The sequence below is a fragment of the Orcinus orca genome, chromosome 8 (assembly GCF_937001465.1).
Source record: "Orcinus orca chromosome 8, mOrcOrc1.1, whole genome shotgun sequence".
Taxonomy (NCBI): Eukaryota; Metazoa; Chordata; class Mammalia; order Artiodactyla; family Delphinidae; genus Orcinus; species Orcinus orca.
The window spans coordinates 67694729-67838907 of NC_064566.1; the positions used below are offsets into that span (position 1 = coordinate 67694729).

At 39.5% G+C, this 144179-nt stretch overlaps 1 long non-coding RNA gene across 1 annotated transcript; it reads right to left on the bottom strand.

Moving 5' to 3' along the window:
- Positions 1–41676: 41676 nt before the first annotated feature.
- Positions 41677–101530, bottom strand: LOC125965157 (uncharacterized). The gene is made up of 3 exons (XR_007478733.1): positions 101460–101530; positions 93614–93745; positions 41677–41944 (listed from the first exon to the last, which is right to left on the bottom strand). It is a non-coding gene; the product is annotated as an uncharacterized LOC125965157 (long non-coding RNA).
- Between the last annotated feature and the right edge of the window lie 42649 nt (positions 101531–144179).

Below are 144179 nucleotides of genomic sequence, written 5' to 3' on the forward strand. Positions count from 1 at the left end.
GCACAGAGTACTGGGCATTGCATGTAAAGGCTCATGAAGATGTCGTGGGATGTGTTCAAGTATGAACAACCTGAGAACAGCCACTGAGTACTAAGGAGGTTTGAAACTGGGCCACATAAAGAACAAAGGATGTAGAGCCAGGGAAGAGGAAACTTGGTGGAAGGGAGTGGAAATTTACCCAAGAAAAAAGGTTCTTCAAATAACTGAAGGACTGATCTGTGGAAGAAATATTATACTTATTCTAGATGGTCTCATGAGATTAAATTATGATCAGTGATCGGAAGTTGGAGGGAAATAGATTTGGGCTCAATATAAGAAATCTCACAGGGGACTTCCCTGGTGGTCTAGTGGTTAGGACTCCGAGCTTCCACTGCAGGGTGCATGGGTTCGATCCCTGGTCAGGGAAGTTAGATCCCTCATGCCACGCTGCGAGGCCAAAAAGAAAAAGAAAAAAAACTCACAAACTAAATATACAACAGAATAGGCTGCTTCAGGAATGTAGTGAATTCCCTGTTGCTAAAAGTGCTGAAACCAAGCATAGAAAGATTACAGGATAGGCAGAGCACCTTTAACAGTGGGACTACCTAGACAAAGAATCAGCAGTCAATGTGGGCAGTGAGTGAATGACTAAAGGAATAGATGTACTCTAGGCCCAGAATACATATGGAAGCTTTGCCTGTGGGGCTGGAAAAATTACCTACAAAATTCCTCTCATTCTGAGAATCTAGAATTCTATAGCTCTATGAAGCTGATAGAAGTTTGCTGTCTGTAGAGTGATTGAGGACCATAAACAAGGTTCCCAACATAAAAGATCTTTCCCATATGCTTGAAATTGCAAAGGATCTCAACTTCCAAATCTATAAAATGGGAACGATAATATTTGTACCGTAAGGTGTGTTTTTTAAAGAGATAATATGCATGAAGTAGCTAACACTGTGGGCTTAAATGACTTAATTCATGCAAAGCATTTAGATCTGTACCTGGTAGATATTTATTGTACCTTTGGGTAATAGGACTTGTTCCTTTCACACTGTAAAGACCTCTTTAGGTGAAGATCACATTAACATGATCCTTACAGAAACCTTAGGGGAGAAAGTAGTTTAAGGAGGGAGCAAAAGCTAGAATTCTTGAATTGATATACAGAGAAAAATCTAATTCAAAAAGATAGATGCACCCCAATATTCACTGCAGCACTATTTACAATAGCCAAGACATGGAAGCAACCTAAATGTCCATCAACAGATGAATGGATAAAGGAGATGTACATATATACAGTGGAATATTACTCAGCCATAAAAAAGAATGAAATAATGCCATTTGCAGCAACATGGATGGACCTACAGATTATCATACTAAATGAAGTAAGTCAGACAGGAAAAGACAAATATCATATGATATTGCTTATATGTGGACTGTAACATAGTCCTATAACTATATAACATAGTCCTATAACTATATAACATATACACACTACTATATATAAAATAGATAACCAACAAGGTCCTACTCTACGTATATCACAGGGAGGGAACTAAATATCTTGTAATAACCTATAATGGAAAAGAATATGAAAAAGAATATATATATATATATCTCTGAATCATTTTGCTGAAACTAACACAACATTATAAATCAATTATATTTTAATAAAAAATTTTTAAAAGAAACAGGAAAGAAAAAATAAAGGTATGTTACCAAAGCACTTTCAAATTTTAGTCAGTGTGTGGACTGGGTAGACTAAGTTGATAAACACATACATTGACTATGCCTCAGAAATGTCTCTCAAATCTTGCTCTCCTCTCTACTTGCACTGCCACTGCCCTGAGGACAGAGAGACATGACACAAGTTAAAGCGCTGAAGCAGATGCTTTAGAGAGAGCAGGCAGGGTCAAAACTAAAGGCAAAAACTGGAAGGATTTCCTGAGGGCTCAGAGAGTATGTAACTGCAGACCTGTGTTGCTCAGCGAGGAAGGAAAAGCCAAAGGTGTTAAGTTGATTCAAACTATTGTAAAATCTTCCGTTTGGTGCCACTTGCCTGCTTCAGCCTGTTCCCCGCGTCGTTTAGCAGAATATGGTCTTGCAGGAAACACAGCTGATTGTGTCTGCTTAGCAGCTTCGGTGAGCTTACCATGACTGTAAGATACTACAGGACAAATGCCTTAGCCTGGGCCAGGCTGATGCATCTCCTGAGTTTCAGCTCCTCCACCTTCTCTGCATATCGTCACATGCTCCTGTTATGTAGGGCTTTCCACCATCCCCAGCGCTGTCAGGTTACACGCGCTGTACCCTCCACCCCACTCAGAACCATGCTCCTGCCCCACCACTTTCCTCCGCATCACACCCCACCCCAAAACTATCCTCTTCTTTATGTTCTTTTTTCCTTAAGATCTCACTGTACCACTTAGAAAGTGGTAATCTCCAATATCCCCAACACCTGAGCCCAACCCCCAGCTTCACATAAGGTTCTTTTTTTTCCCCAGAGTACTTTTCTTCACATCTTCATAGTTTTTAGAGCGAAGACAGAGTCTCAGTCCCCCAGCCGACAGGGATATCTACAAAAACGAGGAGTATACCATTATGTCCCAAGGGCCGAGTGAATGAATGCCAGGCACTTCATAGATACGCTACACATACTTATTAAATAAATCACTAATCAAACATTCAGCTTAAACTCCTCGGAAGCAAGACTCTTTATAAAGAAAATATGATCACCTGCATATCTGCTATAAGTCATAATCTCTCTTTTATTTGTCCCTTCCCTGTTCTCCCTCTACCTTTTTTATGTTCTTTATACATTTGTTCATTTATTTCAGGCTCACCAGACACTTATTCATCTCTTCTGATTTAATTTCTCCCTCCATAGATCTGCTGTGCTTGGACATCTCAGCTACAGAGCCTCACATTCGTAAATATCTGCTGGATGGTTTTACTCCTCAGATGCCTTCAACACGTTAATGGATAATGTTTAAGAATCTGGTTCAATAAGCTGCATCGTTTGCTCACACTCAAATGGGACTGAGATGTGTCCATCCATAACAGCTCCCATGGCATTCAAATATAGATTAAAACACATAAAACAAACTTCATTTAGACTTAATAAAATTTAATGCCTCTCTCAAGAGTGCAAAATATTTTCAAAGGTGGACACTTTCAGAAAGAGCTTCCCTGACAGGAAAATGTCCCTCTGGAGGTTCGTTGTTGGGAGACAGGGTTCGTTAGTGACTTTGCTCTCATCATCTCACGACTTAATGTGCTTAAACTGACAGCTTTATTTCTGGATTTTTCAAATGGGCAGGAGCATTTCCACAAAGAGAGGAAGAGGCACAGACATCCTCGGCATGAAGGAACACTTGCATCTTGAGAGCATCATGTCTTAATTGCAGGCACACGTTAATGAGAGAAGCAGGGCAGGCGGGCGGGTGTCGGGGTGGAAGAAAGAGGTGCTTGTACACCCTTCGGACCAAACTCAGTCTCACCTAATTGAGAAGTGGAGCTGTTTCTGGCTTCCCTTAGCACAGAGCCTGGAGGAGCTGACATGTGGATTCCCTATTAACTGGTGCTGCCTATGATTTCTGTGATTTAAGAGAGGAGCCGACTATGTTTTTCACCACATTACTGGCAATGAAACGGATGATGAAGTGCCATGATCTTTTCCAGGACCAGATGCAATTCCAGCCAGACCGTGGATGGACAGCCCTGCTTGACTTAGCATGACGGAAACACTGCCTCTCCCCAGGGACAGTGAGTGTCGCATGGCCAAAGGAGAGCTGGTCAGGGGGCCATGACAGTCATGACCACACTGGTGACTGGGTAGAGCGAGAAATGTAGGCTTCACAAGCCACTGGGTGGCTTTTCCAGGAAGATAGAAAAACTGTTGGAATTCCTAGCCTCACTGACTTTTTTTCCCCTTAATGTTAGGCTGTACAGGAAGCTTCTTCAGATCACTCCTAAGGCTTTATGAAAACATGATTGCAGCTCTAAGTAGCATCTGACAGTAGTATGTCCAGCCGTAACAGCATTAGTCCAGTGAAAAAAGAGAAAAATTAAAAGAGACAGAGAGAGATTGATTGCACGTATTCTTGGTGGTTTTCTCATACTTCCTCTTGTTTCTGATGGATAATAACTCCTCATGACTCCAGGATGTTTCAGTGAGTGAGGCTTGTTTGAGTTTGTTTTATTTCCTTAAAGATGTGGCCATCTGTGTATACTTGTGTGTCTGTGGGCGTGAATGTATATACATATGCACTTGTGTGTACCTGCATATCTTTATCAGTGACAGCGAAGTCAAGGGTATTTCCAAACAGCTATATCATATTTCCTAAGCATATTTCTATGGGTTGGGATTACCCTGTAGTGTCATCTTGTTGACCACAGCCTGGCTCTAACCAGGAGGATCACTCAGATATTTAACCTGTGTCACCCATGGACAAGTTGGCTGCTTTAGCATGCTTGTTACTATAAAACCTGAACAGAGGGCTTCCCTGGTGGCGCAGTGGTTGGGAGCCCGCCTGCCAATGCAGGGGACGTGGGTTCGCGCCCCGGTCCGGGAAGATCCCACATGCCGTGGAGCGGCTGGGCCCATGAGCCATGGTCGCTGAGCCTGCGCGTCCAGAGCCTGTGCTCCGCAAAAAAAACCTGAACAGAGAGGTGGACTCTGAGCCCTACTCTTCATATTTCTTGAACTTTGAGTTCCATATAATGTGAAAGATCAGGCTGAAGATCCTAGAGCAAGACAGGTGTATTCATTTGTTACCATAACAAAGCAAAACAACAGAAATTTACTTCTCACAGTTCCAAAGGCTGGAAGTCCAAGATCAAGGTGTCAGCAGGTTTGGTTTCTCCTGAGCCCTCTCTCCCAGCCCTGAAGGTGGCCACATTTTCACTATGTCCTCACCTGACCTTTTCTCTCTGTGTGCCTCTTCTTATAAGGACACCAGTCTTATGGGACTATAGGACCTCACCCTAAAGATAAAATTCATTTTAACTTAGTCACCTCCTTAAAGACCTTATCTCCAAATGTGGTTACATGCTGAGATCCTGAGGGTTGGGACTTCTACAAATGAGTTTTGAGAAACCATAGTTCAACCAATAACAGCAGGCCTTTTCAGTGGATATCATTACAAACATCATCATCAAGGTTTTATTCAACTTGGGGCTGCTGGCTTCTGGAAGCTCTGCATTTTTACAATGATATGCTTATTTAAGTCATTCTACAGATACCCAGCTTAGAGCAACAGTTGCTGTCTCTTGTTCATGAACAAAAAAAACCAAAAGACCAGATCTGAAACTTAACTCACTTTATACTTTGTAAGAGGAATATGCCAAGTGGCATCTTTTTTAATGAGACCATTTGGAGAGCACTGCATGTGACTAAAATAATAATTCGAGAAGAAATGCAGGTCATCCCTAGTATAAAATTGGAGAAGCTCTCAGAGCTGCATTTTTCTGTCTCATTGAAATGTCTTCATCTGTCATCCTGTCTGCTTCTTCACTCCCAACTCACCTGTGGTGCTGTAGAAAATAAAATTTTTAAAAATCCTTCTCCCCTTTGCCCAAGTCTCCCTCAGACATTCAAGGTTAGATTACATATGATAGTTAAATGAGTTACAAAATAATTATTGGAATACTTCATCACAGTGAGACCTTTTCCTCCTCTGTGCTGCCTCAATCATAATAATACTAATTATTATATTATTATAAAAGCAAAAGCAAAGCTGCTGTTGTTGAGTTGCAGGCACTTTGCTAAGAGCTTTATATTTTTTATCCCAATGAACGCTCACAACAGCCCTATGAAATATGTACTATCATTATTCCCACTAAGAATATGAGAAAATTCAAGCTCTATTCCTGGCCAAGTTCTTGACTAGTTTTCCCCTCAGTCCTATATCCGTCCAACTCCTGATGGTCCAGTCAATCATCCTCCATCCCACTTGGTTAGGTAGTTCGGGTGTTGATCCTCAGCATAGTCTAGGTCATGTTTGCTCAGAATCTCTGACTCCACTAACCCAATCAAGCCCAAAGTCCAGGCTGGTCCTCTGGGTTGGCACCTTGTTAACCTTCCCCATCTTCACACTTAGGGATGTGTTAAGGCTTGAGACTTACTAGGGTTATTCTTTTAAGACTTATTAGGGTTATTCTTTTAAGTCCTTCACTCACTGATTTCACAAGGAATTTTGATAAATCAAGATGTTTTTCAGGGCTTCCCTGGTGGCGCAGTGGTTGAGAGTCCACCTGCCGCTGCCGGGGACACGGGTTCGTGCCCTGGTCCGGGAAGATCCCACATGCTGCGGAGTGGCTGGGCCCGTGAGCCATGGCCGCTGAGCCTGCGTGTCCGGAGCCTGTGCTCCGCAACAGGAGAGGCCACAACAGTGAGAGGCCCACGTACTGAAAAAAATAAATAAATAAATAAAAAGATGTTTTTCACCATATAGGTGAAAAAAATCAGAAAATTTTTGCTATAAAATAATAAACAAGAGATCATCAACTGATTAAATTCTATATATTTCTCTTTCTGCAAAAGCATCCAATTGCACTTACCCAAATGGAACAAATTCTCATATTACCACCCCCCACAAAAAAAAATAGAATAGGATATCCTATGGGATAGAATATCATCAATAAAATAGAGACATTATCTATAATCTTAAGAGGCCACCAGGGCCTTTTTCATCTAAACTCTTTCCAAAAGGAATTGTAGTTGGTACCCAAACCCTCAACAATTCGGACACTGTCGTTCTTTGAAGACACCACCACTCTGCAGTCCAATCAGACCTAGACAGTCCTCGCTCAGCATAAGATCAGTCTCCTTCAGGACAACCTGGTTGACACTTTGAACTCCTGTTTGTTTGTTTGTTTGCTTGCTTGTTTGGTACTTTATCTCTTTTTTCCTTCCAACAGAAGTGAAGCCATCATCATTCTGAATCCATCCCCTTGAATTGGGATAAAGAATGCAGCGGGGCTCATATGTCAACCCCAATCCCCTGCTTCCTATTCACATTGTCCACTCTAAAAAAACTAGCTGAATAAAATATGTGGGAACTCATAGGATCATTGAGTAAATTCCAAAGCTGAAGACTTTGTGTTTGTTAGTTGGCTGTATTCAGTACCTTCATCTCAATGTTGACTAAACGTAGTAGGAAGAGAAGTAAGAATTGTAAATAAATTGGTATTTATTAAAACAGTGGGAGGAGGGCCATAACAATCCTGCTAGGTGGGAACACTGTTCAGAGATTAAATATAGGGATGTATAATTTTAGGCAAATTTATAAAAATGACTTAACTATATGTAATACAACGAGGTTTAGGCAAGCTCAGCCAACATCACGTACATGGCACATGGGAAAATGTTCCATATGGTAAGTAAATCCAAGTGCATGCCCCCGTGGAAGAAGTGAAAATTCAGGCACCATTATTATTAATAGAAAAACTTTGTGTCTCACATCAAGATATATATTTTTTGCATTATCTCACAGCTGATAGCCATGGCATGCACATTTTGTCTCATTTCAGTAGATTCTCTTGCCATCTCCAACATCTATGAAATGACCACTCACTTAGAGTTCAATTATTAAAATGCATTTGTCAGTACCTCAGTGGATATAAATCAATGCTGAGCACCTCAAATGAATATATTTTTGGTTCAGGGTATGCTACTTGAGGTTTTCTCTGCACACATGGTAGGGAGAGGAAAAGACTAGAAAGAAGTAGACTAGAATTCCAGCTGATTAGAAATATTCTCACACTAGAAAATCAACACACTATGTCCCAGACAATTTTCTAGGTGTGCATGTTAATTTGTGCAGTCCTTGTAACAACCCAACAGAAGAGGAGTTATCATTATACTGTGTTACAGATGAAGAAACTGAGACACAGAGAAAACCAGTAACTTGCCAATGTCACCTCTAATGACTGGGGAGATGGGGCTGAGCCAGGGCAATCCAGCTTGTGCACTTAGTGCTCCCATCCTGGAGAAATGGACATGGCACACTCACTGCTCATTCACATAGGTAGCACCATGCTAAGCACAACATGGGAGAACTATACGCACATCAGAACACCTGAGCCATATTACTGAATCTAGCACCATTGATCCAGGACCCTGGACAATGCCTTTTAAGCCCTCTGGCAGATAGTGTTGAGAGAGCACATAGTAGGTGTGAAACATATCTGAACAGCTTTAAACGCTATGAAGATACAGAGTCGTGCATTTTATTGTTGCTTATAAAAACATGGAGATAAGTGAATATGAAAAAGAATATATATATGTATGTATAACTGAATCTCTTTGCTGTCAGTAAAATTAACACAACATTGTACATCAACTATACTTCAATAAAATAAATTTAAAAAAAAAAACCTGGAGTTATGGGGAACATTTCACTCTACCTTTTTCCCAAGCTTCATTTATTTACATAGCATTGTTTACTTTTAATAATATATACCTAATATTTTTCCATAACTTCGTTTCTTATATTTAAATACCTACTCAAGACCCATCATGAGGAAAATAATCATCTAATAATAATTAAAATAAATACATAATAAGTTAAAAGTGGTTATCCACATACTATATAAAATCATCTCACACACCACCAGAATGGGTAAAACAGATTTTCCTGAGAGTCTACAGAAATGGAAATTTTCTTATTTTCTTCCTTTATTTATATTTTCCTTCTTTTTTTTCTACCTTCCTTTTTTTACATTTCTTTCTTTTTTCCTTTCCTTCACAAATACTTCATGAGTGCATACTATGTGTTAAGCAACATTCTAGAAAACTACAGAGAAACCAGAATAAACTCCCTGAAAATTTTAAGATTTTCTTGTCACAGTTCTGTGAAAAATGCCATTGGTAAATTGATAGGGATTGCATTGAGTCTGTAGATTTCCTTGGGTAGTATAGTCATTTTGACAATATTGATTCTTCCAATCCAAGAACATGGTATATCTTTCCATCTGTTTGTGTCATCTTCAATTTCTTTCATTAGCAACTTATAGTTTTTGGAGTACAGATCTTTTGTCTCCCTAGGTAGGTTCATTCCTAGGTATTTTATTCTTTTTGATGCAATGGTAAATGGGATTGTTTCTTGAATTTCTCTTTCTGATCTTTCATTGCAACAGATTTCTGTGTATTAATTCTGTAACCTGCAACTTTACCAAATTCATTGATGAGCTCTAGTAGTTTTCTGGTAGCGTCTTTAGGATTTTCTATGTAAAGTATCATGTCATCTGCAAATAGTGACAGTTTTACTTTTCTTTTGGATTCCTTTTATTTCTTTTTCTTTTCTGATTGCCGTAGCTAGAACTCCCAAAATTATGTTGAATAAAAGTGGTGAGAGTCGACATCCTTGTCTTGTTTCTGATCTTAGAGGAAATTCTTCCAGCTTTTCACTGTGGAGTATGATATTAGCTGTAGGTTTGTCATATATGGCCTTTGTTATGTTGAGGTATGTTCCCTTTATGCTCACTTTAAGAGAGTTTTTAATCATAAATGATGTTGAATTTTGTCAAAAGCTTTTTCTGAAACTATTGAGATGATCATATGTTTTTTAAAACACGGTCTGAAAGGATACATGCACCCCAGTGTTCATTGCAGCACTGTTCACAATAGCCAAGACATGGAAGCAACCTAAATGTCCATCAGCAGAGGAATGGATAAAGAAGATGTGGTACATATATACAATGGAATATTCCTCAGCCATTAAAAAGAATGAAATAATGCCACTTGCAGCAACATGGATGGATCTGGAGATTGTCATACTGAGTGAAGTAAGTCAGACAGAGAAAGAGAAATATTATTTGATATAGCTTATATGCAGAATCTTAAAAAAAGATACAAATGAACTTATTCACAAAACAGAAACAGACTTACAGACTGAGAGAATGAATTTATTGTTATGGGGGGGAAGGGTGGGGGGAGGGATAGTTAGGGTGTTTGGGACTGACATGTACACACTGCTATATTTACAATGGATAACCAACAAGGACCTACTGTATAGCACAGGGAACTCTGCTCAGCATTATGTAACAACCTAAATGGAAAAAGAATATGAAAAATAATAAACTCCCTGTTTCCATAAAGCTTTCTTCCTACCACAAAAATAATCAATCAACAAGCAAAAAGTTAGCATCAAATGTAACCTCAGAGGCTCTAAAAAGAATAACATGAGATAAAGAGACAGAGAGTGAAGTGGATGTGGGGAGGTCTCTCTTCCCTCCAGATACACTCTGAACCTTTGCCACATGCTTCGTCCAGTTTGGGTTTTGCCAATGGGAAAGCTCTGGCAGGAGATGGGAGAGCAGAAGAAGAGGGTGTTGGGGTTCTTTCTTCCTCATGCTCTCTCTGCAAAGTCATCGGGTTGGGGACTGGGCCTCGGGGCTCTCCGCTCAACTCTGTCTATGTTTTGCTCACTAGGACCCTGATTGTAAGGGGAATGGGAGACTATTTTAGGCATGGTGGCCAGAAAAGTCCTCTCTGAGGGACAGACATTTTCCCCTTGGAACCAAGAACATTGAAAGATAGAACGTAAGATAAACACAGATTTTTGGTCATCCACAATCCATATCAGTTTTTTTTTTTTTTCCTTCTAGATCCCTTGGATACGAAAACCAGAGAAGAGCCATCAGAGAACCAAGACAGTGAGCTGGGTTATTTGGATGAAAAGCAAGAAGAGGAACATTGCGGGTGGCAGAGACAGTCAGAAGGAAAAGCTGCTCAGGATGGAGGGAGAAATCAGAGAAAGATGGAGCTCCTTCTGAGCAGAAGTACCAATCTCTCTGTGGCCCATGCCTATATCCTCAACTCCCAAATGTATGAAGACCAAGGATTCTCAATATCTGAGGATCTGGTTTATCTGCACAGATAGCTACCATTTTTTACTCCCACATGAAACTGTATTCTTATTTTCAGTTTTCCAAGAAATGCTACTTGAAACTAAAAGCGCAGTTTGAATAGTTTGAGCTAAATGTATTCTCCTCTTAATTCCCTTTGCTTTAGTATCTCTTTTTCCTTAATTTTTGTATGGCTGGAAGAATGTAATTAATTCACCATGATTGCTTAGAGAGACACTTTCCAGGTCCTCCCGGGTATACTGTAGACATTTCCTTGAAATTGGACTGAGGGAATAGAACCTCTATTAAATAATTTATTATATTTGATATTAATTCATCTAGATTGTTTTACTTTTCTGAAAAGTACATGCTTATGTTCTTAAACAGTATGAAATATCTGTAACCTCTGGTATTTCTGGAATATCTTTATCACCCCACAATTCTGTTTAGACAAGCACAATTTGGAGTTCAGCATCCCAGTGTATTCCTCTGAAAATGTGCTCTTTTGGCGAGATTTTTTTTTTAAGCATTGGGGACTTTACCCAGAGCACAGTAAATTGAACTTTCTAGGATGAGAGAAATATATATTTTTCATATTACTGTTATCAGAAAGCTGCCTTTCTGGGAGCTCTTCACTCTAAAATTGGTCCTTACTCATTTGACCAATCTTCTATGGTTTATCTGAGATTTTAAAATGTATGTTTTGCTGAATTTTGATATGGCAATGTCTCTTTATTTTCCTTAAATAACCACTTTGAAAGAATGACTGGCAATTTAAAAACTAGTACTTATTATTTCAGAACTTTCTAACAGATGACTCATAGGCTGAAAGCTTGCCACACATTCATTTTGGCTAGCATCAACATTACCTCCCGAAAAGCTACAGAAATGTTTATACATGCTATGTTAACTGTGGGCTCTTCTGAGGATTGACTGGAAATTAAATAATTTATGCTTTTTTTCTTTTTAGTTTGAATTCCTATAAATTAAAGCAAAAATAGAAATTGTATTTTTGGAGTAAACTAGAGTTTACTTTAAAAAATGTACAACAAGCAAAAAACTCCGCCACATTTCCCAACAAATAAAATATTGTCAACAAATGTGCCAGTGTTTCTCTGGGCAGTTTATATTTTATTTGGGAGTTTTCATATAAGTAAGTAATCAGAGAAAATGTGTCTTTGCTTAGCTCAGACTTCGGAGCTGGAAGGGGCCTTGAAAATTCTTTGTGTAAACTCTTCACTTTATTGACAAGAATGCCCAGAGCTTGAAAAGAGAAGTGAGTCAGCCAAGAATGGCATAATCTCTTCTGAATTTATAGAGAGACACCAAGAGCCTCTCTCTGCCCTCCTTGGAGCTTTGTGGAGGATAACTGAATTAGGTCAGGCCAAGGAGAATCCTGGCAGAAACACTGGAGACTCTCAGTGACCAGTAAGAAGGAAGAAATTATCCAGGGTGATAGTCTAAGAAATCAGAATCCAGTCATTTCAGCTGTACGTTGTCCCTCCTAACCTTAACAGACCCCATAGCTGCAGTTGCCTCCTACAGTGAATCTGAATCTCTACCTGGTGTTTGGATACATAAATCAGTGTGTGGTTTGCCCTCTACAGGGTTTCCATACAGCTGTGTTGAATGGTCACTGCATGAGAGTGTTTACCCACAGGGACAGATGGGGCTGAAGCCTAACATTCACATCCCCACTCCCCAAGCCATGCTCTGTGGCAGAGGGACGTGTTGAACCACTCAATGGAAACACGAAGTATGCCCCTTCCCAAAAGGGGTTCCCTAGTTCACCTAGAAGTCATATGAGCTGGTGGAGTCCTGGATAGTCTACCAGTTGAACGTCTTTTGGGAAATCCACTTTTCAAGTAGGTAGCTTGGCTAAATGACCTTTATTAACAAAAACTCTGACTATTTTACTTATAGGAGCGAGAAGGAGGGCATCTATCCCTCCTCCTTTATGCCAATTCTTCATAAAATTTCTAAAGGAAGATTTGGCTAGTTGTCAGGATGTACAGGGCCCTCCAATGTCATTATAAATGGTAACCCTTGAATTTATAACTAGGGGCTATTTTTCATATTCCAATAACGATTAGTTCTAGGAGATACGTATACTGTGGCATTTTCTTAAAGAAGGCACTTTTACAAATCCATGCCCTTGGACATGTTTTAATGCTTCAGTTGTGTTTTGACATTTTCATGCCTTCACTAGCGAATTCCTGCAAATCTCTTCTTGAAACCTTTGCCTGCCCCCACGACCTCTCTCAGAGAGAGAGTCTCCCTCAGAGCCTCTCTCTCAGAGAGCCATTTGCTCACTGAAGGATTAGAGAAATTTGTGTTACTCCCAACAATAAAATAATGTGATGTCTCTTTGCCTGAACTGTGAGGGCATCCCTTATTCTTATGTATCCTCCCATCACACTGAAAATTCAAGTTGGTTTAATTTAATTCAATCCATTGAATCACAGAATGTTAACCCCAGAGCAGTAAGTATTTACAAAGTGCCAAGCATGCAGGCAGGACACTGTGCCCTCCTCTGTGGTGCCCATGTACGTCAGCAATTTTTCCTTCCTCTCCCCTCTGCTGAGGGCTGTGTCTGTTGAATAACAGAATGAATGTATACAATAATTACTTAAAAAAAATAAATGATACCTTCAAGAGCCCCAGGATAAAACCACGCCATGGGTATCTGGTCCAATAAAACATAACAGGGTATCAGGAAAGACCAGGAAGAATTCTTAGAGCCACATTCATGTTGCTCCCATACTTCTAAACCCCATATCTGGCTACATACCATTTCTGCCACCAGACCAGGGAGCCCCAGAGTCTCCACTGAATGTCTGCCACTAATCCTGGGTACCCAAAGCTCTGTCCTTTTCATCTACCATTCTACCCTTTCCCCACAATCTAACAAGCCTCATGAGTGGTCATTAACACTTGATCTCAACCTTGCTTTCTTCTATCTTCACCTCTACGGAGGTCTTTAAAATCCTGGCAGTCCAGGCTCTATTTACAATACATTGGAAGAAAATATATGAACGAGCTAAAGCACAGATCTCAACTAGCTGAGTGAGGATGTTGGTTAATAACGAGGTGGGGGAGAAGAAAACAATAAGATAAAATTAATTCCAGATTACTACCTAGGATTCTTTGAACGTCTTTGAAATGAATGTGAGATTCAGTAACACTAGGGTTCTAATTCACTTCTTTACAGCAGCTACTAAAGTAGGCTACAAGTAACAAGTGCTCTGTTGGCCTGAGGAAGTTGGTGCAGCTGCCACAGCTGTCACCAGAAGCAGTGTAGGCTTTCTGAGGGGCTCACCAGCCCAGCCAGTTTTATTCATGATTATGATGACTACCTAGGCTTAATTCCCCCTGCACATATGTGACTTTTTAAGGACGTCAGTGGGGAAACAGTTCCACAATGTTCTTTGGTAATCCCTTCCTCTGGTCATGTATCCAATGGAGTCAGGGAGCTTTTCCACATGTCTGAGATAAACCCACCTGCAGCAGGCTTGGCCCTGTCCAGAGATTCTAGACTGAGTGGAAATAAAGACCACCTGTGCCCCTGTACTCCTCTACTTTCCCTTTTCCACTCAGTTTAATAATCTGAATTATTACATTGTTACTTTCATGTGGGGGGTGGGTGTTGGGGCTTCTGAGCAGGCCAGAATAATTAATGACCCTCTTCCCTACCTGAGTTCTGAACAAATTGAGAAGTGAGTGAAAGACGGAGGTCAAATATCCCTTAATGACGAATAGTGGCTGAGGTAGATGTAAGCTAGTAAGAGAGCTAAGGCTACTTAAAACCTCGGAATAGGGCTTCCCTGGTGGCGCAGTGGTTGGGAGTCCGCCTGTCGATGCAAGGGACACGGGTTCGTGCCCCAGTCCGGGAAGATCTCACATGCCGCGGAGTGGCTGGGCCCATGAGCCATGGCCACTGAGCCTGCGTGGCTGGAGCCTGTGTTCTGCAACGGGAGAGGCCACAGCAGTGAGAGGCCCGCGTACCCCAAAAAAAAAAGAACCCTCAGAATAGGTCAGACTTATTCCTCTCTACCCCGCCCCCTCCAAGTCCCAGGTGCATGCAGGTGAGATTTGCAGAACTCAGGGGCAATGAAGAAACCCTCTTCCCTGGGCACTTATTCCCAAGGGAAGTTGATGAGCTGAACTTTATTCTCCACAAATCTGCTAATCAGATTAGGCACTGTTCCTCCCCAGGGTGCTGAGGGAATAAAGGGCTGGGGAGAACAGCCAGAAGTATTCAGGGAAAATCTCTTCTAATGTAAACCAGAGGTTGGAAGAGGCAACCTTTACCTAAAAATTGACCAATCCTACAGACAGAAATTGAATCTCTTTTTAACTTTAAATTCTCTTCTAGAGTTACTGGCTGATCCTATTTTGGTCTACTTTAGCCATTCCAGGAGCAGTTTCTGCCATTTCCGGGGTAGGTGCCACCATGGGCAACGGTTTTATTTCTCCTTCAATAATATTTACTTCTGCACATCCCTGGCTAATTATATGGCTTGGTCAACCAAACCAGGCTGCCCAAACTTCCCACAGGGGCTACTGCAGGAACTGAACTACCCAGAGACTATTCATTTCAGTAGAGCCTGAAAGTTGACCTGGAGTCACGGTTCAGCCTAGTCCTTCTGGCTCACTGTACAGAACCCTGCTCAGTCTGAGCAGTTCACTCGTTCCGAGCCATGTTGCTGCCTCAGTTGCTACAGTGGCACTGATTCCACTCCTCAGTTGAGACAGCCAGTACATGATGCCCTTTTTGGAACACCTCACACCTCCATTGTCTTGCAAAAAGCCCAACTGCATAGATGGCAGGGTCTCAGTGTTAAGTCTGTAGGAATAAGGCAGGATAAGGAAAGGTTAGACTGGTATCCTCATCAGCAGGATCAGTCTGTCAGGTGACACACAATGACACCTACAAATGTGTTGTTAGCATAGCTATTTGTGTATTATACTATACTATGCATTTCCTAAGGGCAGGGAGGGATATTACCTTACTTTGTCAAGTTTCCTTTCTGCGCTTTGAATGTTTCTTACAAGGGGAAGGACACAGGGTGTCCTGGAAGGAACAGGGCTCTAGAGCTTGATGAGCTTAGGTGAGAGTCAGCTCTCTCAGTGGTTTTGGGGGCACGTCCCTCTACCTCTCTGAGCTTCGGCTTTCTCATCTGTAAAATGAACGCATAAAAATTACCTCATGTGTTTATGGTGAAGATTGAATGAGTTGACTTATGTAAAGTACTTAGCACACTACCTGGAAGACAGTGGCATCAAGTTGATTAAACTAAATAAATTCCTATTACGATGATCTACCAAACAACAGAAAAGGTAGCATTCAGATACGCTATTTTGGTACTTTCTGAGGCAAAACTTTTGACCAAAGAGCTTGCCCTTCAAAGAACTATATCTCTAAATGCCTAAGTTATAATTCATTCTTGGCCCTTGTCTTGACCTTTTTTTGATGGCACTAGCCTACAATATCTCTAATTTACCATGAAAACAGAACTAGAAGCCATGTCAAGGTGAGATTTCTAGGAAGGAATAAAAGGGAATAGGATTGCGTATCTTAAGAACCTACATGAGACAGGTGCTAACATCCACTCAGTTAAAAAGTAGCAGAGCTGTAATTTCAACCCATATCTGTCTGTTTCCAAAGCACTTATTTTTTCCACTGAACCATTTGCCAGGCTATTATTGGGTGTCTGTTAAATAAACAAACATGGTGGGGAAAGCCTAAGCTAATGGTAAGTCTAGGTATACTGAAGGATAACCTCTTACTTCAGTAATTTTTCTGTAGGTAGTAATTAGAGGGGAATATTGGGAAAATGGGCTGACTATAAATAAGTCTCACTTCTTTTGTTTCTATCTCCTCAATATTTATTCCAGCAGCCTCATTCTCAGCTGATCTCCCTGCCTCCACAATAGTACCCTTCCATTCCATCCAAGTATTGAATACTACTAAGTCCTGATGCATACTAAGTGCTGTACAGGTACTTGTGCAATGAAAAATTTATATATTGTTGTAGCCAGCATATTCTAAATTAAAATTTGCCCAAAATTTACAAACAGCTCATGTGGCTCGATATCAAAAAAACAAACAACCCAATCCAAAAATGGGCAGAAGACCTAAATAGACATTTCTGCAAAGAAGACATACAGATGGCCAAGAGGCACATGAAAAGCTGCTCAACATTGCTAATTATTAGAAAAATGCAAATCAAAAACTGCAATGAGATATCGCCTCACACCAGTCAGCATGACCATCGTCAAACAATCTACAAATAATAAATGCTGGAGAGGATGTGGAGAAAAGGGAACCCTCCTACACTGTTGGTGGGAGTGTAAATTGGTACAGCCACTATGGAGAACAGTATGGAGGTTCCTCAAAAAACTAAAAATAGAGCTGCCATATGATCCAGCAATCCCACATCTGGGCATATATCCAGAGAAAAAAGTGGTTTGAAAGCATACATGCACCCGAATGTTTATTGCCGTGCTGTTTACAACAGCCAAGACATGGAAGCAAACTAAATGCCCATCAACAGTTGAATGGATAAAGAAGATGTGGTACATATATATAGGGTTGGCCACAGAGTTGGTTTGGGTTTTTCCATAAGATCTTATGGAAAAACTCAAACGAACATTTTGGCCAAGCCAATATAATGCACTATTACTCTGCCATTAAAAAGAATGCAATAATGTCATTTGAAGCAACATGGATGGACCTGGAGATTATCATACTAAGTGAAGTTAAGTCAGACAGAGGAAAACAAGTAGCATATGACATCACTTATATGCGGAATCTTAAAGAAAATGATACAAATTAACCTATTTACAAAACAGAAAGACTCACAGACTTATAAAATGAATTTATGGTTACCGGGGGAAGGTTAGGGGGAGGGATAGAATGGGAGTTTGAGATTGACACGTACACACAGCTATATTTAAAATAGATAACCCACAAGGACCTACTGTATTGCACAGGGAGCTCTGCTCAGTATTCTGTAATAACCTGAATGCGGAAACAATTTGAAAAAGAATAGATGCATATATATGTAAAAATAAGTAAATATATAAATAAACAAATAATAAAATGAAAAAGAAAAGAAACAATGTGATAAAGAAAAAATCTTGCCTTTGCTCTCTCCTTACAACACTTTGATATATCTTCTTTGCCTTTAGGTTGTTGAAACTCAAAGGTATGACATTCAAGAGCTTTCGGATCTGGCCTCTGTTTCTGTCTGTATCCTCATCTGTAATCACACCATATGTTCAAGTCATACTGAACTGTCTGCGTATCCCCAAACATGTTCCTCCTCAAGATCTTTGCATATGCCTATTCCTGGAATACTCTTCCTACAATCTCTTTACTCCTGTCCACTTATTTTTCAGGTCTTAATCTAGAAGGAAGCCTTCTCTGGACTCTCATTAGATAAAAATAGGTATCTTCTTTGTGTTTCTTTGTTAACCTTTCTGATGGTATTTATCTCCTTCTATCCTCTCCTTATCTACGTATAAACTGTATGCGAGAGCAACTATTCTTTTGTTATATTCACTTTTGTATCTTCGGGCCTAGCACGAAGGGTTTGTTTAATGAACAAATCAAACAATCAGTGAGCAGGGTCACAGACATGAATACGAAAGTGGTTGGGGTAAATTGGGAGGACAGTCTACATGCATTAGAGTCCATAGTCCCGAAACTGTTGACCTTGATAGCGCCCCTAAAGTCAATACCATTTCACTCTGCATCTTCTAGGGAACTTTTAGACCCTCTTGTCAACAAGAAGTAAAATCAACCAGTATTGTAATGAAATGTGTTTGTTGAGTTAAATTGAATTGAACAAGCAGGAGAGAACATTTCTAAGTAATGGCATTTACATTCAACCTCATAGATCATTTTATACCTAAACAATAAACTGGTAGAGATTATCTAGAAAGACACTCATTCTATAAAGGTCAAGTGCCTGCTCTGTGCCAACAGAGCACTAAGCAATGAGGTGATAAAGGTGAATAACATGCACTAAACTGCTCTGTGTCTCCGGTTCCTTACCCTAAAATGAGAATTTTAAAAGTACCTAAGTACCTATCTCACAGAATCGTGTGAGAATGAAATGAGTTAATTCATATAATTGCTCAGTATAATGGCTGGCTCCGAGTAAGCACTCAATAATGTTAGCTATGGTGAGGTGATGATGAAAGTGAAATGATGGCGGTGATGCCGCCACATGGAGCTTACAGTCTCATAGAAATATAACTGAGTTATTGTTCTACAGCATGAAAAAGCACCATAAAAAAGGAATGAAAAAGAGACAACTGTATGACAAAGAGAGTAATCAGCTCTGCCTGGGGGTGGCAAAGAAGATGGAACCGATCATAAAGGCTTTATGGAAGAAGAGACAAATCTGAGGCTTAAAGAATTAATAGGAGTTGCAGGCAGTTGAAAACCTTGTCTTAAGGCTCTTAAGGACCTCAACGCTGCTTTTAATTCCTCTTGTGATAAGAAATATTTTTTCCATAAATGAAGGTCTTAACAACTGGGCCATCTCATCAGGAGAAAATAAATACGGAGGTACAGAAAATGTCTCCTTCCTCACTAAGGTTTATTTGTCTATTCCAATTTTTCAGAAAAGCATTTTAAAGTATTTCAATAAAAATATGTTAATTAGATTGAAGTCTGGATATATTTTAAATTTTAATTTTTTTAATGGCTCACCTATCAAAGGGGGATTATCTCTCTAATTATTTTCATGGCACCTATCACAGGTATCTTCCTGCTTTGACAAATGCATTCACGTTTAGGCAAAACATATGTGCCAAGAAAATTACAGTGTCTGTCAACCGTGGAGGAATCTGGAGTGCATGCTTTGCTATGAATATCACAGAACGTGGAGTTCTAAGATTGTGGCCACTGTCCTAAGCTGGAATCGTAGGTCCTTGTGGAAATTTTTTTTAAAAGGACTCTTTTAACCTGGTATTCACTGGTATTAAAAATCAAATAGAGGGCTTCCCTGGTGGCGCAGTGGTTGAGAGTCTGCCTGCTGATGCAGGGGACACGGGTTCGTGCCCTGGTCCGGGAAGATCCCACATGCTGCAGAGCGGCTAGGCCCGTGAGCCATGGCCACTGAGCCTGCGCGTCCGGAGCCTGCGCGTCCGGAGGCTGTGCTCCGCAACGGGAGAGGCCACAACAGTGAGAGGCCCACGTAATGTAATGCAAAAAAAAAAAAAAAAATCAAATAGATACTCAGCCAAAGAGCGCCCCTCCCTCTATGTTGTTCTGTGTTTTCCTCCAAGTGTAACAAAACAGTATTCATATCCCAGGAATGGACGTTTCTGCTGCTAGGGCAAAAAACTTATTTCATCTTCCACAAGTATGGAAAATGTTACAATCCAAACAGGGCTCCCTTATCCATGAGCACAACTGCCTACGAGCTAGATTTGTTAAGCTATGTAAATCTTATTAGCCTCCAGTATCTTCAACCTTTCATCTGGGTCTCCTCACTATCTAAAGTTTGCTCTATTGCTTTCCCTCTTTTTTATGTTTATGATGTAAAGTCATTATAAATCCACAGTCAATAAACTAGCCAGAGATTAATACCAATGGCGATGATATAACAACAGCAGACATAAAAAATATAGCTGGAAACCACCATAAACAGGCAAAACTGAGCTCCAAAGAGTGTTTCACAATTCAGTTCATAAAAAACAGAATGCTGTCAGCCCAGCCACAGGAGGACAATCAAACTGGCTTTCCTGGACAGGCACGGCAACTCATGGATCAACTCTGTCACTTCAGACAAAGTTAGCAAAGGGAAATACCTCTCTCTCCTTCCACTCCAGCAGTAGGAAACCAGGGGAGACAAGGAAAGTGAAGGGAGGACGGCATGATGTGTAGATGTTAAGGCAAGCAGCCAGGTTTGGGGAAAACCACAGGGAAATCTCAGACGAACCTACGCTGGGATACTCAGGATAATCCAACACTCATTACAACACTCTTAAAGTCTATTTCAGAGATGACTAAGTGATGCAGTTTAGAGACCATGAAAGAGAAGACCATATTGTTAAGTTGATAATCAAGTATAAAAATATAGGAAAAATGGAAAACTTTCTGCAATAGGATTTTCTCAGAAAATCTAGATACTATGGTTGGCAAACCCACGAGATAACCCAGTTTTCCAGTCAAACAGATTACGGTATGTATAAGCTTTGCTGATTAGAGATGTTCATTTATTTCATTCATGGATCTATTTAATTACTACATACACACACGTGAATACACATGCACGCTAAGCCTTTTTCTAGGTGCTAAGATTTAGGCTTCACACAAAGTAGAATGAAAGTGTGACAAAATGAAGATGACCAATGTGTTTTGACATTAGTTGAGGCAAGAAGCTTTGAGGGGACTCTTAGAAGACAAAGCATTTAGGCTGAATCTTAAAGGCTAAGTGAGATTTCAACAGGCAAAGTAGAAGGAAACAGGATGTTTCAGAAGAAATAGCATAAAAGATGGTACAGAGGTGTGAGTGTGTATTCAGGTTAAGAGTAGACCAGTGAGGATGGAGCATTGGTAGGTGGAAGGGTGAGTAGAAGGTAAAAACAGAAAAGTAGGGTATGAGCAGAAACCTGACCTAAGACAGATGTGGGGTTTATTCCTAGAGACTGTATTGTAAAAATCATTCAGAGTTGAGGCTGCATCCTCCTAGGCCCTTTCCTGAACTGAGATCTCACTGCTCCACCTCACTCACCCTTTGCATTTCTGCTTCTGAAATTGTATCAGTAGGTGCTGCCACACCATCTGTAAGAAGAGCCTGGCAAATTTGGGGGGTATTTGCTATAAGAAGGTCACATTCCCAGCTGTTGGGTCATGTAATCCACATCTTCTCTCACTCCCCCTCACTCCTTATTTTGCAGAGAGCTATTTATGGTCCAACCTCTCTCCTTCCTTGTTTCTACTATCCACCTGCTGTTGCAGAGAATTGCCATGATCTTATGTGTTCTTTACAATGGAAGGACATGAAGCACACTAATTAAATCTGCAGATCAAGCTGAAACGAAAGGCATAGCAAAACCACGAAGGACAGGCAAGTAACATAAAGGGGCTGCAGAGCTCAGAAATATGGGCAGGAAATTACCAAATGAGCCTCAGCATGGAGGCCTGAAAGCTAATACAGCTGGAGGAAAGGAACCTGAAACACAGCTATTTCAATTTCCACGGAGAAACCTGGAAAGCAAGAAACGTCGAGAAAGAAAAAGAAAAGAAAAAAGAAAAAGAACAGGAAGGTGATATTAGACACTTCAACATAAGCTTATGGTTCTGGGAAGCAGAATAAAAAACAGGGTGCATTTCTTGGCTGCATTTTAAGTTTCATGGCCAGACATGGCTGCAAGGTGATCCCTATGTGGAGCTGCCATGGGGTAGACCGAGTTTGGTTTTCAGGTGCTTGGGTAATAGAGTGAAATAGACAAACAGGGGGCAAATGGAAGCCATGGACAGAAACAATCAATGGATGGGAGTGACTAAATTCCAAGAAAGGGAGATGGATTGATGTTGGTAATCTCATCTGGTGACAAGGGACAGTGAAGATGATGATGAGCATAGGAACAACATGTGCTCTAATGAGAAAAAGCCTGTGCTGGGGTGTTGCTTGTCAAAAGGGCAGTAAGCCTCAGGGAAGAAAAGGCGGTTTTGAAAAGTTGGCAAGTACTTCCAAATGGGCAGCAACCTTAACGCGGTCATCCAGAGAGCTGTGAATGCAGCATTGTCACAGATGTAGAGGAGAATGTACACACAGCTCTTTGGAGGGTGAGTCTGAACTCGAAACCAGCTTCGACCTTCTGACAAGGTTGCATCATCAATCCAGGCCCAGCGTCAATTCAGATAACATCTGGTCTATTTTCTCATTTTTAATTGATTCAAGAAAAATAGTTGAACAAGTAGAATGTGCGTTCTGAAGTAGAGTTGATGTTTCACTAGCATATAAGCTCATAGAGAGCTGGGACCTTGTCTTGTTCATCTCTGAATCCCAAGTGTTGAGTGCAACAGATATGCAGTGGTTTTTGAATTAATTAATGATGCAAAACTGGAAAAAAAATATCCCTGCAGTGAAGTTCCAGAACACATTTTTGGCAGTCCAGAGGTTCAGCACTTCTGAGGCTCTCTGGGAACTTCTCCCAAAGGGTTTGTATTCAAGAAAGAGATTTGTGCTTCTCTGCCTGTTCAGGGCTCAGAGAATCCTTTATCAGGGATAGAAAACCCCTCAGCATGGGGTTGGGCATTCTCCCACATTTAAAAATTAGATAGTTTCTTTCTTTCTAAAATCTGAGTGAGAGGGCTTCGCTGGTGGCACAGTGGTTGAGGGTCCGCCTGCCGATGCAGGGGACACGGGTTCATGCCCTGGTTCGGGAGGATCCCACATGCCGCAGAACGGCTGGGCCCGTGAGCCATGGCCGCTGAGCCTGCGTGTCCAGAGCCTGTGCTCCACAACGGGAGAGGCCACAACAGTGAGAGGCCCGCGTGTCGCAAAAAAATAATAATAAAAAGTAAAAAAATAAAAATAAATAAATAAAATCTGAGTGAGAAACGGAAGAAGCTGACGGGAAGTATTCATTAACTTATTGAACAAATGTTAGGATGCTGTGTAGTTCAACAGCTAAGAGCATGGGCCTAAGAGCCAGATGGTCAGATTTCAAATTCTGGTTTCGCTACTTCCTAATTGGGTATATCCTTTGGCAGGTTATCTAACTTAACTCTGTTTCAGTTTCTTCATTTGTAAAACAGGATAATAAAAGTGCCTGATGAATGAGGTTATTGTGCGGATTATATTAAACAATCCATGGAAAGCATTTAGAAGAAAGTTGATCAGTCAGTCTTTCCTTTCTTGGTGTTGATATGTGTGTGCGTGGATGAACTGAGCCCATGCCATGGGCTGGGCACTCCTGCACACTGCAGAGACAGTGGGAAGCCAGACAGGCAAGGTATGAGATCTTCACTTCTCATTAGAGAGTCAGACTGTAAGCAAGGAAGTGAGTAAATGGAAATGATAATTTCAGATGCAGATGAGTTCCATGAAAAAGTAAAATGACACGATTTGCTAGAGGATGACTTGGGGAGAACCAAGGTGCTATATCAGAGGGGCCAGAGGAAGACTCTTTGAGAAAGTCTGAGCCGAGATCTGAATGACCAGAGGGAACCAACCATGGCAGGGTCTGAGGCAGAGGAAACACCATGTGCAGATATTGCCTAAATGTGAAGCAAGTTTGTCGTGTTCAGGGGAGAATATGTGACAGAGTGACAAGGGCTTGGTGACAAGAGGGAGGAGAGATAGGTAAACACTAGGAGATAAATAAGATCAGATCTAGGAGATAACCAGATCATGTAGAGCTTTGTTGCCCAAGATAACAACTTTGGATTTTGTTTGAATGCAGTGTGAAGCCGTTTGAGACTTTTGAGCTGAAAGTGACATGCTCTGGTTTTGAATTTTTCAAGGATCACGCTGGCTTCTATGTAGAGAGTAGACTATCTGGTCTAAGAGAAGAAGCAGAGGCTACCGGCTATTGCAGAATCCAGATGAGTTAATACCCCTTGGACTAGGGTATAGCATTAGAAATGGAAAAAAATGTGATGGGTTTAAATTACATTTTAGAGTAGAACTAACTGGACTTCTTCTTTGATTAAGCCCTGAAAGAAAAAAAAAAAAAAAAGGTTTTGAAACACTAATTATGAACAGTGCCTGCATTTAAATGACTTCCAAACTGTATTTTTCAGGGTGGGTCCTGGTAGGAAACAGAATCCCACTCAGACTTTAATGAAGAGATAATCTATAGAGGCTTGAGCAAAACTAAGGGAACCAGTAGGCAGGTGGAGAACACAGAAACGCGCAAGAGTGAGAAGTGAGAAGCCATCACAACCCCTACATTTGAAAAGGCAAGAGGAGGAAATTGCATTAACGAGGCCCCATGAAACATGGAGCCTTGGAGCAGAGCCATCTGGCAGGAGATGTAATCCTAGAGGAACGTGTCACTGTCACAGAATGTGGACCGGAGCACAAAGGAGGTGGAAGTAGGGACTAAATACCCTGACCTCTTTCCTCTCACACACCAAGATCTGCTACTGCCTGCAATAATCCCAGCAGAGGAGGCTGCATAATGATCTGAAGCATCAGCCTCCCTGGAGCACAGAATACAGCAGAGAAAAGCACAGGATAGATCTGGTATGCTGACAGCGTAGAGCAAAACTGAAAGCATACAAATATGCAAAACTGTTAAAGAAGAAAGAAGATATAATCTGGAACAAGCCTAATGCCAACTTCAGGGTTTTCATACAGGCTCAGCCCAGAGTCTGCGCCTAATTCAAATTCTTTCATGCGGAAGACCCAAGGATACAACACAATTGCCCTTCTTCTCACTGTGACCAGTACCCATTCTGTTCTTCTTTTCCCCTCAAGGAGGGGGGTGTTGGGCTGCACCCCACAAGCCTACAAGTCCTGTACTTGCCCAGTTTCAAGACTGAAGGAAGAACCCCCGGAGACAGCAGAGACAGAGACATCAATGGCTTAATGGATGGGGGACTGTACATGTCTGAAGCAAGGTCCTGGAGCAGCACCCCATCATGTGCACCACATGGAGGGCAGGACACGATGGAAGTCTCCGTTCGTAAGGGGACGGGGAGATTATCAGGTACAGGGGAATTGACGTCAGGTGGGCTCATTATTTACCAGGGACCCCAGCAAACAGGCACACCCCTCACTGCCCCTTTGATAAGAATAATCACCAGCTGGACCCTGGGGCAAGTAATGCAGGAAGGTCAGTCATGTGAGTAGGGTGTAGGTGCGACAGGCACTGGGCGAGCAGGGGATGTACAAAGAGCAAGAGAACAGCCATCATGAGTGGCTTCACCATATATGGGGTAACTGTGGTTACAGGAGGTGATTTAATTTCTTCATTGCCTCTGAAGCAAAATATACATTTCATTGTTTTAAGAGTTTTACCGCCAATAACTATAGAAAAATATACAGAGGATAACACACAATGACTAGCACAGGGAAGTTATAAAACTCACAGTTCTAATTGCCATGGCCAGGGGCTCACGGTGCCTGCAACCCTCTGAGACTATAAATTAAATGGAAGGCCCAGTGACATCTGTCTTTTGCTTTTGTTCTCTCTTTCCATCTCTCTGATTCAATATAAAAACAGCTAAGCAGCCCCCTCCCTTTCAGCCTAGACAACACACAACTCCATGTTTTAATAGAACAATTTGACCAAGAAACACCCACCTCACCTGACCAAAAAGCTACAGAAACCTCTATGGCAGGCTTCCTCCATACAACTGCTCATGGGAGAAAGTTTTCATGACTCTCTCTGGGTCCTTATTCCTCTCCTCTGTATTACTGCGCATATCCACCTCCACATTTCTCCCAGCAGCCTGACGCTAAGCAGCTGTGCAAAGGCAGATGCCAGTCTCTGAGGAGCTCCTGGATTCCCACGGAATGTGATTTGCCCCATCATATTAGAGCCTGTCTCCACTTGGCTTTCTTATCATACCTGAGGCTTGAGAAGTCTGTGTGCACAATAAAACAATGGCATTTGAAGCTTTCCCTGTGGCCGTGATCACTATGCATCCTGGTGCAGCTTGCTGTGCTGATCACATTGATGACTTAACCTAAATTCTTAATGCTCCACCTCAGTGCAAAGAAATGGCATTTTTTAATAAAAATGTAACTCTTACCTTAGCCCACCAGACAATTGCCAATATTCCATGAATTCTAGACTATGAATTCAATCGAGACACAGATCCTGTCTGCCTCAAATATTAGTGTATTCCCTAGAGCCTATCATCATACCTTGTATACAGTTAGTGCTTAATAAATATCTTTGAGTAGCAAATTGTTTTGCAAATGGCATTTTTTTTTTTTTTTTTTTTTTTTTTTTTTGCGGTACGCGGGCCTCTCACTGCCGTGGCCTCTCCCGTTGCGGGGCACAGGCTCCGGATGTGCAGGCTCAGCGGCCATGGCCCACGGGCCCAGCCGCTCCGCGGCATATGGGATCCTCCCGGACCGGGGCACGAACCCGTGTCCCCTGCATCAGCAAGCGGACGCCCAACCACCGCGCCACCAGGGAAGCCCGCAAATGGCATTTTTAACTGCCACTCCTGCCTGTGCCGCACTAAGCCTATACACATAAACACACACACACACACACACACACACACACACACACTTTCTCCATATTCACGTATATAAGATGTTCTCCGTGCTAATTTAGCTCAAGGCACCAAAAGAGTTATCAGTGTAAGAAAGCAGAGAACATTTCTTTAGAAGGACAAGTCGACAAACTTTCCCTTGACAATGGTCCCAGGAACAGTGTAGCCCCCATCCCTCTCTAGCTCTGTCCCTGCCAGTTCTGAGAGCCCTTGCCTATTTGCTTCCTCTCCACAATCAAAGGGAAGAATTCAGTTCAGTCTCTTCTTTGCTTCATCAAATTTTCTACAGAGGAGGGCTTCTCCACCCAAGGAATTTTTATTGACCATTCCAGACTAAGCATCTGTATGCCTTTATTCCAATCTTCCTCCCCCATAATGCCTTTCCTGTATCCCTTCTCTAGTTAGAAGAAATACAAAAGGAGCCTTACTGTCCCCACCTCTAGCCCCATCCTGACCCCACACATGGTACATATGGCCCCTCTATAGTGATTATCTTTTTGCCTTGTTTAATTGCATATTTGTTTCATAACTAGACTATAAATGTCTTGAGGAAATGCCCTGTCTTTTCATCTTTATATTCCCTTACGTGTATGCTATCTCCAATCAGAAATACAGTCTTCTATTTGGTCCCAGAGCTGTTGTTTCTTTCCAGATTTGATCTGTCAAAATAAAAGTTATTTGGAAGAAAAATCTAAAAATAGAAAAAACCCAAAATAGTCGGGTTAACCCCATGAAGGTAAATGTTCTCTGAGAAGTGCACTTTGAAAGCCCCAGGTTAAATGCTACTTGAGTCCTGTGAACTAGAATTCCTCTGAGAGTTCTTTCCCACCTTCCTCAGGCACGACACCTCTCGGTCCCACACCGTTGGTTTTGCAAAAGCAGCATAGAACCTGTCTGCAAGCAGCACAAGCACAGCAGGTTCACGGATAGGCAGAGATGACAAAACTATATTAACAGCATCCTCACATGTAGCATGTGGATACACCATTGTACAAATTGGGTCATGAAGAAGGTGTTTGATAATATTCAGGAAAGAAATAAGGAAAGAGAAAGAAAGAAAGAAAGAAAGAAAGAAAGAAAGAAAGAAAGAAAGAGAGAGAGAGAGAAAGAAAGAAAGAAAGAAAGAAAGAAAGAAAGAAAGAAAGAAAGAAAGAAAAAGAAAGAAAGAAAAGAAAGAAGGGGAGAGAGAAGGTGGGAGGGAGGAAGGAAAAGAGAGAGAGAAAGAAAGGAAGAAAGAAAGAGAGAGAAAAGACAAACCTTACATTTACATATGGCTTACTATCTAAGAGAATTCATATCCATTCTTACAGCTGATCTTCACAATAGCTCTGTGCAGTAGGCTGGTTAGTTATTATCCCCCACTTCACAGGGCGGGGCCCTGAGGATCAGTATTTGAATTACTTGCCTGAGGTCACATAGCTCTAAATGGCGGAGCCAAGTCTCAAAACAAGGTCTCCTGGGCTTCCCTGGTGGCGCAGTGGTTGGGAGTCCACCTGCCGATGCAGGGGACACTGGTTCGTGCCCCGGTCCGGGAAGATCCCACATGCCGCAGAGCGGCTAGGCCCGTGAGCCATGGCCGCTGAGCCTGCACGTCCGGAGCCTGTGCTCCGCAACGGGAGAGGCCACAACAGTGAGAGGCCCGTGTACCGCAAAAAAAAAAAAAAAAAGGTCTCCTGACTCCCAGATCCAAAACTATCACACAATCTTCAAATCTTTAGGGAGATTTGAGGGAGGAAATGAGATTTCTCTAAAAAAATCTATTTCCTAAGTAATGCAAGTGGGCAAGGAGAGTGGAGATCATAGAAATGGTCCTCCAGGGGAGAGGAGACTAAGAAACTTCTTATTATAAAATCCAAGGTCAGGCCTCTGAGAGCCATGTTTAGGTTTGCAGTGCCACTGAAAACCAGAAGCATTTTTATTTAATTGCTTCCAAATTTCACCTGAACTGGGGCTACTCCTGATAAACAAAAGCTGCCCTGGAGCAATGAAAGTCTGTTCTGCCAGCAGCATTAACTAAAGGGGAGAAGCCCTATTTTATCCCAGACCTCAGCAGTAAGAGGCCAAGTAACCACTCTTTTATCTGTAATGCCCTCACGCCTTCACTCACCACTTCTACAAAGGAACTGATAATTTATGCAGTTTCCTTATCTAAGATCTTAAAGAATTTCCAATGTAAACCTGCACATTTCCAGGCTCTGCTACTTAGGCATGTAAATTACTTATTTGTTTGCCTTTGATATGTTTTTGTTATATCTTGTTACCAACAATTGGGATTTCCCAGAAGAGAAAATTGTACATCTCTCCTATGAAGATACATTTTAATAAAGTATAAAAATTTTCAGCCCTCAATTATTCATAGTTGTACAGGGAATACTTAAGATTCTATTCACCAGAAAGAATCTATGCAAAGATTTATGCATGTATTTTGTTGCCCAGGGGAATAGCACATACAGGCTTCAGATTTGCATAGCCAGAGAGGTTGCTAGGTCTGAGACTTTAATGCTCTTCAGATCATCTAAAACTTCTAGCATTTAAAAATAGTTGTTATGTGTATGGATCTGAGATAAGAATGACAAAATTCCTTATGATGTTGGAAGAAGGCTATTTGTCAATCTGAAGGTCAAAACGACTGGCAGTTACTTGGACAGAATTCCCATCTGTTCAGGTGAGGCATTGTAAGAAAAAGAAAGCAGGAAGAGACTTTGAATTTAAAAGGTTGTAGGGAAATTGGTAGAGGTTTGGGAGCTTGACTAGGACACCTTAAGTTAATATGTAAACTGACTTCTGAATACCAACAAGCCTAAGAGCGGATCTACCATAATTCAGAAGTCTAAGCAGGCAGAGTGGCCTAGAATTTGAAATAGGCCATCTTGGGATTCTTCTGCCTTCACTCACTCACTGGAAGCATCAGGTGGGTTCTATGGAGAAGAAACAGGATTTAAACAAATACTTGGGGGTAGGAAAGCCCAGAGCAAAAGCATTGCCAAAAAGGCAGCTGTTCCATTGGGGGGAAAAGTCGAGTATCTAGAGGGAGGTGTGAGAGTCAAGGCTGGAAAGACAGTTGGGGATTGTGTTAGGGACCCCCAAGCCACCCTCAGGTTCAGTGGTTTGCTAGAAGGACTAGCAGAAGTCAGACAAGTTATTATACTCGTGATTTCAGCTTATTACAGCAAAAAGGGTACAAAGTAAAATCAGCAAAGGTAACAAGCGTGCAGGGCAGAGTCCAGGAGAGACAAAGTACAATCTTCCCCTTGTACTCCTGTCCTCATTGTTCTTTCCCAGTGGAGTCCCAGGGAGAGCACTCAATTCTCCCAGCAGTACTGTGTGACAACAGGTATGAAGTGTTCAATATTACCAGCTAGGAAAGCTCACTTAAGCCTTGATGTCCATGGTTTTTACTGGGAGTCAGTCACATAGGCCTGGAGTGTCTGTCTGACGGGCCTTAAGTTACTTGTTCTGCAGTCCGTCCAGAAGTCAAACTGATGATACAGCATGGCCCAAGGCACACACCATAAATCACATGGTTAGCATACACTATCTGTCCTGTCCCAAGGCCCCCAAGTGTACAAAAACTCTCTTGTCAGGCAGGATATTCCAAAGGCTTAGAGATAGCTCCAAGACACTGCCCTTTATTTAGAATGTATAGGGTTTGAGTACCTCAAGGCTGCCTAAAAACCCTTTACCAAACAGGGACTAAACCATAGAGGACTTCATGGGAAGCCTTGAATATGAGATAGGGAATAGACAACTTAATCTAGCAGCAGAGTTTAAAAGAGTTAGCAGAGAAAAGGGCAGAAACTAGGGGACCAATTCTAAATTAGCTGTATTCACTCAAGTAAGATAATGAGATCCTGAAAAAGCACGAGAACCAAAGGGCATTTTTAAGCAGAGGGATTATATGATGAGGTCTATGTAAAGTTCAATCGGGCAGCAACGTGTAGAACCACACTAAACCATCATAAACAGGAAAGCCTCAATCCCAACATAGAAACTTCCCAGTCAAGAAAATATACAAATTCCTGCCACACCCCATTACACATGTGTAGAAAAGATCTCAGTATTTGGAGAGAAGCTATAGTAGTTGAGCTCTTGAAATGATTTCCAACTCTATATGTCTAAAATGATCTTCTACTGAAAATAAATGTTGTGGTAGTATAATAATATAAAACTAATTTTTTTCAGATTTTTTTCTTTTTTTCCATTTGGCCCTTCTCCCCATTCTAATAGCCAGGTTTTCTGTGCCCAAGGACTTAGGAAATGGATATGACAGTCCCACAAAGAAAGAGAGAGCAAGAGAGAGAGGCAGTCCCTCTTTATTTTTATGCATTATAAGCTCATGCACTTGGGAAAATATAAAGAACATACAGCTAAGACAACAAACTAGGCAAAGAATAATCATAAGAACAAGTCATCCTGCCCCAGCCTTTACTCTCAAGGATATTCTATTGAAAGGAAAGGGAAGGCAGAGATGAAAGGGCAGCCACAGGGATGATTTTGTGTATCCCAAGGGGAGGATCTGGGATGAGCTCTAGCAGGTGGCCTGTGATGCAGAGAATTGGGCCCCATATCGTGGGCTGATCTTCAGGAAGGAAGCCTGACTCTAGAGGAGAAATTACTCCATGGTACCTAGATAGGTCCTGATAGATGGGGCCTTAGAGAACCTCACAGACTTTGCCATACCAAGAACATGGTACAGGGAATGACTTTCATGCTCCCGAGAATGGCTGAAATGTGGTACAGCTGATGGCTGGACTTGAAGGCCCATGTGAATAGAAACAATAGGTGTCTCCAAGGGACTCTTGAATGTACTTCTGTCCCAGCTCTGCTTGGAATAATAGGGATCTTAGAGAATGCCCACATTATTACATGACAGGGAGGATGCAATGCGCCCAAACTTCTAATGCTTTGTTGCAAAATAAATTCTCTGGGATGTAATGAAATCCAGGGAAAATATTGAAAGATGATTCCCAAATTGAGAAATAAATCTTCCATACTCTCCAATGGGGTGGCACCTTAAAAAAAAAAAAAAAAAAAAAAAAAAAACTTGTCAAGTTACAGAAAAAAAAAGTTAAGGTATACTTCTCACACATGTTGTGGGTCTAGACCTATGCCAATTATGAGATTTTCTTACATCATGTAAAATGTGTCTCAGCTAGACCCCATGCCTACTGGCCTGCAGCCCATTGTGTATAATAAGCATTTATGCATCTCACTGGGATGAGCTTCCTGAGAGAAGAAATTACATCTCACATATCTTTATATCTCCCATGCTGACTAGCACAGTTATTAGACACTTAAATGCCTTAGTAAATTTGATAAATGAATAAATGTTATCTTAGAAAAATGGCAAGTATGGGAAACTGAAGTTGGTGAAAACAAACCACAACGTGACCCATTATGCAAAGTGATCCAGTCAGGTTTCTGCCAAAATACCAGTCGGAATTTTTCAGTGCAACCTGACAGGCTTAGTTAGAGACTGTGAATCAAGGGGTTGTCCTAGATTTGCGTTGACACACTCAGGGAGCTGATGATAAAGTGAGCCTAACAAAGGTGGAATTTTTATTTTTATGATGTGGGAAATACATGCCGGGAAGAAAAGGCCCTAGTGGAAACTAGAGCATATGGAAAATATCCTCTAGGCTGCCAGGAATCTCACTCTCATCTCACCTTTCTCTCATATATGTTAGCCTCTCACAGATTTCTAGTATGAAAGACTTCAAATACACACACACACACACATTTCATTGCAGCCAGAGTATGCAGATAGGAGCCTTACAGAATACACATTCATCAAAGAAGAAACATGGCAGAGGCCAAAGGAAGAAAATGAATGACCCAAATTGATCAAAACAAAGCAATGTCCAACCTACTTCTGAGAAGCAGCTCTCTCTGATTCAATGGATAGGATGCAGTGCTCCTTTGCCATTTTGCAGGTTGCTGAAAGGCAAATGTACCCTTCCAAATTTAAATATTACACTTTTTTCCCCTTTGAATCTATATTTAACTTTAATTTCTGATCAAACTAACTGCTTGTGGGATGACAGAAATTCATTATCACGTGAAAAGCATTTCTCTTGGTGGCATGTACCTGCAGGAGGAAAAAAATAGAACAGCCACGTGAAACCCACGGCTGAACCTGAAACAGGCTCAGGTTCATGGTGAGCTCTCTGTGCACATCACAGAGGTCTGTGATTTATTTATATATGTGAAATGCGTCTATAATTTGTTAGATGGATATTTAGCTGAAAAAAATTAAATACTGCCACCGAGTGCCATTTAAGGAATGATCGAACCAGTTCTGATCGTGTAAGAATGGATGTGTGCACTTTGCAGAATTATAAACAAAGCTTAACTCGGGCATTTTTCCATCTTCCTCTTGTGACACAAACTCATCCCGAAGCTGTCCTTCCCTGGCTGCACACAGTTCCCTGTGGAGAGAAGTGGTTTCTCTCACCATTTCTAAAACCCTCAGGGCTCTAGACCTCTGTTCCAGAGATGATTCTCCAGACCAAGAGAAGGTGTAGTTGTAACGCGCATCATGGCGACATTAGAGCGTTGGAACCTACATGCATGATGAGGTAGTCCAACCTCCAGTCTGATACCGCAGCCCTTTCTTTATTATCATTGCCAAGTAATCAGGTAGTTTCTGTTGCTGGGGACCAGGGCCGGCCACCCCCAAATATGCCACAGTGGCATATTGATTATTTTGAATTAAAGTTACTTAAGCAATAGCCAAGGTTTGAGTCTTCTCCCTTTTTTTTCTTGATGAGTCTGGCTGATGGTTTATCAATTTTGTTTGTCTTCTCAAAGAACCAGCTTTTAGTTTTATTGATCTTTACTATCGTTTCCTTCATTTCTTTCTCATTTATTTCTGATCTGATCTTTATGATTTCTTACGCAAAAGGGAGGGGATATGGGGATATATGTATACGTAGAGCTGATTCACTTTGTTATACAGCAGAAACTAACACACCATCGTAAATCAATTATACTCCAATAAAGATGTTAAAAAAAAAAGAAAGAAAGAAACAGCCCAGGCAAAAGGGATACTCCCGATCTTCCCTTCTGTCTCTTGAAAGGAGGAAATAAATCTCTCAAGTGAAATGTGCCCTCCTTGCAGCTGGAAGTAGAAGGACACCCTTATCACTAGAGATAAGGGATTCAGAGCTGAAAAGCCTGTATAAACACACCCTGCTACTTCGCCAAGTTACTACTCCAAGCCCAAATTCTCCTTAGAGTCTTCGCTAATTCAGCATCCAAAATCTAAGTTTCTTTGTCCTGTCAATTCATCACAGATTTATCGTTCCTTTGTCTAGAAATCATAAAATCAGCATGAGACCTCCATGCACCTGAATTAAAATTATTGTCTTTTTCTCCTGTTAATTTGTCTTGTGTCGATTTTATTATTAGTCCAACCACAAGAGCTCAAAAGGGAAAATTTCTCTCCTCCTTGACACTGTGCTGGTAGATCACTCCTCAGCTGAATAAGGAGTCTCTGCTACCTTTTACTAGGGACCACTTTTTCTAACACCTAAGTTATGGCACAAACATTCACTTCACAGACTGTCATATTTGGGGAAATCAACATCTGATGATGTTACAGCAACAGCAAACTTGGTGTTCATTTAGTATTTTCAGTGTTCCAGGCTCGATGCTTTTACAAATCCAAAATTCAGTACAAGGTCAATATTTATTTTAGAATGCAAAAGGAAATCACAACAAATTACAAATTTTGAAAAAAATTTGCAAGTTTCAAGGTATGACAAAATCCAGAAAACATACTTATTTTTCCTAAACACCTTCATCACACATCTCTCATACCTTTATCCTTCATGTTTTGGCTTCATGCTCTTCGATCACCTATTCAAGTGACAATAATTTTGTAATAGTATTTTTGATGGTGATGTTAGAGTAATAATTTAGTCATTCCTCTAACATGGTTGATTAAAATTTGTTTTTATTATTAATAATTGAGGAAACCTTTTTTTACTACTCCAGGACTCATCAGTGGTAATGTCAGCAAAATTTGTAGAATTGCTGTCACATTTGGGAAAACCTGGACTGAGTTCCTTTAATGTCCAAGTGGTAAGATTCCAGTCTGACACCAGGCGCCATGCATTTTAAACATTGGTTCTTCTCTGCAACCCACAAAAATGTAGACCCTTGTATATATATTGCTCAAGTCCCTCTCAGGGCAGGGCCTTGGAAGGAACCCTTGTAAATGAGCTTAATTAGCTTCTGTGTAAATCCAGCTGTCTATGAGGTAGCTGCTACAGTTGATAACCCCACCCATGTTTCAGATGAGAAAAGTCAGGTTTAGCGAAGTTGAATATTTCATAAAGCCAGGATATTAATGCTCGTCTAGGAAAACCCAGAGACTATTCCTAACTTCTGTGATGTAGTCCCTCAAAGAAAACCACTTATAGTTTTCCAAAAACTGAATCTCTCAGATGATTTTGCAGCCATCCTTGCATTCTATTTCCTTCCCCCCACCCCCCCTTTTCCAACACACACACATATACACATGCAAATGCGCTAATGGGTGTACATGCGTATTTCTTCACCTAGAAAACTTTCCTAGTTATTTTTTCAGATACCAGCTTAAACATTTCTTCCACTCTAAAGATTTTCCTATTTTATTTCCAGGGAATAAATATGGAATTTTAGCACGTGCTTTTTCTGCCTCTGTTTGAGATTTTTATAAGACATGTGTCTTTTATTCTATTAATATGATGTCTTAAATTGATTTGGTTTTTTTTTCTCCCAACTTTATTGAGATATAATTGACAGAAAGCACTAGAGAAGTCTAAGGTGTATAGCATAATGATTTGACTTACATACGTCACAAAATTATTTAAATTGATTTGTTTTTAAATGTTGCCAACATTGCTTTCCTGGCATAAATTCATATTAGTCTTGAGAAATCTTCTTTTTATGTATAGCTGGATTCAGCCTACTTTGTTTATAATTTTTATATCTACGTTTGTGAGGCTGGTCTGTTATTTTTCTTTCTTATTGTGGCTTTGAGTTGGGTATTGCTAAGGTCTGAATGATTGTGTCCCCTCAAAATATATATGTTGAAACCCTAACACCCAATGTGATGTGCCCAAGCTGATGTTAGTGCCTAAAGCTCAGTGTGACATGGGTAGGTGGGTCCTTTAGGAGATGATTAGGTCATGAGGGCATATTGTGAATAAGATTTATGCACTTATGAAAGAGACTCCAGACAGCTGCTTTGTTCCAGTGAGCACGTGAAGATTCAACTAGAAATCTGTGATCCAGAAGAGGACCCACAACCAATCATGCTGGCACCCTGATCTCAATTTCAGTCTCTAGAATTGTAAGAAATACATTTCTGTTGTTTATAAGTTATCCAGTCTATCTTATTTTGTTATAGCAGCCCGAACAGACTAAGACAGGTTTCAAGAGTATGCCAACCTCCTAAAGCCATTTGGGATACTTCATATTTTCTACTCTCTGGAAAAGTTTGTGTGTGAGATTAGCATTATTTCTTCCCTAAATATTTTATAGAATTCAGCACGCGAACTACTGTGGACCTGGATTTTTGTATGGAAAATATTTTAATTTTAAATTCAAGTTCTTTGAGAATTCTTAGACTATTCAAGGTATCTGTTTCTCCTTTTATCAATTTAAAGCTATGTTTTCTTAGTAATTCATCCATTTTGTCTACATTTTTACAAATTATGGTATAACTTGTTCATAATAACTTCTTACAATATAAATCTAGAGTGATGTCTTTAATTCCTGATATTGATTTTGGGGGCCTTTTTTTTATTTCGTGATACGTCTTACAAAGAGTTTACCAATTTTATGAGTTTTTCATAGAATTAAGCTCTGGTTTACTAATGCTTTTTTCTTATATGCTTGTTTTCTATCTTATTAATCTTTGCTCTTACTTTCATATCTGCCTTTCTTCTACTTAATGACTGTAATTTCCTGTTCTTTTCCTTAACATATTCTCTTGACATGGTATGTCCACCTAATTTTTAATTATGTCACATCAGTTGCCATTGTTGTTGTTGTTATTTCAATTAGGGCTTATTTAGTTTTAATAGCATGTTTTTGAATTTGGTGGGGGGGTCTTATAGTATTCTAAACTTTATCCTGATTTTTATTTTTTCCTAAAGTATATCTTTAGTAGGCTCTTTCAGTAAAGTTCATTGAGTGGTATAATTTTAGTCATTTATGTCTGAAAATATCTTTATTTCATACTGTATTTCTTTGGTCTTGCATGGAATCCAGATTTGCAGTCATAATTCCATCAGCACTTTGAAGATATTATTCCATGCTCTTCAAGCATCTATTTTGCTGCTGGAATTCAGGTCCCAGCTTCATTGTCATTGTTTTGTTACTTAACAGCTTCTTCTCTTTGATTGCTTAAACTATATTCTCTTTGTTTTGGTGTTCTACAGTTTCACTACCTCATTTTATTTATTCCCTTCAGGCTTTGGTACACTTCTTTAATCTGAGGATTACTATTTCTATCATCTATACTGGAAAATTCTTAGCCAAAATTTTTCTGAATATTGCTTCTTCCCCATTCTCTCTCCTTGTAGGATTCCTATTAGTGTTGTATGAGACTTAATCATCCTACTGTCTCTTTCTATAACATTCACAACAACTCTGGATGCAAATTTTGGCTCTACCTTAAAAATACATCCAGAGGGCTTCCCTGGTGGCGCAGTGGTTGAGAGTCTGCCTGCCGATGCAGGGGACACGGGTTCGTGCCCCAGTCCAGGAAGATCCCACATGCCGCGGAGCGGCTGGGCCCGTGAGCCATGGCCACTGAGCCTGCGTGTCCGGAACCTGTGCTCTGCAAAAGGGAGAGGCCACAACAGTGAGAGGCCCGCGTACCACAAAAAAACAAAACAAAACAAAAAAAACACATCCAGAATCTGGTTACTTTTCTTTACTTCTGCTTCTACACCCTGGTCCAAATCATCATCATTTTTCTCTTATGTTTTTGCAATTGCCTTCTCATTGATCTCTTTATTTCCCCAGTTTTTCCCTACAACTTATTCTCAGAACAGTGGCCAGAAAAGTCTTGGTAGAAATACTTTTCAGATCATGTAATGCCTACTCAAAACCCTCCAGTGGCTTCCCATTTCACTCCAATTAAAAGTGACAGTCCTTAAAATCCTTAAGGTCCTAAAAGACTCTCCCCACCCCACCCCCACCTGTACAGCTTCTTAACCCATTGCCCTGACCTTCAGTCCATCTCAAACCCACTGTCTACCTTTCTGTTTTTCCAACCTGCGAAGGATGCTCCCATACCGTCCCCTTTGCCTAGAAAGCTATTACCAGAGGTCTCTGCATCATTCACTTCCCTCCTCAGGGGTTTGCTCCAGTGTCGGTTCTCAGTAAAGATCTTCTTCACCACTCAACTGAAATTGAATCACCACACTGGAACCCCGTCCACACTTGTTGTTACCATATACACCACCACCCCCAGGATAGTTACTGTTATCTGAAATGCTGTGTATTTTATTTACCAAAGTTCTTTATTATCGCTCTTGTTTTCTACATAAAATGCACACTCCAGTGAGGACAAGTATTCTTATATCCATCTTTCCCTCCAGCTATATTTCCCAGCAGACAGAAAAATGCTGTATACATAGTAGGTGATATACTAATATTTTTGGCAAAATGGAACATAAATTCTCCATGTCTTTTAATCTTTCATTTTTTTCCCCTTTTCCCTTTGTGCTCCATACTGCTTAATTTCTTCATATAAATCTCACATTTTATTGACTCTCTTCAGTTGTGTCTACCATGTTATGTAAACCATTCTGTATTCTTTTTCAATTTTTGTCTGTCTATATCTTTCAATAACAGCTTATTGAGATATAATCCACATAATATAAATTCATCTATGAATTGTTTGATATAGTTTTGTCATTTGTTCCCACTCCATTTGGAATTTTTCATAGTAACCTGTTTTTCCATTTTGATTTGTATTATTTCAAGTCTTTTAAAAATTATTTTCAATATAGGTTTTAAAGTCCTTCATATTTTCCTCTTATCCAAAATTGGGGGGCTGTTCATCCTCCAGTTCTAGTGCAGCATGTGGTCAGTAATTTTTAGTATGAGCTTACCTGCACCGCAGGGTCTGTCATTGTGCACAGTCCATCTGTTCTGGGTCCTGAGAGCACCCTTGCAGTGGGCTTTGTGTTTGCTCCTTCCAGGACTTCTGAGGCTTTCTCTGGTTCACCAGACATACATTAGTTCCACAACACCATTAGTGCAGGAATTGGTATCTACATCCATACCTGAGGGAGACTTGAATCTAGGATTGCTCATGGGTTACTATTGCTTTTCTTCTCCTTCAGAACCAAAAAGTCACACTCTCCACAGCTTTACATTGGCTTGTAGAAGGTCTTCTTCTCATCTCCTTTGTTTTATAAGAGCAGCTTTTCCAGGGCCTCAACTATGCTCTACACAAGGCTCTCCCAGAGTTTCTACACGTCCGACTTTAGAATCTGTCTGGTTTTAAATTCCTTCTTTGTTTCTAGCATGTGAGAATTTCCACTTATTTCTTTTGAACTCAGATGCTTTCTTTCTTTTTTTTTGTCATATTGAATTTAGCATTTCTTTATATCTGTAATAAGGCAGTTTCTGTTAGCTCAATGCATAATATTGTAATTAAAAGACATCCATTAAAGTTTCTTTAGTAAAAAAAAAAAGTAGAAATAAATTCTGAAAGAATTTTAAACCTAAATCTTATCATATTGAATTAAGTATCAATTTAAAATACAGGTTATGGAGCTAGAATACCTGGTATGGAATCCCAACTGTTCTTCTATTTGTCTACTCAACTCGAGTAAATTACCTAACTATCTGTGCCTTTATTTCATTAAATATAAAATAGGGATAGTAATAGCACCCACATTTTAGGGTTTTCTGAACATTAAATTATCTTGATACTCTTAGAGAGCTTTGGACAGCATCAGGCACACACATTAAGTGCTTGATGAAACTTAGTTGATATCATCATCCTCTTCAACATTATTGTATTAAGTTCTGTATATGGGATCCAACCCAATTGTTTTCTGAACCACTCACAGTCAGATGTCACATTCTTTTTGCTTTCTCAGAGCCTACAACAATATTTGGCAAGTAATTGGTATTCCTAAATATTTGTTGATTAAAAGTTGTTCAAAAATATATATGTATATATACATATATATATATATATATATATATACATATATATTTAATTCAGTTGCTCAAGTCATACTTCTTTAGTTCCCAGGTTTAATAATATTAAAATAATAATACCTTCCTCAATAAGTTACTCTGAGAAGTTTTATAGTGAATTTGAATGAGGATCTAATTTGAAAATTCAATAACAGCATTATTATGGGAACAATAATATAGTGGTAAACATTTAAAGCAATTAAATATAACAAAAATATACATTTGATAGAAATATGATTACAAATTAGAAATACAGATTTTAAAAAATTGGGAAATGCATCACATATAAATAAGTATTAGTAATAATTGCTGTATCTATGGCCATGTTCCAAAGCTGGACTGAGATGATTCCACAAATCTAGAAATGTACTGAAAATCACCAGATGGTACACTTAAAACGGTGGATTTTATGGTGTGTAAATTGTATCTCAATAAAGCTGTTTTTTAAAAAGAAAAATAAGTAAATAAAATCTTATGTTATTAACAATAATAATTAGGAAGTGGTTAGGGGAATGGTGATAAAAATAAGACACATTAACTTCCTCATTTTTATAAAGAAAAGTTAAATAGACCAGACCAATGTTTTTTAAATTGTTCTGACTATAACCCAAAATAACATGCATATTTTTCATTACTATCCAGCACAAACATATATATTTCTTATCCAACATCTTGATATATTTGATTGTGAGGTAAAATGAGTTTTTAATGTGGGCCACAGCTAAAGACTTGAAATGCACTGCACTAAATTTGTTTTATGACCTGCTAATGTGTTGTGACCCATACTTTAAAGATCAATGAATTTGACCTTGTGTTTTCTTGATGTTTGTAATTAAAATATGTTGGTTCAAGTATTACTTTACAAACACATCTTTGAAGTAGAACTTTTTTATACAGATATGTAGGATCCACAGTCTAAAAAATATATTTAAGTAAAAGAAATGTGTCAATAAGGAAACACACAAAAAAAATGGAAAGCACAAATCAAAATTTAAAAATAAAATAAAAGACATTTGTTCAAAATAGATGAAAATAGGTTAAACACCATAATTATAAGGCAAATAATCTGAAACTAGGTCCAAGCAACCTGATCATGTGTTGTTAAAGATAACAAAAAACAATAAAAGTTTATAACGATAAGTTTTGGTAAAGACATTTTAGAAAAACAATCAAAAAAATATGGTTTAATATATCAAAATCTACCAGAATTCCAGAGAAAATTCAGTTAAAAAGGCAAAATATATTTTGTATAAAGAGTACAATTCAATGAGAAACTGATAAAATTTTTATAACATATATGATTGGTATGAACTTTTTAATACTTTTATATACCATTTATATGAGATGCTTTTATAAATCAATATTGTATTAGTTACCTATTGCTGTGTAAATTATTCAAACTGTAGCAGCTCAAGCACCAAACATCTATTATCTCACTTTCTGTGGGTCCAGAATTCAGGAGCAGCTTAGCTGGGTGGCTCTGGCTCAAGGCCTCTCATGAGGATGCAGTCAAGATGTTGCCTAGGGCTGCAGTCACTTGAAGCCTTGACTGGGGCTGAGGATTCACTGCCAAGATGGTCCATTCACGTGATTGTTGACAGAAGGCCTCAGTTCTTTACCATGTGAGTCTCTCCGTAGGACTGCTTGAGTGTCCTCACAACACGGCAGCTGGCTTCCCCTACAGAGAGTAATCTAAGAGAGAGAGAAAGACATAGACTGTGTTCTTGAACCAAGCCTTGGAGATCACATGCCATCACTTTTGCCGTATTCTATCCATCACACAGAAAAACCCTGAAACAATATAGAAGGAGGACTACATCATAGATATGTGGAAGCAGGAATTTTCGGAGCTCAACATGGAGGCTGGCTATCATCAATTTAAAAAACATAATGCCCAAAATGCACAAAGGCTACCAGTTTCAAAACACAAAGGAAGGCATACAAAAATCAAACATAAAAACACACTAATAATTTTTTAAAGTAAATATTGTAAAAATTATCTGTCAGATTGTAAACAAATTATGTCTGAAAAGCCAAGTGTTGAGGATTAGGAACAATAGAAACCTCAGATTTCTAGGGGGAGCATAAATGATTTCAATCACAGTGGAATCCAGCATTATCTACTAAAGTTCTGAATATCCTAATATCCAGCAATACTGCTTCATAGAATTTCTTGCTGTACCCTAGAGAACTTTTTGCATATACACACCAGAGGGTATATCCAAGAATTTTTTTTTTTTTCGTGGTACGCGGGCCTCTCACTGTTGTGGCCTCTCCCATTGCGGAGCACAGGCTCCGGACGCGCAGGCTGAGTGGCCATGGCTCACGGGCCCAGCCACTCCGTGGCATGTGGGGTCTTCCCGGACTGGGGCACGAATCCATGTCTCCTGCATCGGCAGGCGGACTCTCAACCACTGCACCACCAGGGAAGCCCCAAGAATGTTTTTAACCACATGATTTGTAATAGCAAAAAAGCTAGAAATATGATAATTTGCATTTGTTTAGTTATCTCTCTGTGTATTGAATGGTGATAAACTTAAAATTTTTCTTTTCCTAGTTCTTTATTCCCCAAATTTACTATTATGAATTATATCAGAAACCAATAAAAAATCCAATGGCTAAAGTAATGAAATAAGGTGAATGAAAGGAAGAAAGAGCTGGAAATAAGTGTTTAATATGAACAGTTTCACAGACAGCACAGACAATGTTATCCCTTAGCCTTCAGATAACATGTTGAAATGTAAGAAAAAAGGATCAAGTTTAAATCCAATTTCTCAGTGCTTGGATGGCACAGGGACCTTGTGTCAGTGCCAGCTCTGGGTATTAAAAGGGCAAAATTGAAATGCAGTTTTTTGATGACCCTGGGGCTAATGATGGGGTTGATAGTAAGAAATGGAACCTGTCCCAGAAGATAGATTATTTCCATAGACTATGATTCTCAGAGCTACTTTGACTCAGACTTCCTAGAATCTAGAATACACACAGCCATTACTCCAAAAATGACTTTCAAAAGCCTCAACGGCTTATAAAGTGTGGTACCTTAAGGCATCACACATCTGTTGCTGCCATCATGAACTGGCTGGATGGGAAACAGTGGTGCGGCAGGGAGAGGGGACGGGGGGCGGTGAAATATTTTCAGTAGCTTCCTCCTTTCTCAGCCACCTCACTTCCCAGGCTTTTTCTTACACTCTCTGTTCAATCCCACATTTCCCTTGTCAGGGGCCCAAGGAGTTTCAGCCAATACAGTCCCTGCTCTGCCTGGCTCTGGCCTGGTCACCACTGATGCTCTTGGCATGGACCCACTGGCTGAAGAACTAACATCAGGCCTTGGTCATGACTTGGCATTAGAGCATGTCAGGCTCAGGTCCTCTCTCGGTCATGGTAGTCCACCTCCAAGACAAGGATTGCTTCTCCCTTTTGAAGGACAGTAAACCCTCTCCACTAGTTGCCACAGTGAACCTTGAGTTTTCACCATCCTATAGTTTCTCTAGGGATGTAAATCTTGGTTTGGTACGTTCTTCAAAATAAATCAGCTTAGAGTCTAACAGTCAGTATAAACAGTCAAGCTCATGATTACCGTACGTTGTGGTGATCATTTAAAATAATGCCTAACAATTCTAGAGCATATGTTCCAGTTATTGTTATAAGGGCTTTACATAGATCAGTGCAGTTAAGCTATACAAAAGTATCACATTTTATAGATGAGAAACTGGAGGATAGAAAGGCCTAACTTCTGAGTCTCTGCTCTTACATACTACTCTGTATTGTCAAGAGTGCAGCGGAAGTGCAGAGAAGGTACATTAACTCGTGCTTCAGAAGCTGGGAAGAAGAAAATACAAGTAACACTCCATAAAACAACAGGGTTCATTCAGCTCTTCTGATTGGCTGGACAGAGACCCCTTCTTTCTCACTCATTATAAGTATCAGTCCCACTGATGCACTCCCAAAGAAAATAATCTCTCCATAGATAAAAAGGCTGTTTTTAAGAGTCATGTACCACAATGTTCATTGCAGCTTTATTTACAATAGCCAGGACATGGAAGCAACCTAAGTGTCCATTGACAGATGAATGGATAAAGAAGATGTGGCACATATATACAATGGAATACTACTCAGCCATAAAAATAAACGAAATTGAGTTATTTGTAGTGAGGTGGATGGACCTAGAGTCTGTCATACAGAGTGAAGTAAGTCAGAAAGAGAAAAACAGATACCATATGCTAACACATATATATGGAATCTTAAAAAAAAAATGGTGCTGAAGAACCTAGGGGCAGGACAGGATGCAGATGTAGAGAATGGACTTGAGGACATGGGGAGGGAGAAAGGTAAGCTGGAACGAAGTGAGAGAGTGGCATGCACATATATACACTACCAAATGTAAAATAGATAGCTAGCGGGAAACAGCCGCATAGCACAGGGAGATCAGCTCGGTGCTTTGTGACCATCTAGAGGGGTGGGATAGGGAGGGTGGGAGGGAGATGCAAGAGGGAGGAGATATGGGGATATATGTATATGTATAGCTCATTCACTTTGTTATAAATCAGAAACTAACACACCATTGTAAAGTAATTATACTCTAATAAAGATGTTAAAAAAAAAAAGGCTGCTTTTATGTCACAAAGGTAGGATGACCTGGTGGACCCTCCAAATTAACCCTCATTGTCCATTTATAGAAAAATGGGGCAGGGGACCCTCAACACAAGGATGTCCTACATGATAACAGCTCAAAAACCTCAGTCTCAACTAATCCTTTCGTTGTGCTTGGACTCTGCTCTCTCTCCATCTTGAACATTACCTATGAGATTAACAGCAACACATCAACAACATCAAAAATCATTCTTCACTTATTGAGCACTTACTGCGTGCCAAGTGCCAAGCGCTTTACATGGATTATACCTATACATCCTCAAAACAATACAATAAATAGGGCTTCATTATTATAATTTTATAGAAGAAGAGTCTCAAATAAGAGAATAAGTAATTTGCTTTAAATCACACAGAGGAAATAGCAGATCTACTCTGTAATATGAGTCCTGTCTCCAAAGCCTTTGCTCATAACCTTTTCATATCCTCCCTCCCTTTGCCCCTTCCACCAACGCCAGCACTCTTTCTTTGAGAACATCATTCCTGGGGCCAGCCTCCCACTCCAAGGAAGCCCATCATTCTTGCATACCTGGATCCTTTGAGCCTCAGGGAAGCCAGTTCTGATAAACTCAAATCTCAAAGAAGGCACACATTGTATTTTGTACAAATTGGTTCCCAAGCATATCCCAAGTAGATGGTTACACTAATTTCACAGATTTTTGTGTGTGTGTGTGGCTTTTCACATGGTGTTTTCCCAGTTTTCCAAGGAAACAAATTATTCAAACGAATAAATAAATGGCTCAAAGGAAAAAGAGTTAAATACACCTTCAAACACTGGTAATGGACACGTACATAGTTCTGGATGTCTATAAGCCAATGTCCTAAGTCCTCAGCATGCAGTCGTTTCATCCAATTTCACTCATGACCGTCAAGCCCATGTTCTAGGGATGCTGACATATTCCCCACTCACCTCAGATAGTGGACATTTTCTCTCTTGCATAAGTTTTTCTTGCTATGCCCTCTCTCTGGAGTGTCTTTCTCCCTTTTTTGACATCTTCTGTCTGCCTGAACCAACTCATCTTTAAAGCCCAGTTTAAAGTCTTCCCTCTCTATGGTGCCTGCCCCAATAATCCTGTTTTGGAATTGATTGCTTTCTATTTCAAAGAACCATTGCATTTTGTTTAAGCTTCTTTTTTAAGCTCATAACACTGTGATATGTGTACTGGTTTAGAGTTATTTATAAATATGCCTGTCTGTCTTACTGGATTTTAATCTCCTTATATAAATTTCCATTTATGTTTATGTGTGTGTGTGTGTGTGTGTGTGTGTGTGTGTATATATATATATATATATGTATATATATATATATACACACACACATATATATATGACTTTACTCCAGAACCTTCCCGTTCTACAGCTTTTAGCACTTAGTAAAGGCTTAAAATAGATTTGTTGAACAGGAGAAGAGTGACTGGATGAAATTGTCTCCTTAGTGACCCTTATTAAGGTTAAGAATATAAATCTTCCTCAAGGAATTGGCTAAATGACCACAAATTTCACACACACACACACACATTCCCACAGGGAGGGAGGAAGGGAAGGAGAGAGAGGGAGAGAGATGGATATGAATACATGTAGATGTTTTTTGGTCAGATAATAATAACTAATATGTGATGATTAGCATATACTAGGCACTGTTCTAAATACTTTATCCATATTAACTCATTGAATCTTTACAAAACCCTAAAAGATAGGTATTATTAACATTCACATTGTACAGATGAGAAAACTGAGGTGAAAAGAGGTTAGTAATTTGCTCAAGGTCTCAAAGCTAGAAAATGGTGGAGTGAGTTGAGGCCTGCATGTTCCAGCCACTGATGATCCATTGGATACTAAACGTATGAATCTTTAGCTAATGCACTGATAAATAGAAAAGAAACACCATTTACACCAGTACATTTGATTTCTCATTCTTGCCCCAGGAGGCCTGCTTGAGGCCCTTGGCTCCCTGGTTAATCCCTATCGTCCACCATCACCCAAAATAAAATATTATAAAGACTCATTATAATACTATAACAGAGAAAAATAACAAGAGTTGATAAGGAAGACACTTCAAGACACCTTTAGGTAAAACACACTTGTGGACTGGCTTTACATCCTACCATGTATGATTTAGCTTCAAAGGAATGTGACCAAACCCACTCAATGAATGCAGATATTTGTTTAAACGTAATAATTCTCTTTTTTCTATGTTGAAGAGAGTTTTTAAAAAATTATCAGGATTTTCTTTTGGATATTTTAAGAAAGTGTTATTTTTTAGTCCAGAAAAAAACTGATTATTTAGGTCATGACCTCAGTACATATGAGAAGTCTCGTTTTTTTCCTGCATCTTTCTTTGAGTCCCTCTTTATCACTGTCACACACAATAGCCCTCAGACCTCCTTTCAGTGTTTGGAGCAGAGGGACCTTCCGCTTCAGGGACATTCTGAATACACTATACAAAATAGCTTCTTACTTTTATCAGATGTGGTAGCTTGTCTCAAAGACACTCCCCAATGATCTCTGCCTCATAGTATTCTTACTCTTGTGTAGCCATTGTCCTACACACTGACTAGGGCTTATTTTGTAAACACTAGGATGTCATGGAAATGGTAGAGTATGACTTCTAAGGCTAGGTCATCAAAGACACAGTGGCTAACATCTTGTTCTCTTTTGGATCACTTACCCTGGCAGAAGCCAGCTGCCATGTTGTGAGGACACTCAAGCAGCCCTCTGGAGAGGCCCATGTGGCAAGGAACTGAGGCCCCCTGCCAACAGCCAGTAAAGGAACTAAAGCCTCACGCCAATGGCCATGTGAGTGAGCCATCTTGGAACTGGATTTTCCAGCCACAGTCAGGTCTTCAGATGCCTGCAACCCTGGCCAACATCATAACTGTAATCTCATTAAAGACCCAAGCCAGAACCATCCAGATAAGCTGTTCTGGAATTTTCAATCTATGGAAACTGTGTAATTATAGATGTTTATTTTTTAAGCCACTGAATTTTGAAATACTTTGTTACACAGAAATAGATAACTAATATGCAATAGATAACTAATTTCAGAATTTATGATAAATTTTGCCAATGCCTTTTTACACATTTTCACATTTTGTCTTAAGAAGTCTTGAAAGTACTATCATAGTAGATTCAGGCTAAAAGTAATCATATAGCTATGAAGTGCCTGAATTGTCCTTGAACCCAGATCTGTCTGTCCAGTTTCTTAACCATTATACTGAAGCGTCTAATGCCTTACTTTTGTTAAATCACCAAAATAACTCTGACAGAACAGATGCTATCAGTCCAGCTATTGGTCTACGAGGGTCTCCCATACCAGGAAATAAAAACTCTCAGCCAGAGTGTTCAGTGTTTCAAAAGATTACCTTCATTTTTACTAGCTTATTAACTACTGTGAAAAAAAAGCCTACTTAAAACAGCCAGCATAAAATTCATAAAATTCATAAAATTCGGTCTGTGTTATGTGGTAGCTTACCTAATAACCCTCTCTCTCAACAGACACTACGGGGCTATTATTTGAGGAAGTCCTTATTCTAATACTTTACATTAAATTAGACTAGACTTATGAGTTGACATTCAGCTGCCAATAGAAGGGTTCTCTTTATCCCCGCATTTTCTTTTATTTAGGCCAAAAGCAACATCAACTGGTAATCTTCACAAATAATGTACAATTATAGCAGGTGAGAGAGATAGAGAATTGTCTAGCAAAACAGCAAGACTTCCAAAACGGATACTTTTTAGGTTTTGCATTTCTAGCTTACTGCCATCTGTGGATAGGGTTGTAAAGTCCCAGGAAGGGCTGACTGATGGAGGAGCAACTTGTCAAATAGCACATGAGATGAGACAAAAGTGGTTTTAAGATAGTAATGATAATTAGTAGCCTTATATGGTCCTTTTAATTTTATAAAATCTCTTTACATATATTTGCTTTCAGGATTCTTAAAATTCTATAAGAAATTACGACAATGTCAAAGATGATGATAATGTCAGCTATTATTATCTCTATTTTACAGATCAGGAAATTGAGGCTCAGAGAAATCACGTAAATCACTCAAAGTCATGAAACTGGTAATAGGACCTGGAATTCAAGTCCCAGGCTCGATTTCATTCCCAATAATCTTTCCTGAACATGACTCATGTATCAATCACCTTTGTAATGTCACTTAGGGGGCACGCCGCCTCACCAATAGTAGACCCTCAATGTATTTTATTTAGTATCGCTGAAAATGGGATAGAGCTTATATTGCAAGCGGAGGAGGAGGGGGAAACTGGGTTTTCAGGGAGCCAGTCCTATTGTTTGCTTTCCTTTCCTACTTCCCTCTGTGAATACTGAGCAAGCAAACAAAAGAGGAGAAGCCAATGAACTGTCTCGCAACTAGATTCCATAATGATTCCCCAAATGGAGACATTTTCTCATCTGCTTTGTTTCATTCTCCCTCCTGAAAAATGGTGTGACTATTCTCTGGAAAATACCACGCATTCACTGGATCTTTTCTTCTAGGCATGAGGGTCATCTTGATATCCTTTTCCCCCTCACCTCCCTGCACATTATCATTTGAATAATCAGAGTGAAATGTGGGCTATGGCAGCCTAGTTTTACCCAGAATCCCTGGCTGGGTCGTTCCTTTCTGACCATTCTCATTTCAGTACAAAACAGCTTAGGTAATAAACCGCTCACAGAAACAGTTGCTTTCATGCCATTCAGCCAGCAATGTCCAAGCCCATTAATAAAAGCCAGATTCCCAGATAATCTCATGATACTTATGTGAGGTCTAGGTGAGAATCCTACTTTAAGAGGTAAATAGCAATTTCAGTGCAAGTGGGAGTCCCAGATTTTTCTCTCCTCCTCCCTCCCCCATCCTTCTCCCTCCCTCTCCCTCTCTCTCCCCAGAAGCTGACAGTTGTTGCTCAATGCCTCACTGAAAACAATAAAACCATCCCATCCAGGGTGCTTGTTCTGTGCTTTTCTTGTCCTGGTCAATCTGTATACCACAAGTAAAGGCTTTATGAAGAGTTAATAAACACTTTATCTGTGTACCTTTCATAGAAAAGTAACATCCAAGCCTAAACACAGTGGCAATCTCAGGAGTTTTGTTTGTGTGAGTGTGTGTGTGGTGTGTGTCTGTGTGTGTGTATGTGTCATGTTTCTTTGAGACTGCACCAAAGTTTGCATCCATTTCATTAATAAAGTTACTTATACAGAGAGTATTGTTGCTGTTGATCTTTTTATACTTTAGAAGATAATATGTAACTGCATGCTTTTTCTTAAAAAAAAAATCACACTACGAAAGAGACCATTGATTGACATTACTTTGTGTGGATGTAAACCTATGCTGATGAAGAAAAAGAAAAATCAAATCACGTTGCCATGAAAATATACACCTAGAATCTGGGCTGAGTCGCCCAGCTTCACAGCTTCAGTATTATTTCTCCTTTATCCGTGTGCTTCAGTTTTCTTTCTTTTTTTCTCTCTCGTTTTTGTTTTTGCTCCTAGAGTTAGTTACCTTATTCACACTAAAACCAAATTATGCCTTTTCTCCTGGGGAGTTAGAGTTTTAGAAGTATGTGTTCAAACTATTAATATCCAAAAGACTCCTGGTGACTCTGCAACACAGCTCTGATGTAAACTGTAAAAATATAGTCTTCAGCTATTAAGTACAATGAATGTGGTTTCTGAGTGCATGTCTACAATGATTTAAATGCCTCATAATATATGACTGAACTTAAATGAATACACTTAAATACTGCAAGCACATTCATTAATTAGATTAACCTTTAAACTTCTATTGTTAACTAGAACTTCATTTTGAAATTTGGACTGAATTTTCCGTGGCTTATTACAGTCATTATAGCTTATCACCGAGATGTGATATGCCAGAATTCCATAAGCACATACCAATCGCATGGCCCTAATTTTCTCAAAGAATGCCAGCCTCCCTTAGTATTTTCATAAATTTTTATATAGCCATTATGAAAGCATAAGATTATTCTGAAATTGACAAATGGTTACTTCGTAACTCTAGAACTGAAACAAGATTCTAATTAATGTGTTCTGTTTACAGATAACTAGCATACATTCTGCCCTGACAGTCAAGGGTGTCATGTTATTACCACCAAAGTTAACTGGCATTTGTAATTGCACCAAATGATGTTATATCTGTGGAATGTTCTCCCATTAAAAATGTTATTTTCCTGAATTTCCACTATGTGTCAACAAATGGGTATTTGAAGAGATTCTTACAGAATTAGAATTGATCATGAGGGATCAGTAGAAAATGGGACTAGAATTTATGGCAGAGTTCCAACGAGGCTGGCTTTGTGACTTAAGAGCTGAGCTATGCTCACCAAAGAACAGTAAAAAGTGAAATTCACAAAGACAAGATATTTAGGACTTTGAAACAATATTTCAGAAGATTAGGGGTCATTCATTTGCAACACTTTACTTGAGTTGATTGACTTAAAATCAATACAAGAATTTTTTATAAAAATTGTCTTCTTAAATCCTTGAATTTCTTTTTTACAGTGAGACAACTTTATAACTTTAATAAATTGACTATCACTAAAACATTCTGTGGGGATTTTGCTTGCTTAGTTATTAGGCATGTGGGCTTTGGAGTTAGCCAGATACCATTCACACTTGAACTCTTCTACATAGGCCTAGTAAACTTGGAACAAGTTGCTTATTCTTTCTAAGCCTTCATTTCTTCATCAGTCAAGTGTGGATACAGTAAGCTTCACAGGGTTGTTGTGAGGTTTAAATGAGGTAGGGTGTACAAAGGTTCTAAGTAGCATTCTTAGCACACAGTAAAATCCAAAATAATGAACATTATTATAAGGGCAGTGAACCTACTTACCAATTTACAAGTGGCCCAAATCATTAACAAATATATAAATATGGAAATATGGACATTTTAATTTTATTTCATAAATAGCATAACTTCAAGTATCACACGATCTATCAGAATTATGAAAAGGTATTATACGACTTATTGAGGAGATACCCAAAATATAAAACTAAGAGCTCTCTTTCTTAGAACAGTGCATTACACACACACACAAACACACACCCTCTGGAAAATAGTAATTCTTAATTTCTTGTAAATGCACAACTATCCCCAGAGGAAAATTGGAAGATCCTACAATCTGGTCCTGGTGAGGGAGCTAAAAACTATAGATTCTCCTCTGCTAGGTCATGTTTCCAAACTGCTCATAATGCAGCTCAGCTGAGATAGCCCAACCAGCACTGATTTCTCCTCTACCCTAAGTTCCATCAGAACTTAAGAAGGTAGTTTGAGGTTATTACCTACTGTTTTTAAACAGTAAAATTTTAATTCTAATTTTAATTCTTTCACTAGCTTGATTTGTGACCTGGGCTAGTTATTTAACCATTGGAGACTTTATTTTCTCATTCATAAATGGTAATAATATTTCAAGGGCTATTGTGAGAATTAAATAAAAAGAAGCTTATGTTAAAATGTGCCCAGTTCCAGGCATAGTAAATGACAGTCTTTTAAAAAAAAAAACACCTGCAATGGTGTCTCAAGTTGACTAAGCTAAACTGTATTCCTTAGAATCCCCCTTCCAGTATGTTTCCAGATAGGGTGAGCTCCAAGAGATAATTTTTCAAGAGAGTCAGACAATGGAAGGTAGCACACGTTTTGTAACATACACATACTTCCTCCCAATTGTCTAATCAAATTCTATGTGCTGCTATGAAGATATTTTACCGATGTAATTAAAGCCCCAAAACAGCTGACTTTAAATGAGACAGATTGTCCTGGTGGGGCTCACTTATCAGTTGGAAGTCCTTTAAAAGAGTGCATTGTTCTCTGAGAGAGAGACAGACAGATAGACAGATAGACAAACACTCCTACCTGTGGATAACAAACTCTAGCTTATGTCCATTGGGTTTTAGTCTATTCGTGATCTTCCGTCCTGTCTGTTCTATGGACTTCGAATTTGCTTAGTCCTCAAAATTAATTACATAAAATAGTGTATTGTTGGATAGATGATAGAGAGATAGATAGATAGATTCACTATATATCTATATGTAGATATATAGGTATGTGTGTATGTGTGTATATTCATTACTGTTTCTGCTTCCCTGGTTGAGCTTTGACAGATACAGTACTTAATTTGATGACTACCCTTTTCATTTTCTTTAGATCCTTTTCATATTTATTTAGGTTCTGTTCCTGGTATAGATGGGCAATGCTGAAAAAATAAAAATCAGTAGATTTAAGATGGGAGAATGGCCCAAGGCCACCATTGTTTAGCAGTATATAAACGTTGTCAATAATTTAATCTCCTATGTGCAAATGTGAGTTCAATTGTTACCATGTCATCTACTGCATAATAAATACTGAGTAAATATTATATCCCTTACCTTCTCTCCCCCAGCTCACAATATTTAAGAGGAATAAAATGAACTAAGGCATGCATTCTATTTTATTAATTTAAGAAATAACTTTTTAGAAATTACTATGTGCTGAGCACTAATTTATAAACATTAAGTCATTTAATGCAGATAGCAATTCTATAAAGTAGACAATATTATTATCATTTCCATTTTAAAGATGAAGAAACTGAGCAAAGAGGTTGGGTAACTTGCCTAAGGCCACCCAGGTGATAGATTTGAACCCAGAAAGTCTGGTTTCAGAGTCAGTGCTTTTGACCATTATGCTTTACCATGTATATGAAAAAAATATGAAATTTATAGAATTATAAATGCAATACAAATTTATAATATTACTCTATTAGTTTGCTAAGTATACTAAACAAAATATCACAGACTGACTGGGTAGTTTAAACAAAAGAAATTTATTTTATTACAGTTTTGGACAAGATCTAGGTGTCAACAGGTACAGTTTCTACTGAGGCCTCTCTCCTTGACTTTCAGACAGCCATCTTCACACTGTGTCCTCACATGGTCATTTCTCTGTGTGTGAGCACCTCAGTGTCCCTGTGCTGCCAAATTTTCTCTTCTTATAACGACACCAGTCAGATTTGATTAGGGCCCATGCTAACAGCCTCATTTTAATTTAGTTACCTCTTTGAAGGCTATGTCTCCAAATACAGTCACATTCTGCAGCGCTGAGTGTTAGACCTTCAACATGATGAATCTGGGGAGAACACAATTCAGCCCCTAACAATTACTGTTGCTGGTATAGTATTAATGCTCTAACAACAACCTTCCTACATTAGATACCGAGTAACTGAAAAGTGAGAGATGATTGAGCAGATGAGTAGATAAGCATGGAATAGCTCATCCTGAACTGTGCTAGGGCCTCTGATCATTCTTCTACGTTCTGACTTCTGGAAAATTGTGAAGCATTTTGTTATTTCCTGCCTAATTTATATATCTTAGTTAGGGGGGATTTAGGAAACTGCAGACTGGTTATTATTTCTTAGACTTTAAATTCTGCTGCATTACTAACTAAAGTGCTTTTTAACCCAAAGAAAATAGTCTCGACCGAAACCTACAAGTTTCAAAGTTGTCATAAGAGAAATTGGTGCCTTGAGGAGCCTGAGAAGTTTTCTCATAAGAAAGGGAGAAGTGAGGCAAAGGATAACCAAGAAGAAAGATAGCACCCAGAGGGTGTTTTAAAATGTCTTTGAAGCTAGGACAATAGATTGGGGATAGGCAGGGTAGCTTACAATTTCAATAACTAGAAGACTGCACACATTTATAGCTATTTTAAAGAAAGGAGCCTTTCCTTCAGCTTGGAGTTCCCAAGGCTTATACTCAAAGGAAGGCATTAGGTAAGATCAGCAAATAATCCTGTTTTATAGATTAGCAGCACAGAGGTAAGGATTGTTTTCTCCAATATTCTAAGAGTTGTTTTGCTTAACATATGAAAGAGAAACCCTGAAAGATTATTTAAGTGCCTAAATGAAGGAGAAGAATGAGAGAAGCTTCTGTTTACTGAGCACTTACTATGCACTAATTAAATGGCTAATATTTACTGCATATTTAATATTATCCAGTCACTATGTTTTTAACAGCTTTGCTCATTCACCATCGCAAGTAGCTTATAAAATAGGCACTATTACAACCCTCATTTTATGGATGAGGAAAGGATTTTAGAGAAGTAAAATATCTTGACCAGAGTATAATCAGGATTTGGGCCCATGGAGTATAACTCTAGAACCCCAGGGCATAGAGAACTTAGGACAAATGTCACCATTAACCCACTTGATCCTCTCAATAACACTGGGATGTCCAGGTATTACCCTATTACATCAATGAAAAAACAAAAACCAGGAAAGATATCATTTGCCTTAGGTCACACAGCTAGTAAATCACAGAGCCAGAATGGAATTCCAGGTTTTTCTAACTCCAAAATTCTTCTAAGAATGCCACATTGCCTTTCTCTCTGGTTCTCTCAGGATGGTTGATAGAGGAAAATAACAGGAATATTAAAACATTATTTCATTCTCTAGCTAAGAAAGCACTGTATCCTAAATAAAAGGGTATTTCCAACTAGAATATTTATAAAGGTTAATGAGAAACGAACTGAAAACCAGCAGGGAAATATTCCCAGCTATAAATACCAAACTTATACATTTCTAATTATATAAGAAAATATCTCAAGCAGAAAGTCAAATGTTTTCCTCAGATGCAGGTGAATCATCTGAACAACATTTTTTATCATTTGCTATCTCTATTTTGAGTTAACTCTGACTGAATATTGGCAATGTCACTCTATCCAATCAAATGTTGTTGAATTACAATGTAGGTGCTTAAAAGGGGAACTGAGGACTCAACTACTACAGTGAGTAACTTCTCATAAAATCAGAGAAGATAATCTGTGATTGCTCCCATCTTTCTCCATGGACATTATAAGGGTGTTTTGTATTTTTATCAAAAGGTGGAAAAGGGGTAAAAAGCAATGGATGGAGTGGATTGGGCCTTTTTTTAATGGAAGTAGGCTTTTGCAAAGCTGACAGCATATATCTTGTAAAGGCCTCCTTTTCACCAAGTGTATTCATGATTCAGAAGGCAGAGGCCCTGGTGGCATCTATGAGCATCAACTTGAGCAGCCTTGATGACCACAGCGGCAGCAAATCTCCAAGTTTGGGGAGGGACCATAAGGAGATAACAGTGTTGATCCAAAGTAAGTAGAGAATCCAGGGCAAATTCCCTTGTCCCACAAGGAATCTCTCAACAGTTTCCAAATCACTTCATACCTGCCAGGAATTCCTCAATCTGTTTATCTAGCTTCTACAAAAGCCAGTTCTTTCTTATACTTACAAGGAAAATGAAAAACAGAGGGGGTCAGATAATAACTCGCCTTAGGTCACAGAGCTGGCAACTAACAGGATTCCTTGTCCATCAGACTAATGGCATCTCCTTTGTTAGCCTTATCTACCCTAATTTATTACAACTCCCTACTTACTAGACCCAGGAGGTTTCACAGTGTCCAAAACACCTAAAAACACTGACATCCAACGTCACCATCTTTCTCCTCTTGCTTCCTATGGCATTCATCATCCTGCCTTTCCTATTTCTGTTAATGTCATCAACTCTTCTTTTCAAGCCATGCAGGCTCAAAATCAGAGTCATGTTAAACTCCTTTCCTTACCAAGTCCTGCTAATTCTGCTTCCATAAGACCACTAGAAGGACACTATCACCTACCTCTCACTTAAACTGTATCAAAAGCTTCCTAATCTATCTCCTTTCTTCTAGGCACACTGCATTCTAATTCAAACTTTCTCAAATCTATCCTCGTACCACATCCAAATTAAGCTTCCTAACATGTCATCATATCACTCCCCTAATCAAAAACCTTTTCTCCCAAGTTATCTCAAGTGACTTCTACTGTATCCCACTTCATTTTGAAAGCTATACATCAAATATTCCATGAATATATTCCAGGTCATACAAGTTGGGTGTGATCCTTTTAAATTCATTAGTTTGGGTTTATAACATTTATAATATCTTATTTCTCTTAATTTTCTTATCTCCCACGCTACTATTTCGAATTATTTGAAGGACAGAGACCACATCACATTTTCCACCTTTTATAATTGCCAAGTAGGTAATTCATAAATGTTCATTTCAGCTGGCTCCAACTTAATCAAATAGACTGGAATTAAAGTGTCAAGGTCTGCCCAGAACTAAACCCTCAAGTTTAAGTGAAATAAAACAAATCCATAAGAACATTAACACTCTACACATTATGGTGCATCTTTTAACTGCTGGGGATTGACTTAGGGGCTTAGGACGAAGAGGGAGAGACTACACATGGATGGGTCCTGCTCTCAGCAGCATCCACTGTAAGGGGAAATGAGGGAAGAGATGACTATTAGACAAGGTAGAAATGGTAAGTCACACTCAGGAAAGAAAACCAAGATGGACCAGAAGAGTGAGGCAAATCAATGTCTTGGGAGGTACAGCCAGCTCCCTGGTGACCACCTGGTCTATTATTTTTTAAGGACCTGGAAATAAATGGTACCAGATTTCTATCTGATATTCCCTTGTGATGAAGTACACACAGCTTATATCTTTCCCTATTTGTTTCTTTCATATGAGCAGTATAAAACTGGCCTTCCCTCTATCATTCTAAGCAACATGCCTTTATCACATGAGTCCTTGCTAAAAGAAATCACGGGGTGGTGGGGGGAAGAGAGAAACAGTTTTCTAATATAGGGAATCTCACCCTTATCAGGTTAATACAGTGAGAGCTTGTAGGAGAAGCATAGGAAAGGGAGCACATTACAAAGGCTAGAGTATTGCAAGTAATTCAAACAGTTGTGTTAAAATGGAAATCACATAAACATTACAAGTGTGCTTTTCCGGATAAAGGCTCCGCAGACCCAACTGCCAACAGGAATGAATTTTAATGACTAGTTTATAACCTCTGAGGTGCTTGAAAATCTAACACAGTTGTTGTTAAAATGTGATACTATTATAGCATCCATGCAATTAACAATTCTGCAAGGAACATTCCCTGCTGGAAAATTTAAGCTGGCCTCACATTGGGAAACAAAGCTAGTTTTGATCATTTAAGATGGAATGTGTCTAATTTATTGATCTGTAAATGTTACCAAAATATTTGACCCCAAATATTGAATCACATTACTACACAAGTCACTCTCTCCATGGGATAAATGTAAATATCAACATAAAAACTGACATTTATGCTGGTTTACAGTCTCCCGTTTTTATGAACTCAGTCACTTCTTTTCAAATCACTTGGGTCTTGAAAGCACAGTTAGCAAAACATTACAGACCCCAAATGCAGGTGCCAATAGAAGCGTTAGTTCATGGAGTGGCTGCTTTGTGGCCTAAGAAAGCTTTATTTTCCACGTTCTAATGCGGTTCCATGAAATCCCTTTGGCAGGCCTCCATTAAAGAATATGATTTGGGTAATGGTTTGCTTATTAGTAGGAGAGCAACTCCTGATATTACGAAGACTTATAAAGAGTTAGTCACAACTGCTCATAGCTTTCTCTAAGATCAAAAACTTCATCTCATAAGCCCTCAGATGATAGGGAGTGAAAAGGAAATGGCATTTAAATCCATACCTCAAAATATCTTTTTTCCTTCTCAGAGAACACAAAATCAATGCTCCATATAAAATCAAAACTAAATTTATCCCTTAGACCCAGGGCTCACCATGCACAGAGGAAGCATACAGAGTTGTATATATAATCTTGAAACCCCAAATTCCCACCATTCCGACTATTCCTTGGTTAAAGCAGCATGTCCTCAAAAGGTCTCTCTTAAAATTTTATGTTCTCTGGTGAGTCACCGTTCTATACATTAACATATTTTAATTTCCATTTGTTTCTCAGTGACTGTCTTACAAGAGAGAAGGGTTCTAAGAGACTGGCCACAAAATGGGCAAATTTTGTTTCAGGACAAAGAGGAAAAAGAAATGAGCTGAACATGGCATGAGGGCAGGAAAAAGGGCAGTCAAAGATCAGGTTAGGGGACTTCCCTGGCAGTCCAGTGGTTAAGATTCCATGCTTCCACTACAGGAAGCATGGGTTCAATCCCTGGTCAGGGAACTAAGGTCCCACATGCCATGGGGCATGGCCAAAAAATGAAAAAATAATTTTTTAGATAAATAAAAATTTTTTAAAAGATCAGGTCAAAACCATTAAAAATGTGAGTCTTGAATGTGAGGGAATTGCTCAAGGAAAACTGGTTTCCACAAGAAGGTGGGGGGCACAAAAACAATGGACCCAATTTATAATACTGCCCAGAGGCAACCCTACTAAAATGAGTAAGATATACATAGAATATTAGCTAAAAAGTGATCTACCAGGAAACACTGTCCCAATTAAAGTATTTGGCATTGTTCCTGGAACCCAGTGTTGGGAAAGGCAATCTGCCAAGAGCCCTGAACCCTGCACCTCTTGCTGGATGTACCAAGAATGCAAAGACCAAATGCTCTTTACCCAAGCATTTCTCAGAGTTGTACCAATTTTTGCAGGGAGCACCCTTGAAGGAAGAAGAAATGTCTCCCTCTGGGACTAAGAGACCGCTTATCGTTAGCTACAAAATGGTGAGTTCCCCAAATGTGATGTTCCTTGGTCGCAATGAAATCTGAGTATGGCAAAGCATCCATGTGACCCTTATTGCATCGTCTCTGCGAGACGTGGGGAAGGGCAAGGAGAACCACCACATTTGCTGATGCTCATGATGCTTGCTGTACCACGAGCAATAAAAAGTTCTGTATCTCTGATCCAGGAGCCTGTGTCTTCTCAGCATCCATAACACAGATTAACCCGTTAGCTAACAAGTAGGGCTACATCCCAGACCTGACACCTAGGAATTGCTCAACAAGAGTAGCCATTATTATGAATAAAAAGCATGCATGTCAACAACTCTACCAGAAGTAACATGGAAGAACTAGTGATGCATTCCAACATTTGAAATCAAGGGTGAAGGTTTTAAAATACAATCATTGCACTTTAGTAAGGTACAGTGCAACCAAGCAATCAATGACTAAGAATCAGTCCTTCCTCTGGTCAGTCTAAAAGTACAAAATCACGTTTACCTTTAGAGTTACCTTCATGCTAAGTCCTTATGCAATTCAGGACTCTCTATTACTCTAAAATTTTGCTTCCTTGCCATTCTTAGAAATAATAATAACAGCAACAAACACTAATATGGCTCCCAATATTGTAAGTAACTTATATAAATATTAATATTTCAATCCATACAGCAGCTCTATGGGGTAGGTGCTATTATTATCCCTATTTTGCAGACAGACATTGAGGCACAGAGAGGTTAAATAACTTACTTTAAGCACCCAGCTTGTAAATGGCAGATCAGGGATCTGAACTCTGGTAGTCTAACTCTAAAGACTGTGCTCTTTTTTTTTTTTTTTTTTTTTGCGGTACGCGGGCCTCTCACTGTTGTGACCTCTCCCGTTGCAGAGCACAGGCTCCGGATGCGCAGGCTTAGCGGCCATGGCTCACGGGCCCAGCCGCTCCGCGGCATGTGGGATCTTCCCGGACCGGGACACGAACCCGCGTCCCCTGCATCGGCAGGCGGACTCTCAACCACTGCGCCACCAGGGAAGCCCAAGACTGTGCTCTTAACTAGTACGTTATAAGTCTTTCCAGAAAATAATGGTTTATTATGGGCTGAAAAAAAGGAAAACTAACATTTTTGAACCCCTCTTGCTGCCAGGTGTTTTTACAAATTTATTTCATATAATCTTCTCCTTGCAGGGAAAATATTATTTTTTACAGATAAGGAAACTGGGGCTCAGAGAAGAAACATAATTCTGTTAAGATCACACAAATAGGCTATTGGAGAAACCAGAATTTTTGAATTGAGGTTTGACTTATTCCAAACCCCATGCTCCTTCCATTACACAATGGTGCCTACAAGACTCTTAAAGAAAAGGCTATGGGGCTTCCTGGTGGCTCAGTGGTTGAGAATCTGCCTGCCAATGCAGGGGACACGGGTTCGAGCCCTGGTCTGGGAAGATCCCACATGCCGCGGAGCAACTAGGCCCGTGAGCCACAACTACTGAGCCTGCGCGTCTGGAGCTTGTGCTCGGCAGCAAAAGAGGCCACGACAGTGAGAGGCCCGCGCGCCGCGGTGAAGAGTGTCCCCAGCTCGCCGCAACTAGAGAGGGCCCTCACACAGAAACGAAGACCCAACACAGCCAAAAATAAATTAAAAAATTAAAAAAAAAAAAAAAACAGTTATGGATACACAGCACATCTTTCCTAATGACTAATTTTGTCTATAATAAGCCTTTTTTGACTTAATCAGAAATGGGAACAGATAGAAACTGTTCAAATGACAAGGTTATCTTGTCCCTAGATGCTTCCTGTATTATTTGAAAGTTTTTGTTTGTTTAATATGCCTGACTTTGTATAGAGGAACTCCATTCCTTGAGTATTTGTCAATCAAGTTATCATTTTAGTGGCAGCCTTCTTTTTTAAACTCTGTACTTTAGTATCATACAGTTAGCATTGGACTGGATTCTATGACTGAATCTCTACTGAATATCTAAATTAAATGGCTCCTGTTTGGGGCTCATTTAAAATGCCAGAATAGCGGAGCTGGAAGAGGTTCCTGAGGCAACTTAATCTCCCTTCTTTGAGGAAATCAAGGCCCAGAGAGGTAGGTGAGCAGCTTTCAAACCTAAAAAAAATTGTTAAGTACGGAACAGTGAACACTCATATGTCTGGAATCTCGATCCACCAGTGGCTAACATTACATTTGTGCTCACTCACTTTTGCTTTATGTATTTGTATATGAGTGTGTGTGTATACCTATTCGTGTGTATATATACATATATATATACACATATATATGTATATATATATATATATATACACACACACATATATATGTGTGCATGTACAGTTGATTCACGCTACTCAAGATGGTTACATTCTACAAAGTCACCGCAAATGCTGAATTAGTGAATATTGAACCGTTACTCCCAGGGAAAACACAGGATTCGGTTCCTGTGAGCTTCTGGTCACAATATTTTCATCAGCCAATCAATACGTAACCTTGTTTCATGTGTATTTCTGTTTAAAGATACCTTATTTAATATTCTTATTAATTCAGTAACAGTGAACTCACAGCCAACAGCACTATAACTCATGCCTGAAGGAAGTTTATCTAACAGAAGCATTTTCTCCTTAAGGCATATCACAGTTTTCTTTCATTTAGAATACTAGACAGCATGTCAGTATTACGTTTGGGGGCCATTTTAAATAGGGAAATCACCAACGAAAAGCACAAAAAATATGAAGAAGTACCACTAACTAGACTGCAGAGAGGATACTTGTTTACAGTATGAGAAATGAAAAAAGAAGGCACAGATGTGTTGTCTGACCTCGTCTGGGAGCACACATGGCAGGCAACTCAAATTTTTCATCGCTCCGCATTTGACTTCAAATGGCCATGAAAACACTATGAGTATTGATCTGAGGATTACAAATAAATTACCTAGTAGGTGAATTTTCAAATACAAAATCTGTGAATCATGAGGCTTGGTTGTATATATTTAAATTGAACCGTTTAAATTAAGTAGCGAAGTTTATGACATTTCACATTAAATGTGTCAAAGCTGGTGAATTTTGAGTACTATGGATCTGAAGCAAAAGTGAAAAATAATATAGAAAAACATTTTGGAAATTTTTATGGCCTGAGGGCCCACAAACTTCCCATTTTGGGGAATCATACCTATCTTTTTTAGGCCTCCCTGACCTACCTGAGTTGCAGCACACCATACTCAAGTTCATGCCCATCCGAATAGATAAGGCCAACTAGAGAGTATTATCTTAGATATTCCTGGAGTTACCAACAAAAAAGTTAAGTATCTCAATTGTCTGTATGTGCATGTAGCAGAGTTATCTGTACACTTGTCAATGCCTTTTTTATGCCGATTATGGATTTCCCCCTCTGATATACAGTATTTCCCTGAGCCAATCCCCAGTGACTGTGGACCTAACATTTTTCACAAACACTCTAAATCAGGTCACAGACCCTGCAGCAATGCTGTGAGACTGCAGTAAAGCAGAAAGAAAGCACACTCTGTGGTGACTCAGTCTTGAGCACCATGTTTGTATTTGTGCTGAGTTGCGTATGTGACCATGTGGCTGAGAAGCTAGAGCCAAAAGCAGGCACAAAAGTATCAACTTTAGCTTCTAATCAAGGCCATCCTTTCATTGAACAAGGACCAGTCATCATCCTTGGTCTCACCAAGTTTCTGTATTTTCTCCCAGCCATCATTGTTGGGAATCACAGACGCTGATGTATGAATGGGAATAAAATGAGGAGATGAAGCCTTGATCTTGAACATGTAAAACACATATTACTAAGAGAGTAAAAGGGACTTTGGGATTTTTTAGATGATCGAGATTCACCATCGATTGTAACGAAAGTCTCATGATTCTTATATGCCATGTGCTTGTCTTAGCTGGTTTGGAGGAACTTTCTGAGGGCCACTTGTACCATAAATAAAAGCTATCTTTCCCCAAAGACGTTAATGAGAAAAACTTCAACTAGCTGCTGCCTCCACCAGAAACATCTCTCATAGTTTTCCCATCACACCCTTTGATGTAAACACACTGCAGTTCGCTTCACTTCTGTGGTCCTGACAGCCCTGAGTCGTTGCACATGACAGTTCCATGCACCTGAAAGTCCTTCCTCCCCCTCCGTCAACTGGCTACCTCCTCTTCCTCTTTCCAGTCCTTGTTTCTCTACCACTTTCTCATGAAAGACCCTCTGAACTATTCCTCAGAATGACTTAACTTTCTTTCCCCTGCTGTTCAGTGTTCCATGTCCCTGGGCTCCCCTCAGTCATAGAGTCCTTCACCCTAGATTTAATCACTTGCCCTCAATCCTGTCTTCCACACTAGAGTGTGAGCCTTTTGACTCCCGGCAAAGACTGTCTTTTGTCTTGTTTGTTATTTCATTTTCTGTGGCTCGCACAGTGCCTAGTAGGATAAGAGTTCAAGGAATGTTTGTTGCATGAAAGACTGAATAAATGAATGAGTGAATTTGAATTTTCACTTGCTCTTATTAGAAGTATCATTTGTCCCATTGAAATGCCTAACCCTTATTTTATACATTTAGAATTCCTATAGTGAATTCATAAACAAGGTTTTCTTTAAATGCTTCCATATTTTCCCTGTCTCCTTAGTTTTCCTCAGTACCCCTATTCAGGAAGGAGACTAGGTATGAATTTAAACCAATGTATTTTAAATTGCCTGCCAATTGCAGCTTTCCCACAGTGTCCTAATCCCCCTGTAGGGGAGAGATGCTGCTACCAAGCACAGCCCCTGGGATGCACAGGAAAGAGGCATAAGAGAATGGCTGCTAGGTAATTCACACAACCTCATCACTCCTCAACTAACTCAAAGGACGATACTCTATGCCAACTTCTCTTCCTGAGAGGTCACATATGTCCTTTCCATCCCCTGAGCATCTGAGTGTGTGTGCACCTCTTGGGGGAAGTTGACACAGGTCTTAATGAATCAATGTGAGTGAACGAGGTCTGGGTCCCATCATTTGACTCCAGCCACACTTCATCTTTCATGTAGCACAAATGAGCTACACCAGACCTTTTTTTTTTTTTTCCAGAGGAATAAAATGTCTTTAACCATTCTGAACGAATCAGTCTCACCAGGCTGCAAAACGCTCAGACATTCAGCTCATTTCTCATAATCTGTAATTAAACCCAAGACCTAGTTGGAATGATAAAGAACGATATTTTCACATGCTCAGCAACATTAGCATGGGAAGAGTAAACAGGGAAATTGGACACAGCAAACTCAGCTTCTCAAGGTGAATAAACATATGGAATGATTTTTTCAGGCCAAGCATTTGGAGCCAAGGGCATTTAAAATAAAAGAAAAAAAGAACAACAACAACAAAAGAAAACACCTCTGATGACATTTGCCTGGTTTCCAGAAACATTGACGTAAAAATTAGATAGACTAAATAAAAATCATATTAAAAAATAAGCAAATTAGACCCAGCTAATAGCTTCTCCACCATAGCTTACTCCATATATATTTTCACAATATGGGTTTCAATAAGTAATTGATAATAGTCATCATCTACTAAAACTAACTTTTATTTGGGGGCCTCCAAGTGCCAGGTGCTATGCAAGGAAACTGTGTAAATGCTGTCTCACGTGATCCTTCCTTAAAATAACTCCACAAAGTAGGTGTTGTTATTATTCTCATTTTACAGATGAAGGAACAAGCTCAGAAAGGCAATTGACTTGCCCTTGATTAAAACCATCTGTATTGCTCTATCCGAACTTGCATGTACTTTATAAACTTGGATTGCAAATCACCTTATAACTTCTAAGGATAGGATAGGAAGAGATTCTTTCATGATGGGCAGACACCAATACAAGGAGAGAAGTCCTGGGAGATACTGACACCTAAATGCGTTAATACGTGGTAAGCTCAACCATTCCCATGCATCCAGCAACACCTATAAGTTGACCTCTCCTTGCCATCAGCTACATCTCTAGCTGAGTTCTAACTGCTCATAAAACACCTCTATTTGTGTGTTTGTCCATTGCCTGGAGTTTGACATCCTCAACCGGGTGACCTTAACCTCCTCACCGTGGAGAAATAGGTAATCTGTGGATATAAGGGTTAACCCGTAAACCAGGGTCAGCTGAAGAAAAACAGTGCATGGCGAGACAGGTATTTAAAATGTAAGGCCTACTTTCCTGGGCTAGAGAAATGCCTCTTCCAACATGATCTGTTTCTTCCATGTATCTTCCATGTATCTTGAAAAAGTAGCAAATTACCTATATTTCTACGGTCTGACCTCCACTGCTTCTGACCTTGGAACTGACTCTGCTCTTTTGTGTGTTCTAACCTCATTTCCATCTGCAATATCTCCTCCTACTCTAACATGATGACCTGACCACATACTGCTTGTCTCCTCTAGTTTGTTTTGAAGTTCTCAATTTGGACTTCACCTACCTCCAATTAAACCCATGAGAGTATTAATAGATTGTTGTTATTTAGAGCTTCTTCTCTGCCAGTGAAGCTAAAACCTTTACATGTATTATATTTTATAGACGATAACATCGAGATACAAATATGTCAAGTAATTTGCCCAATGTCACGTAACATAAGTGTTAAATCCAATATATGAACCTCCCCATTCATTCTGCCACTAAGAGCTCACACTCTTAACCACTACCCCATAACACCTCCCATTAAGAAGAAAGATGTCAAACCTTCCTCCTGAAAATTGATGGCTACAGTAAGATCAGTCTTCCAGTATCCAGGCCAGAACTCTGAAATATCTTTGAATCACATCTTTTCTTCATTTCCAATAATCACTTGTTCCCTAGTATTGTCAATTCTTCCATCCAAAACTTTATTTTTCATTTCCTTTCTACTTTTCTCTAACCATCATCATTCCAATAACATTCCAACTAGTCTCCCCAAATGTAGTTTTCTTCCTGATCTAATCTGTCTCACACAGGATTGCCAAACTAATCTTCTTAAATATCGTATTTACCAGAAAAGACTGAAGCCTGATGATGCTTAGTCTTTAAGGAGAATATTTAAGGGGAATATGACATTTAAGAAATTGAAGGACTGTCAAGTGAATAAAGGATTAGCTTTATTTTGTGTTTCCAGAGAACAAAAATCATGTTTCTATACATGGGATGGGAGGTGGAAGTTTTTTTTTTTAATTAATCTTGGTATGAAGAAATAATTTTTATCAATTAGAGCCATTAAACAATGGAATAGTTTGCATATCACATTGTGATTCACCCACTAATATGTTCAAGCATAGACTAAATTAATGCTTGCCAGTGGTTTTGGGATGTCTGGAGGTTGGACTCAATCAGCTCAGATATTTCTTTGGGGTTTTTTAATTCTGTAATGAGTCCCTATACAAAGGCCAGCAATGACTCTCAAATTCATATCTCACTATCCATCTAACCTTGCATCTCAATACTTCCAATCATGAATCTCCATCCCAGGTTGGCAAATTAGTACCCACACACCAAGCTTATCCCTCAAGTCTCTGCTTTTGCTCAAGCAAGTTGACCCAGCCAGAATCCCTGTCTCCAAAGTCTCCACTCCGTCAAATTTTTTTGCTCCTTTATAATATCACCAAAAATACCAAAATTATCTCATTTTATGTTCTCTCTCCTTCCCTTTCTTCAAGTCCTAATTCATCCACACAGCCTACCTTGGAGAAAGTATTTTATATGAACTATGATTTATCTAGACACGTATCGCATGAGCTCCTTATCTTGGTGTCATCAATGCGTTTGTGTTTCCCTGAAGTTGTTTTCGAATTTTTATGTGTAAGTGCTCATGTTCTATTTTCTAGTAAATATAATTATCCCTGTATTTTATTGGAGCCTCAAAGAGATCTTTGTACCCAAAAAAGGTTAAGAAAAATTTTGTTTGCATTTTTCATCACCTGTATCATTTAACTGTTCTCTCTCTTTTGTATTTTTCCACTTGTATTCTGTCTTAGATTGTAAATCCCTGAAGGTAGAGATTTTTTTTTTTTGCTTATTAATCATAAGCTGTGAATTCCTTATGAAAGGATAGCATCATGTCTGTATCCCAAGTACCCAGTATGTAGTAGGTATTTTAGAAATGTTTGTGACTGAAGGCCTGAAAGAATGAATGCCACATCTCCTACTATAACAGTGTTTTGTTACCTTTGGACGTTCTCTGAATATTTTAGATTGGACCTGGGGTTTTCAAAATAATCACTAAGAAGGCAGCTTCTTAATTCCTAACATATAGCTGAGATATATAAATATCTCATCATGTTTTGTCAAATTTGTCTGCCACGGATTAGCTGAGACTTTTTGCATGCTAGAAGTAACTGCATTCACTGAATTTCCTATTTCTGGAGCTCACACAGAAACATCTTTACTATACCACTTAACATTACATGTCTATCCCGCTCCCATTCTGCAGTGAAAGACCCTGGATGTGGAAGTGGATAAAGATGCTACAAAGGGATCTACAGTGATTGCTCACCAAGGCCACAAGGAAGAATGATGCAGAGGCACAGCACTGGACGAAAGGCTGACAGGACTGCCTTCCATTTACATTGGATCTGTTCCACTCTCTCATTTACTGGTTAAAAAAATAATAATAACAAAAAGTAATGCAGTTCTCCTTTTTTTTTTTTTTTTTTTTTTGTGCGGTACGCGGGCCTCTCACTGTTGTGGCCTCTCCCGTTGCGGAGCACAGGCTCCGAACGCGCAGCCTCAGCGGCCATGGCTCACGGGCCCAGCTGCTCCGCTGCATGTGGGATCTTCCCGGACTGGGGCATGAACCTGTGTGCCCTGCATCGGCAGGCGGACTCTCTACCACTGTGCCACCAGGGAAACCCCCCTTCTTAAATACATACTCAATGGAAGATCAATTACTAGGCTTGCCTGGCAGCACCTAAGAGAGTGCTGAGCACCTATTAGTTTCACTTTTAATGTGGATGATGAACTGAATGGATTCAGGCTCCTTAACATTATCAGTGAGGCTCTGTGCTAAGTACCCCATGCAAGGTTTTAAAGTACGCTCACTCTTCACAGAGAACATTCAAGGTACTGAGCTCATTTTAGTAGCAATTCTTTAATAAGGGTGTCTGTATGTTAACAAGTAGAGAGAAAGGCTGATTTTTGTTAAATACTTTTTCTCCTTACAATAGGACCTGCTCTATTTTAGGTATCTAATATTAACATTCATTGAACACCAACAGTGAGCTGGAAACTGTATTGCATAGAGACGTTTTCCTTCTCTGTTGGTGCACTATATTGGTCAACAATGGGATAATAAGCAAGTGGTAGACTTGCAAACTGAATTATATAAAAAGACACAGAGCTGGTTATGCCCACCATCAAAATGCACATGTTTGAGCACTGAACCTATGCCTGGGAACATCCTGAGATAGTTTTCTTTCTTTTCATCTGATTTTCAGCATCTGGTACTGGCTTTGTAGGAACAAGATTCTTCAATGCAATATATGTTTATTGATGATGAACTCAGATCTTGTCTGTTATTTCAGAGTGGTAACAAAAACAACTATCATTAGCATTAATAAACTTTACTTTATGCCATATATATAGCTATTTAAACTTCCCAGCTCTCATTTGAGCTAAAGATTATTATAGATGAGGAATCTGAGGTCCATTAAAAAGAAGTAACTTATCAGGGATCACACAATAGCAGAGATGGAAATTCAACTTGGGTCTTGAGTCCAAACCCTATCCAGTTTCCCCAACTTTAAGGAGCTTCAAGAAGAATATATTTGTTTTGAGCCCTTGTATGAGCAAGTCACTGATTTTGTTGGAAACAGAAAAGCATAAAACTGGATAATAAATAATAACTCCTCTCAAGAACGTTAGAATTGAGTAGGAGTAGTAAGAAAAATAAGGCATGACCGTAAATATCCATGACACAAGGTAGTGTGGAATAAGTGACACATGAGCTATTCAAACCAGGCATCATGTGCATTCAGAAGAAGGCAATGCTTGGCAAAGGCTTCCTGGAGAAGGTGCTGGACAAACTGAACAATGTTCAGCAAATAAGTAGACAAAAAGGATGGGAATATAAAACAAATAAAGTAATCTAAATTGGAGAATAATAGAAATATTTTGCCAGTACCGTGGAGAGATGTGAAAAACAGATGAGGTATAATCTCTGTGCTCAAGGACCTTACAGTTAAATTGAGTAGAAAGGAACCTCATATTCAAAATAATTGAAGAACAGCCTAGGGCATCCCATATAGCAATTGAATGGTGAACTGTGTGGCACAGGCCATAGAATACTGGTGGTGCTCAGAGAACAAGCTTTGCAGGTCTTAAGTCGAGTTTGTCCATGAAGAGAAAAGAAATGAAGCAAATATTGCCAAAGGCAAAGAGAAAAGAGCGTGAGAATAAGGACTAAAATGCTTTGGGGTTATTTGTTTGAATATTTATCGAGTTTCCGTGTACTCAATGCACACAGGGCTAGGTATCCATTTAGAAGTCTCAGAGACAGTCATAAAAGTGTGACTGAAGGAAAACACAGCCAGGAAACCATGGTGACTGCTAAGCTTAGAGAAAGGAGCCCACATATTTGAGCCAAATGGGGGAGCCCTGAGGAGAGAGCTCTACCACTAGTTATGTGGCCTTGAGTAATTCATTTAATCTCTGGTTCTCAGTTTTCTCATCTATCAAACGGACTAATAATACCTCCCTGACCTCAATCACAAGTTTGTAGTGAGACTATTGTAAGGCTTATTGATTTCATCAAGCAAGTGTTAAGGAAACTTGAAGTACTACCTACAGTGCAAACGCAATGCCAAACGCTGAGTGGAAATGCGGGGATAATAAAATACTGTAACCCATGCACACACAGTCTAGCCAGCCATTCCAATGTACCCAGTCATTAATTCGACCAATATTTTTTGAGAATCTACTAGGTTCCAGACATCATGCTTTTCACTAAGGATCCTAAGTCAAAAGAGACAGAGTTAGAAGAACACATAAGTGTAAATCTTCATGTATTGGCAATGGTTTCTTAGATATAACACCTAAAGTACAAGCATAATATATGACATAAAAGTACAAGATAAATAGATAAAGTGAACTTCATCAAAGTTTAAAACTTCTGTTTTTCAAAGAACTCTATCATAAAATGATAAGACAATGAATGGAAGAAAATATTTGCAAATCATATATCTCATAAGGCCTAATATTCAAATACATAATGAACTATTACAACTCAACAATAAAATGACAAATATCCCAATTAAAAATGAGCAAAGATTTGAATAGACATTTCTCCATAGAAGATATACAAATGGTCAGTGGCATACAAAAAGATTCTTAACATTATAAGTCATCATAGAAATGCAAATCAAAACCTCAGTGGGATACTGCTTTATAACCACTAGGATAACTATAATCAAAAAGATGGACAATAAAAATTGTTGGCAAGGATGTGAAGAAATTAGAACCAACATATTTGTTGATGGGAATGTAAAATGATGTAGTCGTCTTGGAAAACAGTTTGACAGTTCCTCAAAAAGTTAAACATAAAGTTATCATATGATCCTACAATTCCATTTCTGGGCATATACCCAATAGAACTGAAAACACGTATCTACACGAAAACATACTCACATGGTTCTTAGTAGCATTGTTCATGATAGCCAAAAAGTGTGTGTGGGGGGGAAATGTCCGCCAACCAATGAGTAGAATGAATTCCACCAACCAATGAATATAAACATGGAATACTATTTGGCCATTAAGAGGAATGAAGTACTGATACATGTTATGATATGAATGAACCTTGAAAATATTATGCTAAACAGTAAAAGTCTGTCACAAAGGCCCACTTATTGTGATTCCATTTATACAAAATATCCATAGACACAGAATGTGGATTGGTTGTTGCCAGGGACTGGAAGGAGGGGGCAATGTGGAGTGACTCTTTTTTTTTTTGCGGTACGCGGGCCTCTCACTGTTGTGGCCTCTCCCGTTGCGGAGCACAGGCTCCGGACGCGCAGGCTCAGCGGCCGTGGCTCACGGGCCCAGCCGCTCCGCAGCACGTGGGATCTTCCCGGACCGGGGCACAAACCCGTGTCCCCTGCATCGGCAGGCGGACTCTCAACCACTGCGCCACCAGGGGAGCCCTGAAGTGACTCTTAATAGGCATAAGTTGCTGTTTGGGGTGGGGAAAATGTTATGGAATTATATAGTAGAGAGGGTTGCATAACCTTGTGAGTATCATATAAGCCACAGAAGTATGGACTTTAAAACAATAAATTTTATGGTATGTAAATTATATCTTAATTTTTTACAAAGACAGAGTTCCTTCTAATCAAGGAATTTACAACACGGTGGAAAGGAAAAAGAGGGAAATCACTTATAGTGCAAACCAAACATATTCACTATTCAATATAACAGGCATTGGTGAGTTGTTTCACACATACAGAGAGATATAAAACAGTAGCTAATATTTATTGAGCACTTGCTATATGCCAGGTATTGTTCTAAGCATTTCACATGTTAGCAGCTCATTTAATCCCCGTGATAGGTACGATTACATCTCCATTTTTCAGAAAAGGAAACTAAGAGTGGTAAAGAAACTTGTCCAAGGTTATACTACACATAAACAACAGAGCTAGGGTTAGAACCCAAGAAGTCAGTCTATGGCATTTGTATTCTAAACCACAAGGCAATACTATTTCTATAGAAAATATAAGGTACAAAACACATATAAAAATTATTATCAGCAAGTCTCAGCTCATGGAAAGATTGAATCTTGGAGTTAAAATTTATCTAGTACCTCTTTCTGGTTCATGCCTGAAGTCGCTACACGATTCCCTGCCCAAATGGTCATGGACCCAGCCTATAATGTATACTTCCTAAAAGAGGCAACTCAGCATTGACCCAGACCATTTATTCCATCTTTAAATGACACTGGCTATTTTGAAACTTCTTCCCTGCATTAAGATTGTATGACTCTTAGAGAAAGAAGCTCTTCATTGGTCAGGTTGCCTAGAAGCAGAGCCTGAGATGGGGATTTAGCTGAATGTGATTTATTAACAAAGTGCTCTTAAGGATGAGCTTGTAAGGGAAGGAAGAGAATGGGATAGGAAAGTGGTAAGTGGTCCCAGTCAAGTACATTCTTGGTCCCATGCATAGGTCTAAGGCTCTATAGAACATAAACCACAGCACAAAGTTGCCTGCCTTGAAGCATCGACCTGTTGTGAGCCACAGTGGTGGAGAGGGACAAGTAACCCTGGGCAAGGTAGCCAGGAGAAGGGGATGGAGCAACTGCAAGCCATGAGCAGCTCACACAGCAGCTAAGGGTAGAGTGCACAGGCCTGGGACAGGGGATCTATGTGGGTATCACAGCATCTCCCACTTTCCCACAGTGCCTAGCAAAGGGGTTGAGGGTGGGTGTATAGAGTAGAGCCCGTTTTAAAACCTAAATTTATTCTTAAGACTCTGCTATTTACACCTATTAGCTGTGTGACCTAAGCCAAGTCTTAACCTGGTTCTTTAAGCCTGGTTCTTGACCTGTAAAATGGATACAATAACACAGGCAGACCTTGAAGATAATTCAGGTTTGGTTCCAGACAACTGCAATAAAAAGATTATAGCAATAAAGCAAATCATTTCTTTTGGTTTCCCAGTGTGTGTAAAAGTTATGTTTAGACCGTAATCTATCACGTATGCAATAGTGTTATGTCTAAACAGACAATGTACATACTTTAATTAAGAAGTCCTTTATTGCTAAAAAAAATGCTAACCATCACCTGACCCTTCAGCAAGTTGTAATCTTTTTGCCATTACAAAGTGTTGCCCCAGTGTCAATGGCTGCTGACTGATCAGGGTCGTGGTTGCTGAGGGTTGAGTTGGCTGTGGCAGTTTCTTAAAATAAGACAATAAAGAGGTTTGCTATATTCATTGACTCTTTTCAAGCATGATTTCTCTGTAGCATGCAATGCTGTTTGATAGTCTACTACTTGCAAAGAACTTCTGTCAAAATAGGAGTCAATCCTCTCAAAACATGCCACTGCTTTATCAACTAAGTTTATGTAATATTCTCAATTCTTTATTGTCATTTCAACAATCTTCACAACCTTTTCACCAGGAGTAGATTCCATCTCAAGAAACCACTTTCTTTGCTCATCCGCTGAAGTTTTATCATGAGACTGCAGCAATTGGGTCACATCTTCAGGCTCCACTTCTAATTTTAGTTCTCTTGCTGTTTCCACCACATCTGCAGTTACTTCTTCTACCAAAGTCTCAAACCCCTCACGTCATCCAGGAAGACTGGAATTAACTTCCAAACTCCTGATAATAGTGATATATTGACCTCTTCCTGTGAATCATGAATGTTCTTAATGGCATCAGAATAGTGACTCCCTTCCAGAAGGTTTTCAATTGACTTTACCTAGATCCAGCAGAGAAATCACGATCTATGGCAGCTATAGCCTTATGAAATGTCTTTCTTAAATAATGACTTGAAAGTCAAAATTACTCCTCGATCCATGGGCTGTAGAATGGATGTTGTGCTAGCAGGCCTGAAAACAACATGAATCTCACTGTACATCTTCATCAGAGCTCTTGGGTGACCAGGTGCATTGTCAATAAGCAGTAATATTTTGAAAGTAATCTTTTTTTCTGAGCAGTAGTTCTCAACAGTGGGCTTAAAATATTCAGTAAACTATGTTGTAAATAGATGGCCTGTCTTCCATGCTTTGTAGTTCTATTTAGAGAGCATGGGCAGAGTATATTCAGCATAAATCTTAAAGGCTCCAGGATTTTCAGAATGGTAAATGAGCATTGGCTTCAACTTCAAGCCATCAGTGGCATTAGCTCCTAACGAGAGGGTCAGCCTGTCCTTTGAATCTTTGAAACCAGGCATTGACTTCTCCTCTCTAGTTATGAAAGTCCTACATGGCATCTTCTTCCAATATAAGGCTGTTTTGTCTACACTGAAAATCTGTTGTTTAGTGGAGCCGCCTTCAGTAATTATCTTAGCTAGATCTTCTGGATAACTTGCTGTTGCTTCTACATCACTACTTGCTGCTTCATTTTGCACTTTAACGTCATGGAGACGACTTCTTTCCTTATGCCTTTTAAGCCAATCTCTGCTAGCTTCAAACCTTTCTTCTGCAGCTTCCTTACCTCTCTCAGCCTTCATAGAACTGAAGAGAGTGGGCCTTGCTCTGGATTAGGTTTTGGCTTAAGGGAATGTTGTGACTGGTTTGACCTTCTCTCCAGACCACTAAAACTTTCTCCATGTCAGCAATAAGGCTGTTTCACTCTCTTATCATTCATGTGTTCACTGGAATAACACTTTTAATTTTCTTCGATAACTTTTACTTTGCAATTACAACTTGGCTAACTGTTTGGCATAAGAGACCTAGTTTTGGGGCTATCTCAGCTTTTGACATGCCTTCCTCACGAAGCTTAATCATTTCTAGCTTTTGATTTAAAGTGAGATACATGTGACTCTTCCTTTCACTTAAATACTTAGAGGCCATGTAGGGTTATTAATTGGTCTAATTTCAATATTGTTGTGTCTCAGGAAATAGGGAGGCCTTAGGAGAGGGAGAAAGATGAGGGAACAGCCAATCAGAACACACACAGTATTTATCGATTAAGTTCGCTATCTAATACGGACACAGTTCTTGGTGCCCCAAAACAACAATAATATCGAAGGTCACAGATCACATAGTGATCACAGATCACCATGACAAATTTAATAATAATGAAAAAGTTTGAAATATTGGGAGAATTACCAAAATGTGACACAAAGATACGAAGTGAACAAATGTTACTGGGAAAATGGTGCCGATAAACTTGCTCTAGACAGGGTTGCCACAAACCTTCAATTTGTAACAAACATAATATCTATGAAGTGGAATAAAACAAAGCACAATAAAACTAGATATGCCTGTACCATCATGGGGCTGTAATGAGCATGAAGAGAAATGAAAAACAAAATGCTTTTAGCACTATGCTTAGCAGGTAATTAATGCTCAAGCAACTATTGTCATAGCAAGTATATATCAAATACTTGTTGACATGAAGTTTTACCTATTTCCTTCCAAAGTGAACTGAAAGAAGTTGAATTACTTGTGTAACCCACCAACAATTTCAAACCTTATAATTTCCAGCCTCTATAATAGAACATTTAAACATTTTCTCACCATAGTTTGAATTCACACAGTGAAAATTTAAATTTTGTCCTACAGTCCTCTCCAAGGACTCAAAAGAAGAACAGTCTTTTCTTTCAGCGTTACCTTTCCGCCTTATTGAATTAAGCTTTCCTTCTAGACTATCATAAATCCACCAGTATCTGATGTTTTCCTTTGTGGTCATGTATACCAAAGCCTGACTATGAATCCAGGTCCTTCTCTAATGATTTCAAATCTATTCCGATTTCCAGGGTTATCCCCGTTAAAGGTACTTTTATAAGAATCTGGTATTTTTGCCAGGAAAAGACTTGTGATCCAACTGCCAAAACTTGAGGGCAAGCATCTGACAGAAAACCAGTGATGGATTTGTTGGCCACCAGACTGGCAGCTCCAAAAATAACAGTGGAACTGGACAGACTCGACCTTGACCCTGGGCTGGGCAAAAAACTGATGCTATACCATGACCAGTACAGAGCACTCTGGAGAAAACCTTCTCATCTACTAATGGTAGAAAGGCCCATCCCAACGAGGAAATGGCTGTATTGTACACAGCATTGGGGGTACACGTATCGTTCCTAAAGCTGCACTCTGTAACTCTACAGAGATGACGTCCAGCAGCAGTCTTTCTGCCAAAACATGCCCTGGAATTCCAAGGCATTTTAGGTAGTGAATTGACTTGCCATTTTACTGTCCTCCCATCCCAAGCATCTGTCTACTTTATACTTATGCCAAGGCACACATTCTTCACCAGTGCTCTTCCTATGGAGGCCGGTCACGTTCTTTTGTTCATGCATTCATTCATTCAATTACTCATTCAGTGAATATTCATTGAGTGCTCAGCTGGTACTAAGGATACCAAGGTGAAGTTGGGTATAGGAAAAAGGAAACCAAATGCAGGTGACTGAGTTTTAACCCTCGCACACTACAAACTGTGCCCCACCCTTGTAATATAGGACAATTTTAAAGAGAAATTCTGGCGAAAAATTTCCTTACTTCAAATGCTAAATCAATAATGGTGGAAATGTAGACACCGTTGCATAGACCTTCCTGGCCCTTCTTGAATCATGCCGCAGAAGAACTGGCTATTCAGTTAGAGAACGGCTGAACTTGTCTCTGCTCACACAACATACAAAGCAGTTTGAAATCCCAGTGCCTTGAAAGAACACTTGACAGTGCCCATCTACATCCAAGTTGCCCTGTGGAATCAGTTTTCTATGACTCTATTTCCCACTCTGTGAAATGGGGATGCCGTCACAAACAAGGCTGGCAGGCACCTGGGCAGCAGAAAATACTGTTATTTGTCTATCTAATGGATTCCTTTCAAATTGTTCATTTTTCTCGTATGTTTGAAATACTCAGCTAATAATAACGAGATGGGACGTGACGATGAAAACTCTCTCATTTAGCAAGATTCATTTTGCAAAATCATCCCAGAGCATCTGAATCACTGCTTAGCAGAGGAGAACAACATCTGGCAAACAAGCGGTGATGTATTATAATGTTTTTAGCACCATATGGCAATATGTCTTCAAAGTCACCTGCAGGTTGAAATGAAAACCCATTTTATAACTATCTAAGGAGAACAGGGGCCGAGAAATCAAGGGGTGCATTGGAATAATACTATATGGTCACCAAAAGCATGTGCTGCTAAATATTAAATATTGAAGTAGCAACACATTATTAAGCAGTTAAAATAACAAGTTGTCTAAAGCCTTTAATTGCCATGAAGTGTAATAAACCAAAGACTCATCTATTGAACCACAAGATGGTATTATCCAAACCCAATTAAAAGTGATTAATAGTTAATGTGGTAGGCCTTAATTAGGATTCTTGCCCTTTAATATGAGAAATGAAGTCAAGAAGCGGGTATCAAATAGAACCTAAGTGTTAGGTGAGTTGAGTTTTTTCCCTTATTTTTGCTAGAGAAATAGATCTTGCATATCTAACGTTTTCTTTCCTTCTGATCATTAACTGTTTTGCCCACACTCTGAGGTAGAGAACACAGCTTGAAGTATCAGAGGAATCTCTCTGCTCCAGCTTCTCCCCAACCCATCCCCCTGCAGGTTGCCATCTTCCCAAGCTTAGTTCTGTTCCTCTCTCAGTGTAACTGGTGTTGCCCTACCTCACATCAGCTTGGGGAAGGGAGGAGGTGCAGGGGAACAAAAGGCAAAAAACAATCAATAAATAGTAGTCACTGTCTCCTAGCCCAGCTTCCTCTAATTTCTCCCTAAGTTCCCAAAGTCCTCAGAGAGGTGACGGACATATCACCTCATGAGTTCTCCCCTTAGCAACACATTGCCTTTCACCATTTTCCTTCCCTTCCCTTCTGGATCTCTGAAGTGACGCTGCTGTAGAAGCTACATATGTCCATGACAAAGGTGCCACCGCCTCGTGTCATTTTCCTTGTTCCAAATGTAGTGTGATCAGTGGCTCTGATGGCTGGATGCCATGGTCAGTAGGCTCCAATAACCTTCATCCTTAAGCATCCCATCAGTCTGTCTCATGGGCTACAACACTGTGCTACCTCATGCTCTTTGTACACCTGGAGAACTCACTCTTCTAATTTTCACCCATTGTACTATCGTCACATCTCTCCCTAGGTCTCAGGCATGACTCTATGGCATTGTATTACCAGAAAATGTAACTGACCGATACCTTTGCACCCTGACCCTCGTCTACTGCCCTGAAACCAAGCATAAAAATAATAATAAAAGTAATAATAATAGTCATAATTTATTGAACTTGTGATAGTTGCCAGGCATTCTATTAAGCACTTTAAATACATTCCATCAATTATTATCTCCATCACTGAGAGAAATTGCAGAGTTCACCAGGGCGAAGGAGTCAAGATTCAAGTCCAGGTCTGACTTCAGAATTTGTACTCACAGAAATATATTTCAGGAACCAAAATGTAGCAAGAAACACATGACTGAATTCTGGTTGTAGAGCACAGCTTAGTTTCTCCATCTGAAACCCTCCCAGCGATAGGAATAATGATTTTTATGTGTGTGTTTCTTTACCCTTGACAGTCTTACCTCATTTGCTCCTAACACCAACTCTCTGTTCTTGATTATTCCTTCTTTCTAGAATGCTCCCTGCTCCTCTGCAGACCCCAAACCCCAACTGCCATGAATGAAGTCTCTCCTTGACCTTCTACTGTGTGAGGTCCCCCAACTCTACTTTTTAGGATGTTGTGTATACCCCTCAGGTGATAATTCGAATTTTTTGGTCATTGTGGTTATTTTAATAGTTGTCTTGTCATCGCCGCCATTTTAGATTGTAAATTCCCTTAATGGAAGGACTTGGCCTTACATCCTATACACCTTGCAGTACACAAGAGAGCACTCCATTCCCTGAGTGGGAACTTAATAACCATTTGTTGAATTAAGATAACTTTAATTTCTGCTCCTTTATTGACAGATCATATTTATGATCAACTATTCTACATACCATTTCCACTTGCAGGTCTCCATGTTTTCCCCCAAAACTAGGGCACTTTGAAGTCATTCTGAGCTTTTAATTTAATTTTCCTTTAATGGACTTTGCCTCCCAGTTGGTTCAGTATATTCTCTAGCAGTCTATTTCCTTATGGATTTATAGCCTTGAAAAACTTTGTTTTCTACCTTAAGAATCTCCTGGATTATTTATTGGGGCTGATTCATATCTAGTGTATTTATATTGTTTTCTTATCAAAAGAGAATTTCCTATTACATTTCAGCCAAAATATCTGTTTTCCTCAAATTCCAAGTGATTTATGGTGTATAATATATATTGGGGAAAATTAAAGTGTTTTATAGATCAAACAAATACATCGGCATGGCTCTTTCCTAAGCCTCGCATGTGAGAGTTTTTCCTGATGAGTTTTGGTTTTCTATGCTACGTTCAGTAGCAGCAGATTGTGGTTCACACCCAGGGGTACTGAGTGAGCTAGACAGAAGATTCCTGCTCCTGTACCAATATTTCACCAATGGCTCCATTGGTGATTCTGTTGAGAGCTCTTGGTTTGCCAACACATAGAAAGAGTTTCGATAAAGACAACGTGGAAAAAAATACAGCCTTTCAAAATCAACTTGCCAGAGTTTTTGTTCTTCTTTTTAATACTTTCTGCCTTTATTTACAAGTTTATTCATGCACATAGTAAATTATTTACACCAAAGGTGTACAAAGAAAAGTGTGCTCCCCTCCCACCTGGTTTCCAGTCCCACATTCAGAGACCACCACTGTTAGTGTTCCTTGCATATTCTAGACTAAGGGTTTTAAAGAGGAAGCAGGGAAATTACAATCAGACTCAACCACAGTTAATCAATGGTCTGCACTGAGCACCTATTAGGCTCCAGGCACTATGCTGGGTGCTGCACGTGGCCCCTCCCTGCTTCACAAGATTTACAGCTATGGGCAGTGCAATAAGTAGGGCTTTAGCACAGTGTAATCAGAGCTATAATTGTAGAAGTGCCAGGAGCCAAGGGAAATTGCAGCCTTCCCAGAGGTGGTAAAAACCTTTATGAGGGCTCCAGTAGGGAGAATTCTGTCAGGCACTGAGAAAGGAAAGAGTGATCTCTGAGAATAACCTGTGCAAAGCCAGGAGATGTGAGAGAAGACATGGCAAGCTTGACAAACTGAAAAATGGTCAATTTGGTTAAAACTCATGTTTGAAGGAAGATGGGCAAACGAAGAGCCTAGAAAGGAAAAAGTCACTCAGTGGCCGTTGACCACCTCCCCACTGTTCTTGCTATCATCTTATAAAAAGAATACTGTACATGAAATAATAAGAAAATCTGATTTTAAATATTGGCTGATTACCTGAACATCTCCTTTGCCTCATGTGCAAAGAGAAATCAAAGCCACCTCCCAGGGTTATTGTGAGAATTAAAGTCAATTATCTAATTCATGCAAAGTTGCCCTAGCAGCGTGCCAAGCAAATACAAATAATAGAACCCAGCAAATGTCAAAAGAAAAGAAAAAAAAAAAAGAATTACTCTAGGCCATTGGAATTTCTTCCGTACATCATTATCTGGCCGAGATTCTGAACTGCCAGGGCACAAAACAAGAGGGAGAATATCGCCCCCCATCCCGAATCATGGGAAATCACAGAGATCACACTCCTCCCACCAGCCTGGTTCTACTTTGAAGACTGGGCCACTTTGAAGAATTTCCAAAGCATATTGTAAGACAACATATTGCCTGCCTCCTAAGGCCTGATATTCCTTAAGATATTACTAATTGGACAAATGAATCCTCTATTACACTTGCAGGGTGGAAAAATGTCTCAATCATTTGGGAAACAAATTCAGATCTTAGTCATTGATATGAATCTACTGCTTTTCAGGGTAAAGTTGTGAAACCGGCAAAGGAGTTACTTTTTAAAAGAACGCTGATATTCTTGCTTACTTACTTGCTTTTGTAGCCATAGATATACAGAAGTCCTAGCAGAAAGGTTATTTTAAAATGGATCACCCTCAGAGTGACAGCACTCAAATTATTTGAATGGTGGTGTTTGGTTTGACATCTTTACTGAGAATTTCTGAGCAGCAACTGGTATTGTGTGACTGAAGAATTGTGTCGTTGTGTGTTTTTACCCCCTGATTACTATTTAATTTGTACTTCAGTGCTTGCAAAATGAGTGTGAAAAATGAAAATTGGGTAACAACTGGAGGGTAAGAGACATAATTGTGTGATTTCTGACATCCAGCACAGAGTTTCAATAGTACGGACAAATTAACTGTGACAGTTCAGGCAACTGACCCACTTTGGGCCTAAAGCTGTAGAACTTGAAATGCCAGGAGCTATAGTTTTGAAGGAGTTGAAGAGATCAGACTTGACATGGGAATATATGAACCTATTGTCAAGTCCATAGGCTTTCTCTGGTAGAACTATATAACTCCTTTAAAGAATTCTCTAGGCACTGTCTAGGCATATCAAGGAAAATGCAGACCTCTATTTAATACAGTGTATCATCTCTAGCATGCTAAGTCACTTAGTAATCAAACTTGGCCGTGCTACAGAGGATGATCCATTTATTGATTCATCTATTCAATTCATAAGCAATTCTTGAGCACCTACTAAAAAATCAGGCAAAATCCTAGACCCTGGAGATTCAAAGATAAATAAGACCTAATCTCTGACTTCAAGGAACTCATAGTGTAGCGTACCAAGTACCACAGGAAATAATAATCATTACAAGAAATAGTGTTGTTGTATAGAGGAGGGGAGGGTTCAAGATTGATCTGCTCTAGGTGTCAATTCTGAATATGCTATTGGTAGAGATATAAAAGTAAACAAATAATTACACATGCAAATCTTACAATAAATGTGTGGTTACTATCACTGACTCCTTTAATTAGAAAAACAAGGTCATTTCCCACTTAAGTTGACCAACAGACAAGAAACAGCTGATTGAGGCGGATTAAGTGTTTAGTGATTGTTGCAGGTTCAACAACAGAGTTGAGCTGAATTAGTCAAGGAACAACTGTATTTATTCTTTAGGAGACAGTGTTTGGTGTTTAGGACCCAATATTCAGCTCTGCAGAATTGCTTCAACTGCAATTCTTTTGATCTCTATAACCCAGGTTTGCGTCCTCTATACATACAGCCATTGCTGAGGGAGGAAGCTGCTGATTTTCAAAAGCTAAGATGAAAGGTGATGAAGAGCACCTGTGCTGGATGAACACAGTTTTTTGTTTGTTTGTTTGTTTGTTTAAAGCCAATATGACGTAACAAATGTCATCGCTTATTACTGAGGCCATTAACCTTTGGTCTTTTCTTGGAATCAGAAAAATGTCTCTGACCACCAGTAAAAAAGTCATAGTCTGATGAAACCCTAAATTATACTCTGTACAGCAGCACCTCTTCTCTTAGATTAAGAAGAAAAAATCAATTATTTTTTTATGATTTATCTTTGCTTAATTTTCTTGGCAAAGTTTGGATTCCAAAAATTCCTTTGAAGCCCTTTAAGGGTCTCTTAGAGCACGTTTTCCCTCTTTGAATCAGCATACATCTTTTCCCAGCATGGAAGGAAATTCCTACTTTAAAAAGTTTGAAGATTCAAATCTAACCCTCCTTCTAAGGGATAGGCCTGGTTGTAGGGATGTATCAATGGGATACATTAACCACACATAACTCACGGAGTAATCTAGAGATTTGAAGTTGTAAAAAAATGATTATATTAACACTTTGTTACATTATTCTTTCACACAATCTCCAGAGTTTAGACGCTTAGAGTTTACTAAGTGCTCATTTTATGTAGATATAGATATAGACGTATAGTCAGTGACACATAGACAAAAGGGATTGCAGCACAAAATATCTCCTGCATTCAAAAACTGCAGTGGGATTGGAAAAGTGAAATATGTGAGAAATGATAAGTGAAAGAATTAAAGACATCAGTGGCATGTACTCTTTTAACAAGAAGGTACCCTAGAGATTATACAGATTCCCTCATTTTCAAAATAAGAAAATGTAAACCAAGGGGGAAAACAATCAATATTTTGCCCAGGGCCACACATTTAGTTCATAGCAGAGTAAAACTAGAGCAAGGTCTCTGACTCTTTTCCCGGGATACTTTACCCTGCATTGCATTTTATACTTAAAGAATAATGATGGTTGGGGGATGGTATATTTCAAAGCCACCTCTAAATTAACATACAATGCTAAAAACCACACACTAGCTATAAAGAAATTCAAAGAGAAGAAGATCATTCACGATGATGGGATAATAAAGCAAGATTATATAAAGAGATTGTCTTGGGATTAACTTTAAGAGAACTATAAGATACATGCTGGTGAGAGAGGGAGAAGAGTATTCTAGATAAAAACACCTCAATTTCGTTCAGCAAACATTTTATCTAGAGTGTTAACATGCTGCAAGCTGCAAATGCATAGTCAGTTAAGATCTCTGCCTTCAAATCATCTAGCAAGTAAACACACAATGGATTAAAACTGTTGAGGGAAGGTGGGACGGAAGACTAGTCAGGCTACTCTGGAATCACAAGATAGGAATGGATAAATCAGATGAAGAATCAGAGAAGATATCATAGGGCTAGTAATTTTTGAGCTAAGTGTTGAAGGACAAGTTGTCTTTAGTGGGATAAAAACAGTAAGATGGGCTTCCCTGGTGCGCAGTGGTTGAGAGTCCGCCTGCCGATGCAGGGGACGCGGGTTTGTGCCCCGGTCCGGGAGGATCCCACGTGCCGTGGAGCGGCTGAGCCCGTGAGCCGTGGCTGCTGAGCCTGCGCGTCCAGAGCCTGTGCTCCGCAACGGGAGGGGCCACAGCAGTGAGAGGCCCACGTACTGCAAAAACAAACAAACAAACAAAAAAAACAGTAAGAAGGGAATTCCCGGCAGCGGAGACACAAAATATGAAGGCACAAAGGCACCAAAAGCCACACATCACTGAAGAACTCCAAGAACGTCTGCATGACCAGAGCCAAGTGTCTGGGTGAGGAATGGCAGGGAGGAAAGCTGAAGAGGGACCACAAACGTGGTGACCCATAAGGGTGGCAGGGATGAGCTCCAAGAGCAAATCATCATTTGTTTGCAAATCTTTACCTACACATTTTTCTGTTGCCTCAAATTCTCACATGAGTTCAACCTAAAAGGATTCATACCAGCAGGGAAAGAGATAGGTGGGAGCCAGATCATGATGAAAGTTGTGTGCTACTGTGCTATGTTTGAACTTAATTCTGAAAAGTGTGAGTTACTGAGCCGTTCGAAGCAGGGAAATGGCATGATCAGATTTGTGTGTTAGAAACATCAGTTTGGCAGAAGAGTGTAAGATATATTGGCAGGAAAACAGACTGGAAACAGGGAATCTAATCAGTAAGCTGTGACAATAATCCAAGTTATAAGAGGTTTGGGCCCAGAGTAAAGCAGTGGCAATGATACAGAGATTCCGGAGATAGATGCTCAGGACTTGATGTCTAAGAAAATGGGAGGATGAGAGAAAGGATGAAGGCAAGGAGAAGATTACATCTTGTCTAACTTCCAGTGGGAGGGTGGTGTTGTCATTAACTGTAAAATGAGAAGAACTTATTGCCTATAGATGATCGTTGATGCCACAGGAGTAGAAGTGATCTTCAAAGGACTATTCTGAGTGAGAAGGGAGCTGAGTGGGGAGCCCTTATAGAACTAGCTTTAAGAAGCAGGGTGTGGGCTTCCCTGGTGGTGCAGTGGTTGAGAGTCCGCCTGCCGCTGCAGGGGACACGGGTTCGTGCCCCGGTCCGGGAAGATCCCACATGCCGCGGAGCGGCTGGGCCCGTGAGCCATGGCCGCTGAGCCTGCGCGTCCCGAGCCTCTGCTCCGCAACGGGAGAGGCCACAACAGTGAGGGGTCCGTGTACCCCCCCAAAACAAAAAAAAGAAGAAGCAGGGTGGGGGATGAGGAGGGAGCTGAAAAAAAGAGGTAGAAGAAAACTACAAACAAAATATAGAAAACGCATAGGTGGGAATGAGCAAAATGTGCTGCGGAAAGAAATATTGTGAGAATAGCTTAGCTTATCAATCTCTCAATAAAGTCAAGTCCAGTTGAAAGAAGGATTTGCAAGCCTGGATGAGGAGTTCGTGTTTGGTACAGAGAGCACTGTGTTGCTAGTGAGTCAGTTGATTTTATTAGCAGCAGCCATAATAATGTCTTTTTCCTTTGCTTTATACAATTTTTGAAGTTCTTTCACATTCATTAATGTTCTCATTTAGTACTTATCATCTCTTTGAGTGAGACAGGACAGGACTAATTATCCCTACCTTACAGATAAGGAAACCAACTCCCAGAAAAGGCTGAATGATTAGACCTCACTTACATAGCAATTAAGGCAAAGCTAGGACTGGAATCCTGATTTCGTGTTCCTCCATCAAAGACTCTTTCCAGTTTGTAATCTTGCCCAAGCTCAGGCCTTCAGAAGCTCCACAGAATGCATGTACCTGTCTAGGGCCCCAAGCAGAGGTACTTCCTTTCTGTCACTGTTCTAACTCTTCCGTGGTGGTCAGAATTGTGGGAAGCCATAACCCCAGCTTGGTGTCTTGAGAGAAATCCAATGGAACCTCCACCCTAACTCTGTGCTCCCCTCCAGCTGCTCTGGATGCCCTCCAGAAGGGTTGAGTTAGCAGCCACTGCTGCTGGTTTTCACATCCTGCCTTACGAATGGCAAACAGCCACTAGACTAGATGGGTGGTAAGCTGGTCTGTTTCTGAGATTACTTCAGGTGACTCACTATTCTGCCTAGTCCAATTAATAAAGCACAAACAAAGCTCAATTCTTCCTGCATGGGCCAGTTATCATGGCTCTGCATGTGGCCACACTCTCAAGCCAACCCCTTTCACTGAAATGCACACCCTTGGTCAGAAAAGTAAATAGGTGGGGAACTAGGGAAAGTTGTTATGTGCATGGAAAGCCATTCCCGCCACTATAAAAGAAAAGTGCATAACTTTTTTCAAGTGCCAGAACTTTTGGAAGAAATCCAGAGCTCTCTACAGTCAAGTGTATGAATCTGGAGCTAAAAGCCCTGAACTGGGTCTTCTCTATGCTGAAACCACAAGGAAATAACTCAAAATCCAGATGAGAGCCCTCCAATGTTCTGGTTTCTGCTATGTGTGATTCAAGGGCGAATAAATCTGGAGATCCAAATGGATTCCATTCCTGAATATCCAATTAAAACTTTTAATGGATTAAAAATATAGGCATGAAGTCCAGGTCAATTTTAAAAATAACCAGTAAAATACAACCAAAGCTTTAGCAGTGAAAGTAAATGAAAAATGTACAAATATACTAGCTGGAAATGAAACAATCTTAATCTATGTCCTGCCTAATCAGAACTGGCCAGATAAAGAAAAGCTAGAATCTGGAGAGCAGGCCCACTGGACAGGATAAGTGCAGATCTGTTCTGAGACCCAGGAATAAGCAAGGGATTGAAATTCAGAGCAACAGGTGAAGCCTAAGTGCAAGAAAGTATGGGGGAGGGTCTGGTAGGAAAGTGAGGCTCATGCCAATGTCTTAGGAGTCCATTGGAACAGGGTAGCTGACACCTTTATGTTTCTCAAAAGTCAAGGGTGCCTCCTACCTATAGGCTTGGTTCCGCTGGGTTCCTGAACCAAACTTAACTAGAAAAACAGCATTTCAGCATCATCAACCCTACAGCCAGGGGGATCAGAAATTAATCTTGTAGTCATAGACTCACTGCTATAGGTCAGTTTGCCTGAGCATGAAATTGCTGACTAATTCACAGCATTCACCAATTATTGCTGGGTTGGTTCAGGCTATATAATGAGCTTCTAATTCAATTTCCTCTTTCTGATTCCAGCTTCTATAGAGTAAGAGTCTGGAAACTATGGCCCCTGAGCCAAATGCTGTCCTCAACCTAATCTGTAAATAAGGTTTTATAGGAAACTGTTCACATCCATTTGCTTAGGTATTGCCTATGGCTGCTTTTGAACTATAATGAGAGTTAAGTAGTTGTGATAAAGACCATATGACCTGCAAGACCTAAAATATTTATTATGTGACACTTTGCATAAAGTTTGCCGGCCCTGCTGTTATGACTAAAACTCTGTCCTAAATACCGGAACATAGAGTAAATTCCCTAACTCACCAGGAAGTGCTCTTTGATGCACTCCCCACCAGGAACTGGCCCCATTTCCTGTCCCTTCCAGCCTCTCTAGGTGACAGCACTAAATGGATGGATTGTTGAAGTCAGGTCATAGATTTCAACCCTTTTAGAGAGCAAGTCTAGCCCAAATCAAGCTAGAATATACCACAAGGCACAAACTGAGCCTTTGCATATCCACAGCCCACCCAAGGGAAGTCCTCTGTGCTCCAGGAGGCTGATTTGTAAGGATTATATCAGTGAGTTACTTTGTCTTTTAGTTAAGTTCAATCCATGAGGAGAAGCTACAGGAGAACAAAACAAAGGATGAAGAGATCAAGCTATTTATTTTCCTGCTCTTATGAGTAGCCCTGGCAGTTGGCTATGTCCCATAATCAAAGGTTCCAAATTCTGTTAAATAGTCCTTTCCCAGAGTTTTTTGTCTCCAGGTTCTGATAATTGTTCCCACCCCTTACCCTTCAGAGCTAGAAATGGTAACATCCTCCACTATTGCTAGGTCTGTGAACCACTTTATCCCTTGCAATTTCCCTACACTAGGCCTGTATTTTTATCAATCATCTCTTTATCAAAATCTTCTAAAATTACCCAATTTTAGATCATTTATTTTAGGATGTCATTTTAAGGTGCTAATTTTGGTTTGTCATTTATCTCCTGTTAGACTCCTAACTGGTATAGTAATTGGGATCATGATCCCACAAAACAGACCCAAAATATGGTATTTTGAGATTGGGTTGCATACATAATTGAAGAGCACATAGAAAACCTCCAGTTGAAGGCAAATGAAACTTGAGTAATCCACAATATTGGTGGCAGCAAAATTACTGAAATTATCTCTAGTAGTGCCATGGGATGAAATGCAAGTAGAGGGCAAATTGGGATATCAAGTGGCCTATAACACTTAGTGCTATGATGATCACAGAGATTATGAAGTCACCTACTTTCCTCTTATGGCCCTAGAGAGCCAGAGGAATAGAGAAAATAAGAAATTAAAAGGTATGCAATTAAGAACACAGTGAGGAAAATCATAAAGCCTAATGGCAGCATAGAATAATTCCCTCATCTCCTGTATGTGGTCACAGAGCTGCATTACTGATAATCTAGGACCTAATTGTAAAAGGTGCAAAACAGCACTTCAATTTAGAGCTGAACTCCACCAAATCTCTTATACACTGGTTGGAAAAAAGTAAAACCCTGAGGCTGAGAACTTTGAACTCCTAAATCTGCTTGAATCAATTTTATTAGCAAAAGAGACTCCCTCCCCTGACAGGATTAAGGACCTGAGATTCCCCTGCATAAAAGCTGTTCAGTGATGAAGGCTGGGACAATGCCTCACCAACTGATGTCAATTTGTCTAAGGACCCCTACACAGCATCCTTTATTACCTCCAGGTCCATACTTAAGAGCTAAATTTCAATAGAGTCCAGACTGAGAAATACCTGGTCTTCTCTGGGATGAGATAGCCTATAAACAGAAAAATTTATAGAACCATGTCATTCTGTATCACCATAAGTCTGGATTTTATGGGAGTGGACTCTAAGGTCATTAAATGGCAAACAAATCAAAGCCACGATTAGCCCAAATTCATTGAGATGTGTTTATTCACCTAATATTGGCTCAAATGTGTAGGACTGGCATTAGTTGACTGCTAGGTGGTCTACAGTTAATGAGTTCAAAATGCCATAATTTTCCTGGCGTATTGTAGAGGACAGTGAATGCACTAATCATATTTTTTATATTTTTGATGCTTTGACATCTTAGAGCCTTACAGACCCAGGAGGAAGTTGTCCTTCCCAAGGTTAAGTAATTCCTAGAAACAACAAAAAATTTGCCTTCAAACACACTTTTGATATGCAAACCAGCCAATCAGAGGACATACTCCCCCAACCACTTCCTCTATCAAACTGTCACACACCAAGCCAATATTCCCCCTGCCCAAAATCACCCCAGAGCTAGGTACCTGACAACTAGGAACCACCCCAATAACCCAGAGCCTCCAAGCCTAAGTTTACTCAGCATACCTACCCTACCTTGTCTATTTCTTCCTTCAAAAAATACATAAAGCCTCTGGCCGTGTTTCCCTTTGCTCCTCTGCCTCCTGACTAACCCAAGTGCTTCAACATATGACCCTACATGGCATGGCACGTCCCATTCTCTTGGGAGCTGTGAAAAATAAACCTTCTTTCAAGGCAGTTTTCTCATGAGTTGTCTCATATCTGTCATCTTATCATACTTAATTAAAACAAAATCCCAGGTATATTTTAGAACAAAGACAGATGACTTAAGGAAAGAGGAACAATGGAATGAATCAATTTTGTTCTCATCCACCCCCTAAACTATATCTGATTGGAAAATTCAGAAGATACTTCTTTCTTAGTATGAAAAATATTATTTTTAATATTAGGGGAGAGGACGTGCCAGTTTTCCTAAAGAGCTTTATGTAGTGGTCCTCTGTAGACTGGACAGGATGGTGGTGACTGCTACACTGGATGGTCCCTAACTTCAAAGGGAATAATGGAATGCTAGAGTGGTAAACCAAATAGCTGCACTTAACTCTCAGAGTAAACATGCATGAAGTTGCCACAATAAAACATGGAGGATTGATAATCAGAATGTTTTGACTCATAGGGTTCTGTGGCAATAGTTAATTGATCACAAGTTTCCCAGAAATAAAATAGATAAGCAGCCCACTAAGATACAGTTTGGCACATAGAGGTCTGGTGGACAGAAATCTAATTTAAGCATCAGTAGTGAGGATCCATAACCTATATAGCACAATTTCTAGATCTAAGCCAGTTCATACACCTGGGTCTATTCAACTAAGGGAAAGCTGGATACTTTATTCAATAGGTGATGCAAATTACAGGTGTGTGTTTAAATGTAAAACTTTTAGTCAATAAACCAATGCAGCCTTTGGAATTTTACGTGTAACTTTTAACTTAATAAAGGTACTTTTTCCTCATTCCTATCAGCTTTAAGAAACAATCAGGAACAGTTTTCCTACACATGGCAAGGATAACAATACATATTTACTATCTTGCCTCAGGGCTCTATCAACTTTCCTGTTTCCCATCATGTAGTTTGAAACGAACTTTATCTTAAAATCCACAAAACATCAAGTTGGCCAATCCCATCAATGGAATTATGCTAACTGAACCTGTGGAAATTACTACTTTCTAGAGTGCAACTTGACAATAATATATACCAAAGCTAAAATACTGTAGGTATCTTGTGATCCAGTAATCCTAATTCTAGGTTTTTATCTTTGAATTTTGGTTAATGTAATAATTGATTATATGCAATTAGATATGCAACCAAGAAGTTTTATTGTATCATTGCTCCTAAATGTGACAGATTGAAAGAACCCAAATATCCTAAAACAGAAAATCATTTAAACTATGGGATACTCATAGTGTGGAACGTTATACAGGCATGATAAAAGGATAGTATAGATATATATTTATTAACCTGGTGAGGATTTCTCAATATATCACATGTAAAAGTATGTTATAAGATAGTTTCTATACCGTGATAGTATTTTGTCATAAAATGCTTATTTTCTTAAAATCTGGAAAGATATATACTAAAATGTTAATAAACATCATATTCAGGTAGACTGTGGCTGATTTTACTATATCTCTGTTTTAGCTGAATTTTTTATAATAATTATTTTTGACATTCTTAATTTTAAAAAAAAACCTAATTCCAATTTAGAAAAACAAAAAGGTCTTTTTCCAGAATTTGAGTCAACATCTGAGAAAGGCTTGCATCAAAGCTGAGCATGCTGAACCTCTGGAGAATTTTACCAAGCTTTCCATAGTCTCCCTGATAAAAGACTTAGGCCAACAAGTAGGGCTGCACTGCACCCGCACATACTGACTAAGTGGATCCACGTGGGGTGGTTGGAGGCCTGCAAGAGCAAAGATGGTGCAAGGCCATTGTAAGTCCTCTGGTTACAACCCCTAAGGTGTATGCATAGGCCAATGCACCCACAAGATGAACAGAACCGGGAGGTATTGGAAACTGTGAATACAAATGAGGAAAAAAATAGATGTGCATCCATGATTTAATAACTCCTGGTTCCCAAGGAAATTAAAGTTATTTCAACTTTTGTACATGCCTCATTAAGATTAATTTGATCTTACTAAGTACCAGGCACTGTACTAGACAATAGGTATAGAAAGAGGAACAAGATAGAAAGATGGGGGGAGGGATAAATTAGGAGTTTGGGTTTAACAGATATACAATACTATATATAAAATAGATAAACAACAACTATACCTACTGTATAGTCTGGGGAACTATATTCAATATCTTATAATAACCTATAATGGAAAAGAATCTGAAAAAGAGTATGTATACAGATATATATCTGAATCACTTTGTTGTACACCTGAAACTAATACAACATTGCAAATCAACAATACTTCAGTTAAAAAAACAACATAGATAGAACTAGTTTCTGCCTCCATAAAGCTTGTATCCTAGTGGAGGACAGTCAGGCAAAAGGAAAATTATGATGAACTCTAAGTGACATGAAGGGGAAAGTGAGATGTCTTTAAGAGGCATAAACAAACAACACTGTGTTGCGATGTGTAGTCGGGAAAGCATTCTAGAGAGAGGTAACATTTAGTAAGGCATCTGAAAAGTAAGAAGGAGTAACTTACTTTTGAAAGGAGAGAAGGTATAGAATGTGATGTTAGAGAAGAAAAGGAGGTGAGTCTTCTTAGCAGAGGAAATCTGCAGTTATCTAGTCAAGGTCTTATTCTGCATTATGGATCTTTCTATAAGAACTTTCGCTTGAATATTTTAAGCCATAGTGAATTGTTTCTTCCCAAGGTAGTCAAATCCATTCTGGACAACTCTAGTTGTTTGGAAGTTCTTTAAATAGAGCCCTCATGTTGCCTTTCTATTTATTTCATCCACTGATCTATTTCTTCACTTAGAAGTTGTAGAGAATGAGTCAAATCACTCTTCTACATAATATCCCTTCCAACGTTTGAAGCCAGTTATCAGATCCTTTTCTGGCAACTCCTCCAACAGTTCTTTTCTCTTGCTTTTACATGATCTAATGTCAAATTCCTCAACATCCTAGTCATTCTTCCCTAGACACACTCTAAGATGCCAAGGTCCTTGGTAAATAAAAAAGTAATAACAATCCATTCAACAAACATTTATTAATTATGTACTACTTGACAGGCAGTTTTCTAGGCTCAAGTAAAAGCATAGGGAATTAAATAGACAAGAGTCCCTTGACCTCATGAACTTTATATTCTAGTGAGTAAGAGAAAGGGAGAAGGAGAGAGAGAAAGAGAGAGAGAGAGAGAAGAGACAGAGACAGAGGCAGCGAGAGGTAGAGAGAGATTGAAATATATATCTATCTTAGGGTAGATTTGAAAAGCAAAATTCTCAGGTTAAACAGCAAGCATGTTTGTAAGTCTTTCAATACCTTTTGCCAAATTGCCTTCCAATTTCTTTTCCCAACTGCATTCCCCATCACTAACGTATGTGATTTGTAATTTCTCACCACCTCAGCCTCCTACTTATCATTTTAAAATATTTCCAATTTTGTTGGGGAATAACTATATTACATTTTAATTTGAAACTTATATTACTAGTGAGCCTAAACATTTTTGCATTTTTGTGAACTGCTTCTTTATATCCTTTGCCCATTATTCTGAAAGTATTTTTCTTTAGGTCAAATACTTGTAAATACTTTGCCATGTAATAGGGATATTAACCTTTTCTCACTCCTACATGTCAAAAATAGTTTACCACCAATTCGTAATTTTCTTAAGGATATATTTTTTGTCAAAAAGTTATTTTTAAGCTTTAGTGTTTTAGTAGTCAAATCTATCCATCAATTTCCTCATGCTTTCTGGTTCTGACTTTGATATAGTTCTTGGAAAATTCTTTCCCTTTGGGTCATATAAATCTTCATCTATAATGATTTCTTGTCCTTCTATGAATTTTAAAACCTAATAAAATTTAGGTATCTATAATTTATTTTGGTGAACGGAGTAAGCTAGGGACCTTTACAGTTTTCCCTTATAAAAAATCCAGTCATCTAAGTAACATTATATCCTCATTCATTTTTAAATGTCACGGATGCTCTACCTATCATTCCATTTGAACAGATCACATATAAATCCATATATTTTAAAAAGCATGAAGAACTGGCCATAGTGGGCTCTCATTTCTCTATAGCTCTACCTGAATAGTGACTGCCTCTGTTAGAGGAAGCATAAGCTCTCCCATTTGCCAAGTCCTTCTTTCACCATACATATGTATTACCATTCTGGCTCCATATAGGCCTATGAGTTTGGAATTCTGTCCTATTGGACATTCTCCCAATATTCAAGGTTTGTAACTTTGTTAAACATCTACTTAGGCCCCCAAACATATCATACAGATATTAGTAAGAATACCAAAACCTCTGGCAACAGCAGCAACATCTATAAATCTGAGGAACAGCACCTCAGGTCCCAGTTTGTACAGCTTGGTCCCATACAGAAATAGATGTCCAATGTTCAAGAGGCTTCTGAACTGAAGGGGAGGAGTCCAGGCTGCTGTACAATGCACGTGTCTAAGTCGGCTCTACAGAATAAACTGGAGAATACAGCTAGATAAGAATTACAAGTCGGTGATTTTTTTTCCCTTATTTGTTTATGTATTTTCCCTACGTGTGCACCCAGAAGCTGCCGCTGTGATGTATTCTTTATCAGCCCAGTCACGAAAGTGGCACACCCGATGCAGGCAAACATTTCCAAGTTCTAGGGATACCCAGAGAGACATCAAAGAAAGTTAGATTATGACCTACACAATGAGAGTTCTGGGGGCTGAGGAAATAAATGAGGAGGCAAATGGAAAACCACCCTTTGTCTTCAGTAGCCTCAGCAGCTCACATGTTTGCTGAGCTAATGGAATTCGCCGAATTCATGTGAATTTGGCACTGGATGACACACACACTCTTTTAAAAATAAAATAAATGACACTCTTAGATTACAGATGCTGTAGCAAAATGACTCCAAACAGCTCATTCTCATGAAACAGAAGAAAAATGAGCTAATTATATGGTGAGCGGGTGGGGACGGGATGGTGGAAAAACCTCTTACTCAAACCCCTCTTCTTGACTTGCCAATAGGTCACCTATTATTCCATTTGAAATGCATTATGCAGGAATAACTAGTAAGAGAATATGATGGTTAATATTATGAATCAATTTGGAGGGTTTTTTGAATGAGATTAACATTTACATCAGTTAATTTTGACTAAGCTGAGTGCCCTCCAGAACATGGGTGGGCCTCATCCAATCAGTTGAAGGTCTGAATAGAACAAAACGTCCAAGAGCAAAAGGGAATTTCCCAGCAGACTGCCTTCAGGCTTCATCTGCAGCATGGGTAATCTGGGTCTTTACCTGTAATCCTTCAAACTAGAGCTGCACCATTGGCTTTCCTGGGTCTCCAGGCTGCCAAGGAACACTGCAGATTTGGACTTTCGGCTTCATAATTGCATGAGCCAATTCCTTATAACAAATCATATATAAACATATATATACATATATACTTGTATATATACATATGTACACGCACACCCACATATCCCTTTGGTTACATTTCTCTGGAGAACCGTGAGTAATATGGGCAAATTTTAATAGGAAAAGAAAACAGTCATCATAATCCTATACCAAATTAGCTATTCAGCTCTCTAGGCTCTGAAAGGATGGTACACAAGATAAATACATTTTATGGAGAAGATAGAATAGAAAAGAATAGATAGAATGTAAAATAAAATAAAATAAAATAAAACCAATTTGCCTCCAGTGCAGATATCTGAGCATCTGAAGGGCATCAGGGAAATGATGGACATGATTAATGAAACGGAAGAGGTAGAAGAAAACAAGGACACCAAAAGCAAACTATTTTATATTATTTTTCCAAGACCAGGGCCTGAAGGTGGTAAATAAGAAGATGAAATGCCTCAGAGGCAAGTATTACTGGACTGTGCCAGGGCCCAGTGATAAGAGTTATGTGAGTCACAGACCAGAAGATTCATAGAAGTTTGGTGTATGTTAGAGTGGGACCACTGGACAAGAACGGGACTGCTGAAGAAACTAGGATGAGTGCTCAGTTTTTATAATCTTTTTTTTTTTTTTTAAGTAGAAAAGAAAAATGTAGGAAAAAGCAATGTTGGGCTTTTGGGTGGTCTGAAGTGCACTGAAATTAGAGTCAGAAGATGGCTCTGACATTTACCATCCATGTGACCAGGGGCAAATTACTTCTCTCATCTATATATGATAACTGGAAAATAATTCCAACTCAGGTAAATAAATATTTACTATGAACTACATAAATTTACCTAACACTGTAAATTCACAACAATCATCAGATTCCTTCCTTTTGATCCTAATATTAAAATAGATATCATGGTATTTTCTTTCTGAAAGTAGATCAGAGTAATTTTGAACTCATTTTCTCCTCACCTAAGAACAAGTCCATTTTAAGCCTTTCAGTAATCAAATGACTGGCCCATCATAACCTTCCTCTGGTGAGTAGTTTGGCATATCCCCAACCCCTACCAACTCAAGGGTACCAATACAACTAGCTGGTAGAGTTTAGTCTATAAATATAAATCAGTCTTATCCCTCCAGTTCCCTAGGTTTAAAACCCCAAGAAGATTAATGGTGACCGGCTCCCACAAGTCACCCATATTTTGTTAGTGACTAAGTCCTATGGATGTTACCTCCACGATTTTGGCCACATCTGTCCCCTTTCCTTACCTCATTCCCAAACCAGTCCAGTCCAGACTTTTCTTACTTTCTGTCTTGACTGTGAATTCACACTTAGGCTCCCAGACAAACCTTTCTAAAGCATCAGTCAAATAATGTCACTCTGTTGCTCAAGTCTTCTCTACAAAATGGAGATAATATTAGTGTTTATCTCATGGGATTTTGTGAGGATTAATTGAGATTATATATATATATATATATATATATATATATATATATAAAGGTTCTTAGTGCCTAGTTAGAACTCATGAACTGGCTCTCTTATTTGTTATAATTTGTACATGACCATCATCGTCATCTTCAGCATAATTATTATTGCAAAGTAAAGAGTAAAATAATGCAGCCTGTTATTTAAGGACCTCCAAGGGCTAGTCTCAGCCTAGCTTCTCACCTGGGAAACAGAAGCAGGGACCTGCTTCCACACCCACCCCTGGAGCTAGCATTTGATAAAGATGTGCAGAGAAGTTCCAGGTACGCTGGAAACTTATGCAGAACAGTGTCAGGTAAATCAGAAAGGAGGACACAGAGGTGTGTCAAAATGTCTGTGCTCAGACATAGAACATCTGCCTATTTTTGAATCCCACTTATAAGTCCAGTGGAATGCGGGTGCTCCTGCTATTCTTGTGATGGGTCTATAGTTCGTTCAAAGAGGCGGTGGGGCAGTTTTCAGAGAGCCTGAACTCTTCAACACCATGCCTTTGGCCTATCTGTACAAGAAGACAATAAAGACAGGTACAGGTAAGTACCTGTAATGAACTGTCTGTAATGATCCGTAGTTCATTAGCAGCATGGACTTGGACAATTTCTTACCCTTACTAGGACTTAATTTCCTCACCTCTGCAACTGGATATGAATAGGAACTATCTCATAGAGTTTTGTGAAAAATAAACAGCTTAATACCTCTGAAGAGCATAAACTAGCACCTGGCACATGGTCAGAGCTCCAAAATCTTAGGTATTACGGAAAGGATGGTAAATACCCAGAAGTAATACTGCTGGATCAAGAGCATATGTTGCTGAATGGGTGCGCCCCTCCCCGAAAAAAGAGTTGTACCAATTTACATCAACAGTGGGTAAATGTGTCTCTTTCCCTGGTCGGTATTAATTGGGATCAGTTCTTTGAATTCTTGTAAATCTGATAAAAATGTAACTCTTATAATCATTTATTTTAGTCCATTTTTGTATATTTATAGATGTTTCCTTTTGTATGTGTGAACTGACTGCTTTAGTTACTTATTTTTCATTTACCACGTTTCTCGCCATTGGCTGTGCTCCTGTTTTCAGTCTGTGAAAGTGGACTCTTCCCTTGCACTTTCCTGTCACTGCAGGCTGAGGGAAATGATGAAAGGACGGCTAGAGCATGCCTTCAGACTACTTTCCTGCTGATAGAACAAGAGAGGACCTCTGGCCCAGGCCAACTAGGCTTAGTGGCTAAACTCTAGTAGCAATTGAGTGTGCCCTGGCCAGACCTGTGAGCAAGAACAAAGCAAGGCAGCAAGGCAGTGACTGGAACCAGCCAAGAATTCTAGGTCCTCGCCATCATCTCTTCTTCAGAAACACCAGTTACATCCAACAAATGTGTGGCACACATACCGAAGCAATGTGTACTGAAGAAATAAATTGAATTCACACATTGATTCAGCCAGTTATCTATTATGTATTGAGCTAGCTTTGACCAACGACCAACTGAAATGACAACTCCGTGTTTGGCATTATTCAAAAACAAAGGAAGGTGTAAATACACCACCTGCTCTCAAAGGAGATGATAGCAGCAACACACAATGAAACACCCAGAATATGGGTCTCTCCATCACCTCCCATGATGGTGGCCATCATCAACTGTGGATCCCAGTTTTTGCATCAAACTAAACTTCAGGTCATGTGTGACGATCTTACTTTATGAGATGCTGCCAAGGCTCCCTCAAAATACATGAACTCTATGGGAAGAGTTATTCTGAGGAAAATAAAGAAAAAAAATAGGACAGATTTTTGGCTCAGGGTCGGGTGACAATAAACCAGATTTGAGAAAGCTCTGTAATGCTTCCTTTTCTCTTAATTTCTCACAAGGATTATCACCTATCATTTGACATTTCCTCTTGGGGGTCTCAAATACATTCCAGACCAACATATCCAAAATCAGATCATTACCAGATCGCACCTTGCCCCCAACCTTGGCTGTTGGCCCTTGTTTCTTACCTCAAGAGATGGTACCAGCATCCTGTCAGTCACGGTACAGGCAAAACAGTAGTTATCTTTGGCTCTCTTCTCCATTAGCCCCACATCCACTGTATCACCAAACTCGCTTCTTTTTTATTTATTGAAGTGTAGTTGATTTACAATGTTATGTTAGTTTCATGTGTATGGCAAAGTGATTCAGTTTTATATATACATTCTTTTTCAGATTCTTTTCCACTATAGATTATTACAAGATATTGAATATGGTTTCCTGTGCTATACAGTAGGTCTTTATTGTTTTATATATGGCAGCATGTATATTTTAATTCCAAACTCCTAATTTATCCCTTCCCCTTCCTTTCCCCTTTGGTAACCATAAGTCTTTTTTCTATATCTGTGCATCTATTTCTGTTTTATAAATAAGTTTATCTATATCATTTTTTAGATTCCACATATAAATGACATCATATGGTATTTGTCTTTGTCTGACTTACTTTAGTTAGTATGATAATCTGTATTAGTTACTACGATAATCTGTAGGTCCATCCATGTTGCTGCAAATGGCATTATTTCATTCTTTCTTGTGGCTGAGTAATATTCTACTGTATATATGTGCCACATCTTCTTTATCCATTCCTCTGTCGATGGACATTTAGGTTGCTTCCATGTTGCGGCTATTGTAAATAGTGCTGCTATGAACACTGGGGAGCAGGTATCTTTTTGAATCTGAGTTTTTATCTTTTTATCTTTTGGATATACGCCCAGGAGTAGGATTGCTTGGTGATATGGTAGCTCTATTTTTAGTTATTTAAGGAACCTCCATACCAAACTCACTTCTTGAATAACATTCAAATAGGATTCCCTTTCTCAATCTCTACTGTGCTCACCATATGTTTCAAGGCAACCTCCTCTTCTACTTTTCTGCTTCCCTTATTTTTATAACATTCTAATTTTTATGTCTGCACCCATTCAGGCCTTTCTCTCATGTGTCTTCCACAAGAGTCAGAATTACCTTTTCAAACAAAATATTCACATCTAAGCCTGAAAGTATTGAAAGCTTCCCATTACTTTAAGAGGGTGCTGGGGAGAAAGAAATTTTCCTCTACACTTCTAGGTTCCTCTAGCTGGCACAGAATTAATTTGACATGAGACAGATTAACAGGAGAAAATCAAACAAAATTTTAATAACATGTGTACATGGGAGAGACCCAGGAGAATTAAGCAACTTGCCAGAATGGCAGAAAACCTCACCTTAAATACCATCTTCAGCTAAAGAGAAAAAAGGATGTTGCGGGTAGTGGTTTGGTATTTCAAAGGGGAGGAAGGTAATGCACAGGGAGATAGAATAGCAAACGTTTGGTAAATAAATGTTTGCTGGGCCACGCAGAGACAATGGGACACAGAGTGGACTCTGGTCTCTAAGCCCTTCCTGGAATTTTTCTCCATCGCATCTAGCTACTATACCTTGCAGATACCTCTGGTGATAGCTCTAGTCAGTGAACAGGCCCTCTATCTATATTTTTTCAGGCAGTTAGGGCAAGGTCAAAGTTTCTTCCTGAATCTTTTTGATCTCAATTGTTTTCAGCCTGAAATAATCCACATGCCAAAGAGATATTTTGGGGTGGCAAATTTTGCTCCCCTGCAAGAGATTAAGATAAAACTTAGAATGGACTTCAAGGCCCTGTACCTTCCATCACCCACACCTACCTATGGAACCACACCTTGCATTAACAGCCCCTTACTTGCTGCATTTTACCTTCCCTCAATCCATCATGCTCCCTGGTCCCCTCCCTCCAAAGGCTCTCTGCACCCATCCTAATTCTCTCTGATAGGCTTGGTGTCTCTCTTATTTACACTTGTCAAGGTTGCAATTTTTGTTATGTGTAATTACAGGATTGTCCATCTCCCCGTGTCGACTGTAAGCTTCACTAAGGCAGGACTTACTTTTTTTTCCCCAGATTTATTGAGATACACTTGACACACAATATTGTGTAAATTGAAGGTGTACAACGTGTTGATTGGATACACTTATATTTTGCAAAATGATTAGCATCAGAGCATTAGCTAACACCTCCATCACGTCACATAATTACCATTTTTTTGTGATGAGAACATTTAAGATCTACTCTCTCAGCAACTTTCAAGTATATAACACATCATTAATAACTATAATCACTATACTGTATATCAGATCCCTAGAAGGGAACGTATTTTTTTGTTCACTGTTGCATACTCAGTGCCTAGCCCATAGTAGGTGCTCAGAAAGTATTGCTAGAAAACAGATAAAGGAATAAATGAGCAAATCATAAAAAGGAGATAGTTCTAAAATGTGCTGCACCATTTCCTATTATTTTTGAAGTACAATATGTGCATATAACTGGAGTCTGTCTTTTTAATACTTTCCTTATAAAATATGTAGAATTTATTGACCAATTTTTATTTTTTTAACTTTTATTCCATGTTAACACATAAGTATTATATGTTTCATCAAAAAGGCAAAGAATAGGGCTTCCCTGGTGGCGGAGTGGTTGAGAGTCCGCCTGCCGATGCAGGGGACACGGGTTCGTGCCCCGGTCCGGGAGGATCCCACATGCCGCGGAGCGGCTGGGCCCGTGAGCCATGGCCGCTGAGCCTGCGCGTCGGGAGCCTGTGCTCTGCAACGGGAGAGGCCACAGCAGTGAGAGGCCCGCGTACCGCAAAAAAAAAAAAAAAAAAAAAAGGCAAAGAATAAAAAAGAACATTAAAAATGTATAACCCAGTCAAATCTAGTACTCAAAGATTATTAGTAGTATTTTGATATATGTTTTTCTATTTTCTAGGTGTTTTTAAGCAAAACTAGAGATATATCAGTAAATTTTCTGTAACTTTTTTGTTTTTTCCACTTAATTTATCAGGAAAATCTTTCCATATCAACACAGAGTTTCTATATCATATTTAGTGACTACTTTGTATTATTTTACCTGGCTAGGTCGTAACTGGTTTTTAGAATATTAGAATATTTTTCTTTTGGAACAAAAAATTCTCTGCTAACAATATTTGAAGTTAAATTCTTATGTTACAATTTTGTTAAATCCATATTTGTTAAGTGGAGCACAGGCTGCTGGATGGTGAACTGAGGTTCAACAAAAGACCACAAGAGAACTTGAAACCAAGAAGATTATTACTCACACATCCTGGAGGAAGTACAGGGCACACCTAAAGGGTCACACAGGGAAATCGAGGCAGGGTGAAGGCAAAGAGAGAGGCAGGACCTGGGACACCTGCTTTTACTGGGTGTGCCTCGGGGTTCTCAAACTAAGGCAGGATTCACCAATTCAAACCAAAAAGAAAGGGGTTTGGGTAGCTCCACAGGAGGTCTTACCTAAGGGGTGCTCCAGGGCAAGGCCCTGGGAGGTGGGGAAGACTGTAGATCACAGGGACTTACATTTGCTTGTAGCTCTCTGGGCTGTGATTTAGGGTACACGCTTGCAAAAAGGGGCTAATGTCATTTTAAGGCCCCCACTGGCCACTTGGCCAAACAAAAGGGTTGCCGAGGCAGCAATGCCATGACATAGCTTAGCGAAACTCCTGACACATTATGAGCACGCAATGGTTTAGGGAACAAAGTCTTATATTTAGAAACACTGGGCCAAAGGGTGTACACATTTTAAAGCTTTTTCCATCCACTGTCAAAGTGTCCATTAGAAAGTTTGTACCAGTTCACAACTCTGCCCAAGACAGCTGAGAGCGCCTGCTTCTTTGCCCCTTTGGCAACACTGGCTGTCATTTGGTTTTTAAAGCTTTGCGTGGCAAACATCTCTTCCTTTGTTTATCAGCCATTTGTGATTCTTCTTTTGTGAATTAAATTGATTCTGTTCTTGATGATACAAGGCTGTGGTTCAGAATGTGGAATATTTTCTGGTGAGGTCTCTGATGGTGGGGGGGACGTGCGGGTTTCTGTCTTCATCATTCTCAGTGGTTTAACCACTGCTTTCAGACCTGCTGCTGCATCTACTTATTCTAGTCTCTCTTAATCTGGCATCAGGGATCACTTCCGGCTCCCGTCTTTACACATCTCTAGCAGTTGCACTGTACTTACCTTCTTCACATCTTACTTCTAATCTTCTCTGGGCTCAAATAAATAAATAGACAGATTTGAAAAAAATAGAAAAATAATCAAACTGGCTAGAACTTTGCCAAATAAAATGTTAAATTAACTGGGAAATGCTCTCTGGACACTCATTTTGCTGCTCAGAGAACGCTGTGTTCTGCTTCTGGGTGTTTACTGTGCTACAGAGAATGGATATTCCCAGGTAAATTCATCTGAATGACTAACAGTCTTCTGCATTGGCACTGTATTTATTTTTTGTCTTTTCAGTGCGAACTATCTGAGCTCTTGAGCACCACAAGACTCTGGGAAGTTTTGAGTCAACAGTTACTGAGAAGAAGGCCCAATAAAAGCCAAGAAGTCCTGGGAATCTCCCAACAGCTTGTCCACAAGAACCATCTGGCCAAAACAGGGGAAGTGAAAATAACTCCTCTCTGCCTTCACCATGGGCCCAGATTAGCAAAGAAGAAAAAACAAATTCTTCTAAGGAGGACTTACCAGTAAATTTAGTCCCTGACTTTCAGACACCTTCCGTGCATAAATAGGCCAAAACAGATTATTCCGAGAGCTTCCGAAAAAGAAAGTCAGATAAACTGTGACAAATTTGAAAAGGAGTCAAAATAATTAATAGAAACAGTTTCATTGCTGTCTTGTTTCTCTTCCTAATTAATATTTATGCAGGCACATTCCAGAGACAAGAATACACTGTTGCAATATTGTTGGCTACAGCTGTTTTTGCAGTAGGACTTCATTGAGCAGCCTGAAATTGACAGATTAATACCCTGGTAATTAAATTTCTTAAAGAGGAGGAATTATATCTCTCTTCCTAAAAAATAAACAAAATGGTTACGGTAACAACGATATAGGTAGAGAACTACCAAAGATCCTAAAATGGCAAACGGAGTTTCAGGAATCAAAAGTGTGTTAAGTTTTTCTCTTCAAAGAGCTGTCACAGGGTGAAGAATTACCAGACTGTGAGGTCTCGTTCCTAGGGGAAGGGGCAGGTGTCTGTGGAAAGCCAAAGCCTTTGCAAAAGGAAGGAGGGTTTGTGTTGGTAGTAAATGAGGGATGTCTTTACAATGACTTTGTTGTGACAGCTCTACACTGATAAATCACAGCCAGTGCAGCCTCTAATCCGGAAGTTTCATTCATACAAACCAACGAGTGCTGTGAGCTTGTCCCTGGAACAGGCCAGTTTGAAAACAGTGGCCAGGAATCCAGGAGGGTGCGGAGTTGCCTCCTAGAGTGCAGTACCCCTAATTACACCACAGTGAAGCTGCCCCTGAGCTCTTCAACACCACCTCCCGCCACCCGCATGGTGATCTCTGGTTGTGGTTTATACAGTGAGGGTCCTAGAGTCACCCTCGCCCTTCCCCAAGCCAATCACCTTCCCAGCTTTTCCCTGGCAGGCTAGATTTGACCAAATTCCAGCATTTTTGTTATTTAGCATTTGTATAAAACATACTACCTTCCGAGGGCTTTGCAATCATTGATTAGCTATTAGCCAGCTTGTGATGGATGAGTGAGCAGTTCCTAAATTACACGCTGCACCAAACGAAGCATATATCCTTCCCAGTCCCTCCCTCCTCCCGCCCTCCCCTCTCCATCTCTTTCCCTCTCCGTCTCTCTTTGTCTGTCTCTCTCTGTCTCTCTCTCTCCCTTCCTCCCCAAGGAGGGATTGATTACGTCCACATTAATCAATCCAGGCAGGACGGGATCTCGCTCCTGTGAGCAAGGTCTCCATCCCAGCGAAGCTGGGGCTCCCAGAGCTCTGACCACCTCCCTTCAGCTGCCCCCTGACGCTGCACAGTCGAGTCCCTTTTCATCACCAGTCTGTCACTCACAAGAAATCAGTAAATCATTTCTCTTGTCGGAACTTTCAGCTTGGCTTCCCCTGCCCTCCTAGACTCTGATAGCTGGGAACAAATAATGCTCTAACCACCTGTTTATTAATAAAACATTTGCCTCTCCTAACTCAAGCAGTAAGTAATTTGAAGTGACATTGCTGTTCTGTTCACAGTTATTTTTCAGTACCGCTGAGAAATGCATGTATTTATCTCTGTTTGGGGAAGCCCACATTTACACCCTCAGTTTTTTGTTAAAGGCACACCGACTCCCCTTTATAGTTTGCTTTCCTTGCTCAGCTGCCTGGTTGGGTTCGTGTAACATCTATAGGTACCTGTCTCTAGGGAGACTAGAGGCAAGCCAAAGAGAGATACTGGGCATTTTGAAAGCCTGCCAAAGGCACTGTGCCATCTTTCACTCCCTGTTTAAACAGGATTCTTTAACCGCATAAAGATGCCAAAACCTAGTCAAGGTATTATTTTGTTATGTACCCTGATGATCCATGATCTAATTTCACACTTTGTCTAAACATTGGTTTAGTACCGATCGCAGTTTCTTGTACCACTACCCTGGGAGCTTACTGGCTCCAAGCCCATCCTCAAGTCTCAGCATTCAGACTGGTCTTCGCCATGTGTCAGCTAGCCCACCTTTGTTCAGTCATCCCCTCCAGGGTTCCCACTCTGCCCCCCTGTCCAGTGAAGCTTAACACCAGAAACAATTATTTTTCACGAAATTGTCAGACTTCAATTTTCCTCCTCTCATGCTAGATGTGTTTAATTCAGAGAAGCATTCCTGCAGTATTCCCACTGACTCCAATTAATGTGCATCGTAAGGGGCTTATTTTCTGGCATCCTGACTAATTGCATATACCCAGTCTCCAGTCGAACCAGGTTTAAAAAAAAAAAAAAACTTATAAGGAAAACTTCATCAATTCTTTCTTTTGAATTTTTTTAGCTTACTTGATATTTCTGAATATTCTTTTCCCAGAAGGATTCCAGACCAAAGGGATCACCCTTAAAGCAGAGATCAGTTGCATTCATAATATTCCCAATAATACATGCATCAGCAATGCTGTCAACTAATGACCCAGGGTTGTGCAGCAAAAGCACATTGTATTGCTTCAACTGCACACCGAGGAAGCATCTCTGCTCCTCTGGGAAAACTGATTAACCTTTATCCTCCAATTTAAGAGTCTAGAATGATGTTACAAACAATTACCCCTTGAATCAATCATTATTAGTCCATTTGTGTGCAGGGAAACAACCCCACCAAATTCTGGTATGTTAGTATATTTATTCATTAGCTCAAAAATATTTATTGAGTGTTCACCATTTGTCAGGAATAAGTTAGATGCTGGAAATGTCACAAAATTTATGAACAAAGGCTAGTCTGGAACAATAGGTTTATGAAAATAGAATCAAAAGGAGGGGTGCTAGGAAGAATAATGTTCCCCAGATGTTCATGTCCTAATCTCAGGAACTTGTTAATATGATATGTTACATGGCAAAGTGACTTGCAGATGTGGTTAAGACGCTTGAGATGCAGAGATTCTCCCAGGCCCAATCCTCTTAGATAGGTCCCTAAAAATCTAAGAACCTTTCCCAGCTGTGGAGAGAAAGAGATGTGATAATGGAAGCAGAGTCAGTGAGATTCCATGTTGCTAGCTCTGAAGATGGAAAAAGAGGGCCACAAGTCAAGGAATGCATGTGGGTTCTAGAAGCTGGAAAAGGCAAGGAAACCAATTCACCCAAAGAGCATCCAGAAAGAAAGAAGCTCTATGGGTACCTTGATTTTATCCCAGTGGGGACCATGTTGGATTTCTGACCTATAGTCCTATAAGGTAGTAAATTTTGTTCTTTTAAGCCACTGAGTTTATGTAATTGGTTACAGCAGCTCTAGAAACTAATACAGGAACTTGTGTTCAAATACAACTGTGCCACTCATTAGCCATGTGATTTGAGCCCGTGGCTTAACCTTCTCAGTGTCTCAGTTTCTTTATCTGTAAACTGAAGGTAATAATGCCTACTTTATAGGTTAGTGTTGAAAAAAACTGTAAGACAAAGCTGGTGAAGCCTCTGGCATTATGCCAGAAGGCAATAGGTATTCAGTGAAGAGTTGCGGACCATACTGTTGACACAAAACTCTGAAAGTCATCTCTACCAAACTATCCAAGGGTTAACATCACATCCTGCTAAGTAGACTAAGAACCCACCAGGTCCAAGGAAGAAGCAGAGATGTGGAGATACTACACAGATGGGAGAAGAGGACCCAACCATGAGTATAATACTTCAACATCCTGCCTGATTAAATCCTGTTGTAGCTTTCCTCATTTTACAGAAGGTCCTGGGGTGTTCTGTTGCCTGCGCCAGGACCACTACTATGAATCAGAGCTTACAGTTCACGTTCAGCTGCATCCCTGAGCACTTAACGTGTGTGTCTAGCTACATTGTGGTTGACGGTTTCTCTCCATTCACATTAATTCTGACGAACCACAGAGAGACCATTGAGGAAGCATCCCTAACAGAGAATCCCATAGTAAAGAAAGAGCTCTGGATCTCTCAATAACGAGTGAGGATTTCCCAACATCTGTGATCTGCTCACATAGCTAGAGAGAGATCTGGTGACATCAAAGTTTCCACATGCCTCTCGACTATAGGCTTCCAAATGAGAGAGATTTTGAGCAGGCAGAGATCTTAAAGGTCACTGGGCTTAACCTCCCATGAAAAAGGAAGGAAGTTCATCGTTGATCAGAGGAGACTGCTGAGTCTCTAAAGGGGGCAAGAGGGTAGTAAAGTTTATCAGGGCCTTCTCTATGTGTAATTTGAAGATTAATAGCTTAAACCTCAGAAAGTTCAAAACTTCTTGAGTTGCTCCGAATGGTATTACTTATAAAGAATAAGAAGTAGGACATTTAAACAGAAGAAACATTAGAGATCATGCAGAAAAGATCCCTGAATTGTTAAGAGGATCAGACAAGATGACATTTACGATAACTTCCAAAGCTAAAATGTTATGGTATCCTTAATATTCTTCAGCCTTTTGAGGTTCTGTACCTAGAAGAGAGCCAATAAAATCAGAGGTTTAACTTAGTGAGATATTTTCTTAAGGAACAATGTGGAACTTTAGGTAGTCTTTGTAATTGTCTGTTGGTTTAATGTTAAATCCTAGAAGTAAAAGGTGGCTAACTTCCCAATGCTTTAGTGCATACAAGAATGCTAACACAAATGTTTATTTCAAGCTCTGTTGGAAAGAAAGGAAAATAATCCATATAAAGCAGTACATCCTCGCTGGAGAAGTACCATCACAGAGACAAGACGATAAGCTGATTAAAAGATAATGAACAGGGGCTTCCCTGGTGGTACAGTGGTTGAGAGTCCGCTTGCCAACGCAGGGGACACGGGTTCGTGCCCCGGTCCGCGAGGATCCCACATGCCGCGGAGCGGCTGGGCCCGTGAGCCATGGCCGCTGAGCCTGCGCGTCTGGAACCTGTGCTCCGCAACGGGAGAGGCCACAACAGTGAGAGGCCCGCGTACCGCAAAAAAAAAAAAAAAAAAAAAAAAGAGATAATGAACAATTTTTGCTTTTTTAAAGTGATAGTAATTATGCAGCTCAAATGCTTCAAGTCTGTACCTTCTCTTTATATCAAATATCTTTATAAACTGTATTCTATGACCTTCACCAAAGAGCTGCTCTGAAATCTCCTCCCCCAACATGGCCACATGCTCCTCGTGTAGAGATAAAAGTCCTGTCATTCCATTCCTTCAGTCTCTTCTTCCCACTGCAACCCGTTTTTTTTCAATTTCCCAGTCTGGAAAATATTTATTTTTCTTAGTGGCAAGGATTACAAATCTTTATGATCTTGCTTAAAATACTCCACTCCCAAGATTAACATACAATATATTAACTATATTTTCATAACTGAATCTGAATAATTTAATTTTTTCTGAATTCTTACTATAAATGTTAAAATGTTAATTCAAAACAGCCTATGAATAAATTCTATTTAGTCAATGTATAATTCAAGTTCCAAAAATAAGAGCTTCCACTGCCTTCTTTGCTGGTAATTAGACCCTTGTATATTCACAGTTTTGTCAGTGATTTCCAGGGTACCATCTCCAGAAAAATGTCTCTGTGTGCTTTCAACCCAGTTCTTCCCCTCCTGATGGACCACCGTTGATTGCTTTTGCTGCCAGCAACCTCTGAGAGCTCACTGCTTCAACGTACACAGCTATCCTTGCTGGTTACCATAGCTGCAATCACCACTCTAGACTCAGGAGAGCCAATATAGCTATTACTTTCTTATATTGTTCCAAGTAGAGAACATGCCCTTCTTTTCAATCTCTCACAAAATAAGAAAGATCCCATTACTCTTGATGAAGGTTAATAGATGGTCCAGGGGATGATGGAAGGGCAACAAGCAAGACACAGAATGATTTACAATAAACTGTAGGAGCCCAGACAACTCCCAATGTTCTTTAAGGGCCATCTCCCTGAGCCATCTTGGCTTCTTCCCTGGAACCAAGCGCAGTTTCCCATCCCCACTGCCAGAAAGGCTCAGGTCATCTCTATGGCTCTGTACCTACACCAAACTGTCTCTCAGACCCAGGGAAATGAAAAAAAGCTTTTCTCTCATTTCATCACAAAACCCGTCTTTTATGGACTTATTTCCCACACTAAATTTCACTTCCTTCTAGAATGATTTACACGGTTTAGTCCCTTGGAACCCCAAAGACAGTTACACAATCATCTCAAATCTGTACATTTACCAAGATATTTGATATAATGCTCTAAATAACAAAGCCTAATTGGAGCCAGACAGGGAGGTGCCGTAATATCAATCCAGCTTTTTTCGTTTTTTCCTCATCACTGATTCAAAAACTTTGGGCCTCTGATGTCATACATATCACACAGGGGCATCTTGATACATGAGTAACATTCTAGATATGACATGAATTATCCCAAGTGTGTGACCAAAATCATGGTAGGCTTCACAGTTTGCAATCAATGAAAGTATTCCATTTAATAATAGTACGAGAAAGGCCAAATGGTTTAAATTATCCTACTTATACAATTTCAGCCACATATAGGTTTTCATGCTGAAACTTTAAGGTAAAATTCAGATTCAGAAATTGCATGGATTGTTAGACCAACACAAATGACCAAAGTACAAGATATACTTTTTTTGGTCATGAGATTGAACATGTTGGCTTCTAAAATCCAGGAGATCTTTCAAGTCATTATTCAGTAGCATAGATCAGAGGCAGAAGGGAGAAGTGGAAAGGCAGTTAATATTTGACGGCAGTCAAGGGTGAACATTTTTACATAGGCTACCTCATTTAATCATGACAAACACCCTAAAAAGTAGGTCATGTTATTCCCATTTAATGAGTAATAAAGATGAGATTCATAAAAAATAGGCAATTTGAGTGATGGCATGCAGCTAGGAAGTAGAAACGTTGGGATTTTTATTCAGTTTCTCTCTGGCTACAGGGCCTGTGTTTTATCTTTAAAAACAGCTTAACAAAAACCTAGTAAGATGTGAGCTTTGAATGAGATCTACTGCAGAGTAAAGAATTTAGACTTTTGCAAAACAAACCGTTCTTGTTTTCCTTTGAGAAATGTCCATTGCCAAGTTAGCCAGAAAACCTTTGCTCCCAGTCACTTGGTCAATATGGGATAGCCCGCTGGCTCCAACTACCTAAAGGGTGGTGTGGACTCCCTCAAGACAAGATGAATTAATTAAACAAAAAAAAAGCATTTAATTGTTTGATAAATCAACTCTGGTGAAATGAGAATCTATTACCTCCAGGCTTTCTGAAGTTAAGTGACTAGTATTTATAAAGAATTACAAATACGATACACTTGCTAAGAGCTCCTATGTTGGCTCATAAATGCTGCAAGGTACATTATCTACGTGGGACATATGAATGACATTTATGATGTGAATGTTACTAGTGAGGAATCTGTGGTTTAGAGGGGCTACAGAGCTTGCAAGCAATGGAGCCAAGAATCAAATCCAGGTTTATCTGATTCCACGTTAGGTGCACTTTCCACTGTTTCTTACAGTATCAGAAATTTCAGCACCATTTAAAACTTGATATGACTGTGAACAGGAGCTGTGTAAATGTGTATCTGAGAGAAGAATTTAGTTGTGCAGCTGAATGGTCAGTGGGGCAGTGCTGAGTCAATGTACCATGAATAGATTTTTCCAGGAACATTTCAGGACACAAAGGTTTGCTGGTGTGTCAGTTGACAGAACCTAGGGTCATTTTTCTTCCAGGAATGGGGGAAAATACCAAAATGGGTAGTATGCTAAGAAACCAGAGGCAAAAGAATTATATTAAAATGAAAATATTAAAATTAGTAACTCAAACTTTTGTGTTTTGATGCCCCTTTGCCAAGAGACTTATGGGGAACTATCTAAAGTATTACAACATGAAACCATAAACACTAAATTCAAAAAGAGCAAAATTCTCTATAACTTTTCAAAAGGGGAACAGACCATAAACAACAGCAACAACGCAAATAGATGTACTGTGTTATGAAAGTCATATTGAAAACCAACTTCATAGTTAAGAATTGCTTGATTTAACATTTTAAAATAAACAGACATTTTTCTTTTTTCGGGCATTGCTCCTCCAGATCTGACTTAGAGGCTTAAATAGATGGATCCCTCAAATAACTTGTCAAAAGGAAGACCATTTTACAGTTGACTTAGAAACTGATTTAGATGTTTTAAAATGTCTTTAGTTATATCCTTGATCTAGTGGTTAAAATAGAATAGAGTATAAAAAGGAAGGAGAAATAAAGCAAAGTCTGTATGTGTATCCAATGCTTAACATTAAAGACAAATCAAAAGAAGAAATAAATATATATAATGAAGAAAAGAATTAAAGGGAAAGAGCAAGTGGGGATAAGGGAAGGATTATTTGATTCATACCGATTGGCAGTTTAAAAAGTTTAATACAACATTTCTCTTTTATTTTTTTCCTTAACCTTTCACCATGAACAAAATAAAATCAATGTTCCTGTTACAGGTGACAACACAGACTGGCCATTTCCTGCTTGATCCTGAATTGTGTATGTGAAAATCTCTGTCACTTTGTGAAGATGATTGTGTAATCTGGGAATAACAGAGAAAGAATCTGAATTTGGAAACAAAATTCTCATCAACTATGAAAAAAATTGTCAGTCAGTCAGTCAGTCACAAATGTGTTTCACCTCTGACTATGTGCTTAGACCCACATCTCTGAACTAATAATGAATTCTCTACCTTGCAACTCAAGGCTCCCATATAACAAAGTGGCATACACAGTGAATTTTAACGATTTTGTGTATTCCTATCGTCAAAAATAGTACTCAGGGTCTTCCCTGGTGGCGCGTTGGTTGAGAGTCCGCCTGCCGATGCAGGGGACGCGGGTTCATGCCCCGGTCTGGGAAGATCCCACGTGCCGCGGAGCGGCTGGGCCCGTGAGCCATGGCCACTGGGCCTGCGCATCCGGAGCCTGTGCTCTGCGATGGGAGAGGCCTCAACAGTGAGAGGCTCGCGTACCGCAAAAAAAATAAATTAATTAAAAAAAAATAGTACTCAGGGGCTTCCCTCATGGCACAGTGGTTAAGGATCCATCTGCCAATGCAGGGGACACGGGTTCAAGCCCTGGTCCAGGAAGATCCCACATGCCACGGAGCAATGAAACCTGTGTACCACAACTACTGAGCCTGCACTCTAGAGCCTGCAAGCCACAACTACTGAGCCCACATGCCACAACTACTGAAGCCCACATGCCTAGAGGTCGTGCTCCACAACAAGAGAAGCCACTGCAATGAGAAGCCCGTGCACTGCAACAAAGAGTAGCCCTCGCTCACCCCAACTAGAGAAAGCCCGCATGCAGCAATGAAGACCCAACACAGCCAAAAATAAAAAAATAAATAAATTTATAGAAAAAAATAGTACTCAGTTGAGAAATGCAAATAAAACCTACAATGAGGTGCCACCTCACACCGGTCAGAATGGCCATCATTAAAAAATCTACAAATAATAAATGCTGGAGAGGATGAGGAGAAAAGGGAACCCTCCTACACTATTGATGGGAATGTAAATTGATACAGCCACTATGGAGAACAGTATGGAGGTTCCTTAAGAAACTAAAAATAGAGTTACCATATGATCCAGCAATCCCACTCCTGGGTGCATATCCAGAGAAAACCATAATTCAAAAAGACACATGCACCTCAATGTTCATTGGAGCACTATTCACAATAGCCAAGACATGGAAGCAAACTAAGTGCCCATCAACAGATGAATAGATAAAGAAAATATGATACACACACACACACACACACACACACACACACACACACACACACACACTGGAATACTACTCAGCCATAAAAAAGAATGAAATAATGTCATTTTCAGCAACATGGATGGACCTAGAGATTATCATACTAAGTGAAGTAAGTCAGAAAGTGAAAGACAAATACCATATGATATCACTTATGTGTGGGATCTAAAATATGACACAAATGAATTTATTTACAAAACAGAAATAGACTCAAAGACATAGAGAAGAGACTTGTGATTACAAAGAGGATGGAGGGATGAGAGAAGGATGGAGTGGGAGTTTGGGATTAGCAGATGCAAACTATTATATATAGAATGGATAAAAAAACAGGTCCTACAATATAGTACAGGGAACTATATTCAATATCCTTTGACAAACCATAATGTAAAAGAATATATATATATATATATATATATATATATATATATCTGAATGACTTGCCTGTACAACAGAAATTAACACAACATTGTAAATCAGCTATACTTCAATAAAATAAATTTTAAAAATAATACTCAGTTGAAAGATTCCTCATTCCTGCTATGTTGGATTAACAGGTACCAGACTTAGACTTATCTCACTGCCCTAAACAAACAAAAACAGGACAAAATATATAAGGCTACTACTTTCGGTCATTGGATAGTGGGCAACAGAGTAATACAAGTCTTTCTTTTTTTTTTTTTTCTTCATCAGGTCCTAGTCGCAGCAGGTGGGCTCCCTAGTTGCAGCGCACAGGCTTCTCTCTAGTTGTGGCATGCAGGCTCCAGGGCATGTAGGCTCTGTAGTTGTGGCACCCGGGTTCCAGAGCACGTGGGCTCTGTAGTTTGTGGCAAGCACATTGAGGTGTTAGCTCAGTAGTTTTGACGCATCGGCTTAGTTGCCCTGTGGCATGTGGGATCTTATTTCCCCGACCAGGGATCGAACCCACGTCCCCTGCATTGGAAGGCAGACTCATCACCACTAGACCACCAGGGCAGTCCCAGTACTACAATTTTTTGTTTGTTTGTGGTACGCGGGCCTCTCACTGTTGTGGCCTCTCCCGTTGCAGAGCACAGGCTCCGGACGCACAGGCTCAGCAGCCATGGCTCACGGGCCCAGCCGCTTCGCGGCATGTGGGATCTTCCCGGACCGGGGCACGAACCCGTGTCCCCTGCATCAGCAGGCAGACTCTCAACCACTGCGCCACCAGGGAATCCCCTACAATTCTTGAGATAGGGGAAACAAAACAGGTAAGCCCCGTGATTTATATTGTTCTCTGCCTGGATATATGTATATATAATTTCCCAAGCACTGCACAGAGAATTAGAACCCAGGCACAACTCAGTGGTCTCACTGAGCTGAGGAGGAAAAGGTCCAAGTGCATGGCTCCAGAAGCACCTAGAAGTGTAGCACAGGACAGCAGAGAGTAAGAGGCAACAGAATACCATAGGTGAGTGTCTGAAGGAGGGGGTTTTCTTCAGATCCCTGGGCAAGTCCTAGCCTATGCATATTCAGTGTGAGATTCTGTAACAACTATCAGAGTAACTGCTACTACTACAAGGTTGATGGTGGCATGGAGATGTTTTAAAGAATAATATGAAATACTGGCCCACTGAGAGTGAAAAGCATTGTTAATATCCTAAGCACACAGCTGAAACCCCAGAATGGCCAGGACTCAGGAGTTTCTTAAGAACCATGTCTTAGTTTACAGCTACTCTAGACATGTCCTTAGAAACACTAAACAGAGCTTCAGTAAGATGAAGGAAACCTTCCAGTAATCAATTGCCTGTCAGAAAAAAACTCAATGTTCTTTAAAGGAAGACAATATAGTCCAAACTCTACAATATATACTCCACAATGTCCAGCTTGCAATAAAATAAAAAATTTCTATGCATTCAAAGCTGCAGGAAAAATAGTATCCATCATCAAGCAAAATATAAATCAAAGGGTAATGACCCAACAATAAAACTGGCAGACAATGACTTTAAAGCAACTGTTAAACAGGTTGAAGGATTTAAACAAAAATAGGTCTTAATAAGTGATGTGATGGAAAATCTCCACCAAGAAATGGAAATTATCTTTTTAAGGTGAATAGAAATACTAACTCTGAAAATTATAACCTCTGAAATTTTAAAATAGTCGCTATTTGACATTAATAAAAGATTGGAAATAGCATTAGGAAAAGTCAATAAACTTTAAGACAGCCATGGAAATTAACCTCTCTGAAAAGCAGAGAAATAGGGTAGAAAAAAAAATAGATTTTCATTGCCCTGTGGGAAGACATTAAGAAATTTAATATATGTGTACATAGAGTCCCATAATAAGGGGAGAGAGAAAATGGAGCAGAGAAAATATGTAAAGGAGTTGTGACCAAATTTTTCCCAAATTTGGTGAAAAATATCAATGTACAGATCCCAGAAGTTTACCTAACTTCCAGTAGAATAAATAAAAATGAAACCAAACCTATTCACATCACAGTCATACTTACTGCTGAAAATCAAAGATAAAGAGAAAAATCTTAGAAGCCCCCAGAGGTAAATGGTACATTACATACAAAAGGAAAAAATAGTGACAATTCTTTTTTCATTAGAAACAATGGAAGTCAGAACACAAAGAAATGTCCATATTTAAAGAACTGGAATTTGGGGAAGGGGAGAGGGAACAGAGGGGGAGATTTTCCACCCAGAATTATGGGTCTATTGAACATATTCCACAAAGCGAGGACAAAACAAATTTATTTTTAGATGAATGAAAGCTGAAAAAAGTGTTGCCAACATATATATATCGTAAGAAATGGTAAAGGAATACGTTTTCAAGCTGAAAGAAAATGATGCAGGATGGGAACTGATTATATAAAGGAAAGAAGAGCTCAGGAAAAAGGAATATGTGTCTAAATGAAAAAGAATAGTATTTTTGGAGAGAGGCCTTCAAGATGGCGGAAGAGTAAGACGCTGAGATCACCTTCCTCCCCACAAATACATCAGAAATACATCTACACATGGAACAGCTCCTACAGAACACCTACTGAATGCTGGCAGAAGACCTCAGACCTCCCAAAAGGCAAGAAACTCCCCACGTACCTGGGTAGGGCAAAAGAAAAAACAGAGACAAAAGAAGAGGGATGGGACCTGCACCAGTGGGAGGGAGCTGTGAAGGAGGAAAGGTTTCCACACACTCCCTTCATGGGTGGAGATTATGGGTGCCGGAGGGGGGAAGCTTCGGAGCTGCAGAGGAGAGCACAGCAACAGGGGTGCGGAGGGCAAAGAGGGGAGATTCCCGCACAGAGGATCGGTGCCAACCAGCACTCACCAGCCCAAGAGGTTTGTCTGCTCACCCGCCGGGGCGGGTGGGGTCTGGGAGCTGAGGCTCCGGCTTCGGAGGTCAGATCCCAGGGAGAGGACTGGGGTTGGCTGAGGGAACACAGCCTGAAGGGGGCTAGAGTGCCACAGCTAGCTGGGAAGGAGCCCAGGAAAAAGTCTGTAACTGCTTAAGAGGCGAGAGACCAATGTTTCGGGGTGCGCAAGGAGAGGGTATTCAGAGCACCTCCTAAATGAGGTCCAGAGACGGGCACGAGCCGCAGCTATCAGCATGGACACAAGAGACGGTCATGGGTTGCTAAGGCTGTGGATGCAGCCATCAAGAACCCTGTGTGCGAGCACAGGTCACTATCCTCACCTCCCCACCCTGGAGTCTGTGCAGCACGCCACTGCCAAGGTCCCGTGATCCAGGGACAACTTCCCCGGGAGAATGCACGGCATGCCTCAGGCTGGTGCAACGTCACGCTGGCCTCTGTCACCTCAGGCTCACCCCACACCCCGTACCGCTCCCTTCCCCCGGCCTGAGTGAGCCAGAGCCCCCTAATCAGCTGCTACTTTAACTCCGTCCTGTCTGGGCAGGGAACAGACACCCTCAGGTGACCTACACACAGAGGCAGGGCCAAATCCAAAGCTGAACTCCAAGACCTGTGCAAACAACGAAGAGAAAGGGAAATCTCTCCCAGAAGCCTTAGGAGCAGATTAAATCTCCACAATCAACTTGATGTACCCTGCATCTCTGGAATATCTGAAAAGATAACACATCATCCCAACACTGAGGCGGTGGACTTTGGGAGCGACTGTAGACTTGGGGTTTCCTTTCTGCATCTAATTTTTTTCTCGTCTTATGTTTATCTTAGTTTAGTATTTAGAGTTTATTATCACTGGTAGATTTGATTTGGTTGCTCTCTTCCTTTTTTTTTTATATATAGAGTTTTTTTTCCTTTTTCTCCTTTTGTGAGTGTGTATATATATGCTTCTTTCTGTGATTTTGTCTCTATAGCATTGTTTTTACCATATGTCCTAGAGTTCTGTCTTCTTCTTTTTTTTTTTTTTTTAGTAGAGTTTTTAGCACTTGCTACCATTGGTGGATTTGGTTTTTGGATTGGTTGCTCTCTTCTATTTTTCTTTCTTTTTTCTTTATTACTTCTTAATTTTTTTAATTTTAAATATATTTTATTTTCTATTTTAGTAACATTATTTTTTTCTTTCCTTCTTTCTTTTTTTCTCCTTTTTCTTCTGGGCATGTGGCTGACAGGGTCTTGGTGCTCTGGCCAACCTGTGCTTCTCAGGTGGGAGAGCTGAGTTCAGGACATTTGTCCACCAGACACTTCCAAGCTCCATGTAATATCAAACAGCAAAAGCTCACCAAGAGATCTCCATCTCAATGCTAGGACCCAGCTCAAATCAACCAGGAACAAGATACAGTGCTGGACACCCTATGCCAAACAACTAGCAAGAAATGAACACAACCACACCCATTAGCACAGAGGCTGCCTAAAATCATAATAAGGTCACAGACACCCCAAAACACACTACGGGGCGAGGTCTTGCCCACCAGAAAACAAATGATCCAGCCTCATCCACCGGAACACAGGCATTAGTTCCCTCCACCAGGAAGCCTACACAACCCACTGAACCAACCTTAGCCACTGGGGGCAGACACTGAAAACAATGGGAACTACAAACCTGCAGCCTGTGAAAAGGAAACCCCAAACAGAGTAACTAAGGAAAATGAGAAGACAGAGAAATACACAGCAGATGAGGGAGCAAGGCAAAAACCAATGAGACCAAAAAAAAAAAAAAAAAAAAAACAGGAAATAGGCAGTCTACCTGAAAAAGAATTAAGAGTAATGATAGTAAAGATGATCCAAAATCTTGGAAATAGATTGGAGAAAATACAAGAAAATTTAACAAGGAACTAGAAGAACCAAAGAGCAAAAAAACAATGATGCACATCACAATAAATGGAATTAAAAATTCTCTAGAAGGAATCAATAGCAGAATAACTGAGACAGAAGAATGGATAAGTGACCTGGAAGATAAAACAGTGTAAACAACTACCAGAAAGCAGAATAAATAAAAAAGAATGAAAAGAATTGAGGACAGTCTTAGAGAAATCTGGGACAACATTAAAGGCACCAACATTTGAATTATAGGGGTCCCAGAAGAAGAAGAGAAAAAGAAAGAGACTGAGAAAATATGTGAGGAGATTATAGTTGAAAACTTCCCTAGTATAGGAAAGGAAAGAGTCGATCCAGTCCAGGAAGCACAGAGAGTCCCATACAGGATAAATCCACAGAGAAACATGTCAAGACCATATTAATCAAATGATAAAAAATTAAATACAAAGAAAAATATTAAAAGCAGCAAGGGAAAAATAAAAAATAACATACAAGGGAATCCCCATAACGTTAACAGCTGATCTTTCAGCAGAAACTCTGCAAGCCAGAAGGCAGTGGCAGGACATATTTAAAGGGATGAAAGGGAAAAACCTACAACCAAGATTACTCTACCCAGCAAGGATCTCATTCAGATTTGACAGAAAAATTAAAAATCTTACAGACAAGCAACAGCTAAGAGAATTCAACACCAACAAACTGGCTTTAAAACAAATGGCAAAGGAACATCTCAAGGCAGGAAACACAAGAGAAGGAAAAGACCTTCAATAACAAACCCAAAACAATTAAGAAAATGGAAATAGGAACAAACATATCAATACTAACCTTAAATGTAAATGGATTAAATGCTCTAACTAAAAGACACAGACTGGCAGAATAGACACAAAAATAAGACCCATATATATCCTGTCTACAAGAGACCCACTTCAGACCTAGGGACACATACAGACTGAAAATGAGGGGATGGAAAAAGATACTCCATGCAAACGGAAATCAAAAGAAAGCTGGAGTAGCAATTCTCACATCAAACAAAATAAACTTTAAAATAAAGACTATTACAAGAGACAAAGAAGGACACTACATAATGAGCAAAGGATCCATCCAAGAAGAAGATATAAAAATTGTAAATATTTATGCACACAACATAGGAGCACCTCCATACATTAGGCAAATACTAACAGCCATAAAAGGGGAAATCGACAGTAACACAATCATACTAGGAGACTTTAACACCCAACTTTCACCAATGGGCAGATCATCCAAAATGAAAATAAACAAGGAAACACAATCTATAAATGGTACATTAAACAAAATGGACTTAATTGATATTTATAGGACATTCCATCCAAAAACAACAGAATACACTTTCTTCTCAAGCGCTCATGGAACATTCTCTAGGATAGATCATATATAGTGTAACAAGTCAAGCCTTGGTAAATTTAATAACATTGAAAACACATCAAGTATCTTTTCTGACCACAATGCTATGAGACTAGATATCAATTACAGAAAGAAATCTGTAAAAAATACAAACACATGGAGGATAAACAATACACTACTTAATAACCAAGAGAACACTGAAGAAATAAAGAGGAAATAAAAAAATGCCTAGAAACAAATGACAATGAAAACACGACGACCCCTAACCTATGGGATGCAACAAAAACCGTACTAAGAAGGAAGTTTATAGCAATACAATCCTACCTCAGGAAAAAAGAAACATCTCAAATAAACAAACTAACCTTATACCTAAAGCAATTAGAAAAGGAAGAACAAAAAAAACCCAAAGTTAGCAGAAGGAAAGAAATCATAAAGGTCAGATCAGAAAAAAATGAAAAAGAAATGAAAGAAACAATAGCAAAGATCAATAAAACTAAAAGCTAGTTCTTTGAGAAGATAACCAAAATTGATAAACCATTAGCCAGGCTCATTAAGAAGAAAAGGGAGAAGACTCAAATCAACAGAATTAGAAATGAAAAAGAAGTAACAACTGACACTGCAGAAATACAAAGGACCATGAGAGATTACTACAAGCAACTCTATGCCAATAAAATGGACAACCTGGAAGAAATGAACAAATTCTTAGAAGAACACAACCTTCTAAGACTGAACCAGGAAGAAATAGAAAATATAAACAAACCAATCACAAGCACTGAAATGGAAAATATGATTAAAAATCTTCCATCCACTAAGATCAGGAACAAGACAAGGTTGCCCACTCTCACCACTCTTATTCAACATAGTTTTGGAAGATTTAGCCACAGCAATCAGAGAAAAAAAGGAAATAAAAGGAATCCAAATTGGAAAAGAAGAAGTAAAGCTGTCACTGTTTGCAGATGACATGATACTATACATAGAGAATCCTAAAGATGCTACCAGAAAACTACTAGAGCTAATCAATGAATTTGGTAAAGTGGCAGGATACAAAATTAATGCACAGAAATCTCTGGCATTCCTATATATTAATGATGAAAAATCTGAAAGTGAAATCAAGAAAACACTCCCATTTACCACTGCAACAAAAAGAATAAAATACCTAGGAATAAACCTACCTAAGGAGACAAAAGAACTGTATGCAGAAAATTATAAGACACTGATGAAAGAAATTAAAGATGATACAAATAGATGGAGAGATATACCATGTTCTTGGATTGGAAGAATCAACATTGTGAAAATGACTCTACTACCCAAAGCAATCTACAGATTCAATGCAATCCCTATCAAACTACCACTGGCATTTCTCACAGAACTACAACAAAAAATTTCGCAATTTGTATGGAAACACAAAAGACCCCGAATAGCCAAAGCAATCTTGAGAACGAAAAAAGGAACTGGAGGAATCAGGCTCCCTGACTTCAGACTACACTACAAAGCTACAGTAATCAAGACAGTATGGTACTGGCACAAAAACAGAAAGATAGATCAATGGAACAGGATAGAAAGCCCAGAGATAAACCCACGCACATATGGACACCTTATCTTTGATAAAGGTGGCAGGAATGTACAGTGGAGAAAGGACAGCCTCTTCAATAAGTGGTGCTGGGAAAACTGGACAGGTACATGTAAAAGTATGAGATTAGATCACTCCCTAACACCATACACAAAAATAAGCTCAAAATGGATTAAAGACCTAAATGTAAGGCCAGAAACTATCAAACTCTTAGAGGAAAACATAGGCAGAACACTCTATGACATAAATCACAGCAAGATCCTTTCTGACCCACCTCCTAGAGTAATGGAAATAAAAACAAAAATAAACAAATGGGACCTAATGAAACTTCAAAGCTTTTGCACAGCAAAGGAAACCATAAACAAGACCAAAAGACAACCCTCAGAATGGGAGAAAATATTTGCAAATGAAGCAACCGACAAAGGATTACTCTCCAAAATTTACAAGCAGCTCATGCAGCTCAATAACAAAAAAACCAAACAACCCAATCCAAAAGTGGGCAGAAGACCTAAATAGACATTTCTCCAAAGAAGATATACAGACTGCCAACAAACACATGAAAGAATGCTCAACATCATTAATCATTAGAGAAATGCAAATCAAAACTACAATGAGATATCATCTCACACCAGTCAGAATGGCCATCATCAAAAAATCTAGAAACAATAAATGCTGGAGAGGGTGTGGAGAAAAGGGAACACTCTTGCACTGCTGGTGGGAATGTGAATTGGTTCAGCCACTATGGAGAACAGTATGGAGGTTCCTTAAAAACTACAAATAGAACTACCATATGACCCAGCAATCCCACTACTGGGCATATACCCTGAGAAAACCAAAATTCAAAAAGAGTCATGTACCAAAATGTTCATTGCAGCTCTATTTACAATAGCCCAGAGATGGAAACAACCTAAGTGTCCATCATCAGATGAATGGATGAAGAAGATGTGGCACATATATACAAAGGAATATTACTCAGCCATAAAAAGAAACGAAATTGAGCTATTTGTAATGAGGTGGATAGACCTAGAGTCTATCATACAGAGTGAAGTAAGTCAGAAAGAAAAAGACAAATACCGTATGCTAACACATATATATGGAATTTAAGAAAAAAAAATGTCATGAAGAACCTAGGGGTAAGGCAGGAATAAAGATGCAGACCTACTAGAGAACGGACTTGAGGTTATGGGGAGGGGGAAGGGTGAGCTGTGACAGGGCGAGAGAGAGTCATGGACATATACACACTAACAAACATAGTAAGGTAGATAGCTAGTGGGAAGCAGCCGCATGGCACAGGGATATTGGCTCGGTGCTTTGTGACAGCCTGGAGGGGTGGGATAGGGAGGGTGGGAGGGAGGGAGACGCAGGAGGGAAGACATATGGGAACATATGTATATGTATAACTGATTCACTTTGTCATAAAGCAGAAACTAACACACCATTGTAAAGCAATTATACCCCAATAAAAATGTTAAAAAAAAAAAAAAAAGTCTTCCAACAAACAAAAGCCCAGGACCAGATGTCTTCACAGGCGAATTCTATCAAATAGTTAGAGAAGAGCTGAAACCTATCCCTCTCAAACTCTTCCAAAATATAGCAGAGGGAGGAACATTCCCAAACTCATTCTACGAGGCCACCATCACCCTGATACCAAAACCAGAAAAAGATGTCACAAAGAAAGAAAACTACAGGCCAATATCACTGATGAACATAGATGCAAAAATCCTCAACAAAATACTAGTAGAGAGAATCCAATGGCACATTAAAAGGATCATACATTATGAGCAAGTGGGATTTAACTCAGGAGTGCAAGGATTCTTCAATATATGCAAATCAATAAACGTGATACACCATATTAACAAATTGAAGGAGAAAAACCGTATGATCATCTCAATAGATGCAGAGAAAGCTTTTGACAAAATTCAGCACGCATTTATGATAAAAATCGTCTAGAAACTAGGCATAGAGGGAACTTTCCTCAACATAATAAAGGCCATACATGACAAACCCTCAGCCAACATTGTTCTCAATGGTGAAAAACTGAAACCATTTCCACTAAGATCAGGAAAAAGACACCGTTTCCCACACTCACCACTATTATTCAACATAGTACTGGAAGTTTTAACCACAGCAATCAGAGAAGGAAAAGAAATAAAATGAATCCAAATTGGAAAAGAAGAAATAAAGCTGTCACTGTTTGCAGACAGCATGATACTATACATAGAGACACCTAATGATGCTACCAGAAAACTACTAGAGCTAATCAATGAATTTGGTAAAGTAGCAGGATACAAAATTAATGCACAGAAATCTCTTGCATTACTTTACACTAGTGTTGAAAAATCTGAAAGTGAAATTAAGAAAACACTCCCATTTACCATTACAACAAAAATAATAAAACACCTAGGAATAAACCTACCTAAGGAGACAAATGATCTGTATGTAGAAAATTATAAGACACTGATGAAAGAAATTAAATATGATACAAATAGATGGAGAGATATACCATGTGCTTGGATTGGAAGAATCAACATTATGAAAATGACTCTACTATCCAAAGCAATCTACAGATTCAATGAAATCCCAATCAAACTACCACTGGCATTTTTCACAGAACTAGAACAAAAAATTTCACAATTTGTATGGAAACACAAAAGACCCCGAATAGCCAAAGCAATCTTGAGGAAGAAAAACAGAGCTGGAGGAATCAGGCTCCCTGACTTCAGACTATGCTACAAAGCTACAGTAATCAAGAGAGTATGGTACTGGCACAAAAACAGAAATATAGATCAGTGGGACAGGATAGAAAACCCAGAGATAAACCCATGCACATATGGTCACCTTATCTTTGATAAAGGAGGCAAGAATATACAGTGGAGAAAAGAGAGCCTCTTCAATAAGTGGTGCTGGGAAAACTGGACAGCTACATGTAAAAGAATGAAATTAGAACACTCCCTAACACCATACACAAAAATAAGCTCAAAATGGATTAAAGACCTAAATGTAAGGCCAGAAACTATCAAACTCTTAGAGGAAAACATAGGCAGAACACTCTATGACATAAATCGCAGCAAGATCCTATTTGACCCACCTCCTAGAGAAATGGAAATAAAAACAAAAATAAACAAATGGGACCTAATGAAACTTAAAAACTTTTGCACAACAAAGGAAACCATAAGCAAGACAAAAACACAACCCTCAGAAAGGGAGAAAATATTTGCAAATGAAGCAACTGACAAATGATTAGTCTCCAAAACAACAAGCAACTCATGCAGGTCAATATCAAAAAAACAAACAACCCAATCCAAAAATGGTCAGAAGACCTAAATAGACATTTCTCCAAAGAAGATATACAGTTTGCCAACAAACACATGAAAGAATCCTCAACATCATTAATCATTAGAGAAATGCAAATCAAAACTACAATGAGATATCATCTCACACTGGTCAGAATGGCCATCATTAAAAATCTACAAACAATAAATGCTGGAGAGGGTGTGGAGAAAAGGGAATCCTCTTGCACTGTTGGAGGTAATGTACATTGATACGCCACTATGGAGAAAATTAGGGAGGTTCCATAAAAAACTGAAAATAGAACTACCATACAACCCAGCAATCCCACTACTGGGCATATACCCTGAGAAAACCATAATTCAAAAAGAGTCATGTACCAAAATGTTCATTGCAGCACTATTTACAATAGCAAGGACATGGAAGCAACCTAAGTGACCATCAACACATGAATGGATAAAGAAGATGTGGCACATATATACAATGGAATATTACTCAGCCATAAAAAGGAACGAAACTGAGTTATTTGTAGTGAGGTGGATGGAACTGGAGACTGTCATACAGACTGAAGTTAGTCAGAAAGAGAAAAACAAATACTGTATGTTAACACATATACATGGAATCAAAAAAAAAAAAAAGAAAATGGTCAGAATAACCTAGGGGCAAGATGGGAATAAAGATGCAGACCTACTAGAGAATGGACTTGAGGATATAGGGAGGAGGAAGGGTAAACTGGGACAAAGTGAGAGAGTGGCATGGACATATATACACTACCAAACGTAAAATAGATAGCTAGTGGGAAGCAGGTGCATGGCACAGGAAGATCAGCTCAGTGGTTTGTGACCACCTAGAGGGGTGGGATAGGGAGGGTGGGAGGGAGGGAGATGCAAGAGGAAAGAGATATAGAGACATATGTATATGTACAACTGATTCACTTAGTTGTAAAGCAGAAACTGACACACCATTGTAAAGCAATTATAAAGATGTTTAAAAAAAAAAACTTCCAACCACAAAAGCCCAGGACCAGATGGCTTCACAGTCAAATTCTATCAAACTTTTAGAGAAGAGCTAACACTTATCCTGCTCAAATTCTTCCAAAATATAGCAGAGGGAGGAACATTCCCAAACTCGTTCTACGAGGCCACCATCACCCTGATACCAAAACCAGAAAAAGATGTCACAGAGAAAGAAAACTACCAGCCAATATCACTGATGAACATAGATGCAAAAATACTCAACAAAATACTAGCAAACAGAATCCAACAGCACATTAAAAGGATGATACACCATGATCAAGTGGGGTTTATGCCAGGAAGGCAAGAATGCTTCAGTATACGCAAATCAATCAATGTGATACACATATTGACAAGTTGAAGAATAAAAACCATATGATCATCTCAATAGATGCAGGAAAAGCTTTTGACAAAATTCAACACCCATTTATGATAAAAACCCTCCAGAAAGTAGGCATAGAGGGAACTTACTTCAACATAATAAAGGCCATATATGACAAACCCACAGCCAACATCGTTCTCAATGGTGAAAAACTGAAAGTAGCTCCTCTGCGATCAGGAAAATCACAACGATGTCCACGCTTGCCACTATTATTCAACATAGTTTTGGAAGTCCTAGCTATGGCCATCAGTGAAAAAAAAAAAGATTCTAAATCGGAAAAGAAGAAATAAAACTGTCACTGTTTGCAGATGACATGATACTATTGGTAGTGAATCCTAAAGATGCTAACAGAAAACTACTAGAGCTAATCAATGAATTTGGTAAAGTAGCAGGATACAAAATAATGTACAGAAATCTTTTGTTTTCCTATACACTAAGGACGAAAAATCTGAAAGAGAAATTAAGGAAACACTGCCATTTACCATTGCAACAAAAAGAATAAAATACCTAGGAATAAACCTACCTAAGGAGACAAAATACGTGTATGCAGAAAATTATGACACTGATGAATGAAATTAAAGATGATACAAACAGATGGAGAGTTATACCATGTTCTTGGATTGGAAGAGTCAACATTGTGCGGATGACTATAATACCAAAAGCAACCTATAGATTCAGTGCAATCCATATAAAACTACCAATGGCATCTTTCACAGAACTAGAACAAAAAATTTCACAATTTGTGTGGAAACACAAAAGACTGTGAACAGTCAAAACAATTTTCAGAAAGAAAAATGGAGCTGGAGGAATCAGACTCCTGGACTTCAGACTATACTACAAAGCTACAGTAATCAAGACAGTAATGTACTGGCACAAAAACAGAAGTATAGATCAATGGAACAGGATAGAAAACCCAGAGATAAATCCATGCACATATGGTCACCTTATTTTTAATAAAGGAGGCAAGAATATACAGTGGAGAAAAGAGAGCCTCTTCAATAAGTGGTGCTGGGAAAACTGGATAGCCACATGTAAAAGAATGAAATTAGAACACTCCCTAACACCATACACAAAAATAAACTCAAAATGGATTAAAAACCTAAATGTAAGGCCAGACACTATAAAACTCTTAGAGGAAAACATAAGCAGAACACTCTGTGACATACATCACAGCAAGATCCTTTTTGACCCACCTCCTAGAGAAATGGAAATAAAAACAAAAATAAACAAATGGGGCCTAATGAAACTTAAAAACTTTTACACAGCATAAAAAAACATACAACAAAGGACAACCCTCAGAATGGGAGAAAATATTTGCAAATGAGGCAACTGACAAAGGATTAATCTCCAAAACATACAAGCAACTCATGCAGCTCAAAATCAAAAAAACAAAAATCCCAATCCAAAAAAGGGCAGAAGACCTAAGTAGACATTTCTCCAAAGAAGATATAAAGATTGCCAACAAACACATGAAAGGACGCTCAACATCACTAATCATTAGAGGAATGCAAATCAAAACTACAATGAGGTATCACCTCACACCAATCAGAATGGCTATCATCAAAAAATCTACAAACAATAAATCCTGGACAGGGTGTGGAGAAATGGGAAACCTCTTGCACTGTTGGTGGGACTATAAATTGATACAGCCACTATGGAGAACAGTATGGATGTTCCTTAAAAAACTAAAAATAGAATTAGCATATGAGCCAGCAATCCCACTACTGGGCATATACCCAGAGAAAACCATAATTCAAAAAGAGTCATGTACCACCATGTTCACTGCAGCTCTATTTACAATAGCCAGGACATGGAATCAACCTATGTGTCCATCGACAGATGAATGGATAAAGAGGATGTGGCATATATATACAATGGAATATTACTCAGCCATAAAGAGAAATGAAATTGAGTTATTTGTAGTGAGTTAGTTGGTCTTAGAGTCTGTCATACAGAGTGAAGTTAGTCAGAAAGAGAAAAACAAATACCATATGTTAACACATATATATGGAATCTAAAAAAAAAAAGTTTCTGAAGAACCTAGGAGCAGGAGAGAAATAAAGGTGCAGATGTAGAGAATGGACTTAAGGACACAGGGAGTGGGGAGGGTAAGCTGGGACGAAGAGAGAGAGTGGCATGGACATATATACACTACCAAATGTAAAATAGATAGTTAGTGGGAAGCAGCCACATAGCACAGGGAGATCAGCTTGGTGATTTGTGACCACCTAGAGGGGTGTATTAGGGAGCATGGGAGGGAGAAGCAAGAGGGAGTGGAGATGGGGATATATGTATATGTATAGCTGATTCACTTTGTTATAAAGCAGAAACTAACACACCATTGTAAAGCAATTATACTCCAATAAAGATGTATAAAAAAATAGTATTTTTCTTATTTTCATTTCTTTAAAGGGAAAATGAAGGTATGAAACAAAAATAATAGCATTGTAATATCCACCTATAATCTATAAATAATTACAATATATGGAAACCACACCACAAAGAAAGGAGCAAATGAAATTAAACTGTTACAAGATTCGCAACATTTACACATTTGTGAAATATGATTTTTGAAGTGGCATGTAATATATTTCAATATAATTTCTAAGAAGACTATTAATTTAAAATTTCATATGGTAATCTCTAGAGAAACTAATTAAAATGAATTTAAAAAGCTAGAAACAATCCAAATATCATTTACTAGGTGAATAGATAAACTATATAATTGAATACTAGTTAGAAACTTTTTAAATAAATTTCTGGTATACGAAACAACATGGATAAATTTCATAGACATTATTTTGACCCAAAGCAGCCAAACACAAATACTGTCAAGTCTATGGTGATAGAAATCAGATCAGTGTTTGCTTGGGGCAGAAAGTATATTTCAAATCCAAAGGGACACATGTGAATACAGTATGACATTGATAAGGGTTATGTTTTCATGGATTTATACATTTGTAAAAACTGACTGAACTGTGTACCTAAAATCCCTGCACTTCATTATAGGTAAATTGTATTTCAATAGAATTGATTTTAAATGTCTCCTTTTAAATGTAGGTAAAACTAACAGAATCACAAAGGAAAAATTACTCATAATACTATCACCCACAGGTCATGTTTTAAACTTTGATGTATGTATATATTTTGTACTATTTCTTTCCACAAACTTTTCACACTATAAAAACATTCCATGGCCTTCTTTTCATTATAAATTTTAATGTTGGCAAAATGGCTACATATCAATAAGTGTTCAGTTCCAGCATTTAAAAAGTGATTACATAATGCAAATGTAGCTAAATTAAAGGTTTACATAGATGTACAAAATTATAAAATATAGCAATAAATATCAAAAAGTCTTCTTTTATTTTCCATTGCAAATCTCTTTGTATTGTTGAGCTCTTATTCCCACTGAGGATTAAACATTAAATTTTCCAAGTGAAAGTATCCCTGTCTTCCTGTTTAAAACACTCAGTAGATGGTAATTCCTCCATCTCTCAGGGTTTCTCCCCACCTTTCTTGGACGCTCCTTCCCAAAATGATGTCTCAGTGAAATCATGGCCTTTTCACAGAATTATATGAGGGTCATCTGGGCCTCATGATATCATTTGGGTCCTTGCAGTATTCACTAAAGTACGGCTTAGCCTAACTAATCACTAGTTGCCCTTCACCAGTATCTCTTTGGTATGGCTGGTGCCGTTTGGCCTTTTAGGAGTCATGCTATGACCCACTGATGGTGGCGATGGACCTTGCCCATAGCTCCACTCTCGACCACATTGTTATGCTCTTCTAGTCCTGAATCCCAAATTCTTCAATTCCATTGGCCCTCTTAGCACTTCTGCATCTTGCTTAGAGAGCCTGAGAATTCTCAGCTGTTAATTCCACACTGGAGTGTTCAAGACTGAAATTTCCTCAATTCTACAGGCCTAGGCATCTCCCACAGCCACTGTTCATTTATCATTCTGATGGCTTGTTGAAAAAAGGGCTGTGTTGAACTGGGAATGCTTCTGAGAAACTTGCATCCTCCCCAGACTATGCCTAGGATTTTAGGTTACCAGCCCTGATGTTCCTTGAATTCTCCAAATCTCAAATCTTTTTTTTCTCCATGACGATTCAAATGTAGAAAGGAAGGCATGACATTTGGGTGTCCCTAATTTTTTTTTACCTTATCTTCTTCTCTCCCTTAGATGTATTCTGCCCACTCACAATTTTACGAAGTAATTTTCCTTTTAATAATTAGCAAAAATCTTTATATCACATCCTCCTCTTGGCTATTCTTTGATTTTCTCTATAGTCAAGCCTCTAGGTATTGTCTTTTTTATATGTAAAATTCTATGCATCTGAGTTGAAAGTCTAACTACTAATTTTAAAATGGAATTGTTTGAAAGTCAAAGCAATGATGTCTGATGTCTCTATCTTCTTTCCAAGAGCCATAAGCTCCAGCTGAAAGCTTAGTTGTAATGGAAGAAGGGCAGGGGCAGACACAACAAGAAAAGAAATTGCATTTGGTCCTGTGTCAAACAGCATCTAGTTTCAATAGCATTTCACTGCAAGCATGTGCCGAAATGTGTTTAACCTATCTCCTGCTGCTGGACACTTAGGTTGCTACTGTTTTTTCATTATTTTTCTTGAGTTCATAAAGGGAATTTTAAGAAGACTAGAGAACAGGGCTTATTAAGGGGAGATACAAAGATTTGGGTAGAAGAGAAAGCCCAGGTCACTATTCAGCCCCCTTTCTCCTCCAAATGACTTGCTGTCCTTACTGTTGGAGCTTGATTTGCTACACAATCAAGAACTCAGGGTAGAAATGTGTTCATCCAGAGTCCATCATAACTGTCTTTAAGGAGTGCATCAGTCCATGTGCCCGATGATGCATGTGCCCACTTCCTCAGATACAATGCCTGAAATACCTTGGCAGCTTTAGTCAGCAGTTTTCTACCTGGGGGTGGGGACGGGGTGAATAGATCTGCTATCCATGATAATTTACAATTTATAATAAACTAAATGTCATGCATGGAACCAACAGGCATTTTTGATGGCATTTCAATCATTTATACTTCTTTTATTGAAAACCTAATTTCTACTGAACACTCTCTTCCTCTCATCCCCACAACTAATCCATCACCAAGTCCTACCATCTCTGTTTTCAAATCTTGTCCACTGTTCTTCATATACGGTTCCATTATGCTAATGTCAGCCACATCCATTTCTTCCCTGAACTTTGGCAAAACCCAATGATAGCTTTTGTCTTACTCCCTACAACCCTTCACATAGCAGCCAATCATCTTTTAAAATGTAAAGTAGATGACACCCCTCTTATGCTTAAACCAGTTGTACTCTGAATAAAATCCAAACAGCTTACCATTTGTAAGTCAGTAGGTGGTCTTGCCCCTCTCTTACTTCAGCTCACCTTCTCTTTGCACATACTCTCCCTAAGCACAATAGGGTTCCTTTCTGTTCCTTGAACAAGCCAGGCTCTTTCCTGCTCTGAGACTTTATACTTACTTTCCCCTCTGCCTAGAAACCTTTTTTCCACATTCTCAACATAGTAGATTCTTTCCTATCCTCAGGTCTCAAATCAAATATCACCTCCTCAGAGAGGCCTCTACTCACCAATCCAATCAAAGACCCTTCATGAAGTTCTCTATCATCTCACCCTCACGTTGATCACCATCTGAAGTTAGTTTGGTTGGTTTTATTTTTTATTTATTGTTTTACATCTGTTTCCAACAGAGGTTTGTATGGTCTCTAAGAAAATAAACTTTGACTTATTTACTCCTGCATCCCTAACACCTACCAAGAATCTGACTTACAAAGATACTTAATAAATATGTAAATGAATTAATAAATAAATGAATATAGGAGTCGCTTTGTTGTGAATCTCAAACTGCCATGATTCTCACAGTAGATACTTTGACCAATAGCATAGAGTTGCCTGGCAACGTATTAGGAAGGTAATTCCTGTACCCTACCTCCCCCAGACCTACTAAATCAGTAATTCTGGTGTGGTCCAGCCATCTGTATTTTAACAAGCCCTCCAGTCACAATTAACCTTGTTATCATCCCCATTTGACAGATGAAGAAACTAAGAAAGGTTGAGTACTTTGTCCAAGTTAATAAGTGAGAGATCTATAGGTGCTGAGTCTGAGGTCCCAGACCTTAACCCCTGAACCATGCTTCCCATAAATCCCATGGGTCCAAGGAATTTAAATACCAATAGAATGAAGTTTTACCTTCAGGGTCAGTCCAGTGAGTCAAATATTTGAATCAATAATTGTATAATTGTGTGAAAAAGTGGCTAATATTTGAGTTATGTATAAAGTTCAAAGGGAACATGGAGGCATGATAGCAGCACTCTGCCTGGAATGATGAGGGAAAGGTTCTAATGCAAGTTCCTTTTCAGATGTGCCTCTCATAATAGGTGAGAATGAGCTAAAACAAAAAAGGAGTAGCATGGATGAATCCAGCTTCCTAGAAGTGGGGTTTGGGGTGAATGGTTGAGGGTGAAAGGATACATTGGAAAGACTACAGAAGTAGCCGGTCCCTGAATGGTCCAATTTGCATTCGTCAGCAAGGACTGCCATACAAAATACCCTAGACTGGTGGCTAAAGCAACAGAAATTTATTTTCTCACAGTTCTGGAAGCTGGAAGTCCAAGACTAGACTACCAGCATGGTCAGGTTCTGTCTGGTGAGGGCTCTCCTCCTGGTTTGCCAATGTCCACCTTCTCAGGTTGTGCCAATATAGCCTTTCCTCAGTGCATGAGCATGCAGAGAGAGAGTGCTCTGGTGTCTTTCCCTTCTTATAAGTACAACAATTCTGTCAGAATAAGGTCCCACTCATTGAGGTACAGGACTTCAACATATGAATGTATGGGGGACACAATTAGGTCCATAACATTCTGCCCCTGGCTGCACCCCCTGGAATTCATGTCCTTATTTCATGCAAAATTCATTCATTCCATCCGACTACCCACAAAGTTTTAACTCATTTCAGCATCAACTGTAAGTCTAAAGTCCGAAGTCTTATCTAAATATGATCTAACTCAGGTATGGGTGAGATTGAAGGTACAATTCATCCTCAGGTATAGTTCTTCTCCATTTGTGAACCTGTGAAACCAGACAAGTTCTGTGCTTTCAAAACACAATGATGGGACAGGCGTAGGATAGACGTTCCCATTCCAAAAGGGAGAAAGAAGAAAGGGGTGATAGGCTCCAAGCAAACCCAAAACCTAGCAAGGCAAATCCCACTAGATCTTAAGGTTTGAGAATAATCCTCTTTGGTTCAATGTCCCTCCTTCCAGGCCCACTGGGATGGCAGCATCACCCCCTGCAGCTCTCTGTGGTGGCTTTGCCCTCTGAAGTTAAGATAGAAACACCCTTGCCACATGGGTCTGTGGTGGAAGTGGCAGCCCTGATGGTCTCTGAATTAACTTTAGGGTCCTTCCTCCCTCTCCTTGGAGAATAGTCCGTGTTCACAGTGGAATAGGCATATGGCCTGGTCCTGCACAATCCCAGAAGTCTGACAGCTTTCCTTCATTTTGTCCCGCTTTCTCTGTAACCTTTAGTCCATACCGGCAGTTTCTCTGCTGGTATCATCCCATTTTTATCCCTGACTTCTGCTGACAGGGCTAACATTATGGGTAACCTCTTTATGGAGTGATTATACAGCTACATCATTGGTGTTCTCTCCAGAACAAGCTTCTTCATTTTTTCACCATCTGGATAAGCTGATAGTTTTGCAGATCTTTCCATTTTGGTTCTCTTTTGCTTAACCATTCTTTCTTCAATTCATATCTCTCCTCTCACATTTTACTAAAGCAGTCAGGAGGAACCAAACTGCCCCTTCAACACTCTGCTTAGAAATTTCTTCAGCTAAATATTTGATTTCACGGCTTGAAGTTCTACCTTCCACAAAATACTAGAACACAATTCAACCAAGTTCTTTACCACTCTGTAACAAGAATCACCTTTCCTCCAGTTTCTAATAACCTGTTCCTCATTTCTGTCTGAGGTCTCTCCAGCATGGCCTTTAACATCCACATTTATACCAACATTCTGTTCATGGCAATCTAGGCTTTTTCTTGCATACACTTCAGAAGTCCTCCAGCCTCCGCCCATCATCCAGCCCCAAAGCCCTTTCTACATTTGTAGTTATAGCAGCACCCCACTTCTTGATACCAGAATCTGTATTAGTCTGCTAGGGCTGTCACAACGAAATATACCACAGACTGGATGGCTTAAATAACTGAAATTTATTTCTTACAGTCTGGAAGCTGAGAAGTCTAAGATCAAAGTGTGGGTAAAATTGGTTTCATTTGGAGCCAGCTCTGGTGTCTCTTCTTATATCAGCCTTAATAGGTGAGAGTCCAACCCTTATGACCTCATTTGATTTTAATTACCTCCTAAAGATCCTATATCCAAATTCAGTCACACCGGGGGTCAGGACTCCGATATATGAATTCTGGGGTGCAGGGGACACAACTCGGTCCATAGCACCTTGCTACAGAGTTTGCCTTTTACCCTAAGGAATATAAGGAATTGTTGAAACTTTTTAATAAAAGCATATGACCAACAATTATCTTTGTATTCTTTCCCACCAAGGGCATAACATTTACATATTTTAAAGAGGGGTTCAGAATAATTTTTTTAAAATGATAAGTCAGCAGTGCAACCAAAGGCACTTTTATCCAACCAGAGTGTGAAGTAAAGTTTGCTGAGTGGCACCTGTCAGTGGTACCTTCAGTCACTGGATTCTGCTTTGGCTCCTCTATTAATTTTTTATTGTGCCCTGCTCCTAATTGGCATATGTATGGTATTTGAGCCTTAAGCTTGAATTAAGTATCATTTCATACACACGCGTGCATGCACATACACACACACACACACACAAAACCCCTGACAACTGATAATAAAGGGAAAGGAACCATTCTAAATTACCTGGCACTTGCGCCGTAAGGCAGACAGTGGGGATTGACTTTTCCAAGTGAGTTGGGAACAAGATTCAGAATTTTTGCCTTGCAGCCATGGAATGATATTTTGAAATATGTTTGCATAAAGAATTACATGTCATTTGCAAATAATATGACAGATACTTAAGTTTGTATGGATAGCAAAACCTTTAAGTGCTTATTCCTAGTTTTTAATATTCAGTCTATGTAAGAAGCATCTCATTATCATACGTTTTATGCTCTCCAAATTAAAGAAATAGACTACTATATATAGGATGGATAAACAACAAGGTCCTAATGTAAAGCACAGGGAACTGTATTCAATATCCTGTGATAAACCATAAAGGAAGAGAATATGAAAAGAACATATATATAGGACGAGCTTCAAGATGGCGGAAGAGTAAGACACGGAGATCACCTTCCTCCCCACAAATACATCAGAAATACACCTACATGTGGAACAACTCCTACAAAACACCTACTGAATGCTGGCAGAAGACCTCAGACCTCCCAAAAGGCAAGGAACTCCCCACGTACTTGGGTAGGGCAAAAGAAAAAAGAATAAACAGAGACAAAAGAATAGGGACGGGACCTGCACCTGTGGGAGGGAGCTGTGAAGGAGGAAAGGTTTCCACACATTAGAAGTCCCTTCGCAGGCAGAGACTGCGGGTGGCTGAGGGGGGAAGCTTCGGAGCCACGGAGGAGAGCGCAGCAACAGGTGTGCAGAGGGCAAAGCGCAAAGTGGAGAGATTCCCGCACAGAGGAACGGTGCCGACCAGCACTCACCAGCCCGAGAGGCTTGTCTGCTCACCTGCCGGGACGGGCGGGGCTAGGAGCTGAGGCTCCGGTTTCCGTCAGATCGCAGGGAGAGGACTGGCAGCGTGAACACAGCCTGAAGGGGTTAGTGCACCACAGCTAACCGGGAGGGAGTCCCGGAAAACGTCTGGAGCTGCCACAGAGGCAAGGGACTTTTTCTTGCCTCTGTCTGCTGGTGCGCGAGGAGAGGGGATTAAGAGCGCCGCTTAAAGGAGCTCCAGAGACCGGCGCAGGTCGCGGCTCTCAGCACGGACCCCAGAGACGGGCATGAGACGCTAAGGCCGCTGCTGCCGCCACCAAGAAGCCTGTGTGCGAGCACAGGTCACTCTCCACACCTCCCCTCCCGGGAGCCTGTGCAGCCCGCCACTGCCAGGGTTCCGTCATCCAGGGACAACTTCCCTGGGAGAACGCACGGCGCGCCGCAGGCTGGTGCAACGTCACGCAGGCCTCTGCTGCCGCAGGTTCGCCCCGCATCCGTACCCCTCCCTCCCCCCGGCCTGAGTGAGCCAGAGTCCCCTATTCAGCTGCTCCTTTAACCCCGTCCTGTCTGAGCGAAGAACAGATGCCCTCAGGCAACCTACACGCAGAGGCGGAAATCCAAAGCTGTGCCCTGGAAGCTGTGCGAACACAGAAGAGAAAGGGAAATCTCTCCCAGCAGCCTCAGGAGCAGCAGATTAAATCTCCACAATCAACTTGATATACCCTGCATCTGTGGAATACCTGAATAGACAACGAATCATCCCAAATTGAGGAGGTGGACTTTGGGAGCAACGAAATATAATTTTTTCCCCTTTTTCTCTTTTTGTGAGTGTCTATGTATATGCTTCTGTGTGCGATTTTGTCTGTATAGCTTTGCTTTTATCATTTGTCCTAGGCCTCTGTCTGTCCGTTTTGTTTTGTATTTTCTTTTATTACTTAAAAAATTATTTTCTTAATAATTATTTTATTTTACTTTATTTTATTTTATCTTCTTCATTCGTTCTTTTTTTTTTTTTTTCTCCTTTTTATTCTGAGCCATGTGGAGGACAGGCTCTTGGTGCTCCAGCCAGGGGTCAGGGCTGTGCCTCTGAGGTGGGAGAGCCAATTTCAGGACACTAGTCCACAAGACACCTCCCAGCTCCACGTAATACCAAACAGCAAAAATTTCCCAGAGATCTGCATCTCAACGCCAAGACCCAGCTCTACTCGATGACCAGCAAGCTACAGTGCAAGACACCCTATGCCAAACAACTAGCAAAACAGGAACACAACCCCACCCATTAGTACAGAGGCTGCCTAAAATCATAATAAGGCCACAAACATCCAAAAACACACCACCCGATGTGGACCTGCCCACCAGAAAGAAAAGATCCAGCCCCATCCACCACAACACAGGCACTAGCCCCCTCCACCAGGAAGCCTACACAAGCCACTGAACCAACCTTAGCCACTGGGGGCAGACACCAAAATCAATGGGAACTACGAACCTGCAGCCTGTGAAAAGGAGACCCCAAACACAGTAAGTTAAGCAAAATGAGAAGAAAGAGAAACACACAGCAGATGAGGGAGCAAGGCAAAAACCCACCAGACCTAACAAATGAAGAGGAAATAGGCAGTCTACCTGAAAAAGAATTCAGTATAATGGTAGTAAAGATGATCCAAAATCTTGGAAATAGAATGGAGAAAATATAAGAAACGTTTAACAAGGACATAGAAGAAATAAAAAGCAAAAAAACAGAGATGAACAACACAATAAATGAAATTTAAAATCTTTAGAAGGGATCAATAGCAGAATAACTGAGGCAGAAGAACGAATAAGTGACCTGGAAGATAAAATAGTGGAAATAACTACTGCAGAGCAGAATAAAGAAAAAACAATGAAAAGAATTGAGGACAGTCTCAGAGACCTCTGGGACAACATTAAATGCACCAACATTCGAATTATAGGGGTCCCAGAAGAAGAAGAGAAAAAGAAAGAGACTGAGAAAATATTTGAAGAGACTATAGTGGAAAACATCCCTAATATGGGAAAGGAAATAGTTAATCAAGTCCAGGAAGCACAGAGAGTCCCATACAGGATAAATCCAAGGAGAAACACTCCAAGACACATATTAATCAAACTATCAAAAATTAAATACAAAGAAAAAATATGAAAAGCAGCAAGGGAAAAACAGCAAGTAACAAATAAGGGAATCCCCATAAGGTTAACAGCTGATCTTTCAGCAGAAACTCTGTGAGCCATAAGGGAGTGGCAGGACATACTTAAAGGGATGAAGGGGAAAAACCTACAACCAAGATTACTCTACCCAGCCATGATCTCATTCAGATTTGACATAGAAAAAGCTTTACAGACAAGCAAAAGCTAAGATAATTCAGCACCACCAATCCAGCCTTACAACAAATGCTAAAGGAAATTATCTAGGCAGGAAATACAAGAGAAGGAAAAGACCTACAATAATAAACAAAAAACAATTAAGAAAATGGTAATAGGAACATACATATCGATAATTACCTTAAATGTAAATAAATTAAATGCTCCAACCAAAAGTCATAGACTGGCTGAATGGATACAAGACCCGTATATATGTTGTCTAAAAGACAACCACTTCAGACCTAGGGACACATACAGACTGAAAGTGAGGGGATGGAAAAAGGTATTTCATGCAAATGGAAACCAAAAGAAAGGTGGACTAGCAATTCTCATATCAGACAAAATAGACTTTAAAATAAAGACTATTACAAGAGACAAAGAAGGACACTACATAATGATCAAGGGATCGATCCAAGAGGAAGATATAACAATTATAAATATTTATGCACCCAACATAGGAGCACCTCAATACATAAGGCAAATACCAACAGCCATAAAAGGGGAAATCGATAGTAACACAATCATAGTAGGGGACTTTAACACCCTATTTCACCAATGGACAGATCATCCAAAATGAAAATAAATAAGGAAACAAAAGCTTTAAATGACACATTAAACAAGATGGACTTAATTGAAATTTATAGGACAATCTGTCCTAAAACAACAAAATACACATTCTTAAGAGTTCATGGAACATTCTCCAGGATAGATCATATCTTGGGTCACAAATGAAGCCTTGGTAAATTTAAGAAAACTGAAATCATATCAAGTATCTTTTCCTACCATGCTATGAGACTAGATATCAATTACAGGAAAAAATCTGTAAGAAATACAAACACATGGAGGCTAAACAACACACTACTTAATAAACAAGAGATCACTGAAGAAATCAAAGAGTTAATCAAAAAATGCCTAGAAACAAATGACAATGAAAACACAATGACCAAACACCTATGGGATGCAGCAAAAGCAGTTCTAAGAGGGAAGTTTATAGCTATACAAGCCTACCTTAAGAAACAAGAAACATCTGAAATAAACAACCTAACCTTACACCTAAAGCAATTAGAGAAAGAAGAATTAAAAAAACCAAATTTAGCACAAGGAAAGAAATCATAAAGATCAGATCAGAAATAAATGAAAAAGAAATGAAGGAAATGATAGCAAAGACCAATAAAACTAAAAGCTGGTTCTTTGAGAAGATAAATATAATTGATAAACCATTAGCAAGACTTATCAAGAAAAAAAGGGAGAAGACTCAAATCAATAGAATTAGAAATGAAAAAGGAGAAGTGACAACTGACACTGCAGAAATACAAAGGATCATGAGAGATTACTACAAGCAACTATATGCCAATAAAATGGACAACCTGGAAGAAATGGCCAAGTTCTTAGAAATGCACAACCTTCCAAGACTGAACCAGGAAGAAATAGAAAATATGAACAGACCAATCACAAGCACTGAAATTGAAACTGTGGTTAAAAATTTTCCAACAAACAAAAGCCCAGGACCAGATGGCTTCACAGCCGAATTCTATCAAATATTTAGAGAAGAGCTAACATCTATCCTTCTCAAGCTCCTCCAAAATAAAGCAGAGGGAGGAACACTCCCAAACTCACTCTACAAGGCCACCATCACTCTGATACCAAAACCAGACAAAGCTGTCACAAAGAAAGAAAGCTACAGGCCAATATCACTGAAGAACATAGATGCAAAAATCCTCAACAAAATACTAGCAAACAGAATCCAACAGCACATTAAAAGGATCATACATTATGAACAAGTGGGGTTTATCCCAGGAATGTAACGATTCTTCGATATATGGAAATCAATCAATGTGATACACCATATTAACAAATTGAAGGAGAAAAACCATATGATCATCTCAATAGATGCAGAGAAAGCTTTTGACAAAATTCAACACCGCTTTATGATAAAAATCCTCCAGAAAGTAGGCATAGAGGGACCTTTCCTCAACATAATAAAGGCCATATATGACAAACCCACAGCCAACATTGTCCCCAATGGTAAAAAACTGAAACCATTTCCACTAAGATCAGGAAGAAGAAAACGTTGCCCACTCTCACCATTCTTATTCCACATAGTTTTGGAAGTATAGCCACTGCAATAAGAGAAGAAAAATAAATAAATGGAATCCAAATTGGAAAGAAGAAGTAAAGCTGTCACTCTTTGCAGATGACGTGATACTATACATATAGAACCCTAAAGATGCTACCAGAAAACTACTAGAGCTTATCAATGAATTTGGTAAAGTAGAAGGATACAAAATTAATGCACAGAAATCTCTTGCATTCCTATACACTAATGATGAAAAATCTGAAAGTGAAATTAAGAAAACACTCCCATTTACCATTGCAACAAAAAGAATAAAATATCTAGGAATAAACCTACCTAAGGTGACAAAAGACCTGTATGCAGAAAATTATAGGACACTGAGGAAAGAAATTAAATACGATACAAATAGATGTAGAGATATACCATGTGCTTGGATTGGAAGAAACAACATTATGAAAATGACTCTACTACCCAAAGCAATCTACAGATTCAATGAAATCCCAATCAAACTACCACTGGCATTTTTCACAGAACTAGAACAAAAAATTTCACAATTTGTAAGGAAACACAAAAGACCCTGAAGAGCCAAAGCAATCTTGAGAAAGAAAAATGGAGATGGAGGAATCAGGCTCTTGGACTTCAGACTATACTTCAAAGCTACAGTAATCAAGATAGTATGGTACTGGCACAAAAACAGAAATATAGATCAATGGAACAGGATAGAAAGCCCAGAGATAAACCCACGCACGTATGGTCACCTTATCTTTGATAAAGGAGGCAAGAATATACAGTGCAGAAAAGAAAGCCTCTTCAATAAGTGGTGCTGGGAAAACTGGACAGCTACATGTAAAAGAATGAAATTAGAACACTCCCTAACACCGTACACAAAACTAAACTCAAAATGGATTAAAGACCTAAACATAAGGCCAGAGAGCATCAAACTCTTAGAGGAAAACATAGGCAGAACACTCTATGACATAAGTCACAGCAAGATCCTTTTTGACCCACCTCCAGAGAAATGGAAATAAAAACAAAAATAAACAAATGGGACCTAATGAAACTTAAAAGCTTTTGCACAGCATAAAAAACCATAAACAAGACAAAAAGACAACACTCAGAATGGGAGAAAATATTTGCAAATGAAGCAACTGACAAAGGATTAATCTCCAAAACATACAAGCAACTCATGCAGCTCAATATCAAAAAAACAAACAACCCGATCCAAAAAGGGCAGAAGACCTAAATAGACATTTCTCCAAAGAAGATATACAGATTGCCAACAAACACATGAAAGGATGCTCAACATCATTAATCATTAGAGAAATGCAAATCAAAACTACAATGAGATATCATCTCACACCAGTCAGAATGGCCATCATCAAAAAATCTAGAAACAATAAATGCTGGAGAGGGTGTGGAGAAAAGGGAATCCTCCTGCACTGTTGGTGGGAATGTAAATTGGTACAGCCACTATGGAAAACTGTATGGAGTTACCTTTAAAAACTAAAAATAGAACTACTGTATGACCCAGCAATTCCATTACTGGGCATATAGTCTGAGAAAACCATAATTCAAAAAGAGTCATGTACCAAAATGTTCATTGCAGCTCTATTTACAATAGCCAAGACATGGTAGCAACCTAAGTGTCTATCAACAGATGAATGGATAAAGAAGATGTGGCACATATATACAATGGAATATTACTCAGCCATAAAAAGGAACGAAACTGAGTTATTCGTAGTGAGGTGGATGGACCTAGAGACTGTCATACAGAGTGAAGTAAGTCAGAAAGAGAAAAACAAATACCACATGCTAACACATATATATGCAATCTAAAAAAAAGAAAAAGTAAATGGTCAGAAGAACCTAGGGGCAAGATGGGAATAAAGATGCAGACCTACTAGAGAATGGACTTGAGGATACGGGGAGGGGGAAGGGTAAGCTGGGACAAAGTGAGAGAGTGGCATGGACATTTATACACTACCAAACGTAAAATAGATAGCTAGTGGGAAGCAGTCGAATTGCACAGGGAGATCAGCTCAGTGCTTTGTGACCACCTAGAGGGGTGGGATAGGGAGGGTGGGAGGGAGGGAGATGCAAGTGGGAAGATATATGGGGACATATGTATATGTATAACTGATTCACTTTGTTATATAGCAGAAGCTGACACACCATTGTAAAGCAATTATACTCTAATAAAGATGTTAAAATACACACACACACACACACACACACACACATATATATATATAACTGAATCACTTTGCTGTACAGCAATAATTAACAACATTGTAAATCAACTATACTTCAATAAACTTTTTTTTAATTGAAGAAATGTTCCGAAAATGGCTTGAAAAGAATTTGGAAATACTCTATACCCACAAAGTTTCTAATACCAGGCCTTTCTGTACTTAATGTCATCTTCATAGATCACAGATCTCTTTGATGCACCGTGATTATCCATCCAGGGCGGGAAATAAGGACAGTACAAGTGAAAGAGCAAAAAGGCCCGCCTTTGCTTTCCTGTCACAGCCTTTTCATCAGTCCTAAAGCCTTATTTTTTTCTATCACCTTATTTTAAACTTTTTCTGTCTCCATAGGTTTCTGAGAATAAGAGGCACAATATTAGTAACATGAGTTAAAATTGAGTAAGCACTTGTGGTATGTGAGACTTGATGCTAAGTGTTTAACCCCAAGAAGTTGGTGCTAATATTATGGCATTTAACTCAATCTGAGATACCATCTTAGATTAATGTTTGTGCCTCTATACTGGACCCAGCTGCATTCTTCATCAGTTTACTCAGTCTCACCAGCTTTCCTAGCGGGGGCTCCTTGTCCTGCTTTTAGCTCCAATGATATCTCCAGAAGTTCCCTGGATATAAAGACAAGGCCACCAAGGCCTAGGAGGGCAGGAAGGCCAGAAAGTGGTCAGCCTTCCAACATATGAACACCCAGCCTCGTCCTGACCTCCACCATGTTCACTGTGGTAGGGCCCTCCCCAGCTCCAGCACTCAGGTCCAATCTACCCAGATCTTTGCAGGGTCTCTCTGCCCCAGTAAGGTCAGATAACATAACGCAGAAGTGAGGGCAATTAAACCAAACTCTGACCAATGAGAGACAGGAGACATTATGGAAGTTTTTCACCATTCCCCCACACACATCAAAATGTTCTGAGAGGGCTTCCCTGGTGGCACAGTGGTTGGGAGTCCGCCTGCCGATGCAGGGGACGCGGGTTCGTGCCCTGGTCCGGGAAGATCCCACATGCCACGGAGCGGCTGGGCCCGTGAGCCATGGCCGCTGAGCCTGCGGTTCCAGAGCCTGTGCTCTGCAACAGGAAAGGCCACAACAGTGAGAGGCCCGCATACCGCCAAAAAAAAAAAAAAAAAATGTTCTGAGACACAGTAGTTCCATATGGCTTTTCCAGACACATCCTTTCTGACCTAGAACTGGCTGGGTTTCTTGTGAAGCTGTGGCCATCCTGGTAATGCATCTCCTGAGTTTGCTTTGCTTCTCTCTGTTCCTGACTCACTTCCTTCTTTCTGTCACTCTTTTGGACTGCAGTCTTTACCTCTCACCCTTGCCCTCCCCACACAAAAATGTCAGTGTATAATCTTGGCTTCAGGCCCTGTTTTCTAGGATACTCTAGCTATTAGAGCTGGAAATGTGGACATGTCATTGGTTACAAAGTGTGTTCTGAGTTCAGAGATGTTACATGTGTGAATTCTTTTAGAGGTAATGCCAGGCACTGTTCTGAGTACCTTCCATATAATTAATTGTTTAACTCCTCACAGACTCCCTTTGAGGGTGATACCATTATTCCATTTTATAGGTTAGGCAACTAATGCTCAGAGAAGTTAGGTAACTTTCCCAAGATCACACAGCAAGTAATTGATGGAGCCAGATGGGAACATAGCTCTTTCAGATGCCAAAGCACAGACTTTCAGGCTCTACACTACACTCTCCACACCTGCCTTTTTTCCTTCACAAAGCTTATCTATGAGATAAGCTTACCTATGAGATAAGTGTCAGTGTCTAGTCACTGGGGTCCTCACTTATTTTAAAGAGCTATTCAAAAAGTGCATTGATATTGAGCTCATCTTTCCCTTTGTGAAGTCCCATATCTTTGCAAAATTTTTTCTCACTACTTCAAACCTTTTCCTTCTTAAACACTTTCTGTAATTACCACATACTGCCACATACTGTCATTTAAAAGAGAGAAGACATTTTTTATTGAAGTACAATTGACATACAATATTTTGTCAGTTTCAGATGTACAGCAAAGTGATTCAGTTATTTATTTACACATATATATTCTTTTTCAGATTCTTTTCCCTTATAGGTTATTATAAAATATTGAATGTAGTTCCCTGTGTTATACAGTAAATCCTGTTGTTTATCTATTTTATATTAATATATAGTAGTGTGATCTGTTAATCCCAAACTCCTAATTTATCCCTCCCAGCTCCCTTCCCCTTTGGAAACCCTAAGAGAGAAGAGATTTAAAATTCATCAAGTGCTTACCTAGGTATCAGGTACTGTATGGGCATATAAACAATCATTAAATTAATTCTAACAAAAATCTTATTTGTCATACACTCTTATTCCATTTACAGATGAAGAAACTGGATCTTGGAGTGGTTAATAACTTGCTACGGTCAGAGTGTTAATACACACCAGCAATTTCCACCGGTCAGTACATCATTTTATCACTCTTTCTTTTTTCTTCCAGGGCATAAAAACTAGGTTTTTTACTTTTCTGTATTCCATAGTGTCTAGTGTAACACTATATG